Genomic DNA, 143445 nt, shown 5'->3' with positions numbered 1-143445 from the left:
TCTCCGTGGGGCGAGGGGTTTAATGAAACGAGCCGTTCGCTCGCCTCGCTCAAAGAGCTCGCGCGTCCCCTTTGTGTTTGTTAGTTTTTTGTGTGTGCGTGCGCGTGCGTGCGGACGCGTAAAGAAAACACCGCAGGCCGACTGTGTACTCCCCTGCCGGGGTCGCCGAGAGCATTTCAAATTTCCGGAGCTCGCGAGCCGGGCGGGCTTCATTATGGCGCCCGATGATGGGGGTTCCCCCCGGGGTTAATGCAACGACGTTAAATCGCTCGGCGATAGGGGAGTAGGGGGGGGGGGCGTTTGGTGCGTCCCTCCAGCAGTCTCGTGGCTACACCTCTAAGGCCACAACGCGCGCCATCCTTTCACGAAGTCAACCGAGATTTAGATGGCCAGGGAGGTCAGCGGATGGAGACTTCGGGCTCTCAAACGGCACAGTGCCACTCCTCGTATGTATAGCCCACTGTATTAAACTAAAAGACTATTACAACTATGTTTTATTTATATGGCTTTTTTTCAGAAGCGACCTGGCCACAAATGACAGCTCTCCTACTTTGATCAACACTCAACGAAATGTCTCTCATTTGTATTGCTTCTCTCACCCGCGTCTCCCTGTTCCCGTCTCTCAGTGCAATCCCCACCCTCAACCGCATCCACTGCACAAACCATGAGCAGCAGATGCGGACACATGATGGACAAAATGTCAAATGTAAAACTCTCCAGTAGTCGTGTGCGACTGCGGTCGTCCAGAACGGACCGTAGCACAAAGAAGAACGATTCAATGCCCCGATCCGCTTCGTACGATAGACTACTCCGTTTTCTCCTGACAACGGGTGTCTGGGCTTGACCACCTGAATGCGAGATCAGTCGTACGAAAGAAGGAGGAAGAAGTGCAATTCCAAACATGTAGCCCCCACTCAGCGTGCGTGTCTTTCCGCAGCACGCTGAGACGAGTTCAACAACGACAAGAAAACCACCACCAGATATCGGTGCAAATCAATGCCAGAGGCGACGTTTCGGGCAATGGCCCTTCATCATAGCACACGGATGAGCCATTAGCTCAAAATATCACCGATTGTATATCTTGTTGTTGTTGTTCATTTAAGGCCACAATGTTGTTGTTAGCGACGGCGTTGAGTGTTGTTGTTAATTGATCCTTATGGCAGTACCCCGGGGTGACCAAATAATACAAAATGGCAATTTAATATGTTATTTCTGGGACACTATTTTTGTTCCAGGGGTGTTACTCAACTCCGCGACTGGGGTACCAATCAATCCGACATCAGTGTCGAAACTCCAAACACCAGCGTAAAAAATCCGAAAAATGAAACTTTGAATAGTGCATCGTGAGTACAGCTCGTCGCGAGATGAGTCGATCGCCGCATCGCCGACCATCAACAGACTAAAAGTGACTGCATCACGGGGACATTATGCGAGAGCCGGGGTTCTGTGGTACCATAGGGTACCACCCTAAGGTTTGATTGTTGCTTTCCGCGCCACTGCCAACGCAGCAGCAGCAGCAAATAATCAGTTTCATTCCGGGTTCGCTCGATTATTTACAATGCATTAAGTCATCATCTGTCATGGGACTGACTTGCCTGGACCATGATTGCTCCGCAGTAATACAAATTAAAATCGTGTTTTATTTAGTATCCCTACACTCACACTGATTGTGCTATATAAACGTAACCGTACGCGCTTCGTGTAATTGTTTTAACGCGATGCTCAAGTTCGCGCAATGCCCCACCCACCCCCCCCCCCCCCCCGGACGAGCGCGCATTACTGTGTATATACTTTTACCGCCGTTCTTCAAACAAAAATCACAGCGGTGATTTTTCTCGCCGCAAAATCGAACTCCCCCGTCCTGCCGCCCCACGAGCCTGGAAGGCCGCTGACAGCGACGCTGCCACCCCCCCCCCCCACCAAACCCGCGCCTACAAATGAGCGTCCGAAATGAAATGTCACGGGGAGATGGCGAGCCAGCGGGCGAGAGTAGTGGGTGAAGTAAAAGGGGGGGTGGGGTTGGGGGGGTGGTGTCCCGGGCATTCTGAGAAGCGGGTTGGGCCCTGGGGTAAGCGAGCGATCTCGTGTGTTTGACGGGGAACGCAGGAGTAGTGAGTGGATGGAGCGTGTGTGTGTGTATGTGTGTATGTTGTGTGTATGTGTGTGTGTTGTGTGTATATTGTGTGTGTGTGTACCTCCTCGCGGTGCCGGATGGGCAACTCTGTCGTGGACAGTGCTGTGGGGGGAGGGTCAATTCCGATTGGCTCCTCCCCTCATGGCGTCTGTGTCCACCACAGTGGCTAAACGGGGGCTCTGGACGGGTGCGAGGGGCTGGTAACCCCTCCACCTTCAATTAATTACCACGAAACCACGAGTTAAACTGAAATATGAAACTAATAAGCTTGTGCCTGAGGCCCCGGGGGGACAGGCGTCTATGACGTCTCCTGGTCAAACCCCAATTGGCGGAGCCAGGAGATTGAATCTCTACCCTCGGGGCTCCTCCAGAAACAACGAAAAGCCACTACGGATGGCCACGTGGAATGTTCGAACATTCACTGCGGAGGAGAGGCTGCCACTCCTCTGTCGGGAGCTAGACCGGTACCACCTGGATCTCTGTGGCATTCAGGAGGTCCGGTGGACCGGTTCTGGCTCCTGCCACCATGAGGGGTGGACAGTCCTCTACTCGGGGCAGCAGACTGCCAAACAACAGGGTGTGGCTCTTCTTTTGAACAAAAGAATGAAGGGGGCGTGGGAGCGTGACGGTGAGGTGTGGGAAGCTGTAAGCCCCAGGCTACTTTGGGCTCGCCTTCCCATCAACCGGAGGCGAGGAGTGGTGGTCGTGGTTACTTATGCCCCCACCGAAGACGAACATCCGTGGAGGGATGCAGGAAAAGCCGATGAGTCAGATGCCTTCTATGACCTCCTGTCACAGGTGCTGGCTAAAGTGGCACCTCGGGATAGAGTCATCATGTTGGGTGACTTCAATGCTCGAGTTGGTCATGATGCTGGCACCTGGTCTGGAGTGATTGGAGGGCATGGGCCAGATCAGCTTAATAACAACGGTAGGAGGCTGCTAGATTTTTGTGCAGCCCATGGGCTTGTAATTATCAACACGCTGTTCCGACATCGGCGCATCCACACAACATCATGGATGCATGCCGGGTCCAAGCAAGAACATCTGCTGGACTACATAGTGACGGACCAGCGTATGCGAGCCCATGTCCTTGACACCAGGGCCTACCGTGGAGCTGATCTGCCCTCTGACCATCGACTAGTCATCTGTAAGATGCGCCTGCCATTCTTCCACTCCGGTGGTGGGTGTACACTCAGGACCCCATTCCAACCTAGAGTGGCCTGGTCTCAGTTATCTGATGAAAGTTGCAAGCGAGAATTTCATCATCGCTTGCGGCTGGGATTGGCATCGTCCCCGACTCCTCCTGATGTCGAGGGTAAATGGGCGAGGTTTAGGACTGCGACTCATGCAGCTGCAATGGCTGCTTTGGGTACGCGGTCCAGACCTGCCCAGACACCCTGGATGACAGAGGAGTTGTTCAGGATGGTTGAGACAAAGCGACAGGCCCACTGTCATCAGCTACAGAATCCCACGTCAGAGAATGAGGAGGCTTACCGCAGCCTTCGCTCGGAGGTTCGGAGAGCCGTGAGGCACTGCAAGGATGGGTGGTGGTCGCGGGTTGCTGAGGAGATGGAGTCTGCCTCAGTGGCCCGTGATCACAAATCTCTATTTAACTCCATCAAAAAAGTAACCTGCAGCGCCACACCTATTACCATCATTAGGGGAAAAAACGGTGATCCAATTTCCGACCCCCAGGAACAGGTTCGCAGATTTGCTGAGCATTTCTGTGAGGTCCTGGGGGAGGGAAAATCCCTCAGCCAGGAAAACATCGTGGCACAAAGTGAGGATGACCCTGCTGAGGCTGCGGTGCCTCAAATATTGGATGAAGTCACCCCCTGTGAGTGGCTGGCTGAGGTGCCATCTGCTGAGGAAGTATTGAAGGCGATCCGGAGTCTGAGACCAGGAAAGGCAGCGGGCCGAGATGATCTCCCAAGCGAAATGCTGATGGAGGGTGGCGTTTGTGCACAGACTGCCCTATATGACATCATAACAACAGTCTGGACCACTGGACGGGTTCCGCAGGATTGGAAGGATGCCCTGGTGGTCCCCCTTTTTAAGAAGGGGGACCGCACAGACTGTAACAACTACAGGGGCATCTCACTCCTCAGTGTGCCGGGAAAGGTCCTGGCAAGGATTATTCAGCATCGCCTTGCCAGGCACGCTGAGGAGAGGCTTGCAGAGCCCCAATGCGGTTTCAGGAAAGGGCGGTCCTGCACAGATGCCATATTTTCTGTCCGTCTGCTACAGCAGAGGTGTAGGGAATTCCAACAAGACCTACATCTCTGCTTTATTGACCTGGTCAAGGCCTATGATACCATCAGTAGGCCTGGGCTCTGGGTCGTTCTTCGTGCTTTTGGAGTACCTGACCCTCTGCTCACGATCGTTAAGGACCTTCATGATGGTGAGCGGGCCCGGGTAAAACTACGTGGCCGGGAGTCAGAGCCATTCCCTGTACACCTTGGGGTGCGACAGGGATGTCCTCTGGCTCCCACATTATTTAACATCTATTTTGACCACGTAGTTCGTGAAGCCTTCAATAGCTGTACCGGGGGAATCTCCATATGGTACAGATATAATGGGAGGCTAATCGATGCCCGGGTGCGGTCAAGGGATGGCTCCCTATTGCTCAACCGCGTTATGTATGCTGATGATTTGGTAATAGCTGCTCAGTCAGAGGAGGAGTTGGAGACGCTGCTGCTGAGACTGGAGCGTGCCACTAAGAGGTGGGGCCTTACCATCAGCCCCACCAAAACTAAGCACCTGCCTGGGTATTTTGTACCATCGGACACTCCACCCCCACAACTCCCAATCGGTGATGGGGCAGTTGTGGAGAGAGTGGAGAGTTTCCCATACCTGGGCAGTGTGCTTATGACTGGCTCCAGTTTAACAGCAGAGGTCTCACTCCGAATCAGTCGAGCGGCAATATCTTTTCATCGGTTGCGTAACGCTGTGTGGAAGCTACCTGGTCTGTCGCTCCGCACTAAGCTTCAGGTCTTCTCGGCCACGGTCATTCCCTCCCTTCTCTACGCTTGCGAAACGTGGACCCCCCTAATGGAACATCTTCGCCGGTTAGAAACATTTAGGCTGGCCTGCCTACGTTCCATCCTGGGTTTAACCAGACTGGATTGTGTGAGGAGCTCACAAATCCTTGAAAGATCTGGGCAGGGTCCCATCGGTGAGCTCCTCCGGCAGGCAAGTCTGCGATGGCTGGGTCATGTAGCCCGCATGCCCAGCCACCGCATGCCGAAACAGCTTTTGTTTGGCCGGATTGAGGGGGCTAAGCGGGCGCGGCACGGGCTAGAGAAGAGATGGAGTGATGTGGTACAGGAGGACGTGGAGCTGAGTGGACTTGCCGATGACTGGTACCAGCGGTGTCAAGATCGGCCTCTGTGGAGGAGGCTCGTGAAGGATGCTACTGGGCAGTTGGAGGCAGTCGCCCTCCAACAACAACGGAGGGCGGAGGAGCGACGCTCACAACAGCGAGCGGAGCGCCGGGTGGCTAAAGCACAGCAGGTTGGCACAGTAGGGGGCACAGGTGGTGCATCAGCCAGTCATCTCAGTCAGTCGACCCGTGGCACCTGGGTCTGCCCCGTGACCTCCTGCCAGCGGGCGTTCGACACTTCACGTGGCCTCAGGGTGCACATAGCCTGGCACAAGCGTCGTGGTGACGTCACCGCCACTTAGTGGCGAATGGCGGTTGTTGTTGTTGTTGTGTGTATGTGTGTGTATGTGTGTATGTGTGTGTGTGTATGTGTGTGTATGTGTGTATGTATGTGTGTATGTGTGTGTATGTGTGTGTATGTGTGTGTATGTGTGTGTGTGTCTGTGTGTGTGTGTATATGTGTATTGTGTGCGCACGTTGAACTTCTTTCCGCGGCGTACGTAGTCGAACCGGGCTTCAATTCCGTTCATTCATTTTAGTTTTTCGGAGTAAAGACTCGCCCCCACTAAAGAGGGCGTCCCAATAAATTGGCAGTGTAAATTAAACGCTGGTAGTCCTACCTATAACATCAAGACGCGTATAAAAAAATACATAAAAATGAGGGTACATATAGAATGAGAATAAAATAATAAATTGATAAAATAAAATAACTCAATAATATTCTCACGACGTTTCGGCAACAACACAAGCGGCCTTCATCACGTCATCAGGTGATGAAGGCCGCTTGTATTGTGGCCGAAACGTCGTGAGAATATTATTGTGTTATTTTATTTGATCAATTTATTATTTTATTCTCATTCTACGTGACTTTACCGAAAGAACCAAAGAAGATTAATCCTTGCAGTCACGAAAGCTTTAAATCGAAATGAGGGTACATACTCAAGGAAGAGCTAAAAGGGGGGTACAAATGTAGGTCTTGCGGAGTTTCCTGAACTGTTGATGTGCTCGGAGCCAACCTGAGGGCCGGTGTAAGAGAGCTCCAGACCTGAGGCGCCATGCTCAAGAAGGCCCCTGCTACCGCCCAGCACAGAGTGAAAGATTCCAGGTTGTTGCTGACAGGGCCCGGCCTGAGGAGCGCACGGTGTGTGTCTACCAGACGTGGTCTGGGGGGGGGAGGGGGGCAGACGGGACTGCAGGCACCGAGGACCAAAGTCGTTTTGAGCTTCGTGAGACATTGCAGTCAATTTTAATTGTATCCCATAGCTGCCTGGTAAGCCAGTGCAGAACACGGAGCGTTGGTTTCATGCTCTTGAAACGGCTGACGCATCTTAAGGGGCCGTCCATAAATTACGTCACGCGATTTTGGACGATTTTTGACCCCCCCCCACCCCTCGTCACACGGCGTTACAAAAAGTCAGACCACCGCCCTCAAATATGACGTCACAAAGCTCTGCCCCCCCCCAAAAAAAATATAAAACATGCTAAATCGCTTTAAACTATTGTCATTGTAGTGCGTATTTAATGTGGCGCTGCACTCTGATGTTGTAGGAGAAAACATTTATTAAAAAGTATATTTAATTAAGTAGCACGTGTTGTCTATAGTTATTTTAAGTTACGCATTTTGATGTGACGTCAAATTTCTCAAACCCCCCCCCCCTCGTCCCACATCGTCACAAATGTCTGACCGCCCCCCCCCCAGGTGCGTGACGTCATTTATGGACGGCCCCTAAGCATGCGGGCAGCCGCATTCTGCACCAGCTGCAGTTTCCGAACCAGTCCACGAGGCAGGTCGGCACACAAAACATTTCCGTAATCCAGACGCGTTGACTCAAATGCGTGACCAAGTGCTTCGAGATCACTCGCGGATAAGAGGGGCCGCAGCTCCCGGATCACTCTTAGGTGATAGGACCTCGCTTTGGGCAGAGACACAACCTGAGGGCGTATGGTGAAGCTACGATCGAACGGTGCACCCAGGTTGTGGCCCACTGTTACAGGGAGAGGGAGTGCTCCATTAATTGATGGAGGCTCAAGCTCCCCCTGTCCCATCTTCAGTCGACTCTCTGACCCTACAACAAGGCCGTAGCCATATAGTCAATATTGGGGGGGACCAAAACTTCCAGGGGGTCTGGGGTCCCCCCCCCCCAGAAAATTACCTAAATTTGAAAACGAATTTCCTGCCTAAAAGATTTTTAAAATATCACTAGCACATAGGATAAAAAAAAAATACAATAAGGTCTAGTAGTGTATTGTATTACATTGCTCTGTTTTTTTCTTTTTTACCATTTCTTGTTTCATCATTTGTAATGGTAGAGATTATGGATTAATAAAGTACAACCATAGCCACAATCATATAAACAGAAATCTATTTTATAGCAATATATTGGGGGGGGGGGGCATTTTGAGCATATTATAATATTGGGGGGGATGTGTCCAACTCAATATATTATAATTGCGGCCTTGCCCTACAATCATCAGCTTCGTCTTGTCAGGATTCAACATTAGCCAGTTCTGCTGGATCCATGCAGGCTACCTCTGCCAGACAGTCTGCTAAGCAGGCGAGAGCTGCATCTGGGTCACCTGAGAAGGAGACTTAAATCTGGGTGTCATCGGCGTACTGATGGCACTGTAACCCGGGCCTCCGGATCATAGCTCCCAGCGGCCTAACGTAGACATTGAATAAAAGGGGAGATAAGACTGACCCCTGCGGGTTCAGCAGGGAGCAGCAGCTCGGGGGAAGGAAAACAAACTAAAGACAAAAGCGCAATGATGTCAAATCCCCCTTCCCCCCAAAGCTCTGCGGCCCTCTATATATGAAGGTGTTATCAAACAATCAAGTGGAATTTACCCCCTGGATATGGGCAGGACTGATTCCTTCCCTGTTTAAGTCTGGGATAATTGTTTTTTCACTTACTCTTTGGATCTTTCGGTAAAGTCACGTAGGTATACCTACGTCGGTATACCCACGTGACTTTACCGAAAGAACCAACGAGTATGGATTCCTGCAGTCACGAAAGCTTCAAATCACGATTGTTTTTTCACTTGTGAATATGTGTGTTCACAGCCTATACATGACTAAATCACGCGAAAAGCGCCCGATCTGGTAATATCTCGCAAGCGAAGTGGGGTCGAGCCTCCATAGTGCACAGGTGAGTGACCACCGTGCATAACAGGCGTTATAGGCTGCTGCGTGGCAACATGACGAGCAGCAGAGGGCAGTGCAGCAGTGCCCATCGTTGCAATGAACTTCTACGCTCCCACGTCGATGCTCTCCGCCTTCACCAAACTGGCGACTGTTGATACCGGCGTGGTGAAGTATGGTCAATCAACACGCCTGGCCCTTCACGTGGCAGCGGATTGACATGTGCACGTTATTTATTACTGCCATGAAACGGAACAGCTTAATAGTGCTTATGCAGTAGATGTTTAACGTATAGCCAAGTGATATGTCCCAAGAACACATTCCTGCGGAGGGAGGAGCTGGTAGGAACGTTGGGTTGCTCGGTCAATGGCCAGGGTCAACGGCGGCACCACCACGTGGTGTATTCCGCAAATACGCCCGACTGTGAGGGCGGGCACAAGCCGGCGTGAGTAGGTTAAACGTTGAGTTTTATAAGGGCACCACGGGGTGACCAGCCCCTCCCCACCCAGCCCCTCCCCACCCAGCCCCACCCCACCCAGCCCCTCCCCACCCTGCCCCTCCCTCCCTACCCTCCCCTCTCCACCCAGCCCCACCCCTCCCATTTTTGGATGCACGACGGACGGACGGACACAATAATCCCCTGTGGGCTGGTGGTGTAACCAGGAGGTTCCTACCAGTGAATGTTACGTCTGTCTGTGTCACCGCGTCGGTGTCCACGGTCGTGCTGCTGTGCCACTCCCCGATGTGTTTTCGGGTCGTGCCGCCGCGTTCCGTTCGGCGCGATGTCCAACATTTCACTCCCAAGTGAATGTGTCCGTTCGTCCATAGAAATTGTGGGGAATACCCCCACGCCACTTTCACGCACATTACTGAACGTTGACCCTTTCACGCACGTTACTGAACGCTACCACTCACCCTTTCACACACATTACTGAACGCTACCACTCACCCTTTCACACACATTACTGAACGCTACCACTCACCCTTTCACACACATTACTGAACGCTACCACTCACCCTTTCACACACATTACTGAACGCTAACCACTCACCCTTTCACACACGTTACTGAACCCTAACCCTTTCACACACGTTACTGAACCCTCACCCTTTCACACACGTTACTAAACTCCCAGCACTGCTTTCCACAAAACTACCAACACCTGTGGGGCGAAAAGCACCACAGTTTTGGGGGCAAGTTTGGCAGCGGAGTTACTTCAAAACGTGCTTAGGCACGTGCCTAAGGCGTGCGGCCCCGTGCACGCCCTAAAAGGCCCGGAGTAAATGGAGGCTCACTTAGGAGGCTGGCACCGTCGTAAAGGGGAGGCCACATCCACCGTGGCGCACAAACCCTCCGTGCGCAGTCGCTCTAGAGTTTGGCCGTTGCACACAATTCTGTCGCTTTGGATTGCGCTCTTGACAGAGAAAGCTTTCCTCACCGCTTCCTGCCTGCCCCTCGTTAGGCAACGTCTCTCTGTTCCTCCCTCCTGCGAGTATCTCGCCCCCGAGAATTGCATTCCCGATCGCATGGTGCCCTTCGCACCTCTCGCCCCTGGCCCCAGTTCGCGTGTTAGAGGAACGAAGGTCCGCGGAAGGGAATGTCGCAGGAGCTACCTCTTGGTAACTAACGCCTTCCAAAGTGATCACCGAAGAGCCGGACGTCGGTAAAGGGCGGCCCGGGGACAACTGCCACTCGATGCCCACCGAATTCGGCAAACTCTGGCGCCTGCATAAGCCACCACGTGATATAGGTAGGGCCAGCTAGTGGGGGGGGGGGTTGTTGATGCTAGGCTTGGACCCTCCACCCGCACAGCGTTCGCAAGGCTGTTGGGCCAAGCACCGTCAACAACACACACGCCACAGTGATCCACAACGGCTCGGGCACCAACAGCAGTGACCCGCCGCCGATCTCCACCTTTTTTCAAAGGCAGTAGAAAGAATGCCGAGATTACCTCCCGGCATTCTTTCTCAGTGCTCGAGGATCTTGATTTCGCAGATGACATAGCTCTGCCCTCTTCTAAACAAACCCATATGTGGGAGAAACCAACTCGGTTGAGCCAGTTTGATGATCAACTAGGCCTGCGGATAAATGTAGAAAATACCCCCCCCCCCCCAAATTTTTTTTTTAAATAAACACGGTAACAACAACAACAAATACAACAATCAAGGGAAACCCACTGGAACAGATTTGATAGCTTTACGTAAATTGGCGCTGTAATAAGCAAATAAAACTGCACCTCAAAAGACATCGAATCCAGGCTAAGCAAAGCAAGGCACACCTTTTTCCAACTGAGAAACATCTGGAAGTCTGGCCAATGCAGTTTAAAGACCAAGGTACGAATATACCACGGCAATGTAAAATCAGTGTTGTTGTACAATAGTGAAAGTTGGAGAACCACCAAGATAGACGTGAACTCCCTATCAACCTTCCACAACAACTGCCTGAGGAAAATCTGTCGTATCTTCTGGCCAAACAAGATTTCAAACTTGGGACCTGTAATATCAAAGACCAATTCAAGATGCGTGACGCGGGACATAACAGAGAGAAGACTCAGGTGGCTTGGACACGTGCTGAGAACGGAACCCGAGCCCATAGCGAAAACTGCCCTACGGTGGACACCACAAGGGAAAAGACAACGGGGCAGGCCGAAGACCGCCTGGCGATGCACCATTCAAGAGCAACTAAAGACCATCGGTTCCTGTCTTGGAGTGAAGCAGAGAATGCTGCTAAAGACCATCCGGCATGGCGTGGGCTTGTTGCGGCCTTATGCTCCACAGGGGGCGAAGAGGAGTTAAGCGTAAGCGCAATTGGCCAATGACACCTTAATATGTACAGAGGATCGCAGAGCTTGGGTAATTGTTGGAGCAGGCACACCACGTGACTGCCTTCGTATGCGGCTCATCGCAACCCCCCCCCCCCCCCCCCCCCCCCCACTGAGCAGCGTGGTGAAGTATGGTCCTGGATTGAGCAGGATTAAAAATGATTGTTTACGACTGTTATTATACAAGTCACCAAAATGTGGCACGGTGTTTAATGATCGACGGTGAAAGCTCGACTGTGTACGTTTATATATAAACAAAAAATATTCCACCCCAGACTATCGTGGTCCCTGCATCTTGCCGTGATCTCTGTCTGACTCAAGCGTCTGGCTTCCCCGTGAACTGTTATTTCGCGGTCACAGAAACCACGTTCAACGTTCGGTGAACTCCAGTCCACGGCTTCTACCCAGGTTTCATTATTATCATCATGTTCGCGTGGTCTTGCCCCACCACACTTGTATCTTTTTACGTGTCGCCTTCTCGCCCTCTACGCTCTCAATATTTGCTCGCTCTCTCTCTCTGTTCCGCATTCGCCTCCGTATGCTCAATCCACGTTTTCGCTCTTTTTCTCTTCTCGCCCACGCCCTTCACTGGAACAGACTTAGCCTCCACATCCAGCGGTCACCTTCGCTCACCAGTTTCCGCCTCCGTACTCAAAACTTACATATTGTTACCCCGAGCTCACCCCACGAACCCCTGAATCTCCATCACTCATAACCGTCACCGTTACTTTTCCCCTCTGCATATTTTCACGATATGGCAATCACCCACTCCCCATTCATTCAATCCATTCATCATCATTGACCGTCATCAATTTCGCTTTCACCGAAATCACGCGTCGCAGATTTGCCCAAATTTCTTCCTCCCATCCACTTCATTCGCCATCATCTCCACCACTACATTCATACACTGCACCGTTGTCAATTCTATGTAAAGCACCTCGGATAAGGCGCTATGTGAATTCAGTTTAAGTTAAGGTTGAGATCCCCATCGCTCCATTAATTCGCGACGCCGCGCCTGCCATGTGCCCCGCCATGCCGAGGTGCAGCCTCCACCAGCACAGCGAAGTTGAACACGAGCGCCGGGTCTTGGGGGAGCTTCTTCCTCTTCTTCTTTTCTCCCTCCCAATGCAGCGGAGTAAATTTCACGGGCAACTTGATCCGATTCGGCAAAAAAAACAAAACAAAAGAAAAACACATTTGGACCGCGCGTTCCCAATGTGCAATATTTTTTTCAACGAAAGTAAACGGCAACGTTGGTCCGCTCGCAAAACTCAAAGTCGGCGCTGAGCGGTGTGCGGCTGAGCTGGCATCTTTAAGCGATCCAAAGCCGCCTTGCTCGGACGTCGGTTCGGTTCGGTTCAGTTTCATTGATTAGGTGTAGAGCCGTGTGAGCCATGCGCCCCTTGAATCGGGTGCAACCGCAACAAAGAAAAAACAAATGAGCAATAAAAACACCTTCAAGTGACCACGCGGGCGGTGGGTTGCTGCTGGCGCCGTGGTGGGCGTCGCTTCGCGGGCGAAATCTTCTGCAAGGGGGGAAACAGTCGGTGCTCGCTCCAGCGCGATGGGTGGTCCAGATGTCTTGTGACCCCCCCCCCCCCCCCCCATTTAAATATCTCGAGCAGCTGCCCCAGCAGACCCATCTCTCTCTCCCCCCCCCCATCTCTCAATTTATTTAAGGCCTCGACACAGAGGCATTGGGTCTCTGTGTGTCTATGTTGTGTGTCTCTTCTTCATGTGTGTCTCTGTGTTGTCTCTCTCTGCTTGTGCGTCTGTCCGTGTGTCTCTCTCTGTGTGTCTGTGTGTCTATGTTGTGTGTCTCTCTCTGTGTGTGTCTCTGTGTTGTCTCTCTCTCTGCTTGTGCGTCTGTCCGTGTGTCTCTCTCTGTGTGTCTGTGTGTCTATGTTGTGTGTCTCTCTCTCTGTCTCGTTGTGTGTCTCTCTCTGTGTGTCTCCGTGTTGTTTCTCTCTGCTTGTGCGTCTGTCCGTGTGTCTCTCTCTGTGTGTCTGTGTGTCTATGTTGTGTGTCTCTCTCTCTGTCTCTGTGTGTCTCTCTCTGTGTGTCTCTGTGTTGTCTCTGTCTGCTTGTGCGTCTGTCCGTGTGTCTCTCTCTCTGTGTGTCTGTGTGTCTATGTTGTGTGTGTGTCTCTCTCTCTCTCTGTGTGTCTCGCTCTGTGTGTCTCTGTGTTGTCTCTCTCTGCTTCTGCGTCTGTCCGTGTGTCTCCGTGTCTGTGTTCTGTCTCTCTCTCTCAAACTTAGCAATATTTGGAAGAACGTTAATCAATCAGGCGAGACGTTGACTGCTGTGTTAGCCGACTCTTTGTTGTGTTGCATTGCATTGTGTTTATAAGTTCACTAGCTTTGTTTTCTACCCGATGACGGTTGCTTGTGTTGCAATCGAAACGTCGGATTATATTATTTAACTTATTTTCTTTCTACGTGACTTTACCGAAAGAACCAAACAGTATATCGAGCCGTGTTTTTCCATTGCGAGGCCCACCGTGCCACTGACGGCCCCTGGTGGCCTTCAGTGCGGCCCCTGACAATACACAGTCGAAACGTCGTGAGAATTGTATTGTTTTATATATATTTTATTATTTTATTGTTTCCCTTCAACGTGACTTTACCGAAAGAACCAAGAATATGAATACACAAATCATCATCATCGTGCTGCTATCAAACCCCCATTGGCTTCAAATGTGTGGCGCGGCTCGAAGACTGTTCCCGTTGCAATATGTCAACTCCTCGTTTAACGTACAACTATTTCGCTCGTCAATAATGTAAGGATAAAGTTTGACGAGATACGACGTGCTACTACTATTACTAGGCGCAGTGATATGGCAGGGCAAAGAGCTGAGAGCACGCCGCCGCGTCACTGTGCCGTACTACGTTACTGTGCCGTACCACGTTACTGTATCATTCCGTGTTACACTACCGTACCCTGTTACTTTATCATTCCGCATTGCTGTACCGCGTTGTTATGGAGCGTGTTCCGTGTTGTTATGGAGCACGTTCCGTGTTGTTATGGAGCACGTTCCGTGTTGTTATGGAGCGTGTTCCGTGTTGTTATTGGGCGTGTTCCGTGTTGTTATGGAGCACGTTGCGTGTTGTTATGGAGCGTGTTCCGTGTTGTTATGGGGCGTGTTCCGTGTTGTTATGGAGCGTGTTCCGTGTTGTTATGGAGCGTGTTCCGTGTTGTTATGGGGCGTGTTCCGTGTTGTTATGGAGCGTGTTCCGTGTTGTTATGGGGCGTGTTCCGTGTTGCTATGGGGCGTGTTCCGTGTTGTTATGGGGCGTGTTCCGTGTTGTTATGGAGCACGTTCCGTGTTGTTATGGAGCGTGTTCCGTGTTGTTATGGAGCGTGTTCCGTGTTGTTATTGGGCGTGTTCCGTGTTGTTATGGAGCACGTTGCGTGTTGTTATGGAGCGTGTTCCGTGTTGTTATGGGGCGTGTTCCGTGTTGTTATGGAGCGTGTTCCGTGTTGTTATGGAGCGTGTTCCGTGTTGTTATGGGGCGTGTTCCGTGTTGTTATGGAGCGTGTTCCGTGTTGTTATGGGGCGTGTTCCGTGTTGCTATGGGGCGTGTTCCGTGTTGTTATGGGGCGTGTTCCGTGTTGTTATGGAGCACGTTCCGTGTTGTAATGGAGCGTGTTCCGTGTTGTTATGGGGCGTGTTCCGTGTTGTTATGGGGCGTGTTCCGTGTTGTTATGGAGCACGTTCCGTGTTGTTACGGAGCGTGTTCCGTGTTGTTGTGGAGCGTGTTCCGTGTTGTTATGGAGCACGTTCCGTGTTGTTATGGAGCGTGTTCCGTGTTGTTATGGAGCACGTTCCGTGTTGTTATGGAGCGTGTTCCGTGTTGTTATGGAGCACGTTCCGTGTTGTTATGGGGCGTGTTCCGTGTTGTTATGGAGCGTGTTCCGTGTTGTTATGGGGCGTGTTCCGTGTTGTTATGGAGCACGTTCCGTGTTGTTATGGAGCACGTTCCGTGTTGTTATGGAGCGTGTTCCGTGTTGTTATGGAGCACGTTCCGTGTTGTTATGGAGCACGTTCCGTGTTGTTATGGAGCGTGTTCCGTGTTGTTATGGAGCACGTTCCGTGTTGTTATGGGGCGTGTTCCGTGTTGTTATGGGGCGTGTTCCGTGTTGTTATGGAGCACGTTCCGTGTTGTTATGGGGCGTGTTCCGTGTTGTTATGGGGCGTGTTCCGTGTTGTTATGCAGCGTGTTCCGTGTTGTTATGGGGCGTGTTCCGTGTTGTTATGGAGCGTGTTCCGTGTTGTTATGCAGCGTGTTCCGTGTTGTTATGGAGCGTGTTCCGTGTTGTTATGGAGCACGTTCCGTGTTGTTATGGAGCACGTTCCGTGTTGTTATGGAGCGTGTTCCGTGTTGTTATGGAGCACGTTCCGTGTTGTTATGGGGCGTGTTCCGTGTTGTTATGGAGCACGTTCCGTGTTGTTATGCAGCGTGTTCCGTGTTGTTATGGAGCACGTTCCGTGTTGTTATGGGGCGTGTTCCGTGTTGTTATGCAGCGTGTTCCGTGTTGTTATGGAGCACGTTCCGTGTTGTTATGCAGCGTGTTCCGTGTTGTTATGGGGCGTGTTCCGTGTTGTTATGGGGCGTGTTCCGTGTTGTTATGGAGCGTGTTCCGTGTTGTTATGGGGCGTGTTCCGTGTTGTTATGGGGCGTGTTCCGTGTTGTTATGGAGCGTGTTCCGTGTTGTTATGGAGCACGTTCCGTGTTGTTATGCAGCGTGTTCCGTGTTGTTATGGAGCACGTTCCGTGTTGTTATGGGGCGTGCACCGTGTTGTTATGGAGCACGTTCCGTGTTGTTATGGGGCGTGTTCCGTGTTGTTATGGGGCGTGTTCCGTGTTGTTATGGGGCGTGTTCCGTGTTGTTATGGGGCGTGTTCCGTGTTGTTATGGGGCGTGTTCCGTGTTGTTATGGAGCACGTTCCGTGTTGTTATGGAGCACGTTCCGTGTTATAACGGAGGGCATTTCGCGTTGTTATGGAGCGTGTTCTGTGTTGTTATGGTGCGTGTTCCGTTATAAATGGAAGAACCGCGTGCTCCAGCGAGAACGCATTGTAGTGTGAACAAACCGCACGTCAAGTGATGACTTATTGTATTTCTTAATTGATAGAAGGAACGCACCCCAAAAAAAAACAATTTGGGGGCAAAGTCACGCCCAATTATTCCATACAGTATATGGGCCTGAATTATTTTGTACAGAATTTATCATTAAATCTGTTTCGGATACAATTGTTCCCTGTTAACAGTGCAGGCACCGAGCCATTTCCTGGCTCTCGGTCGAGCCAGGCGTTCCTGGTGCAGCCCTCAGCCGCATTGTGACCACAGCATCAGCTGCTCGGTGAGATGGGGAGATAGTTTGCCTTTTCCAGTGGCCTGTGCGCCGTACGTAACGTGCAAACGATCTGCTTTGAGATTTGTAGTCATCAGCTCCGCTCGGTTATTTCTGATGAAACAGAGAGCATGATAAATCAAGGAACTCGGACACTGGAGCATAAACCACACGACCTCTCTGTGGACAACCCCACTGTAAAGGCTTCCCCTCTCCCCACCCGCTGTGAAAACGGACGCTTCTCCTTCGTGCAGCAAGTACGGCCACGTTTGTCGCGGCTATTATTTCGTGAAATTCTGTTCACGAAAGTGAATAGGCCGCTGAGGTGGCCGGATGTGGTCAAAAGTCAGAGCGCTGAACCGACACTGCTGACAGCCCTGGGTTTAAATATGGGTTTTGAGCCGCAGTCGATCGTTAAACCGGCTTCTCCAGTGCAGCGAGTTGGTGGTCTCAACCTGGTCACCGGTGACTTACAGACTCGCATCGAGACCCATAGACTCACGTAGACTGAATTGTGATTAAGCCAGGTTTCTCAAGTGTCCGTGGGTTTATAGTCTCAGCCTGGTTACCGGTGACTTACATAGAGACTCTGGTGTAGGCCAATCAGTTTCAAGGACAATGCATACGTGATTTGAAGCTTTCGTGCCTGCAGGAATCCATACTGTTTGGTTCTTTCGGTAAAGTCACGTAGGTAGACATAAAATAAAATAAAACAGCTCTCCCGCCGAGTTCAGCATTTTCTTGCTGTGGCTGTCCCACCTGATGAAGATCGCTTGTGTTGCGATTGAAACGTCGTGATTTGTTTTATTTTATTTTATTTCTACCGACGTGACTTTACCGACAGAACCTGAGTAGAGAATGCATACACGATCAAAGCTTACTTGTTTGCATGTTTCATCGCAAGTACTGTGTGTGGTTATTGCAGACTTCAAGCCTCGTAATAGGGTGTATCTATTGCGTCTTTGAACACCTCCTGGATTATTCCAGTTAGGGTGAAGCCGTATTTTTGTTTCATCTTAATACTTCGAAAAAGGGTCCCATAGATTAGCCCCAAAATACCCTCGAGGGTCTAGAGAGGGGCCCCCCCATTGAGCTGCCCCTAGTGGAGACCCCTTCCACCAACAGTGAGGTGAGCAGGCAATTTCAGGGCTGCACTTTTACTTTCCAAAAAAAACGTAAGGAAACTTTAGTTTTTTTTTTTACAAAGTTGTGTGATTCACGCGCGGTATTGGACACGGTGACGCACGCATCTCGAACAACAACAACAAAACCTGAGCCAGCAGGAACTGAAATCCGAATCCCATGCTCAATGGCGACGTTGCTGCAAAACCGCTGTAAACACTTCAGCCGCAAGACAGCTGTCGTGTGAAAAGCCCAGATTAGCACGGTTGGCTACGTACGGCGCGAAGGAAGTTCAAAAGTACGCACGTACAAGAGAGGCGGACGTGGAGTGTCCACGTTCAGAGCTGCCGTCTAGTGTCCAAACGACCGGGTTATCATTTCCGCTCAACGCGCACCAACAGGGCGCTTGGTTAGCCACGATCTGACTATATTTGGTGCGCTCATTAAATGTATCAGAAGGCACGGGCGTGGTTGCAATGTGCAGTACACTGAGGTTGCGATAGATTCTCTGCGTTTTAACCAATTGGAGCCTCGTGCTATGAACCCGGCGAACTGATGGCAGCCGTGGCCGGGAATCGAAATGATGCCTGGTTCAGGCCACAGTGCGCTAACCATCGCGTCGACCGCTCCACCCAATCGGGATGCCGTCTTACCCCTAAGTGGGTTTCTTGCCCATTGACAGCAATTTCGATCAGATTCCCTCCGTTCTGTCTCTTTTTTTATTCCTCATTTCACTGTACAGACCGCCCCCCCCCCCCAACATCCCTGACCCTCTCGGAACTTCCTTCACATCAATCATTCGCCTCTGAGAAACGTGCTCATGCACGCCTCAAGAGTGACCTCTGAGATCCGTGCAAGTGACAATAGGCACACATTATGAGACTTCCTTTGCAAAGGAGGTCTCATAATGTAAATGCTCACCCCGAGCCCTCAATACTCTGATAGTGCGCTGTTTTTTAGTTGTACGCCTTTTGGCGTCTTCTGGTCCAACACCAATGGAGACTAGGCTCTAAGAAAAGCCGTCTCGAGTGTGGACCAATCAAATTCAAGGACAGTGCATATTATTATCAGAGTTGTCTTTTTTGTTTGCATTTTAACTGCTTGTGGTGTGGTTATTGCAAACATGATGCCTTTAATAAAGGTGTCAGTTTTTGTGCCAGTTAAAAAGGGTAAAACCTATTCCAATAGGCACACACTGTAGTGGACAGCACTTTCCCACCCATCCTGCCACTGAGAGTGACGTTTGTATCGCATGCGAATGAAACTGATATATATTTGTTACAATTCTCAGAGCAGGAATTCAGACAAATTAAGTGTGAAACCAAATTGAGATGATGGCAGTGATGGGTGACCAGGCTGAGACCATCAACTCACCAGGACTAGAGAACCCGGTTATAATCGTGGGCGGCTGTAACTTGGATTCAAATCCAGGTCCTCAGCGCTCTTACCTCTTAGCCATCCGGCCACCTCCTCCAAAGAGACAACCCGATATTTTGTCAATGGATTACTCCTGGGTTATGCGTGCGTTTTCCCATTCACCGCGAGTTCATGACGTTGACTGCGCACTGTTACTTTTGTGAGCGAAACTTAGTGACGACAATAATTGTTAACTTTCTTATTGTTGTTGTTTAAGTCGACGGTGACCGTGAGTGGAGGGAAATCATCAAGGCGCGACGACCACTACGACTGCCTCCACAAACGATCAACGCGGGCCACCGCCGACTGTGACAGGAGGAAATGAACTGTGCCATACGCCGCGTAAAGATGCAAGACCCAGAAAAATCGGCGAACGTTCTGATCGGATTACTCCCCCGGTCCTGCTCTAGACCATCATCACTTCTCTCGATCCATTAAATCCACATCTCCAGACCTCCCAATCGTCTCGTAGCATCGTCTCCCAAGAGTCCCAAGTGTCTGCCACAAATAACACTGCACTCCATGCTGGGCTCAAATTGGAACGTGGTACCAGAGGACACCGATGGACAGTGACACAACTGAGTGGCGGTGGTGACATGGCTGACCATTTGGTGCTTGATGCAGAGGTTTCGCGGTTCACACCCAGCGGCTGCCCCTGTTAATTACCGAGCGTGTGTTGGCCGCGAGAATGGCTTAAATGCCCCCCGAGTGTCCTAAATTATGATTATTTTTGGAATAATGAATTCATACTTTTTGCTTCCTAAAAATTTTACCGTCAAAATTTACCAACCCTCTAAGTCCCTGTGGCCGCCCGTGGATCTGCTTTTCTACGTATTCTATTCTCGGTTGCGAAAAGCTTCCTCTGCTGCGGACTAATCTTGCCCACCGTGTAAGGCGAGGGGGTGGGGGGGCGTGGTTCTGTGCGGTGTACTGGCTGGGTACACGAGCGCACGCGCACACGGCCACATGCGTGCGAATCGTTCTTTGGTGCCACAGGTCCACGGCCGCGGTGGTGGACGGGCAAATTCGCGTTCACGCTTGGGGCGGTTGGCTTACAACATGACGCCGTCTGAACGGACCGAGGGCCGAGTTCTGTCGCTCTTCTGCATTGCGGCTCTGCTGTCCGGTGAGAAAAGCGTGACAACGTCCCGCTGTCACGTGTGCGCACGTGATCACATCGAGTGCGCCGTTCGGTTGTGTGCTGGAACGTGTGACTTTGGACGGGTCTGGCCCTCCAGCCGGGCCAAGCCGCTAACCAATCCCCGTGGTCTCTTTGTGGCCGACGGACGTACGGCTTCGTACGTGCCCGCTTGCAAGCGCTGCGGTTAACGTCGCGGGTGAAATAGTGCCAAAGACGCACCGCATGTCAGAAAGTGTCACAGAAGCCATGCATAAACGTGAGCATAGAGGCCACATTGATGTTGATAAGACGCCTCAACGCTGCCCACGGTTCATGGGGAAGGTGCAAGCCAGGAGGGTTCACAGTTGCATCGGACTTGGAGTGTTCATTTTTTTTTACTTGAGCGTTGTTCCAGTCATCTCACCTATGGGCCTGCAGATCCGAGCTATCAGGCACATGTTGGCGACTTCCCAGAAGGGTTTGGGCGACAATTAAAAAGACGTGTGAATCCGCACGTCAGTACGAGTCATTACATCGCCACGAAAACAGTGGTGCTGTGTTTACATCCTCAACTATACTTACACTTGCATTTAATTTCAAGGGAAAAGTCACACGATGTCAAATTATTCGGATTTGTTTCTAAGTTTGACAACTGGACACCCTTTTTTGGAAAACATCTACTTCCTACGCTTTTTTTTCTTCCCGATCGTGCGTTCCCGGCGTCGCGTTAGTGAAATGAAGCCTCAAACGAATTGACTACGGATGGGTTTTTTTTACGTGCAGTGATGAGTAACGAGTCTGCAACCATCAACTCACAGGGCTAGAGAGCCCGGTTGTAACCGCAGGCGGCTGTAGCCTGGATTCAAACTCATGCCCTCAGCGCTCTGACCTCTGAACCACCCGGCCGCCTCCTCCGACGAGACAATCTGATATGTTGTCAAGCCATCATTTCTTGGTAAGGCGTGATGGTTTCCCACATATCATAACTTCAAGACCTTGACTGGACACTTTAAATTTTGTTGATGAAATTCGTGACGAACAAAATACGTACTTCTGTGTTATGCACGTTGAACTTATTTCGCACTGTACGTAGCCAACCGTGCTAATCGGATGTACAGTCAGTTCACCTATAACGCGGTACAGTGAGGGAAAAAAGCATTTGATCCCCTGCTGATTTTGTACGTTTGCCCACTGTCAAAGAAATGATTAGTCTATAATTTTAATGGTAGGTTTATTTGAACAGTGAGAGACAGAATAACAACAACAAAATCCAGAAAAACGCATGTCAAAAATGTTATAAATTGATTTGCATTTTAATGAGGGAAATAAGTATTTGACCCCCTCTCAATCAGCAAGATTTCTGGCTCCCAGGTGTATTTTATACAGGTAACGAGCTGAGATTAGGAGCACACTCTTAAAGGGAGTGCTCCTGATCTCAGCTTGTTACCTGTATAAAAGACACCTGTCCACAGAAGCAATCAGATTCCAAACTCTCCACCATGGCCAAGACCAAAGAGCTCTCCAAGGATGTCAGGGACAAGATTTTAGACCTACACAAGGCTGGAATGGGCTACAAGACCATTGCCAAGCAGCTTGGTGAGAAGGTGACAACAGTTGGTGCGATTATTCGCAAATGGAAGAAACAAAAAAGAACTGTCAATCTCCCTCGGCCTGGGGCTCCATGCAAGATCTCACCTCGTGGAGTTGCAATGATCATGAGAACGGTGAGGAATCAGCCCAGAACTACACGGGAGGATCTTGTCAATGATCTCAAGGCAGCTGGGACCATAGTCACCAAGAAAACAATTGGTAACACTACGCCATGAAGGACTGAAATCCTGCAGCGCCCGCAAGGTCCCCCTGCTCAAGAAAGCACATATACATGCCCGTCTGAAGTTTGCCAATGAACATCTGAATGATTCAGAGGACAACTGGGTGAAAGTTTTGTGGTCAGATGAGACCAAAATGGAGCTCTTTGGCATCAACTCAACTCGCCGTGTTTGGAGGAGGAGGAATGCTGCCTATGACCCCAAGAACACCATCCCCACCGTCAAACATGGAGATGGAAACATTATGATTTGGGGGTGTTTTTCTGCTAAGGGGACAGGACAAATTCACCACATCAAAGGGACGATGGACGGGGCCATGTACCGTCAAATCTTGGGTGAGAACCTCCTTCCCTCAGCCAGGACATTGAAAATGGGTCGTGGATGGGTATTCCAGCATGACAATGACCCAAAACACACGACCAAGGCAATAAAGGAGTGGCTCAAGAAGAAGCCCATTAAGGTCCTGGAGTGGCCTAGCCAGTCTCCAGACCTTAATCCCATAGAAAATCTGTGGAGGGAGCTGAAGGTTCGAGTTGCCAAACGTCAGCCTCGAAACCTTAATGACTTGGAGAAGATTTGCAAAGAGGAGTGGGACAAAATCCCTCCTGAGATGTGGGCAAACCTGGTGGCTAACTACAAGAAACGTCTGACCTCTGTGATTGCCAACAAGGGTTTTGCCACCAAGTACTAAGTCATGTTTTTTGCAGAGGGGTCAAATACTTATTTCCCTCATTAAAATGCAAATAAACGTATAACATTTTTGACATGCGTTTTTTATGGATTTTTTTGTTGTTATTCTGTCTCTCACTGTTCAAATAAACCTACAATTAAAATTATAGACTGACGATTTCTTTGTCAGTGGACAAACGTACAAAATCAGCAGGGGATCAAATACTTTTTTCCCTCACTGTAGTTGTGTTCCTGAAAAACACTGCGTTATGGAAAAATCACGTTATAATATAGGGCAAAGCACAGTCCACGATAACATGTGAGATGCGTTCTCAGGCTGAGCAAAGACTGAGCCACTGTGGGTAGCGTCTAGAAGCATCCAGCAGCATCCCGTCCTGTGCTATGTTACGCCAAGGTAGCCGTTACAACCGCTTACTCCTACTCGCGTGACGTAGTTCCGTTCATTCAATCGTGTTATAGCCATACTCTTTGGTTCTATTCGGTAAAGTCACGTAGGTAAAAATAAAATAACAAAAATCATTTTATTTTTTACCTACATGACTTTACCGAATAGAACCAAAGAGTATGGATCCTTGCAGCCACGAAAGCTTCAAATCTAGAATCGTGATTTAAAGCTTTCGTGACTGCAGTAATTCATATTCTTAGCTCTTTCGGTAAAGTCACGTTGAAGGGAAACAATAAAATAATATATATAAAACAATAAAAATTCTCACGACGTTATGGTCGAAACGTCGTGAGACTTTTTATTGTTTTATATATATTTTATTATTTTATTGTTTCCCTTCAACGTGACTTTACCGAAAGAGCTAAGAATATCTAGAATCGTGTTATAGCCAATTCGCGTTATGAAGACACGCTGCGTTGTAGGAGAACGGCCTATACCACCCACCCCACACCTAAGTGCTTATTGTAGTTTTAGCCGATGGTGACCATGAGTGGACGGAAATAATCAGGCGTGACGACCACTACGATTGCTTCCACGAACGATCAAGGCCTGACACCGCCGACTGCGACAGAGGAAATGAACTCCATACGCTGCATGAGGATGCAGACTCAGATAAGTAACGTTTATTTGGTGCATTGAGGAAGACCAAAAATGGAAAGGAAAATACAAGTACGTACACAATACAGTAAAACCTCGTTATTTCGGTATTTGACCATTGGGGATAACTTGGCACGGCCGCGCCTTCGGCATATATACAGTGTTACTAATTCGCCATGAGCCGAAATGCCTTTCCGAATGGTCCAATTTCGGCATGCACGTGGTGCGTCGCCGCGCGCCACGACCAAAACAACGACTCAGCCTGATGGCGGAGCACGTGGTGAGCATCAGTGCAGACCCGTCGCTTTGGACTTGCACTCCGTGCAAGCCAACCCTCTCAGAAATGTCCTCTACATCCACCTCGACAAGTAATGGAAAGGGACTGAAGTATGAATCCCTTAGTCTGCGAGACAAATAAAAAGTTTTGGATATAATTGATGCAGGGTGTGTGTGTCAATGCGTATGGTGTGTGGGTGGCTAAAGCACAGCAGGTTGGCACAGTAGGGGGCACAGGTGGTGCATCAGCCACCCATCTCAGTCATCTCAGTCAGTCGACCCGTGGCACCTGGGTCTGCCCCGTGACCTCCTGCCAGGGGGCGTTCGACACTTCACGTGGCCTCAAGGTGCACATTGCCTGGCACAAGCGTCGTGGTGACGTCACTGCCACTTAGTGGCGAATGGCGGTTGTTGTGGTGTGTGAAGAGTTTGGAAAACATTTAATTTAATTTTTATTGGGGCAGGAGGCACTGGTAAGTACCATTGTACATATTTCGGAATATTGGATAATTCGGCAAGGCCAGAGCCCCATATGTGTCGAATATAGTTAACCTATTGGCTGACGGGATAGCACTGCTTAGCCAATGGCGAGATGTTATCTCCCTCACCTGGTATACAGGAGGTCGTGAGTTCGATTCCTACCCTGACGCCTGCATATTTGGAGTTTGCATGCTCTCCCCATCGCTGTGTGGATTTTTCTCCGGGTGCTCCAGTTTTTCCCTCCATATTTAGAAACAACACGCGTTTCAAGATTTTGCCTGCTATAAATTTCCACATGATGATAAGCCACTTCGTTGAGCTATAATTTGTGATGGACAGGTCGCTTCTGACAAAGAGCTATATAGCTCAGTGGGCCTTACCTGGTAAAATTAAAAATATATAGTTATAGTATTGTGAACGTGAAAATTACATGCCCCTCACACCAACAGTGAACAACGCATAGTGGACTAAATGCTTTCCTAGATGAGCCAAAGGGGACGACTCAAGCGAAATCCACAGACTGAGACCCGACCAACTTTCCACAGGTTATCCATAACAGAAGTTGTTTTGGGTTAGATCGCGTAAATATGTGTCATTACACAAATATAAATGTATAAACCTCGATTTAAAGCTTTCGTGACTGCAGGGATTCATCTTCTTGGTTATTTCGGTAAAGTCACGTAGAATGGAAATAAAATAAAAATAAGACGTAATAAAATAAAATTCTCACGACGTTTCGGCCACAACACAAGTGGCTACTTGTGTGGCTACGTGTGTTGTGGCCGAAACGTCGTGAGAATTTTATTTTATTGTTTTATTTTTCACTTGTGTTGTGGCTGAAACGTCGAGAGAATTTTATTATGTTTTATTTTTATTATTTTATTTCCATTCTATGTGACAACTTTACCGAAAGAACCAAGAAGACGTATAAACCTCTATTATGGAAAATACTGGTCGCGAAAGCCTACGTGTTAAACTGTTCCACAGGTTGTCATTTGCCAGACGATATTTGATCAAACATTTTTGTTAAAACACTGCATAGTACAGCGATCGCTCAACAAAAATGTATCCCAATGCTTTTAATGCAACTTGTAGGTGCGATTGAGAAAGCACGTGTGTGTGGGCCAGCAAAAACCCCACATGGTTATCGCAGTGTCTGCGCGCAACACTGCCAAATGTTTAGCAGTGATAAGGTCCCCAGGGAACACCCCGTTTCTCTCAGGCGCCATCGATCGTCGTCCTTGAGTACGTGTGGCTTTAAAACGCACACGCGAGATTTTGTGCGTGTGTTTACATTTTTAAAAAATTAAGAAATTGCAATATTTTTTTTAGGTAGTCGCGTGATGAGAACATTCGCGGCTGCCGCAGCGAATGTTGCACCTCGGTTAGAATCCGGGTTCAAGCACTACGCTGCTCAGAGCAGGACCTTACTACGACTCTCTCAGCCTCGGCTCTTGCACTTGACGCTGAGCCGGGGTGACGCCTTCTCAAGCGTTGCCCCAACGATCTGGAACGCCTTTGCCGGCGGTGATCCGGCACACGCGACGAGCCTCGGTGTGTTTAGGAGGGAGTTGCGAGTCTCACTATTTTCCTGTGGCTTTTACTTAAACATGACTTGATTGTCTTTGCATTTTATTTTAGTGTGCAGTGTTTTGATATGCCCCCTTGAGTGGAGGTGATATTACATTGAAAATAAATACGGTTTACGATTTGCTTTGAAACAATGCTAGACTGTGTTGACAAAAAAAACACCGTCAAAGTGAATACTAAACAATTACCCCGGTCGATTATATTGTCACGTAAAGCTTGCAATGCCACAGTTCCTCCCGTCGTAATTAACAATCATTATCTGCCACAGTAACAAAAAAGAAAATGCTTGGCACAACCGTTCCATCTAAGTTGACGTGGGATGTCCGTGCATTCGTAATCTGACTGCCGAGGCAGCAGGCTTGAATGTATTTCCTGTGTCCAAATCCTTCTTTAACTCTGACGAAATATCACCAAATTGCTCACCCCAGTTTCCGCCTCACTGGACTTCATTCAACATAGACCGGGGAGGTGGGTAGGGAAACAAAACAACAACAAGAGCCATATTTGCTCGAATTTTTTTTTTTAAACCTCATTATTTCAAGAGCCGCAAGGCACCGTGTGCTCGATACGAGAGAGACGGCGGCGGGCGGGCCTCAATAAACGACATCACGAGGCTGGCCATTAAAGGGACGCCGGAAGCCACAGGTTGCCGACCCCCTGAATATCGATCCGTCAGGGTGATTGTTCCACTGCAGTAACTCGCTCACCGGCAGCCGGTCGCCTACTCATCGCTCTTCTATCGCTGCTACGGCGAAATCGGCAAAAAAAAACCGCTCCAAAGGCTGTAACCAGGTCCAGCGATCGGCAGCCATGTGCGTGACAACAAAAAAAAGTAGCAATGCTTGATTTCAGCGTTAGATATTTTATACGGTACATTGTACACTGCATACAACTTGAACAATTAAAATACTGCACGTATATACATCACCCCACGATGCAGTCTTCGAGATTGGAGTGGTAAGTACGGCACAGTAAATATACATTCTTGCACATTCTTGCATAACGTAATGTTATGCAAGAATGTGCACAAATTTTGCCGTTTTAAATAGTGACGATGTAGTGATTATCTGCCGTTTTTCAAACTCCGACGCCCCCGGTGAGAAAAATAGTGCCCACGTCCTAGGTTGCGCTGGAGTGAAGAATCAGAAAAATAAAATACTAACGTGTGCTTTTGGCACTGCGATAAAAATAATAGCCACTTTATTAAATAACAGCCACCTCTGTCCACCACCCAGCAGTATATCTGGACTCTAATTGTGTACACCGCAGTTTATGGACAGGAGGGTCGGTGTCTCCACGGCTACTCCCACCACTTCCAAGACGTCCGGCCCGGTGTGTGTGGAAGAGTGGCCCCAAAATACCCCCGAAAGGGATAACCCTCTAGCGCTTACCACCGGCGAAGACCCATTCCCGCCAGCGCTGGCGCGGGCGCGCACATTAGGGCCACGTGAACGTCGTGGCACCGCACGAAAGAGGCGTCTTAGCGCGCACTCGGAGCGCCTCGCACTGACGTCTCCAATATTCGGAGGGGCACCCCCCGCGGCAGCTGGCCCCGCGCGGCACAAAGCAGCTCAGCACCGGCCCCGTCTGTCAGTAAGGGCGGGCAGGGCGGGGGGGGCGACGATTACAATGTGTAATCCCAATTGAGTAACTGACTAGCCATACTCTTTGGTTCTTTCGGTAAAGGCACGTAGGTATAAAATGAAAGAAATCACGACGTTTCGATTGCAACACAAGCAAACATCATCAGGTGGGAAAACTACAGCAATAATTGTTTTTTTTTTGTTGAAGTGGGAGAGAGAGCTGCCGTGGTAAGAGGTTATATAGGTAAGAGAGGGGGGAGGGGCAAGGGGGGAGAGAGATGGGGGAGGGTGTGGTTTTCCCACCTGATGATGATTGCTTGTGTTGCAATCGAAACGTCGTGATTCATTTAATTTCCTACCTACGTGACTTTAACGAAAGAACCAAAGAGTATGGATTCCTGCAGTCACGAAAGCTTCAAATCTAGATTGACTAGCCGGAGTGTACCCATGTATATATGCCGCGGCGTGGTGAATTTAAGACAATGTCCTTGCTGTGTGAAATGCCTGTCGATTGCAGCCACTGTGGCAGACCAGGCCTGCCAAAGCTACCCTACACCTGCAAGCGCAACTCTGGGAGGCAGCGTCGACCTCCCCGCGAATAGTTCAATCAGCGGAATCGATGAAGTGGAACTCGTCTATAATAAAAATGGCACATTAAATCGTCTTTTCTCCTGGCACAAAAACGGGAGCGTACCATCGCGCCGGGCCCGGCAGAAGTACGCTTTCGAGAATGCGACGTTGCGCATTCGAAATATAGCCGCCAACGACACTGGAGCTTACGAAATTGCTTTCCACAACTCTCTTTACATACACCGTTGGTGCTTCAGGCTAAGTATTGCTGGTAAGTACAAAGACAAAGATCCCCCGTGGAGCCTTAACAGACAGTCGGGGCAAGTGCCAGCGAGTAGCGCCTATGAAGGCCGACACGGCACACGATGGGGTCGGTAGCCAGCACCACGCCCGCCCGCCTTTGTCTCCCGAGTGGCGATGTTTACACACCGCAACAGGTACTCATTTGAGGCCGAGTCTACCTAGGGGAGGCCCAGGACCGGCCGTGCGCGGGTTTCGAACCCGGGTCGCAAGGTTCGTCGTGCAGCCACGCGAACCACCACACACACACACATCACAAATACTCATTCTAACAGATGTCACAGATCGCGTCTCTCGCACGGGAAGAGGCCGGGCGCTGACACTCGAGCGAAAAATCACTTTGACCGATTAAAAAAAAACAAAAAAACACATCGGTTACTTTAGCCATGAGATAACTCGGCTTTTCCTGCCACCGCTGTCTTGCCACCCCCAGGGGAGCACCCCCCCCCCACTCCCCTTTCGCCAAGTCGCTCTGACCGGCGGTGTGAGGAAGCCGACGGTCAAACAGCGGTGGCACTGACACAGAGAGAGAGAGGGGGGGTGGGTGCCGTGTACATGCAACGTCTGGCTGGACTCTCTCCCTCTATTTGCGGGGAGTTTGAGCGCCGCTATTCGTGGCTCCACGTGTCCGCGGCGCGTGTGTTTGTGTGTTTCCCTTCAGTACCTCCATCGCCATTTGACGACAATTCCTATCCCGGAGGTGGCAATGCCTCAAGAACAAAGACGCTTGCGTTTATTTCCATGGGCGCGGTAGTTTGCGTATTGGTCATGTCAGCCGCAGGAGTCGCCTTCTACAAAAGCAGTCGCCTGGGATGCAAGATCACCAGTCAAGGTGCTTTGCGTGTTTGCAACTTAAACGGGCACGCTTGCGTCTTCAACGCCCGCGAAAGTTGTCTCTATTCTATTCTGGATTTATAAAGCGCCTTCGTAAAGGCGCTTGACAACGCTACGGTACAAAATGGCAAGAGAAGGGATGGAGATGGGGTAAGTGACCAGGGGTGGAGTGAGCGAGGTGGGAGGCTGCGGCGGTGGAGGCGTTCGGGGCGTTAGGTGGTGCAGGTAGGGCTGGCGGAAGAGGAAGGGGAAAAGGTGACAATAGATAGGACCTGAGGGCAGTGCGAAAAGAGGAAAGCGATGAGAGTCGGATGTGGAAAGGGAGTTTGTTCCAGTCCTGCGCCCTGTGGCAACCTCTGGCTAAAACTCCCTGCATCCTCTCCGTCCTTGACGATTCTTCGTTTCACCATATGACCTCCCTTCAAGATGTCGAGCGGCATCTATCTCTGTCTCTTGGCCTCTTACCGAACATCCGAATTTCATTATGATGATGATCTTTTGGCTAAACAATCGGAACAAAGACGGTCACTGTGTCGCGAGCTTTCAGATGGCGCTTCTGCGGCCGTCTGGAACGCTCTTCCTTCCGATATTAGGAAGCCACTGGAGCTATGCACTTTCAAATCGAGATGGAAAACTCATTTCAATAGAACCGCTTTTTGTGTTAATTTTTCTGTCCTTCCCCCACACCTCCGATTGTCACGGTTGGCTACGTACAGTGTAAAGAAGTTCAATATACATACAATCCTTCCCGAACTTCCTTCATTGAGCTTTCACCTCTGTAAATGTGACTAATCCGTAACTGTAACCTTTTTCTGGCTTTTTTCCAATTCAACAGTTCCCCTTTCTGAGCCTGCTCTGGAGTTTTGTAAATTCTACATTCGGTGCCACACTAATCTCAACGCGTTTTTTTCCAGTCCGCTTTACCTTGGGTCGGCTTGCAAACTGATCGGCCCGGCCGTCATCCGATGAACGTCGCTCTCAGGTGGCTAGATCAGGTGGGGAAGTTTTGCCAAAATGTATCGTGAAGTGATCTCAGAGGTGACTCTACGATGTCCGCTCTCGAGTCGAAATCCGCACGGATCCTTCTTCGTCTGCAACGAAACGAGACCAATAGCGCAATCAATCCGGATGAAATTGCGAGAGAGAGAGAGAGAGAAAAGGACAAAGAAAATGTACAAACGGAGGTTCGAGCGCTAACACTCCACTAGGAGGGGATGATGACCGGTGGCCGAGACTGATGCTGGAGCGGCACCCATAGGAGGGGACAGCCACCCTAGAGATGGACTGTTCGTTCACAAGATCACGAGCGGTAGCGGCGGCTTTGGGCAGCCTTCACCCAGCAGTGGATAGACAATGTCTGTCAAGGCCGTAATTATAATATATATTGGGGGGGGACACATTCCCCCCCCCCCATATTAAAATATGCTCAAAATGCCCCCCCCCCAATATATTGCAATAAAATAGATTCCTGTTGATATGATTGTGGTTATGGTTGTACTTTATTCATCCCTAATTTCTGCCATTACATACAATGAAACAAGAAAAGGTAAAAACGAAAAAAACAGAGCAATGTAATACAATACACCATTAGACATTATTGTCAAAAATAAAGAAAAAGTCCATCCTACGCGTTAGTGATTTTTATAAATATTTTATATATATATTTTAGGCAGGAAATGGCAGGAAATGAGTTTTCAAATGAAGATATTTTTCTGGGGGGGGGGGGGGGGACCCCCAGACCCCCTGGAAGATTTGGTCCCCCCCAATGTTGACTCCGTGGCTACGACCTTGATGTCTGTTGCTGCTGCTGTTGCTGCTGCTGCTGCTGATGATGAAGTACAATCATAAGAGAGGGTTGCGGTGTATCTTTAGTGTCGCCTTGTGGAAACGTTCCCCGCTTGCCGATGAAACATCGAAGCGTGCAAATGCATAGCATGAGCGAGAGCAGCTGGCTGTCTTGCTGTGTTCACAGCTGTGGAGGACGATGCTGACCTCGACACGGTGTATAGCACTATTAACGAGGCCCTGACTGTCGAGCACATTGAAATAAAGGAACTTTATTCCGAAGGTAAGAGCAATTATGAACTGCCAAGCAAAGACAAAGAGCCACCCCCCCCCCCCAGGTATAGCCTTAACAGACTGTAGGGGCAAGTGCTGTTAGCGAGCACCTATGAAGGCCGGCACGGCGCACGTGGGGGTGGTGGCCAATACCACGCCCGGCCGCCTTTATCTCCCCAGTGGCGATGTTTGCACACCGCACCAGGTACTCATTTGAGGCTGACTCGACCTAGGGGGGCGGGGGGGCAGGACCGGTTCGGATAATCGCCACTGGTGTTGCCCGTGAGCGGCAATCGAACCCGGGTCGCCGTGCTCGTTAGCGCAATGCGCTAACCGCTACAACACTACCGCTCCCCACAACTGCTAAACACACGCACGCACCCCTTAACTACTGCACTCTGGAATGGCCACGTGGCTTTCACTTCTAATGTTGTGGGGGGGTGGGGGAAGGGGGTTGTAGTTTTTGGTGGTGCCTCGATCATGGCGAGGCGATAATCCACCCAGCATCTGCACTCAAGCTGCAGTGATGAGATCAGCTCGCGTGTGGCTGGCTGCTGCCCAGGTGGATTGCAGGCCCCCACCCCTTACCCCCCACCCCAGGTCAATGGCATTGCCGGGGTTCGGTTTGTGCGTTACATGCGACTAACCTATTTCGACCAAAAATTCGCTCTGCTACGCGGTTTGAATTAACGCGTGCTGCGGCTGTGTGGTCGGACGTGGGACTATGTGTGTGTGTACGTGTGTGTACCGTGGGGAGCGGTGGTGCAGCGGTTAGCGCACTTCGCTACGAACCGGTGGCGATTATCCGAACCGGTCCTGGGCCTTCAATAGATCGACTCGGCCTCAAATGAGTACCTGGTGCGGTGTGTAAAACATGGCCACTAGGGAGATGCAAGCCGCCGGGCGTGGTGTTGGCCACCCACCCCCTCGTGTGACACACTTCCGGCCTTAATAAGGTGCTCGCGAACAACATCCAGCAGTAGATTGATCATGACTGCTACCGCTGCTCCTAAGTGATATCTGAATTCGCCCGCCACCCCCCATCCCACCCATTCACCAACCCCCACTGACACGTCTGGTGAAGTATGGTCAAATAAACCCCGCCCCCCATGGGTAACGTTAAGTGGGGATAGGGGGGTGGAAAGATTGTGACAAGAGGGCTGAATGTATGCGTTTGGCTAAATGTGTGGAAACTTCTGACACAATCGCAGGCGGCAACGGTGCGGGTAGGGGAGGCCTCTTGCCCCACACTTGGCGAACGAGGTGGTGCAGGGTGATAACCAAGAGCCGATTGGCATTTAAACTCGTAAAGGGTGTCATGAGCGGAGAGCGCGGTGGCGCAACGGTTCGCAACGCTGCCCTGGGTTCAGATCCTGCCCACGGTTAAAATGGGTGGCGAGTGATATCCAAACCGATCCTGGGCTAAATCATGGGATAGCTTTTTTTTCCCCAGTAAAAAAAATATGTGTTTCACCCTTTTTGGCATTAAAACAGGAGTTGTGTTAAGATGGTCGAACATCAAATACTGTAGCAACCTTTTGCAAGGGATAAAGTGACTGCATTAACCACACACGGTACTTGTGCTGAACATGCAAAGAAAAACATGCTCTGGTAACATACGCATGGTCTTTGAAACTGAATGTCCTACACCAGAGACGGACATCTCATTAAAGAAGCCAATGCATACATTATCAATTAATATTTCTTACCAGAGCATGTTTGTTTGCATGTTAACCACAAGTGCGTGTGCTCACTGCAGACTTGATTCCTGGCAAAAGGTTGCTATTTGGTGTTTGAACATCATAACACCTCCTGTTGTATTGCCAGAAAGAGTGGTGAAGTATGGTGAAGTAAGCCGAATGACAGAAGGATAATCTTGATTTTTGTCTTGGTTTTTTTACAGTCTTTCAGGCTAAAACGAATTCGCCTTATGAATATGCACAGGTAGACGGAGACATAATCAGGAATGCGCCTATTGTGAAAAGTGAAGGTAAGTTCGCCACCCACGTAAAAAGAATATGATACATTACATCGCATCGTACGCACGGAGCAGCCCTGCAACTGCTCAGAATCAGTACTTAGACTGGAGAAATCCGATGAGCTATGAAGCTCTCTTTTTTGCAGATGTCCAATTTGGCCTACTCTTCTATACTGGCCAGGCAATCCTGCAAGAGGTGGGAGCACCCACAGAAATCTGTATTTTATTGATATTTAGCAACTGCAACAAAACAAATATACATGGAGTGTTGTATTGTTGTAATCGTTAACGTGTAGGGCCAGATCGGGAAGAAAAAAAACGCTCGAGTATCGTGGATCGTCCCCCTTTGCGACGTTTCACGATGCACCTCGCAAGTTCGCATTCGCGATGGGGGAAGCATTGGCGGGCAGCGGTGAACAACACCCCCCTGCATTAACCACAAACAGGACTCGTGGTTACCATGCAAACGTGCTCTGATAATTCACTTATGTAACAAAAAATTTGTTCCTAGGTAGTAAGTATTATTTCCTAATTGCTTATGCCTGAAAAGTTTGCTTTGTGTCCAGGACATTGATATTTTGAAATGTACCTATTTTCCATGAGAAAACGGGCGAATTTGTTTCTTTTCGTTCACACAAAGTCAGAAAAAAACAACACATGAATCAAAATTAACATGTATTCATACTAAAGTAATACAAAAAATGACTACACAAGATTAATAAGTGAGTAGTTTTTCGGGATTTACGATTATACTGTAAATCACTTTCACGAATCAGCCCCCAAATCTCCCATCATGTTCTCGTTATACTGTCCTTGGTAGCGGCGTTCAAAGTCCAGTATATCCTGGTGAAAGCGCTCGCCTTGGTCCTTCGAGTACGCTCCTATGTTTTCCTTGAATTTATCAAGATGAGCATCAAGGATATGGACTTTGAGGGACATCATTTTCACCAGCTCCACATAATTTTCGACCTTGTGATTGCCCAGGAAGCCACAAACCACTGCGACAAAGCTGTTGCAAGCCGCTTTCTCCTTACTAGTGAGCTTCTTGGGGAATCCATGGCACTCCAGGATCGTCCTTATCTGTGGTCCGATGAAGACACCGGCTTTGACCTTTGCCTCAGACAGCTTAGGGAAGAAGTCTTGAAGGTACTTGAAGACTGCCGACTCCTTATCTTTGGATATTGCAGTAAAGCTTGCAACTGGTTTCAGGCCCTTCGTCTAGGTTTGATGTCCAGACTCCTGCGTATGACGATATAAAGCCACAGATCAACTTGCAGAGCGACGTCAATGCCTTCACCCACGCCAACTCGGACAGTGCCATAACAGACGCCGGTAAGGGGGCAATCGCGCACGGCACGGACATGCGGGCGGACACGGTGGACTTGTGCCGTCACGGACGCCGATGGGAGCGAACGGCAGTTCCATTATTTCGGGCGCACAATTTGGATGTTTTATAGCGGCGGTCCTCCACCCTTATTGCCTTTATTCAACGCGGCGTTAAGAAAGGCGTTTGTGTCACGCTGTGTGTTTGATGCGGTACGGGAGGATGTGGAGCTCAGTGGACCTGCTAGGCGACTGGTAATAGCGGTGTCAAGATTGGCCTCTGTGGAGGAGGCTCGTGAAGGACGCTACTCGGCAGCTGGAGGCAGTCGCCCTCCAACAACAACTGAGGGCAGAGGAGCGACGCTCACAACAACGAACGGAGCGCTGGGCGGATAAAATGCAGCAAGTTGGCACAGTAGCGGGTACAGCTGGTGCATCTACCAGTCATCTCGGTCAGCCAACCCATGGCACCTGGGTCTGTCCCGTGACCTCCTGTCAGCGAGCATTCGACACTTCACGTGGCCTCAAAGTGCACCTGGCCTGGCACAGGCGCCGTGGTGACGTCACCGTCACTTAGTGGCGAATGGCGGTTGTATTGGTATTGGTGTATTTAGACATTTCGCCGGCAACGTGGCGCTATCGTTTACCCCGCGCACGTTCGAAATGTCTCCTGCACGGTGTCCACGCTGCAGTTTGGGACCTCTCCCGACAGGCTAAAGGTGTTCCCAGCACAGAGGGGCAGGACACCCTTGGGGTTGAGGACCACTTCTTTAATGGCTGCCAAACGTTCCCCTTGGGTTTGCTTTAACGTCTAATATAACGATTAAAAAAAATGACTTGTGATGATAATACAAAATTATGCGAAGCTTGTCTGCCGGATTTTAACATTTGTGCATTTCCCCCCCCCCCTCCCCCTTTACATTTTAAGAGTCGCCGTACGCTGTCGCAGTGGACTGCCTGAGCCCAGAGGATTCCACGATGGATGTGGTCACAGTCAAAGGAACGTCACAGTTATGAGTGTCCGCTAATGGCTGCCAATAGCTCGCGTCGCATGTGGCGGTGCGTCGTCACGTACGCGCGCGCGGGATGGCATGGCGCAGTCGGCAGTCCGTGGGGCGGCCAGAGTCAAAATCTGTACCCACCGAGAGCAGCAAATCGTTCGGCCTATTACTCGATAATCCCACTACCCCCTCCGTCCCCCCCAACCCGTTTCAAATGGTCATCACATAAATCGCCATCGTTGGTCGGGTGAATAAATTGGAACCATTAAAGTGATGCCACCCCAGGTGGTGGCTGACGAGTGATGAGATACCAGTATGGTCTGGGCCTGTGGACCCACACGGCCTGGTCCCGCATGGCCTGGTCCCGCATGGCCTGGGTCCCCATGGCCTGGTCCCGCATGGCTTGGTCCCGCATGGCCTGGACCCACACGGCCTGGTCCCGCATGGCCTGGTCCCGCATGGCCTGGTCCCGCACGGCCTGGTCCCGCATGGCCTGGTCCCGCATGGCCTGGTCCCGCATGGCCTGGACCCACACGGCCTGGTCCCGCATGGCCTGGTCCCGCATGGCCTGGACCCACACGGCCTGGTCCCGCATGGCCTGGGCCCCCATGGATCACAGGCGAGAACAGATGCGGTCGATTCGAAGTCCGGCGCAACGTGAGCGACACGTAACCCCGGTCTCGATGCCAATCCCGAAGACAGTGTCGTAGATGCGCGAGATCCCTTTCTACAGTGCAACGTCGCACATGTCCAACTCGCAAGGCGCCGGAGGTATAGGCGGATGTTGTGAGATGGTCGGATATGTTGACATCTGTAGGCGACGGCGGTTGCACCACCCGTACACACGAAGGTGACTGGACACAGTTGAAAGTGCCCAACTGCTTTAAACATGGGGAAATGCTTTGCAGTACTGTACTTTTAACGGAACACATTCGTTAACAACTATGTGGGCTTTAAAGGAAAAATATATAATAGACGACGTTTTGGGCAATGGCCCCCTCTTCATAGTACATAAACGACATTGAAAAAGGGTCATCACCTGAAACGTCACCTTATGAAAAAAGCATTTTTTTTTTACAGCCATAGTTGTTGTTGAGGAATGTGTAGAGTTGCTTACGTTGCATTTGTGCACCACTGTCAACCCAGCAGCCATCACCAGATGATTTGTTCAATGTCTGTGTTTATGTTGAACTTCTTTCGCACCGTACATAGCCAACCGTGCTAATTGAAGGCGCGGGGTAAGGACAACGAACTAAACACGAAAAGTAGTTCGAAAGAAATGAGTTTTCAATCTAGATTTCAAAGTGCATAGCTCCAGTGGCTTCCTAATATCGAAGGGAAGAGCGTTCCAGACGGCCGCAGAAGCGCATCTGACAGCGCGCGATTCGGTGACCGCCTTTGTTCGATGGCTCAGCCAAAATCCGCTGCGAGGATGCCCGGAGTTCACGTGATGTTTCATGCTCCTTTGGCGAGATAAGCGAGGTATCGTGGTTCATTTGTGGCAAACACTTTGTGTGTAATGAGCGCGACCTTGCGATGCAATTCGTTCAGCAACCGGAAGGCAACGCAGCTCGGCGAGTACTTGGGACGACCGTGGTCGGACCTTGCAGTGCCCGACACGACCACGTGCCAGTCCGGGCGATGATTTGTCCAAAGAGTCACAGGGTGAATACATGGGGTTGATATCACAATCCGTGCAAGCTAAACACCCCCCCCACCTCCACGGTAGCGCGTATGAGGAACTAACCTTGAGCAGGTGCCGTGCCAACGTATTGTATATCTTGAGATACGCTCACACTTAGATGCTGTGGTTTTACATTGTTTTGTGATTATACATACGCACTTTCTTACATCTATGCGCAGCATATATGGAAAAATACCACCTGCTGATCCCATATTTAATTAGGGGCCGTCCATAAATGACGTCACGCGATTTTTGACCATTTTTGACCCCACCCCCTCGTCACACGGAGTCACAAAAAGTCAGACCCCCCAAATATGACGTCACAAAGCTCTGCCCCCCCAAAAAATATATATATAAAACATGCTTCAAATCGCTTTAAACTATTGTCATTGTAGTGCGTATTTAATGTGGCGCTGCACTCTGTTGTAAGAGAAAACATTCATTAAAAAGTCTATTTAATTAAGTAGAACGTGTTGTCTATATTTATTTAAAGTTGCGCATTTTGATGTGACGTCACATTTCTCACCCCCCCCCCCTCCTCGTCACACATCGTCACAAATGTCTGACCCCCCCCCCCCCCCCAGGTGCGTGACGTCATTTATGGATGGCCCCTAAGCAGTATTGGTTCGCCTTTTGGTGGCTAAAACGTTACTCAGCTTTTGACGTGGGAGCCTGTGGGTTAACGACGATCGTTTAACGAGTTTCGCTGACCGAGAAATTTTCGCGGAACCTATTGCGCTCGTTAAGCGAGGCACGCCTGCATTCGTGTTGTCGTCGAGTGACTCGGCTATGAATATCTCATCCCTAATCAACACTTCCCACCTTTCCCATGGCCCGTGTTGTATCTTTGTTCATTTACCGATCCAAGAAACGCCAAGTCGTGTAGTGGTTAGCACGGTGGTGTTCTCGTGCACCCGGCGAACCGAGTTGGGATTCCCGATCACGATCAATAACTCGGTCGACTTCGCCCCCAAATGAGTACCTGCTTCGGTGTGTCTACGTCAGCACTGGGGAGACAAAGGCGGTCGGGCGAGGTGAAAGCCGCCCACCCCCTCGTGTGCCGTGCCTGCCTTCAGAGGTGCTCGCTAACAGCACTTGCCCCAAAAGTCTGTTAAGGCTATACAGGGCATCTTTGTCTTTGCTATTCCACGATACGCCGGGCGGACGTGTGTGTGTATTTGCTTGACTCACGGTGTTTCCCGTTCTTTATTCATCGAGCCCCGTGTTTACGACATCACAGCAAGTAGGCTGTGCAATGGATTGACGAATCAATGTGCTACGGAGAAGGGCCGTTGCCCGAAACGTCGCCTATGATATACACAGATTCATACCGCAGGTGGTACTTGACCGTAGCACAATACGCGGCGCCGTCTTGCTTCGCAGCGGACGTGAGATAACTCCGTGACGTCGTTCGCAAGAGTGGGCCACGCTGTGTGCCGGCGCCGTGGCCCAATTGTGGCCAACTTTGAAATGAAAACGAAGAATGTACCACCGCCAAATGACTCAATTGTGGCATCGCACACGGTAGCAACCATCGCCCACCACTCCCCTCCCCAAACTGCTAAAACCTTCCAGGTCCCTCTTGAAAATCAGTCACGAGACTGTGAAGCTTTCTTGGGTTAAGCAAGCAATACAATACAAAAATTCTTTTCAAGGCCACGGTGGTTTGAACAATAAAAAATGTGGGGTGTTTTTTGTGCTCACGCGTCACTGTCGAGGGTAGCAGCAGCAACGAGAATCACCAAATTCGTCTCTCGGCGTTTATTCAATCCTACGGCTGCGTCTCATGGCAAAATGTTCATGAGCGAAAATACCGAAGTCTGTTGTCTACTGCTGGCGAGAGGGCTTCAGGAGAGTTCGGTTAGGTTGGCTGTTCCTCCTCCTCAATGGAAAGAGCGCAGACTACAGTGGGTTATTTACTAACTATACTGTAGTAACTATACGGTAAATACTTTGGGTTGCTGGTCACAGTGTCATTACTGTGGCTTGTGCCTTTGTTGTTGACGTTAGCAGGTCGAACTCGTTCCACACAAAGTGCCTGCCACAAATTCACCACGGCACCCTCGCTGATCTCGTCAAGAAGCATACACGATCACGCGAACTCCGCTCATCCTCGCAGGAGCGGCTTTTGACTGGCCGTCGAACAAAAACGGTGTTCACCGCATCTGCGTTCCAGACGGAAGGGAAAAGTGGCTTCCGATATTCGGAAGCCACTGGGTGCTGGGCACTTTTCAATCACCTCGAATGAGAACTCATTCCGTGAGAACTGCTTTTTGTGTTCAGTTTGTTGTCCTTCCCCCGCGCATCCGATGAGCACGGCTGTATACGTACGGTGCGAAAGAAATTATACAATGTTCCACGTGTGAAGGAGACGTGCATTTATGATCCGTGGCAAGATTATCAAGCAGTGCCCTCTACCGGTGTCTGGTGGCAACTGGACATTCCACATTACCGCTCCCCCTCCTCCCTCGCATTCCTTTCACGTTACACATGTGGCTCGCAGCTCGATGCCCGCCCCTTATAAACATCCTTGTCAGAGAGCTCATCCACAAGGCGGGTCGTCCACTCTTGCTGCTGCTGCGAGTACAGAACAAACCCACCCTGTTAAACACCGTGACATCAGCCTCCTCAACGCAGTAAATACGCCAAGCGCTAGCGCCATCTATCGGGAAAAATTAGGTTTTAAATGCATACATTCCTGAGTCGGGGATTAATTTTTTATCATCAGCTGTGACGATAACAATCGTAATGTTTACGTTATCTTGCTTTGATTTGTCCCGAGTTACAATCTTATGCATGAAAAAATAAGAATAGCTTTCGCCCCTTCTGGAAATAAAACAATGTGTTAAAAGATGTTCAAACACTAAATAGAAACCTTTTTCCAAGGAATAATATCTGCACTAACCACACATACTTGTGGTGAACATGCAAACAAAATACGCCCCGATACTGGTAGGAACCTCCTGGTTACACCACCAGCCCACAGGGGATTATTGTGTCCGTCCGTCCGTCGTGCATCCAAAAATGGGAGGGGTGGGGCTGGGTGGGGAGGGGCTGGGTGGGGAGGGGAGGGTGGGGATGATTGCTTGTGTTGCAATCAAAACGTCGTGATTTAATTTATTGTTTTTTCACCTACGTGACTTTACCGACAGAACCAAAGAACACGAGTTGGACCATCTGTAAATATAGATTCGGTTTTCCCAAGCTGGGGAGGCGTTCATCTTTCCTGACCATCCTAAACCAGCAGCTGCCATTAAACGTACCTAACGACACAACCGCTGTAAAACCCCATAGTGGTACTTGTTTGTATCAACCCAAAGCGATGGGCTATATCAACACCCCCCCAAACAGGAATGTTAAGTTGCAACGTGCCGATTACGGAGCCACAACATTGTAATGCTTTACAACAACAAAAATGTAAAAAAACATTTGCGGTTCGATGCATAAAACCGCTCGCATGCACATTTCCCAGGAATTCCCCAGCAAAAATAATTGTACCGGGAAAATCCTCACTTGTGGCGTTTAATGCAACCAAGCCATTGGTCAATAAATACAATACGCACGCGGGCTGTCGTATATTATTTATACATGCACAAAGTGGGAAGAGAGACTGAACAGAAAGTTGATTCATGGTTTTCACACGCACGTTTATGCTTGACACCAAACGCCTGCGATTGTAAGGGGCCGTCCATAAATGACGTCACGCTATTTTGGACGATTTTTGACGCCCCCCCCCCCCCCTTCGTCACACGACGTCACAAAAAGTCAGACCCCTCCCCCCTCAAATATGACGTCACAAAGCTCTGCCCCCCCCCCCCCAAAAAAATATATAAAACATGCTTCAAATCGCTTTAAACTATTGTCATTGTAGTGCGTATTTAATGTGGCGCTGCACTCTGATGTCGTAGGAGAAAACATTTTTTGAAAAGTCTATTTAATTAAGTAGAACGTGTTGTCTATATTCATATAAAGTTGCGCATTTTGATGTGACGTCATTTCTCAAACCCCCACCCCCCCCTTCGTCACACATCGTCACAAATGTCTGACCCCCCCCCCACCCCAGAGGTGTGTGACGTCATTTATGGACGGCCCCTAAGGCCCTAAAAGAGTTGATACATATTCTTGGTTCTTTCGGTAAAGTCACGTAGAAGGGAAACAAAATAATAAAAAAAATATAAAACAATAAAATTCTCACGACGTTTCGACTGCAACACAAGCAATCATCATCAGGTGTGAAAACCACAGCAAGACTTGTGTTGCAGTCGAAACGTCGTGAGAATTTTATTGTTTTATATATTTTTTTATTGTTTCCCTTCTACGTGGTGACTTTACCGAAAGAACCAAGAATATGAATCCCTGCAGTCACGAAAGCTTTAAATCAGAGTTGATACAGTTAACACGGCACACCAGGCATAACTGGACATGACCTGTGCTTGGCCGTACACATGCCCGCTTACTGAACCAAGAATGCAGAGTTGGTACAGAGGGTCCCCGATATACGTCTGGGTTTGGGACCGGAAAGTTGCGATTTATAACGAAACAATGCATAACGGAGGACTTCCCCCATAGGAATGCATGTTAATGGTGGGGGGGGGGGGGTAGGGGCCTTAGCAGCGTAAACATTGCCAATGCGACGCAAAGTGGGGCAATTTCTCCCATAAGAAACAATGGATAGGGACCGTAAACTTATGGAAATATTGCGTTTCATACCGAGCAACCAAAATACGTACTTTACATGTATAGAACTGTAATGTACATGTACTGTACATGTACTGTACAGTACCTGTACTGTACAGTACCTGTACTATACAGTACCTGTACTATACAGTACCTGTACTATACAGTACCTGTACTATACAACACAATGTACACATTTAGAACCAATTCTGAGTTCAAGAGCCGTTAAACAGCAAACAGAATTCATACTTCTCAAACAACTAAATTGAAAACCATTTTTATGAGCGTTTCGAAGCAGCCCTGTAACACTTTAAAAGTTTGCCCCTTTTTTAATACAAAACGTATTCGTGACATTTTTAAAGTAATGACTCAAAACATAAAACCACTTGTGTTTTAAAAAAAACGCACAGAATCTTAAACATCGTGTTTAAAAAGACGTTAACAATATTCATGTTCTTGACCTCGAAGAGTGCATGAGTAGAAGGGTTGCGACGATATTTTGCGATAAACGTCTGCGCTGATTACAATGAGCACTCGGAGCTACGCACGCGAGAGAACACGGTGGGACTGAGATGGCGGAGCATGCGCGAGTTGTGCAGTACATCTACGACCCCCCCCCCACACACACACAAAGCCAAGTTCAGCTTCGTCAAGTCGAAAATTATCATCGAAAACAATAATCGTCACCGTCACTGGTGTTGTCGGTGAGCGGGAATCGATGTCGGATCACCGGGCTCGTCGCGCAGCGTAAGCACTGACCGCTACGCACCCCCCCACGCACAATGTTTTCGACTCAGCTCGAACGGAGTCAAAGACGACGGAAAAGCGGGGAAACGTTACGTTGCGGTCCTCAAAAAGCCAGCGTTGCGAGTGCGAAACGACGTATATCGAGACGGCGTATATCGGGGACTCCCTGTACGATAGTACCCAGAGAAATTTGGTCTCTTATTCATGACAACGTATTATTGGATCTATAGTCTTATCTTTAACCAAGGGGTGTCCCAAAACACACATTTCAATGGCGACCTGGGTGGAATAGTTACACAGAGAGGGTTATTCATCGTTTTTAGTTGAAGGCAATGTTATGATAGGGGGGAGAGGTTACACTCACAAAGTGGCCTGGCTTTTTAAATGGCTTCTAAAGGTGTTTTTAGTCTGTCCCTTACAGCTTTTGTTTCACATGATAACACTTGGGACAGCAGGGGGAACTGGACCATTGACCCAGTAACTCGGTGGCAAGATGCTATCCAGCACCAGTTTACGCAATAAGCCGAATCAATCAAAAGACCAAAGTCTCTCTGCTGAAGCAATGGTCGGTGGTCATCTCTGTTCACAGATTTTAGCCAGTGGTGCCATATCCACATTCACAGGACAATGAACATCGACTTCCTGCAACGTGGTACTAATTGAACAATTCTGGAGAAAATGTAGCCGTTATCGGTGAGCAATAATAATGAGCGCGTTACACGCTTGTAATGCATGACATTTTGATTTATTTAGTTGTGTTGGGTGGTGGAGGGTTTCATGACAAAAACTTGGCAACATCACCACTTGCGCAAACCCAAACCATTAATTATTAATAATATTGGCTGCGAACACCTTACACGTTAAGAGAACGTAATAACCGTTTTTAATGGGCGAACCAGGACGCAACGTTGGACATCTCTTTCCCTACACACATTATTAGTTTTAGAGTTGTCCATTCCCACCAGCCCACTTAGAGATGGTCTAGAGCTCTGGTGAATGAGGGGTCATAGATTCCCTCGGGAGGAGGGGCAGCAAGGATCCGTACGGGGGTGGTGAGTGGGTGGGAGGGGGGCGGTTTGCCTCTGCCTGCGGCTGCTGCGCTTCCACGCCGATGCCCGTCCCCGCGACACGCCTGCACCGCCCCGAAAAGGCCTAGGAGCCGGCCTCCGACTCCTGGCCCAGCGCCTCCAGCAAGAGCCCCATGGGCGTGCGCTTCAGGCCGATGTTCTCCATCTTGTTGCTGAGCTTGTTCTTGAGGTTGCGCAAACGCAGCGACGCATGGATGAGCACCACTAGGGGGGAAGGGTACACGCGGAGCAGCACGGGGCGAGTAGTAGGCGCGCACACTCACAGAGTCCTTCCCCCAAAGCAGCCCTAAACAGATTGTAGGGACTAGTACTGCTATCACAGTGGTGGCCAACACCACACCCAGATGCCTTGTCTCCCTAACAATGGACGGAGGTAATTATTCAAGGCTGGGTCAACCTAGGGAAAGCCCAGGGCCTGTTCCCATATCACTTAATGATGTGAGCTGGGAATCAAACTCAGGTCTCCAAGTTCATAGCGCAATGCGCCAACCACTTTGCACTTCGCCATGAGTACAAATATTCCCCGTATAGTGTCAATAGACTGTTGGGTCAAGAGCTGTTCGCGAGCACCTACAAAGGCCAACACTGCACATGAGGGGGTGGGTGGCCAGCACCACATCGCACCAGCTAATGATTTCAGGTGAGTAAGCCTAGGGGAGGCCGAGTACTGGTTCAGATAATTATCACTGGTGTTGGTAGCCGTGAGTGGGGATCGAACTCGGGTCGTTGGGTTCGTAGCGCGCTCACCACACAGTCTTCAAGACACAAATGTAAACAAAAAACATAAATAGTAGTAGCTCTTCCTCAAATGTTACTCCTGAAACACTTCAGCTAGGTTGGTGGGTAAGCGCTGTAGGTTGGTAGACAGAAGGATAAGACAGTAGGTAGGTCGGTAAATTAGTGAAAAAATAGGTTATGGGGAGGAATTCTAAAGCAGAGAAAAGTGCTGTGACCTGCTGTGTGGTGAGTGTGTGGGTTCGTGAGCCAGTGAGTGTTTGAGCGAGCGAGTGGGTGAGTGGGTTTTTGTGCTCTGCAGTGCGGCGATTGAATACAGTGTGGGTGAGACGAAACAGTCAGTCTGGTAGACCCCATCATGGGTGAAGGAATCAATTAATGAAATTCATGAGACAAGTGAGGAGAGAGAGAGTGACTGGCCGAGTGAGTCGGCGAGCGTTGGTTCATCAATAAACCCGACTACTTTGCGGGGATCGATTAGCGCCGTTCTTTCGCTATGCGAGTTATGGTGCTCACAGAGTAGCGGGAAGGTGATGCCGAAGACAAAGACCAGGATTCCCCCGAGCAGGTGCAGCAGCATGGCGCTGGCCACGAGCACCGCGCACACTGCCAAGCCCGGCCGGTTGCGCTTGAAGCGGCGCACGGTGGTGCGGTTCTCCGAGGCCAGGACAAAGGCCAGGAAGACGATGGCCACCACCGCCCCACCGATCATCATCTCTAGGGGACGCATGTACCTGCAGGTGTCCGGCAGGAAAAACAAAACACAGAGCTGGTATTGTATTTATTCATCCAAAGCAGAGGGCCGATTGAACTGTGTTCGTCCAGAGGCGATTGTCAGTGTTCTTTGTATTTAAAATATGGTAAAGGTGCAACACTGTAATTGCTCACAGCGCTACTGGTAGAAGGGCTTTTACTTTGAGGGCACTCGAGAGGGGGGATGCCGGTCATCTCTGCTGGTGGCGCAGAGAAGGAAGTGAAAATTCCATAATTCTGTAGGCGGCAGAGGGGGGGCAATCTTTCCCGAAAGAATAAATGTTGACAAGCTACATAATAGTACTCATTTTATTGTCTCGAGATGAATTAAAGGCTGAGTTGATCCTCCAACCAGCAGTTGAACTCGTGACTCTCTGATTCCGAGTAAAACGCTATGACCACAGCACCACCTGTCCGGATAATTAAAAAAAAAACGAGCTATGATTAACACACTGGCTCAACTGAGAGCATTCCACCCGCCTGCCAACTGTTCGTCTAAATTGTTCAATTCTACAAGGATTTGGATTAGAGCAGCTGTTAATGGGCAGTGCTAAAAATACGCACAGACTCGTATATGTACACTCAAAACAGATAACCAAATAAAGCATTAAAAATATTATACATGGCCTCCTTACACATTCCAATACTTTTTGTTGGCACATACAGATTATGGTCAATGTTTAAGGAATGTATTTACATTGAATACATTTAGGGTACGTATCACGAGCATTATAATAAGAAACAAGGTAAAGAGTGAATAATTGTTTTAAAAAATCCACCTAATCGTCTACATCCTCCCTAATGGACACAATTCCAAAGGATCGATAATTCAATTACCGGAGCTCCTCTGTAATATCTGCACTGATAAATTACATCACGCTTGTTGCAAAGGAACATGTAAAATTCTGTATAAGTAGGCCATATCATATATAGTATCCGAAATCCCATGTCTACATCATTCTCGACTAAATTGCTAAACGCATACAGTATCTATATATAGCCAATAAATGAAATATATATTTTAGATAAAGCAAAACAATCATTGAGAATGTTTTCCCCTTTTTTCTGGCAACAAAACAGGTGTTAAGATGTTAAAACGCCAAACTGAAACCTTTGACAAGGAATCATGTCTACATTAACCACAATACTTGTGGTCAGAATGCAAACAAAAAAACACTGATAATATATACATTTCGATTTTTTTCGATGAAGGCCGCTTGTGTTGTGGCCGAAACGTCGTGAGAATATTATTGTGTTATTTTATTTTATCAATTTATTATTTTATTCTCATTCTACGTGACTTTACCGAAAGAACCAAAGAAGAATATATACATTGTCCTTGAAACTGACTGGTCCACGTCAGAGACAGCTTTCTTTTGAGCCTCGTCTCAAACGGTGTTAGACCAGAGGACGCCAAAAGGCGCCTTTTGGCGTTCTCTGGTGAAGGTGTATTGCCTGATGCTTTATTTTGTTCCATAAAAGAATGTCGCTCTTGCAAAAAAAGAAAATGGATCTCCATGTGCGCTCATCTGATTAAATCAAGGTCGGTGAATTTGATTTGGAGCGACAGCATCTCATTGAACTCATGCCGCTTCAACATTCAATACATCATTGAGATTAAGTGCTTGCAGAACTCCTTAATGTCTGAGTTACTGTACAACTTGTCACGTTATTGCCTCTCAAACTGTAAAATAGCGGCATTTAAAAATAAAAGGGTCTTTTGTTTCCTATTGTTCCTACATTTAGGGGAAGGTCTTCATAAAACAATTAGGCAGAATGCTCTGTCTGGTGAGACTTTTAGACAACCCAACTCGGAGACAGACCAGTCTCTGATGAGACCTTTATGCAATGACGAATTTACAGACGCGGTCTCTGAAGAAATATATACAGACTTAACAATCACATTGGTCTACATTGGGATATTTTATACAAATAAACGGATGGATCGGTATCTCATGGGATTATTACGCAAGAGGACTGATTTACTTCCCATTGTTACCGGGGGGGGTCTCTTCAAAACCAGACTTGGCAGCTGGTTTCGAATCATAGGGCCCTCTGAGGCAGTGGTCTATCGGACATGAGATCGACAGGATCTCAACTCTGCAAGACATTCTTAAAAGTAGTGATTACTCAACGTATTGTTCAACGCACACTCGCGTGTAAAATGCCGTGTCGTACTCGAGAAAACAAGCCGACGTGAATGCAGCTTAGATACTTTTCAGCACGTAGGCATTCAACAATTAACAATGTGTAAATTTGAGGGTGAATGGCTATTGGCGTTATCGCAAATCTGACCGCGTCACGTCAGCCACACCCATCGATTCACTCACGCCGCAGCCGTTAATAATAAACTCACGCAAGTTCACCGTACAATACTTTATCGAGAGCAAAATAAAAAAAATAAAAACCTTGACAAAATCAAACTCTCCCGTAATTCTTTAACAACCGTTATTTGCCATCGTTAAACAACGTCGATCCCCGGGACTCGGGTGGCGGGTCGCGGCCCGCCTCATCCACGGCGGCGCCACCCCTCCAGGCAAGACCGAGGCTGCGCCACTCCCGTAAACGGCGGGCCTAGGCCGCGCCGGACTAACCCGACGAGCAGCATGACGGCCACGATGGAGGCGGCGTAGTTGCTCTGGTAGTACAGCAGGTTGTTGATGATCCTGTTGTTCCACCTCGCCGGGTCGCTCATGTCCGGCGCCCCGAACCGCGCCACGCCGAGAACGAAATCGTCCGCGGCTCGGAGCGGCGGGAAGCGCACGTCCGCCATGATGGGTGAGGAGGAGTTGTGGTCACGTGAGCTCGCGGTTCTTGCGGTTCCACAAAAGAAAAGACAAAGATGCCCTTCCCCCCGGTGTAGCCTCACATAGAGTGTCGGGGCAAGTGCTGTTCGCTAGCAGCAGCTATGTCTCTCTCTCTGTCTCTCTCTGTGTCTCTCTCTCTCTGTGTCTCTATCTCTGTGTGTGTCTCTCTGTGTGTGTCTCTCTCTCTGTCTCTCTCTGTGCGTCTCTCTCTGTGTCTCTCTCTGTGTCTCTATCTCTGTGTGTCTCTCTGTGTGTGTCTCTCTCTCTCTGTGTGTGTCTCTCTCTGTCTCTCTCTCTCTCTGTGTCTCGCTCTGTGTCTCTCTCTGTGTGACTCTCTCTCTGTGTGTCTCTCTCTCTGTCTCTCTCTCTCTCTGTGTCTCTTTCTGTATGTCTCTCTCTGTGTCTCTCTCTGTGTCTCTCTCTGTGTCTCTCTCTCTCTGTCTCTCTCTCTCCAAGCTTGCATTCATTCACACCTGATGACGGTTGCTTGTGTTGCAATCGAAACGTCGTTATTCTATCATTTATTTAATTTTATGTCTACGTGACTTTACCGAAAGGACGAACGAGAAATTCCTGCAGTCACGAAAGCTTCAAATCAAATTTCGATTTAAAGCTTTCGTGACTGCAAGGATTCATCTTCTTTGGTTATTTCGGTAAAGTCACGTAGAATGAGAATAAAATAAAATAACACAATAAAATTCTCACGACGTTTCGGCCGCAACACAAGTGGCCTTCATCAGGTGAAGGGACGAGACTGTCTCGAGGACAGCGCTGGAGCGAGACAGTCTCGTCCCTTCACCTGATGAAGGCCACTTGTGTTGTGGCCGAAACGTCGTGATAATTTTATTGTGTTATTTTATTTTATTATTTTATTCTCATTCCACGTGACTTTACCGAAAGCTTCAAATCAAGTTTCCTCCCCCCACCCCCCAGGTGCGTGACGTCATTTATGGACGGCCCCTTGGGTGTGCCAGCACCACGCCCGGCCGCCTTTGTCTCCCCCGGTGGCGATGTTTACACGCAGCGCCAGGTGCTCGTTTGAGGCTGCGTCGACCGAGGAGTGGAGGCTCAGGACCGGTGCAGATGCTCGTCACTGGTGGTGGTTGTTGGTGGCCGTGAGCGGGAATCGAACTCGGGTCGTCGGGTTCGTGGCGCTAACAGCTGCGCCACCGCTGCCCGCACACACAAAAAACCCAAATCCTCGTGTACATTGTGCCAAATAAAAACCCATCAGCGGTGCCTGAAGTACTTGCATTATACTGTTTGGTTCATTCGGTAAAGTCACGTAGGTATAAAATAAAATAAATCACGACGTTTCGATCGCAACACAAGCGGTCGTCCTCAGGCGGAAAAAATATAATCCAGCATCCGCCATGGTTCGCCCAGTGGATGCGTTTTATGGTGGACCATGAGCTTCGTGGAAGATTACACCCAGGGATCTTCTGCATTGAGTCATTCACACAATGCTTTTGAGTTATTTTGAACTCCATTCAGCTTCCCAAGCTCCATCGGGTTTGAATTCGCATTGTTTAAGGCGAAGCGCATGGGTCCAAAGGGGCTTTACCTGACTTCAAATGATTACGAGGGACCTTGTTGAGGTCCTGGTGAATGGGAAGGGGCGACTGTTGTCCTCGATTCGCAGCACGTCCCAGAGGCTTGCAGTGTTGCGGTGAATGGGTGGGGGAGAGATGTGGAACAGCACGGGCCGATCCACCACATTGCAGTGTTCAGTTGGACATGAACAAGTCGAGTGGTGACTACTTCTGGTCCATACTGGTGAACAGTATTCGGCAACAGAGCACACAAGGGCTATCGCTGATAGTCCGTAGCACTGGTGCTGATGCTGCCCAGCGTGTGCTTGGCAGTTTCTAGACCAGGACGACCCTTGTTTTGGTCTTGGAGGCTACCTTTTTGAGGTTGTCATGGAATGTTAGCGTACGGTCCAGCGTCACTATAGTGGCCCTCCGGTGGGGATCGTGAAATATTAATATGGCTTAGGGAGGTCTTTATCCAGCAGTGGAATGACCATGGAGGATGATATTGCTGACGCGTGGAAACAAGTCGTGCGGGTATTAGACTTGCAGCTACGAGCAGCACAAATCATTCAAGGCAATATTTAACAAATAATTTATTCTTGTATTGACAACCCCAAATTACTATTGTGAATGGAGTATCCAGGGTGGTGGATTGTTAGCCCCCAATAGCTTGAGTGGGGCCAACATTGAGCATCAGAACACTTGGTGTAAATTCAGCGTCGTAGTGATGGGCCACTCGATGACTCAGAAACCAGGGGTGAGGCGAAGTGGCCCCAGGGTAGGAAGTACAAACTCAAGTGCTCTTTTCTATTACCAGTATTGAAACCAGGGCACTGACCCGCCCCTACTGGACATCTGTGAAAAAGAACTTCGTATCTCATCAGATTCCTCCAATCTAAATAATAATTCAAATTTATCATGCGCATTCCATCCTAGGATCCCAATGCGCAATGCACTACAAGCAGTAAACAAAAGCAGAAACAGGGCAACTGACCAAACTAAAGAGGGAAGGCCACTTTAGAGCGATGGGTTTTCAAAGCAGACTGAAATAAACATTCTGATTCAGCGACTATAAATGTGAGAATTGTAGGCTCGAGTGAGAAAGAGGATGTGAGCTCTGAGCCAAGCCTGGGTTGACGGACCTGGCTGGGAATTAAACAGATCATTCGCAGGAGTGACCACGTGTGAAGCTGCAGAATCATATATGTACGTGTGAATATTGCATTGGTCAACAGAAGCACCGAGACTTTGTAAATACATTTCAAATAAAATTTGTTTTTTTTTATTAGTTTTACAACTGTGATTCCATCTCTCCGTGGTATGTTACATGTACATCAGAATTTGTGCAAGTGTGTATCTTATCTTAATGATATTTATATAGTGCCTTTAACCAGGCGCTGTACAGCAATTATAAAATTGTACCTAGCATAACAATAATTTGAAAAAATACATTGAAAGGTAGTCAGCCAGCATTGCATTGGAAAGACAAAGGGGGGCGGGGCGAGGGGCTGGAGCCAGGAGGGAAGAGGGGGCCACGGCGATGGAGTCCCCCGCACCACCGACGATGTCCACAATGTCCATGCAGTGCAGCGGTGGAGTCCTGGCCGGGCCCACGACAAGAACCCGCAGCCTCGGCCCGGCTTGCTTGCCACGGACGCGAAGCTTCCCTCCGTGCCCGGCATGCTGATATGGTGAAGACTCCCCCGGCAGGAGCTCGACCTCCCACCCTTGTGACCGCACAAAGCCCCGATTGTCCTGCGGCTGCCGATGCCTCGGCAGCCATGTGGCCCGGAACAGGAGCCACCAGACGCGGGCGACGGAGCGGCCCACCGGTCTCGCGGGATGGCGCGGAAGTCGCACGGTGCCGGCGATGCCCGGTGGGCAACCGCCGGCAGCCAGGCCACCAAGTAGAAACGTCCAGTGGGCGCGGGACAGGCAGGAGAGGTGGTCGGGGAACGGCGCTAACAGCACTTGCCCGATAAGAAGTCTGTTAAGGCCATACAAAAAAACACACTCTGATAATGTATGCATTGTCTTCAAGACAATGCATACATTATCAGAGTATGTTTTTTTTTTGCATTCTGACCACAAGGAATTCCAGTACCGCTCACGGCCAACAGTCCTGGGTCTCCTGTGGGTTGACTCAAACTCAAATGAGGACATGGTGAATGCAAAAAGATCGTCACTCGGGAAACAAAGGCAGCCGGGCGTGACCACTATGCCGGCCTTGCCCCCAACAATCTGTTTTGGCTAAACGAGGGATCATTAAATTTTGTGAAGGGTTGAAGATGGGAGCAGGGAATGCGATATGACGAGAGATGTGATCATGTGAATTCATAAATGTTCGGGGTGAAGAGTAGGAGCGGGGGAGGGGTTTGTCGGGGAAGGGAGTTGCTGTCCACGACTATTTACGCTTCCTCCTAAATCTAAATTTTGGCATTTTCTTCTTGAAAGTCGCCTTGAATTTGCTGTGCAGTTTCTTCGCTTGCGTCCTCTTATTCGCCAGGAATTTCTTGAACTTTTCTTTCCTTTTGCCTGCAAGGAGACAGATCGCGTTAAGGGAAACAACTTAACAATGGTGAGTAATTGGAATGAATCAGTTATCAGAAAAGCATCAATGGACCGATCTGCTTTACGTCAAATTATATCGGTGAAGTTAGAGCTGCAGGCTCTGGCCCAGTCTTACGACTGTTGTCACATCTACTGACAAAGGATTTGTTCATGAAAGAAAAAAATCGAGCGTTTTCAACTCTGGCCAGATTAGTAATGTAGAATTGCATGACTATTGCAATTCAATGTTCTGCTAATGTTTACGAGTGGTGTACCATCATGAAGGCAACATGTAAAACACAACTCCCGTTTCCAACCGAGTGGCGGTGAAGTCACCGCGGCACGTGGTGCCATGCTACGTGCACTTTGACGCCAAGTGAAATGCCGAAGCCTCGCTGGCAGGAGGTCATGGAACAGATCCAGGTGTCGTGGATTGTCTGAGATGTACCTATGTTGAACTTCTTTGTACCATACATAGCCAACCGTGCTAATCGGAGGTGCGAGACGACTGGTAGATGCACACGGACACACACTTCTCTCACCTGACTTCACTTTCTTCTGCTTATGGTGCGTCTTATTGCGGTCATCACCATCGCTATCTGTGCCGCCGCTGGTCCCTGGCTCAGGCTTCAAGCTTTGCACCAAGGTAGTGAGGATCTCCATAAACCACCCGCTTGGTGCAACGTCTTCTTCATCCACGGCCCTTGGCTGTGGCATTATGTAGTAGCGAATTGCCGTGAGGGCTCGTGAGATATCGCTCCAGAGTGACGGTGGCGCGTCTTCTTCATCACTGTTCGTGACATTGGCCTCGCCACCGTCATCTGCAGCCTGTGCTGGAAGGCTGCCACAGAGAGTGCAAAAGAGAAGCGGAAGAAAATAGTTTAGACATGAAAGGTTGCCTTGCGAGGATGCAGTGCACGTGGCTTGTGCAGTGTTCATCATGAGTTCCGAGACTCATGCACAGTGCTCTTGTCTTCCTACGTCAGGGGTTGACGAACGAAATAACAAGGACCATTTGTTTCAAATTCGGTGTAAGAAACAAAAACCCTCAATATTTCAACAGCCGTAATGCACTGCGGTGAATACGAGATATTCCTTAATAAATAAATAAATCGGTGCGAAGCAACCTCTTGAAGAGCCGCACGCTACTCTGGAGTCAAAGGTTGCCTACCCCTGTCCTAGCTCCTACTACACACACACCTAGACATTGTCTCACAAAGCTTCACATGCATTTGAAGCTTCTTTAATTAGTTATTCATCACTGCTTGATGGTGGCTGGTTGGTGCCGAGATATGTTTTGTGCGAACTGGCACTGCTGATAAAAAAAAAAATTACTGCACGTATCTGCCTGTTATAAAACTGAGCTGAGAAGCGCATTGATTTCAGTTAAATCCGAGCTCTGAGAGTCACGTGGTGGACGTTACTCTGTAAAAGCGGATGGGGAATTGTTGCCCCGTGGTGTACATGAGAGGTCACTTGAAGCGAGTTCAGTAGTTCTGTGATGTGTTTCCATGGACCATTGTTTAACATGGTGTGATGCAGCCTTGCAAGAATGTGATTTTGGATGCATTATTCATTTCAAAACTTGATACTGATTTTACAGAAGTTCATCGTGCCATCAAATAAAACGCGTGCTAAACTGCCAAGGACACGCTGTTTAATTGCGAAGCTACAAGATGAGAGCTGTTTGTTTTTTCCTTTTTCTTCAAGTCACTTTAACAAGAAGGGCTTACCCTTGACTCCAAACATTCTACAATTATGTTTTTACAAAGAACATGCGCAGTGTTTTACATGGAAGGGAGGCGGTTTACATGGAACCAATGGCAAAGAGCGGTTGATTTTAAGAGATATGTGCTCCCCGTAGCATTGTACCCTCATCATCATCACACTCACCTCACGTGACGCCAGTATAGAAGCCTTGCACCAACACACAGGGCGATCAGCCCTATGGAACTCAGGACGGACAACATAACCGTCTTGTAGACTGCGTCCACACACAAGGGAGAGCAAACACATTCATTAAGTTATCTCCAGCAAAATATCAAACAGGGGTGACTCATATTCCTAAAAAGATGGGGTTAGGGACAGTAATATAACTGCTCAGCCTCATTCTAGATTTGAAGTTTTCGTGACTGCAAGTATCCACAATCTCTGGTTCTTTCGGTAAAGTCACGTAGGTGAAAAAAATAAATAAATGTGTCTCACCAGCCGTGTCAACCGCACATTCCACTAGAACAGTGGTTCTTAACCTTGTTGGAGGTACCGAACCCCACCAGTTTCATATGCGCATTCACCGAACCCCTCTTTAGTGAAAAATAAAATGTGATTTTTTTCAAATTCAAGACATAGATATGTTTTTTACTGGTACACAAAATGAGCCGTGCATGAACATTACCTTGTTCAAAGAATAAAACCAACACAATGCATAAACTCACAACAAATTACATACCTGGAAATCAATGTGACTTCTGCTGTTGCCTTTGAGAGATCAGTTCAGATATGCGTGGCTTCACCTTGGCAAGTGCCACTCTCATGTCATTTTCACAGCAAAGTCTGTTCCTTTTCTTCGTTTTTATGTCCAGCATCCTCGAAAAGGATTGCTCACAAAGATATGTTGTAACAAATGGTATAAAAAAATCCAGGGCTTTCTTAGCAATAACTGGATACTTGTTCATTTGTCGACACCAAAACGTTGAGAGCGTTGTTGTTCTGAAGAGTTGCTGTTGAACCTGGCTCTGCTGAATTTCAATGATTTCGTCGAGGAATTCATCATTGACATCTGCTGTTTCAACAGCAAACGTGAACGGCTGTCTCACCCATGCTGGATATGACTCTCTTGTAGGAAAATATCCGTCGAGAGACTTTGCAAGCTCATCTAAGTGCGTGGCAATTGTTTGCTTCAGTTCCGTGGATACAGAAATATCTCCGATTCCAGACACATCTTCGATCTTACTTGCACAGTCGTCCAGAAGCGGGAAGTTTGCGAAGTTATTGTTCTCTGTTCGTCGTTTCCATAACGGTAGCTTTTTTTGAAAAGCCTTCAGGTGTTCTTCCGCTTCCATGATATTGACTCCACCACCCTGCATCTGCTGATTGAGATGATTGAGAGCTGCGAATATATCAGCCATGTACGCTAAAATGAGAATGAACTCAGGATTTTTGAAGCAATCTGCATGGCAGTGTTGGTGCTCTTGCAAAAACAGGGCTAATTCCACACGCATGGCAAAAACACGATTCAGCACCTGTCCCCGGGAAAACCACCGAATATTAGAATGGAGCAGAAGTACCTCAAATTCAGAGCCCATTTCTTTACACAGCTCACTGAAGATGCGGTGCCTCAGAGCACTTTTTCGCACATAGTTCACACATTCCACCACAGTTTTTAATACTTCTGCCATTTTTGGAGGTAAGGTTTTTGTTGCCAACGCATGCCTGTGCAGAATACAATGCGTCACAATGATGTGTGGTGCATCGGCCTTTACTAGCGCACCAAAACCAGACTTTCTTCCCAGCATGACTGGAGCTCCGTCCGTACAAACTGCAGAAACCATATCCCATGAAAGATTGTTGTCTCTGAAGAAGTCATCCACAAGCTTCTTCACATCGGCTGCCTTCGTTGTTGTTGTAAGAGGCTTACAAAATAAAAACTCTTCTTTTATCATGTCGTCTCTCACATAGCGTACAAAAACAGCAAGCTGGCTTAGATCAGAAACGTCTGTGGTTTCGTCGAGTTGAAGGCTGAATTTTGCCGGGCTTGAAATCAGATCCGCGACTACTTGAGCCAAGATGTCTTTACTCATGTCTTCTATTCTGTCACTGACAGTGTCATTTGAAAGGGGAATTTGGGATAATTTACCTTCGGCCGCTGTTCCGAGTATCAGATTCGCCATCTTTAATGCAGCTGGTTTCACAAGTGTTTCACCAATGGTGTGTGGCTTGCCCTGCTTTGCGATCAGGTAAGCAACTTCGTACGATGCTGTCAGGATCGGTTTGTTAACAGGTACAAATCTAAGAGCAGACAGAGTGGCCCTTTCATCGAATCTGGCTCTCTTCACCCTGAATTCAGCAAGTGTTGTGTTCTTGTATTCCCCGTCTCCATGCAGCTTCAAGAAGTGTTCCTTTAGTTTTGCTGGTGCAAGACTAGAGTTGCTCAACTTGGCGTTGCAAATCATGCAGATAGGACGCTCACTCCCATCACGTTCCGTGATACATGAGAATCCATGTTGTACATATTCGTCCGACCACTTTCTTCTTTTGCCCGACATAGTTAGTATGGATAAAATATTAAAGAAATCACACGACGTACGACAACAACAGTCACACGTTGACTATTGAGTACGCACTAAATTCCCCGCAGCGCTGATTGGCCAAGCAGTGTAGCATGATCATCTGCAGCCAGTGATGGCCAAGCGGGCCGTGTGTGTCATCACAAATTTACACAATAATTCAAGTGTGTCCGGACCTCCGTGGCGGGGGCTCTGCCGAACCCCTGAGATCGACTCACCGAACCCCTGGGGTTCGATCGAACCCAGGTTAAGAACCACTGCACTAGAAGGATGTTATTAACATGGTAATATCCTAATTGCTTCGGCTCTGCAGCCCAGTTTTCGTAGCTCTACCCCCCCCCCACACTCCACCCCCCCGTCTCCTGCATCTCTCCTCCCTGGCTCCCCCCCCCCTCTTACCTTATAAAATCGCTTGTCACAAGTAGCTCTCTTTGCCCACTACAGCAATTTGTTTCTTGCTGTGGTTGTCCCACCTGATGACGGAAGCTTGTGTTGCTTCCGAAACGTCGTGATTTAATGTATTTATTTATTTTTTTCACCTACGTGACTTTAACGAAAGAACCAGAGGGTACGCTCAACCTCAGTTATTAAAGCTTTAATATTTGCATTCCTTTTGTGTTGTCCTCCTTTCGGCATTCTCCGGTCTAGCACGTGGTGAGACAAGGCCATGAAGCAGGCTGTCTCTGGTGTAGGCCAATTAGTTTCAAGGATAATGCATTCATTATCGAAGCATGTTCGTTGGCATGTTTTACCACAAGCATGTGTGGTTAATGCAGACTTGATGCCTTGCAATAGGTGTGTGTTTGGTGTTGGAAAATCTTAACACTTCCTATATTATATTCTTGGTTCTTTCGGTAAAAGTCACGTAGAAGGGAAACAATAAAAAATAAAAAAATAAAACAATAAAATTTCAAATTGTTTTATATTTTTTATTATTTGCATTGTTTCCCTTCTACGTGACTTTACCGAAAGAACCAAGAATATGAATCCCTGCAGTCACGAAAGCTTTAAATCAAAACTGCCTATATTATTGCAGGAAAAGGGTGAAGCCTATTCTTTTTTAATCGTTAGTGACAACGTTATCGTTTACAGTTAGAACTATGTTTAGCATTACACAGGGCTTGGAGTTATGGCTAAAGGGATAATATTCATAAGATTATTACCTGAAGATTTGTGGGCCATGTCGGGTGCTTGAGAGATGGCAGTCGTGCTGGTCGGAGGGGGAGTTGTCGTTGTTTTCGCGCCGCGCATCCGCTGGATCCAGCCGGACATTCCCATCGCCGGCTCCACTCCTGAACGACCGACCACCAGAATCAACGTGTCACGGTGGCTGAAATCATCACATACCTATCCCTATGTGTATGACACCAAACCTTTCACTGGCATTGATTCCACCGAAGCCTCTGAACTCAAAAGGCTCTCGGAGTACGGCCGAAGAGCCTCGCAGCAGAATTCTGGACCGTTTTTAACCTTGAAATGAGCCAAGCAGGGAAACCGTAGGAGAGCGATTTGAAATGTAGTCCAACAGAGAAGTAATGAAGGCATGGATGAGAGTTTCAGAATATTCCATATGCGGGCAATGTAACATTGGCATAGGTAGAATGTCTTGTAGACTGGCGACATTTGGTTGGTGAATAAAAGCATGAGGTTCTAAAATAACCACGGGGTTACACGTGCTGTTTGCCAAGGTCAAATAACAAAAAAATGTTCTATTTGTATATATTTAGAAGTGAATGTTATCTATCCTCTACTCTACACTCCTATCGTGTTTTTGTATTGTTTGTTGGTGTAACCTTCTAACCTCCCCCAAACTGGAGATCTGTGAAAAACATTCATCCAGTATACATAAATATTCTGATTCTTATAATTTGTAGGTTCAGGAGATGCACATGTGACTTGGAAACTTTGTCAAACAGGCTTTTGTTTTACCAATTTGAAGCACCTCAATTTACGTCCGTATTTACCAGCATCAACATTGCTACTATCGCATCACAACCACTACTACCAACAAAACCCATCATTGAAACAACCACCACGGCATGGACACCATCCCAATCGCCACAAGCAAATCACGAGGACTACAAGGCAACCATATAGCATTGCCATCAACACCATCTCCTGCATCACAATACACACCAACAAAGAAAAAACAAAGACCCCTCATATAGCCTTAACAAATTGTTGAGGCAAGTGCTGTAAGCAAGCAACTATGAAGGCCAACACGGTACACGAGGGGGTGGGTGGTCAGCACCATGCCCGACCACCCTTGTCTCCCCAGCGACAATGTTTTCACACCACACCAGGTACAGTCCACATGTGAGGTTGAGTCGACTTCGGGGAGGACCACGGACGGTTCGGATAATCATCACTGGTGTTGGCCGTGAGTGGAAATCAAACTTGGCTTGCTGGGTTCGTATCGCAGCGCGCTAACCACTGAACCACTGCTGCCCAGATCCACCAACAATGCCACTAATATCACCAGCGCACGTGCAAAGCCCTAGTGGAGCCCAGTGGAATTCCTGATGGAATTCCTATGGATCCCCATTTAACATTCCTGGATCTCATATTCTTAGCTCTTTCGGTTAAGTCACATTGAAGGGAAACAATAAAATAATAAAATATATATAAAACAATAAAAATTCTCACGACGTTTCGACCATAACACACCTGATGACGACCGTTTGTGTTATGGTCGAAACGTCGTGATAATTTTTATTGTTTTATATATTTTATTATTTTATTGTTTCCCTTCAACGTGACTTTACCGAAGGAGCTAAGAATATGAATTACTGCAGTCATGAAAGCTTTAAATCAAAATTCCTGGATCTCTTACCCTCGGGCGCACTGATGCTGTTTTTGGACATCACGGGCTTTGCTGCAGAAGGCTGGAACCCCGCAAGAAGCAGCAGCAGTAGCGGCAGGAGCAGTTTGAAGAACTTGAACTCCATGACGAAGCAGCTGTAGTAAGTGGAGCTCAGTGAATATCCTGGAGCTAGAACTTAGCGTTATTGTCAGGAGGTAAAAAATAAAATAACACCTACGTGACTTTAGCAAATAGAACCAAAGAGTATGGATCCTTGCAGTCACGAAAGCTTCAAATCTAGAATTGTTGTCAGGAGCTTGAACGTGGAGCGTCGACCTCACTACACGCCCTCGAAGTGTGTGACGTCACTACAGGTCTGTGACAACATGTGACGTAGTATTGACGGTGGGCGGAGCCAGGCGAGTGGGCGCGTCCATTCGGCAGTTGAGAGCGGGTAAAGTCACGCAGAAAGAAAATAAATTAAAGAATATTAATTTAATATAAAGTCAATATTAAATAAATATTTAATTTTGAAATACATTCAATAATATTCTTTAATATTAAGTTAATTTTAAATACACGTAATTTTATATTTAATAAATATTAAATAATATTAAATTTTATTATTTAATTTATTTTCTTTCTACGTGACTTTACCGAAAGAACCAAAGAGTAATTCCTGCAGTCACGAAAGCTCCAAATCAAATTCTATTTACCTCGCTTGTATTTAATTTCGCATATAATATGTCACTTGTCATTTCGTCTATATTGTTGTTTAATTTCACGTGCATCTCCTTGCGTTTCTGTGTGTTGGGAGCCGGGAATTGTTTTGCCCTGAGAGCGGCGACCAGTGTGGTATCGGACTGTTGAGACCACGTGACCCGGGTTGGTTTATAGTGGAACTCGAGTTGCCAACCATTCCGGATTGGTCCGGAATCTCCCGGAATTTTTTTTTATTGATCTCCTGGTGGCGATTGCAAAGCAATCCCAATATATTCTAGATTTGAAGCTTTCGTGACTGCAAGGATCCATACTCTTTGGTTCTATTCGGTAAAGTCACGTTTGAGAGGAGACCTGATGGCTCATTGGGGCATTCTGTCTACAGGAAACCCACCCACACAGATTCCTACTTGAAGCCTGATTCCCACCACCACCCAGCCCAAAATAATTCTCTCATCAAAACTTTATACTATAGGGCTCATTGCATTTCGGACCAACACCACCCGACCAGTGAATTAAAACATGTACACCTGGCCCTCAAAAGGAATGGATACTCTGACCGTACCATCCGCCAAGCTGTTTCTCCCTCCATACAGAAACAACCACTTGATACTCCGGTCAAAACCATCACACTACCATATATAGCAGGCGTTACTAAAAATATTTCCAAAATTCTAAACAAACACAAGATCCAGGTCCGGTTCAATACAGTACATAAAATTCGTGATCTGATCCCATCCGTGAAGGATGTCATTCCTGACTTACAGTACCCCAGGGTTTACAAATTGAGTTGTACCTGCAGTGATTACTATATCGGGGAGAAGAAAAGACATGTCTCTGACCGAATTCGCGAGCACAAATCAGATTTGAAACACGGCAGAACGAATTCTTATGCCGTGGCTGATCACTGTTACAACGCTGTGGGTGATCACGATATAATTTTCTCCGATACCAAGGTTCTTTGCAAACCCACGGGTTTTTATCAGAGATTTGTTCACGAGGCAATTCAGATCTACAAACACAGACACAATTTCAATCGAGAAGATGGTTTCAAATTAAGCAACCATTGGAAAGATGTTCTAAATCGAACTAAACATTAAACTAATTTTCATTGGTACAGTATATTTTTTTCAAGTAGTGGTACCCCAAACTTTTGCAGCACAGGCTGGTGCACTGCCAGTGCCGATCATTGTGCTACACCTTTCATCATGCTAAGTCCGCCAATCAAATGCTAATTTTTACGCTAATTCCTTTGTCAAGGCACCTTAATCCCTCTCACACAGCTTAAAGGTGCACTGCCGTGTGCTACACTTTTAATCATGCTAAGTCCGCCAATCAAATGCTAATTTTTACGCTAATTCCTTTGTCAAGGCACCTTAATCTCCCTCTCACACGGCTTAAAGGTGCACTGCCGCGTGCTACACCTTTCATCATGCTAAGTCCGCCAATCAAATGCTAATTTTTTATGCTAATTCCTTTGTCGAGGCACCGTAATCCCTCTCACACAGCTTAAAGGTCGCAGTCTGAGCTTGGCTCTGTTTCACTCCAGCGCAGTCTTCGAGACAGCCTGGTCCCTTCACCTGATGAAGGCCCGCTTGTGTTGTGGCCGAAACGTCGTGATGTTTGTTGTTTTATTTTTTTACCTACGTGACTTTACCGAATAGAACCAAAGAGTATGAATCCCAATATATCTTAATTACGGGAGGTTTTCACGAAATAAATTAATTTGACAAAAAAAAATCTTCCGAAATAGCTTAGGCCAGAGTTGGCAACCCCGTAGTGAACAGGGTGGAAACTCGACCACAAAACAGTAGCACGACATCGAGCTACAGACTGGTAGTTACTGCACGGCTATGCTGCACCATTACAGCAGAACGAGACTGATGGGTTGTGTAAAAAAAAACTAAATACGGAGACGTCCTGTCATATCAGCAATCGTACCCATCGGTACGCACGTGTAAATAGACAAACTGCGAGAGTGAACACCTCTTGTAATGTAAACTAGTGCACGGTGCGAGGTTGACTTTGAAAAAAAAATGCTGCGGTTGATGGTTTTTGCACGTTTCGGAATCTTTACATTGGTGGAATCTGATGAGCTAAAAAGCTCTTTCTCACACATGTCCATATGCTCACACTCTCGCAAGCAGTTTTTTTTTTGTTTAATCACAGACGCTGATTTTAATCACAAACGCAACGTCGTTGTTTTCTTGAGCTGCCAAAACCTTTTACGCCGGAGTTTTCCCCAACCAGTGTACAACATTCTTCATGAGGTCTCAAACGTTCGTGGTATTAGTTTAAGGCCGTTGTGACGTTTGAGTTCCAGTGAAGCAGTGGCGTGGCTAGCTAGTGTGCAGGCGGTGCAACTGCACAAAGGGAGCCGCAGGATTTTCTGTTTGCACAGTCACATAATCACTTTAAAGATGTTTTTATTGGTCATGTTTTTTGTTTGTTGCGGTTGCACCCGATTCAAGAGCCGAATGGCTCACAGGGCTACACCAAATAAATGAACTATGGAACTATGGGTGCCGGAAGAGGGGCTCCAGGCGCTGGGCTCCGTTCAAATGCGCTCGGAGTCAATGTCGTAAGATGCGTCGTAAATCAAATGTCGGCGTCGTAAATCAGGTTACGGCGGCGTAAATCGAGTTTCAGCGTCGTAAATCGACCCGTGGTGACGTGAAACAAACTTCGTGAATGCGGATCGTTCGAAATCGTACCGTCATAAACCAGCGACCACCAGTGCTGTATAATTATGTTTTTTTTTATTTAAACGGAATTCATGAAAGGGAACGCTGTAATGTATCGTCCTGTGAAATGTATTAAAACGTGTGTAAGTCTGTGCATGCACGGGTATAAATATGTGCGTGTGTGTTGCGTGCCAGTTTGGAGGCGATGGTTGGAAGCTGCAAGGCTCGGCCGCATCCTAAAATGTGACAACCATAAAAAATATATTAAAAAATGTCTACGAAAAATGTAATGAAAAGAACGAAGTCAGTTAATCAAAAGATAAAAGTATTACGATTCATGAAAAAGGATTAAAATATTACAAGTTCAAAGATACTGTCATTCAGTAGCACAATGTGCCAGCCAAGTCAACCAGGAAGCCACCAACGAGTCTGTGAAGTCTGTTTAAGTATTTATTTCTCATGTAAGCTTTGTGAGATAAAAAAAAATCAACCAGAATGTTGCCCACTCATATTTCAGAGGCTTAGCAGGTTTGATCCTGGCTATTGCCTGGATGGGTGACCAACCCATGCCCAACCAGCTACGGGGCCGCACAGCAACTTCGTAACATCCATTGCTCGCCTGTACACTGACCATACTTGACCAGCGTGAAGTATGGTCAAATAACTCCCATGACCTGCATGGCACGGAGAGGCCCTCGCCCAGCAGTGGATGGACACGTGGGCTCCGCGTGGTTCTGTGGTAAATCACAGGTTAGCAGCTTTTCAGAATGAACGATTTTCATCCAAGGTGCTGTTGGCAATTTGGTGGTGAAGAGGTAACGGTGAAGAAATGCTGAAGAGATTATGAAGAGATGAAGCAATGATGATGAGATTATCAAGTTACGAGATGGTGAAACATGAAGAAGAGATGTTTAAGGGATGACAACTACAGATGGTGACGAGATGATCAAGCGGAGATGGCGAGGAAAGATATTGAAGACATGAGAGGCTGAAGCGATGATCCAGAGATGATGAAGGGACGATAACGATGATGAAGGGATAGTGAAGAGATGTCGGTGTGGAGAGATGGCGCTGTGGTGTGTGGAGATGGCGTGGATTGGCTGAGATGAAATGCACAGTGCAGGCGGTGATATCGTCTAGGTGATGACGGTGTTGTTGTGTCACGATGTCCCCTCTTGTGTTGCACCACCAGCAGCAGCAGGAGGAGCCTGGCTGGTGCTGCGCTCGCGTGAGGCAGCCCCGGGGGGCGAGGGGAGGGCGGCCTTCACTTCGGGGCGTCCCATCACCTCGCGGATCCACGGCACAAATCGTGACACCTTCGATAGAATCAGAATATTTATGCTGGAGGAATCCGATGAGCCGTAAAGCTCTTTTTCACAGGTGTCCAGTAGGGGCGGGCACGAATGTTACAACAACGGTACAAAAACTAGATAGTCGTGCAAAGTACAAGGAAAGTAAACAAATCACCCAAACACAAACAAATACAACACTGAACCATCCCCATCCTAAATTTTGATTTAAAGCTTTCGTGACTGCAGGGATTCATATTCTTGGTTCTTTCGGTAAAGTCACCACGTAGAAGTGAAACAATAAAATAATAAAAATATATTTTTTATTATTTTATTGTTTCCCTGCAGGGATTCATATTCTTGGTTCTTTCGGTAAAGTCACCACGTAGAAGTGAAACAATAAAATAATAAAAATATATTTTTATTATTTTATTGTTTCCCTGCAGGGATTAATATCCTTGGTTCTTTCGGTAAAGTCACGTGACTTTATCGAAAGAACCAAGAATACGCATCCCCATCCTATCTAGATTTGAAGTTTTCGTGACTGCAGGGATCCATTCTCTTTGATTCTTTCGGTAAAGTCACGTAGGCATAAAATAAAATAGAAAATAAAATCAATTATTTTATTTTAAAGTGACTTTACCGAAATAAGCAAAGAGCGAATGCACCCCCATCCTACCAGGCAAATGCCCACTGAAGTATCAACATGGCAGCACCCGTCAGCATCATTGCATGAATGATGAAGTATGGTCAAACCACCCTCATGACTGACACGGGGTGTAGATTCCTTAATCCAGCAGCGGACTAAGTCAGTGCTGAAGAGTCTTGCCGTTATTATTTTATTGACCCAGGGAAGCTTTACCGAGTCTCAAGACTTATTTTAAGAGGGTGCTGCTACATTGAGATGCTGATCAATTCAACGAATGCCAGTTTGGCTATCTCATCATCATCATCATACATTGCACTGCATCATGCATTGCATTGTATTTCAATGCACCATAGATAGTATTGTAATTCAGTGCAACGCATTGTATTTCAGAGCAATACAATATTTACAACGACTGTAACAGACAGCGGCTGCTATTTAATTGACCTTTTATATTTCTATACAATTCTACAAAAAACGACGACGCTACTCGTCCCCATCTTTGGCTATTGATTAACTTCAACAATTACTGGAACTACCCCATGTGCAACTGCGGCGACAACTGGTACGTGAACTATTTCTGTCCCGACAGTCACTACTTTGACCTCTTGCTCGCTTCGCCTTGTATGCGGAGGACGAACTCCCTTGCCACGTCTTCGCATTAGCCTGGTGCCCGATGTTTACGCACTCGGCCTCTGCCCTGCGGAGCTTACGACCGCTGGTTCTCGTTTCACAAGATGCATGGCTTACAGAGTAGCTGCCATGACAACGGGACTCTCCACAGACCCCCCCCCCCCTTAACACCGTGGTGTCTGGTATCACGGTGTGGACCGTAAGGGGCCGTCCATAAATGACGTCACGCGATTTTGAACGATTTTTGACCCCGCCCCCTCCTCGTCACACGACGTCACAAAAAGTCAGACCCCCCCCTCAAATATGACGTCACAAAGCTCTGCCTCTCCCCCCCCCCCACCAAAACCATATTTCCATTTTGAAAATAAAACATGCTTCAAATCGCTTTAAACTATTGTCATCGTAGTGCGTATTTAATGTGGCGCTGCACTCTGATGTTGTAGGAGCGTTATAACAATTAGTGTTGCTATAACAATTCTATATTTATTTAAATTTGTTCATTTTGATGTGACGTCACATTTCTCAAACTCCCCCCCTCCCCTCGTCACACATCGTCACAAATGTCTGACCCCCTCAGGTGCGTGACGTCATTTATGGACGGCCCCCAATATCAGAAGGGTCAGTGCTGTTCTTGCGGTGGCCCAACTATTGGTCCCGGCAGGGCTGCGGTGCCATATAAATGAGAAATTATCGGGCTGCAGTTTGGAGCTCGCCTCTGCCGAGTTGACATTCCCAGGGACACGCGACGCAGGAGGAAGTTCCTGACTTCCCCCTTCATCGAGGAGCGGGGATCCCACCTACGGTTTGTCACACGTTGATTTGTGGCACTGGCGCGGAGACGGAAAGACAATCTCTTTCGTAACAGTGGACCCTGGCAGTGGCCACCGGTGAAAAACCAGGGCTTAACTTAGGAACTAAGGCCTAGTTTTTCTCCCGTAACAAACAAACAAAAAAAAACATGCACGGTGCAACCAGCCAAAAGACTTCGATGCTGAAAATCTGCCTGAAAAATGACTCGATCGGGATGACACGGAGCAGCCTGCAACCTACTTTGACAAAAAGAAAAAAAAGACTCGTCAGAACCCTTCTTAAAAAAAGCGTTGAGACTCGGCGAACCGTCGTAAAAAGATGATGCAATGCGCGTTTCTGCGGTGTCGCGGTGTGCAATGCGAGCCATGGCACTGCCACGCCGCCTCTTACCTTGGTGTAGACTCCGTACTTGCCGCGCCGCGCGCACCCGTCGCCCCAGCTCACGATGCCCGTCAGGAAGAAAGTGTCCCCGTAGAGGGTGGCGTGGGGGCCCCCACTGTCCCCGCCGCAAGCGTCGCCCAGCCTCCCGCCGCCGCCGGCCCCATCGTCGTCCGCGCTGCGCCCCGCGCAGAACATGTTGCGCGTGACGGCGGGGCCCAGCGCCCTGACGCACTCCGCGTGCGGCACGAAGGGCACGCTCACGGCCTGCGAGCGCCGGGGTTACCGGGTAGCCGGGGGGGGGGGGGGGGCGGGGTCGAGGAGGGCATTTCGCGCGGCTCAGGCGGGTGCGGCCATCGCGCGGCGGACGGGGGTTGCCTGAGTGTAGCTGCGCGCCTGTCCGTACCCGAGTTGGCACAGTGGGGGGGGGGGGGAAACAGGTGGTGCATCGGCCACGCATCTCAGTCGACCCGTGGCACCTGCTGGGTCTGCCCCGTGACCTCCTGCCAGCGGGCGTTCGACGCTTGACGTGGCCTCAAGGTGCACGTGGCCTGGCACAAGCGTCGTGGTGACGTCGCCGCCACTTAGTGGCGAATGGCGGTTGTTGTTGTTGTTGTACGCAGCGGAGCGGTGGTGTAGGCGGAGAGCCGCGCTGCGAACCTGGCGACCCCGAGTTCGATTTCCCGCTCACGGCCGACACCCGTAACGATTATCTGAACCGGTTCTGGGCATCCCCTATGTCGACTCGGCCTCAAATGAGTACCTGGTTCGATGTGTAAACATCGCCACTAGGGAGACAAAGACGGCCGGGCGTGGTGCTGGCCACCCACCCCGTCATGTGCCGTACCGGCCTTCATGGGTGCTCGCTAACAGTACCTGCCCCAACAGCCTGTTAAGGCTATGTGGTTTACCTTTGGCTATACACACACGTGCATTATCCCACCAAATATTCCAGTGCTTTTGATGTTATATCTCTTCATGTGCGTTTTATGTACGTAGGATCGCCATTCATCACAAAATTGCTGTTGATGGAACCATGCCCCACGTACACATTTACACAGTAACAACCGCCGCTGTAGGTGGTGGTGATGTCACCAGGGCACTTGAGCCAACCTAGGTGCACCTTGAGACAATGAGAAGTTTCGAGAGGCTTGCTGGCAGGAGGTCACGGGACAGACTCGGTTGTTATGGATTCACTCAGGTGACTGGACGATGTGCTGGCAGGAGGTCACGGGACAGACTCGGTTGTTATGGGTTCACTCAGGTGACTGGACGATGTGCCACCTATGGCTCCTCACTATGCCAACTTGCTGCATTTTATTCACCACCGTGTCCCACTCATTGCGTGTAGGTGACATTAGCGGCCACACGACATGACGCGCCATCCTTCACGGTCGTTCTTTACACGCGACCTGGTTCCCGGGATTGATTGTGATCGCGTAAAGCCACCCGGTACTCTCCACCACCATCACCAGGCCCGGACTGGGCAGGCAAATGCACGGTGGACCGGTCCATTCTGAGGTCCGGTGGGCCGGTTTGTGTGGAGAAATTGCAGATGTGATCAGACTCTTTGGTTAATTTCGGTAAAGTCACGTAGGTATAAAATAAAATAAATCACGACGTTTCAAGGAGCAACACAAGCGTCCGTCATCAGGTGGGAAAGCATGATGGCGGACGCTTGTGTTGCCCCCAAAACGTCGTGATTTATTTTATTTTTCTACCCACGTGACTTTACCGAAAGAACCAAAGAGTATGGATTCCTGCAGTCACGAAAAGCTTCAAATCAAGAATGTGATCAGAGTAATTAAATTAATACAAAATGTTCTATCACCTCTTAATGCGTACGCTTCATAGCTTATTTACGCTCTGAGTTGACATTTTGTCCCATGGTCGCCAGCCCCAAAGACTCTTCCTCACCGGCCAATTAAATCAAAAATTGACCAGCCCAAAGAGGCGAAAGAGATCGCACGGTCGAACGTCGCGTCGCGCGACCCATTTAAAAAATAAAAAAAACAATTTCCCACAGCCTGAAATTTAGTCCGGTGTGTTTACAAATGCCCGTGCCGATTGTTTTCGTCCCAGCCCTTATCACCGACCATCACCACCGCCGCCGCTCGCACCTGCAACACGCTAGCTCGTGCCGCGCCTTCGCCTAGGCGGCCCCATCCGCTGACGAGGCCGTGGATGTCCGGCACCAGCAGCTGCTGCTCGGCCAGCGAGGTCGATGGCAGGCAAAGCGGCACGGCGCTGGGGCCGAGTCGGACGCGCGTCGCCAGCTGCAGCAGCGCCACGTCGTAGTCGCGGCGACGCGGAGCGGGCAGCAGCGGCGGCGACGAGGAGGAGGAGGAGGCGACGTGCCGCTTGTGCATCACCACACGCCGCAACGGCAGATACTGCTCCGAGCCGTCCCACACGTCCACGTCGTACTCACCTGCGGAGAGGGTGGGGCAGGGGGGAGGGCACTCAAAGACGTGGCTCGGTCTAAGCGCCCCGTGAGAGTCTTGTTGTATAATAACAATTGTCTGGAGAGCTCATCAGAGACCCCGGTCAACACGAGCTTAGTGGGAGGTTGCTCACTCTCCTCTCCTACCCCCAGAGTGTCGAACCACCTATCCCCAGCCATCCATGCGAGTTCACGAAGACGGAAGGTCTCCGATAGGGTTCCGAGACAATGACGGGCAGACAAGAGCGGTGTCTCTCATCGGGGTCTATAAAGAATGACAAGACTTGTCCGGGTTTTGCGACCACACCGATGATCACGTAATTGGCCAGGCCGCCCTGGGTCTTCGCTCCCACGATGCAGTGGGCGGCTGTGATGACCCATTCGTCGTTCAGCAGCGCCCCTCCGCATAATCCTCTCCCCGTCTCGGAGCTCACAAGCAGAACCTGCCACAGCCGCACCACCACACCCTGTCAACCGCATCACCACACCCTGTCAACCGCATCACCACACCCTGTCAACCGCACCACCACACTCTGTCAGCGGCACCACTACACACTGACAACCATGCCACAAAACCCTGGCAGCCGCACCACCGAAACCCTGACAACTGCACCACTACTCCCGATCAACCGCACCTCCACACCCTGTCAACCGCATCACCACACCCTGTCAACCGCATCACCACACCCTGTCAACCGCATCACCACACCCTGTCAACCGCACATCCACACCCGGTCAACCGCATCACCACACCCTGTCAACCGCATCACCACACCCTGTCAACCGCATCACCACACCCTGTCAACCGCATCACCACACCCTGTCAACCGCATCACCACACCCTGTCAACCGCACCACCACACCCTGTCAACCGCATCACCACACCCTGTCAACCGCACCACCACACCCTGTCAACCGCACCACCACACCCTGTCAACCGCATCACCACACCCTGTCAACCGCATCACCACACCCTGTCAACCGCACCACCACACTCTGTCAGCGGCACCACTACACACTGACAACCATGCCACAAAACCCTGGCAGCCGCACCACCGAAACCCTGACAACTGCACCACTACTCCCGATCAACCGCACCTCCACACCCTGTCAACCGCATCACCACACCCTGTCAACCGCATCACCACACCCTGTCAACCGCATCACCACACCCTGTCAACCGCACATCCACACCCGGTCAACCGCATCACCACACCCTGTCAACCGCATCACCACACCCTGTCAACCGCATCACCACACCCTGTCAACCGCATCACCACACCCTGTCAACCGCATCACCACACCCTGTCAACCGCACCACCACACCCTGTCAACCGCACCACCACACCCTGTCAACCGCACCACCACACCCTGTCAACCGCATCACCACACCCTGTCAACCGCACCACCACACTCTGTCAGCGGCACCACCACACACTGACAACCATGCCACAAAACCCTGGCAGCCGCACCACCGAAACCCTGACAACTGCACCACTACTCCCGATCAACCGCACCTCCACACCCTGTCAACCGCATCACCACACCCTGTCAACCGCATCACCACACCCTGTCAACCGAACCACTGCCCCCAGTCAACAACACCACTGCCCCCAGTCAACCGCATCACCACACCCTGTCAACCGCATCACCACACGCTGTCAACCGCATCACCACACGCTGTCAACCGCATCACCACACCCTGTCAACCGCACCACTCCCCCCAGTCAACCACACCTCCACACCCTGTCAACCGCATCACCACACCCTGTCAACCGCATCACCACACCCTGTCAACCGCATCACCACACCCTGTCAACCGCATCACCACACCCTGTCAACCGCATCACCACACCCTGTCAACCGCACCACTCCCCCCAGTCAACCACACCTCCACACCCTGTCAACCGCATCACCACACCCTGTCAACCGCATCACCACACCCTGTCAACCGGACCACCACACCCTGTCAGCGGCACCACCACACACTGACAACCATGCCACAAAACCCTGGCAGCCGCACCACCGAAACCCTGACAACTGCACCACTACTCCCGATCAACCGCACCTCCACACCCTGTCAACCGCATCACCACACCCTGTCAACCGCATCACCACACCCTGTCAACCGAACCACTGCCCCCAGTCAACAACACCACTGCCCCCAGTCAACCGCATCACCACACCCTGTCAACCGCATCACCACACGCTGTCAACCGCATCACCACACGCTGTCAACCGCATCACCACACCCTGTCAACCGCACCACTCCCCCCAGTCAACCACACCTCCACACCCTGTCAACCGCATCACCACACCCTGTCAACCGCATCACCACACCCTGTCAACCGCATCACCACACCCTGTCAACCGCATCACCACACCCTGTCAACCGCATCACCACACCCTGTCAACCGCACCACTCCCCCCAGTCAACCACACCTCCACACCCTGTCAACCGCATCACCACACCCTGTCAACCGCATCACCACACTCTGTCAACCGCACCACCACACCCTGTCAGCGGCACCACCACACACTGACAACCATGCCACAAAACCCTGGCAGCCGCACCACCGAAACCCTGACAACTGCACCACTACTCCCGATCAACCGCACCTCCACACCCTGTCAACCGCATCACCACACCCTGTCAACCGCATCACCACACCCTGTCAACCGAACCACTGCCCCCAGTCAACAACACCACTGCCCCCAGTCAACCGCATCACCACACCCTGTCAACCGCATCACCACACGCTGTCAACCGCATCACCACACGCTGTCAACCGCATCACCACACCCTGTCAACCGCACCACTCCCCCCAGTCAACCACACCTCCACACCCTGTCAACCGCATCACCACACCCTGTCAACCGCATCACCACACCCTGTCAACCGCATCACCACACCCTGTCAACCGCATCACCACACCCTGTCAACCGCATCACCACACCCTGTCAACCGCACCACTCCCCCCAGTCAACCACACCTCCACACCCTGTCAACCGCATCACCACACCCTGTCAACCGCATCACCACACCCTGTCAACCGCATCACCACACCCTGTCAACCGCATCACCACACCCTGTCAACCGCATCACCACACCCTGTCAACCGCACCACTCCCCCCAGTCAACCACACCTCCACACCTGTCAACCGCATCACCACACCCTGTCAACCGCATCACCACACCCTGTCAACCGCACCACTGCCCCCAGTCAACCGCACCTCCACACTCTGTCAACCGCATCACCACACCCGGTCAACCGCATCACCACACCCTGTCAACCGCATCACCACACCCTGTCAACCGCGCCACCTCAACCCGATCAACAGCACCACAGAACCCGGTCAAGTGCACGAAGCGGTGTCGGTGCTTACGTGACTCACCTGCCAGGGACATTCTCCAGGCTCACACCTCCACCCATTGACAATCCTCAGGTCATCGCCACCTGCCCCGTTACCATCCCACACAACCATCACCAACATTATCATGACCGTGAGCAACATGTATCTCAACCACCATCATCAACGCCATAACCGATACCGACATCATTTGAATCACCATCATCGCATCGGTTACCATCACCACCGTTACCATCATCACCTTCATTACCATCGACACTTCCAGCACCATCGTCACCACCACCACCACAATCATCACCCCCACCACCATCATCGACATCATTGCCACAACAACCACAACGTCCTCTCAGCACTACCTCTGTGCTTGGCTTCTTTTTGTCTTTGTCTCCTTCCGCACGGAAACTCCACTGACCACGCACAGCACAGACACAGCACAGACACACAGCACAGACACACAGCATAGACACACAGCATAGACACACAGCATAGACACACAGCACAGACACGGCATATACACAGCACAGACACACAGCACAGACACACAGTATAGACACAGCATAGACACACAGCACAGACACGGCATATACACAGCACAGACACACAGCACAGACACACAGCATAGACACAGCATAGACACACAGCACAGACACACAGTATAGACACACAGTATAGACACACAACACAGACACAGCATAGACACGCAGCATAGACACACAGCATAGACACACAGCATAGACACACAGCATAGACACACAGCACAGACACACAACATAGACACACAGCACAGACACAGAGCATAGACACAGCATAGACACAGCATAGACAGCACAGACAGCATAGACACAGCACAGACACACAGCACAGACACACAGCACAGACACGGCATATACACAGCATAGACACACAGCATAGACACAGCATAGACAGACAGCACAGACACAGCATAGACACAGCACAGACACAGCATAGACACAGCATAGACACAGCATAGACACACAGCATAGACACAGCACAGACACAGCACAGACACAGCATAGACACAGCATAGACCCAGCATAGACACACAGCATAGACACAGCATAGACACAGCACAGACACAGCACAGACACAAAGCACAGACACACAGCACACAACACAGACACAGCATAGACAAAGCATAGACACACAGCACAGACACACAGCACAGACACAGCATAGACACACAGCACAGACACACAGCACAGACACACAGCATAGACACACGGCACAGACACACAGCACAGACACGGCATATACACAGCACAGACACACAGCACAGACACACAGTATAGACACAGCATAGACACACAGCACAGACACGGCATATACACAGCATAGACAGCATAGACACACAGCATAGACACAGCATAGACACACAGCACAGACACACAGTATAGACACACAACACAGACACAGCATAGACACGCAGCATAGACACACAGCATAGACACAGCAAAGACACACAGCATAGACACAGCATATACACAGCATAGACAGCATAGACACACAGCACAGACACACAGCATAGACACAGCATAGACACACAGCACAGATACGGCATATATACAGCATAGACAGCACAGACAGCATAGACACAGCACAGACACACAGCATAAACACAGCATAGACACACAGCATAGACACACAGCACAGACACGTCATATACACATCATAGACACACAGCACAGACACACAGCACAGACACACAGCATAGACACACAGCACAGACACGGCATATACACAGCATAGACACACAGCATAGACACAGCATAGACAGACAGCACAGACACAGCATAGACACAGCATAGACACAGCATAGACACACAGCATAGACACAGCACAGACACAGCACAGACACAGCATAGACACAGCATAGACCCAGCATAGACACACAGCATAGACACACAGCATAGACACAGCACAGACACAGCACAGACACAGCATAGACACAGCATAGACCCAGCATAGACACACAGCATGGACACAGCATAGACACAGCACAGACACAGCATAGACACAGCACAGACACAGCACAGACACACAGCACAGACACACAGCACACAACACAGACACAGCATAGACAAAGCATAGACACACAGCACAGACACACAGCACAGACACACAGCATAGACACACAGCAAAGACACAGCAAAGACACACAGCAAAGAAACACAGCATAGACACAGCAAAGAAACACAGCATAGACACAGCATAGACACACAGCATAGACACAGCATAGACACACAGCACAGATACGGCATATACACAGCATAGACAGCATAAACACACAGCACAGACACACAGCATAGACACAGCACAGACACACAGCATAGACGCACAGCACAGACACATAGCACAGACACACAGCATAGACACACAGCACAGACACACAGCATAGACACAGCATAGACACAGCATAGACAGGACAGACAGCATAGACACAGCACAGACACACAGCATAAACACAGCATAGACACACAGCATAGACACAGCACAGACACGGCATATACACAGCATAGACAGCATAGACACACAGCATAGACACACAGCATAGACACAGCACAGACACAGCACAGACACAGCATAGACACAGCATAGACCCAGCATAGACACACAGCATAGACACACAGCATAGACACAGCACAGACACAGCACAGACACAGCATAGACACAGCATAGACCCAGCATAGACACACAGCATGGACACAGCATAGACACAGCACAGACACAGCATAGACACAGCACAGACACAGCACAGACACACAGCACAGACACACAGCACACAACACAGACACAGCATAGACAAAGCATAGACACACAGCACAGACACACAGCACAGACACACAGCATAGACACACAGCAAAGACACAGCAAAGACACACAGCAAAGAAACACAGCATAGACACAGCATAGACACAGCATAGACACACAGCATAGACACAGCATAGACACAGCATAGACACACAGCACAGATACGGCATATACACAGCATAGACAGCATAAACACACAGCACAGACACACAGCATAGACACAGCACAGACACACAGCATAGACGCACAGCACAGACACATAGCACAGACACACAGCATAGACACACAGCACAGACACACAGCATAGACACAGCATAGACACAGCATAGACAGGACAGACAGCATAGACACAGCACAGACACACAGCATAAACACAGCATAGACACACAGCATAGACACAGCACAGACACGGCATATACACAGCATAGACAGCATAGACACACAGCATAGACACACAGCATAGACACACAGCATAGACACAGCAAAGACACAGCAAAGACACACAGCATAGACAGCACAGACACACAGCACAGACACACAGCATAGACACACAGCACAGACACACAGCACACAACACAGACACAGCATAGACAAAGCATAGACACACAGCATAGACACAGCACAGACACACAGCATAGACACAGCATAGACACACAGCATAGACACAGCATAGACACACAGTATAGACACAGCATAGACACACAGACAGACAGACAGCACAGACACACAACATAGACACACAGCATAGACACACAGCACAGACACAGCATAGACACACAGCACAGACACAGCACAGACACAGCATAGACACACAGCACAGACACAGCACAGACACACAGCATAAACACACAGCATAGACACACAGCATAGACACACAGCACAGACACAGCATAGACACACAGCATAGACACAGCATAGACACAGCATAGACACAGCATAGACACACAACATAGACACAGCACAGACACACAGCATAGACACACAGCACAGACACAGCATAGACACAGCATAGACACTGCACAGACACAGCATAGACACACAGCATAAACACACAGCACAGACACAGCATAGACACACAGCACAGACACAGCACAGACACAGCATAGACACACAGCATAGACACAGCACAGACACACAGCACAGACACAGCATAGACACACAGCATAGACACAGCATAGACACAGCACAGACACAGCACAGACACACAGCATAGACACACAGCACAGACACAGCATATACACACACAGCACAGACACAGCATAGACACACAGCATATTCACACAGCATAGACACAGCATAGACACACAGCATAGACACAGCATAGACTACGAATTGCTGCATTATTGTCGCAAAATAATAATAAGGGTTTTCCCCTTTTTTCTGGTAACAAAACTGAAACTTTTTTTTACAAGGATTCATGTCTGCATTTACCACAATACTTGCAGTCAAAATGCAAACAAAAAACACACTATGATAATATATGATTGTCCTTGAAATTGACTGGTCCACACCAGAGACAGCTTTCCTTAGAGCCTAATCTCAATTGGTGCTAGACCAGATGACGCCAAGGACAATGCATATATTATCAGAGTGTGTTTTTTGTTTGCATTTTGACTGCAAGTATTATAGTTAATGCAAACATGAGTCCTTGTAACAAAAAAGGTTTAAGTTTTGTTGCCAGAAAAAAGTGGAAAAACCCTATTATTATATTTTGGTACTGGCAAAGGAGGTCCAATGATGTGGCACAATAGAGTTCACGTTTTGATTTAAAGCTTTCGTGACTGCAGGGATTCATATTCTTGGTTCTTTCGGTAAAGTCACGTAGAAGGGAAACAATAAAATAATAAATAAAAAATTACAAATAAAAATCTAAAACAATAAAATTCTCACTATCGTTTTATATTTTTCTTATTTTGTTTCCCTTCTACGCGACTTTACCGAAAGAACCAAGAATATAGAGTTCACGTTATTAGAAAAATAGAGTTCACGTTATTAGAAAAAAACACGTTACCAGATAAGGTCCAAAGGGCCACATAGCTCTTCTTGTTCAGGAGCGACGTGGTTATCACAAATAATAGCTCCCCGAAGTGGGGCTTACCCTGCGCACATTTATAGCGGAAGCCAAAAACTCTGAACGCGTGGTGACGTTTACTCGAAATGTGGAGGGGAAAAACCGGAAGGACCCGGAGAAAAAATCCACGCGACCATGGGGAGAGAGAGAGAGAGAAATGCGAACTCCAAATATATGGGCTTTAGGGTCGGGATCGAACCCACGATCAACAGGCGAGGTGGTTAACATCTCCTAGCCACCATGATCATGATGATCGAGAGAGAGACACGCAAACTCCAAATACACAGCAGCAGGCGTCAGGGTCGAGATCGAACCCACGATCTCCTGTATACCAGGCGCGGTAGTTAACATCTCCTCGCAACCGTGATGATGATGATGATCGAGAGAGAGACACGCAAACTCCAAATACACAGCAGCAGGTGTCAGGGTCGGGATCGAACCCACGATCTCCTGCATACCAGGCGAGGTGGTTAACATCTCCTAGCCGCCGTGGCAGCCCCAAATAGCAGGACTAGTGTGGTGGACTCTGTCACGACGGACTCTGCGCGAGTCGTCCTGGTAAGGGGACTTCATCGTTCCAAACAAACGCCATCCCGAACATTTGTAGGGCACACTCGTGGGGGGGAGGGATCTTGGCATTGGAAGTTTATGAATGTGTACATGCACGTTGTTATGTGAGTGTGAGGTGTGTAGAGCGGTTAGCGCTACGCTGCGCTACGAATCCCTGCTAACCCGAGTTCCATTTCCCGGCTCACGGCCACCAACAGCGGTGACGATTATCTGAACCGGTCATGGGCCTCCGCTAGGTCGACTCAACCTCAAATTAGTACCTGGTGTGGTATGTTAACATCACCTAACAGTTCATAATAAAGGTTATTGGGTTAGATCGCGTTATTTATAAATGTGTTGCAACCCTCCGCCACGTTGACAAATGACAAATAGTTCACTACTTTTGCCCACCGGTGTGATGAAGAGTGAATCCACAACATTTACAATTTTAGAGTACAACGTTTCGCTGGTAATTACATCCAGCATCATCAGGCAATTTGCCAATGATGCTGGATGTATATTGTAATGTTGTGGATTCACTCTTCAACACACCGTTGGGCTAAAGTAGTGAACTATTTGTCTTTTGTCAACGTGACATATTTTTTACTGATTGGCCGTGTCGGGTGGTGGAGGGTTGCGACACATTTATAAATAACGCGATCTAACCTAAAAACCTTCATCTATATATATAAAAGGGAAATTTGTGGATATCTGTGTCTGTTCAAAATGTTTAGCGTACTTCCCAACATGCTACAAACTTGAAATTTGGCATGTGGGTAGCTTCCATACTGTACACAATGTAAAAAGTATAAAAATAGACTTTTGTATATATTTTTTTTTGGGGGGGGGGGGGCGGAAATAATGGATATAATAGATTGCACGGCAAGTGAGCGGTGACGTCACATCTGTGATGTCACCCGCATGCGGCAGCGTTACGCAGTGTGCCTGCTGACGTCACGCATCCCCCCCCCCCACCCTCTGCGTAGGCCGTGTATCCCGCACAAATACGCGGCCAAACTCCCCATAAGAAACGACGCATGGTCACCTACACGCGTTGTTTCTCGGGTAACGCAAAGAACCATGCAACATCATCATCTCTATTCGTCCATTGAATAAACTTAGAACTAGGACTAAACTATTAATTTCCGTGCGAAGAACGGGCACACCTGCTAGTTATTAATAATATTGGTCTCGAAGGCCTACGTGTTAAACATCACCAAACAGCACTGACCTCAAAATGTCTGTTAATGCTACATGGGGGATCTTTGTCTTTGTTATCTTTGTCTATATGCCTATGTGAGTGCGAGCTGGTGCATCGGCCAGTGATCTCAGTCAACCCATGGCACCACCTGGGTCTGTCCCCGGTGACCCTCCTACAAGCGGGCGTTCGAAACTCCACGTGGCACTGAAAGTGCACCTGGCCTGGCAACAGGCGTCGAGGTGTCATCACCGCCACTGCTGTTGTTGTTGTTGTTGCTGCTGAGACGAGGATGACGGTGGTGCGGTGGTGGTGGTGGTGCTCCTCCCACCCTGTGGCGAGCACGTGCCGTTGTCCCTGAGCGCGTAGCCCTCGGCGCAGCCGCAGAGCACTGTGCCGTTGTCCCCTCGCTCCCAGCAGAAGTGCTCGCAGCCTCCGTTCCGGTAGCCACACGTGCGCGTGTCTGCCACGCCGCCACCAAAGCCGAGGCAAACACACAGACAAAGATCAAAGATCCCCCGCCGGTAGCCTTAAGGGGGCTGTTGGGGGGCAAGTGGTGTGAGCGAGCAACAGCAGCTATGAATGCCGGCACCGTGGCACACGATGGGGTGGGTGAGTGGGGTGGCCAGTTATTATGTTCGGCCGCCTTTGTCTCGCCAGTGGCGATGTTTACACATCACACCAGGTACTCATTTGAGGCTGAGTCGATTTAGGGGAGGCCCAGGACCGGTTCAGATAATCGTCACCGGTGTTGGCCGTGAGCTGGGAAATTTAACTCTGGTCGGCAGGTTCGGAGCGCAGCGCGCTAACCGTAGCGCCACCGCTCCCCGCTTGTGAACAAACACACACAGCCGCTTTGGATCGTCATCGCTAAGTAAATACAGTATTTATGCAGTGTTTATACGACTTCATTGTATTGGAATGTTGTTTTAAATTTAGACTTTAAACTTTCGTGACTGCAGTCACGTAGATAGAAAAAATAATAACAATAAAAACCACGACTTTTCGATTGAAACACAAGCGGTCTTCTTCACCTACACCTGAAGAAGACCCGCTTGTGTCGCGATCGAAACGTCGTGGGTTTTTTGCTTTTGATTTAGATTTTTGTTTTCTATCTACGAGACTTTACCGAAAGAACCAAGAATATGAATGTTGTTTTGTCTAGGGTTTGTACATGTTTATTTAAATTAACTTGTCTTTAGTTTATTTGGCATAAAGTACAGCACTTATTTCAATTGTGATGTTGTCTGTTATTGGTTGCCGTGTACCAAACCGCATTATTTAGGTCAGGCTTAAGTATTGAACATCGCGGTTTTGGCTTTCGCGGCACTTTCCGAGAACAGAATCCTCCGAGGGTCTCATGTCCTGTAAAATCAGCTGCATCTGACGGGTTTCATCCAATCAGAGTGATGATCAAGAAGCAACCATGCTGTCGATTTAAATGTACGGTAGACTCGATTATCCCCGCTAGGGACGTGGAGGACGGCCGCGGATATTTAAAAATCATGGATAATCCAAAATTATAAATTTTCCGTTTCTCTGCCGTAGCACAGTTTCGTAAATTAAAGCTCACAAAATAAATGAAAGCTCACAAAATAGATAAATCACCCCAAATGAAGCACAACTGACCATTTTGATTGTTACTCTTTCTATTTAGAAGGAATACTAACGATCGACGGATCAATGCGCGTGCTCAGTGATAACACTTTCCTGCTTCCGCGCAGAAGACTCCGCCCACTAAGTGGACGACAACAGAGCCACGCCAATCAAAATCAATCAAACTCCGCCCACCGTTGTAAATATATGCAACTACTGTACTGTAGAGGCGATCACATGGGTTTCGGATTAACCGGAGCAACATATTTTCTCGGTTTAAGCACGTGACTTGTAATGAACATTTCCCAGAATAACTATGTATAACTGTTCTTAGAGTGTATTCATTTGAGCTTAAGGGAAAATGCATGAGTTTTTCATTTTTGTCAATCTCAGGTGCGCCGATTAATCTGCACATCGGATAAACCGCACGCGAATAAGTGACACGTAAACTCACCCCCACGAAAAGTGCGTGTGTGTGTGTGGGGGAGGGGGGTCTCATAGAGCCAAGCGAAGGCTGCCTCACTGATCTCGCAGTTGACGCCTTGGTAGCCATCTGGACAGACACACGAGTACGAGTTGAGCGCGTCCTTGCAGGCCCCCGCGTGGCAGGGGCTCGAGGCGCATTGGTCTCCATCTTGACATGAGAACAGAGGACGAATGTGTGTGTGAGAGAGAGAGAGAGGCGATGCCACCGCCACAGTGGCTATGAGATGTTAACTACCTCGCATGTTATACATGGGTTCGATACCGACCCTAACGCCTGCTGTATATTTGGAGTTTGCGTGTCTCTCTCTCTCTCTCCCCGTGGTCGCGTGGATTTTTCACCAGAGTCCTCCGGTGTTGTCCTCCACATTTAGAAACATGCGTGTAGAGTATTTGCCTGCTATAAATTTGCACACGATAAGCCACTTCGTTGAGGCTATCATTTGTGATATGCCGGGTCGCTTCTGAAAAAAAGAGCTATATAGCTCAGTGGGCATTACCTGGTAAAATACAAATGTATGTCTGGGAAGCTTAAACATTGACATTTGGAGGTGTTGGCGGTTCTCATAAAATAGTCTGACGATGTCGCTGTTGCCCTTGAGTGAGCTGCAGACTTCTCCATCAAAAGTTGCCTGAGATTCATCAGCCGCTTTCCCATTCGAACGTGTGACATGAGTCGTAATCTCTTGATGCCACCGTCTGCCAGGAAATGATTCCGGAAATGAATCGAGGACCCGTCCGACCCAAGTCTTGTTATTTATGTAGTTAATTGTTAAAAATTCGGTCACAGTCCCTATGATCACTGTTACATTGCATTTATGGCTTTATTTTGGTGATTTCGAAAACGTTTTTTGGTTTGGCCATGTTTGTTTTGTTGTAGTACGGAGTTAGACTGATGGCCTTAATCTAAGTTGTCTTGTAGTTGTTGTTGTTGTTTGACTTGCATCCCACTGGGATTTTTGCACACAGCGTTGGTGTACGGTGCTTTTTTCAGGAATATTTTGCTGTTTTTTTCCTGGATTTTCTGTTTGCACAGTCACGAAGTCACTTTAAGACTATTTTCTTGTTCGTGTTTTTGTTTTTTGTTTGTTGCGGTTGCACCCGATTCAAGAGCCGAATGGCTCGCAGGGCTATACCAAATAAATGGAACTATGAACTATGAACTAAATCTGCCTTTGGAACACGGAGCAGCCAATCGTCGTCAGGCTGGCTGCTGCTATACGGCAACAGGCTGTGAAGCTTCGTGTTCAGCCGCTCATAAACATTCATCATGCGACTGCTTCGACATCACAAGAACTGATTTTAACGCAACCCCGCAAAAAAGATTTTCTGACCGGGGGTTTGCGAATCGCAGGAATGTAAATTATGATTGCTAAAAATTTGTTTTTTTTATATTCCGTGCACCACCGGTGTACCGCCAATACGTTCAGTTGGTCGTGAGCTTAGCACCCACCTACCTTCATCACCCTGCCCCCCCCCCCCAAACCGCGAGAGTTGAGTGTCCTGGCTCTGATATAAGTGGCGCCCAACTGCCCATAGGCCAACCACGTCCACTGCCCAGTCAGCACTGCCCACGCTGCTCGTAATATCACGAGGCCAAGGACCATTTTGAACGGGAGACAAAAATCCCAATTTTTTTTTTTATCGAATCTCACGGACAACCGGGACAATCCTTCCCGGACCCAAACCGGCACATATTGGCAGCTTCACTCAGGGGAACGGTGACGCCGAACTGGCACCGCTCAGAGCCTGAGTTGTGATCCAGGTTCTCAAGTGCAGTGAGTCGATGGTCTCGGCGCGGTTTGGAATCACTTACGTAAAGACCTACGTCGAAACCCAACAGACTCGTACGGAGACTCGCAGACTCATGCAGATACCCATTAGTTGACTTTGCGCAGGCACATTTAGACTCGCATGGAGACTCATAGGGTTACACATCGGCCAACATCTGTTCGAGAGTAACGTGTCGTGCCCAAGCCCACTGATAATCATTTGATGTCTCCTACTTGGGTAAATTCTCCTCCTCCTACCTCTCAGTGTAATTCCAAAAGGCATTTTTTCTCCGTCTACTTGACATTAAAGGGAAGTGGTGTGTGATGGCATGTTTGGGCTTTACATATAACAACAACCGGCATTCGCCACGAAGTGGCGGTAACGTCACCACGGTGCTTGTGCCAGGCTATGTGCACGTTAAGGTCACGTGAATTGTCGAACGCCCGCTGCCAGGTGATCACGGGACAGACCCAGCAGGTGCCATGCGTTGACTTACTGAGATGACTGGCCGATGCACCACCTGTGCCCTCGATTGTGCTAACTACATACAAACAAAGACAAAGATCCCCCGTATAGCCTTGACAGACTGTAGGGGCAAGTGCTGTTACCGAGCACCTATGAAGGCCGGAACGGTACACGAGGGGGTGGGTGGCCAGCACCACGCACGACCACTTTTGTCTCCCCAGTGGCGATGTTTACACACTGCACCAGGCACTCATTTGAGGCTGAGTCGACCTAGGGGAGGCCCGGGACCGGTTCAGATAATCGTCACTGGTGTTGGCCGTGAGCGGGAATTGAACCCGGGTCGCCAGGTTCATAGCGCAGCGTAGCGCTAACCGCTACACTACCGCTCCCCACTACCGCTCCCCACATACACACACGCACGCACGTGTCTCACCTGCGTATTTGTACCAGAATGATTTCTGAAAAACAAGCCAACACGCGTGTGAGCTCAGCACCACTCACAGCCGCACAAGTCGAGTGAAATACTAAGGTCAGAGTTCAAACATTCAAGACATTAATTGCCTTCGTCGCCGAAGTTATCCTTCCCCATTGCGCTATCGGCGTCGTGATCTGAGCCAAAGAATCAATTCGGAAATCTCGCCGAGCAGTGTATAAATATAACCCCGTGAGTAAGAGCAGTGGTTCTCAACCGGGGGGTACGTGGCAATGTCCCAGGCACGTAGTAAGGTGATTTCTAAATGTGTGAAATGATATCATACGTGAGAGTCCTTGGTGAACAATCACGTATGAATCGGCCAAGATAACATAACTACGACAACATTTAATCCCGTATGGTATAAAATATATTTTCTAAACTCATTGATCGTAAACAACGTGGTTTCCAAGAGTAACCAACGAATACATTCACGTCACGCCAGTTAAATTTAGTTGTATTCGCTTGCAGTTACCGGCGAGTTAGGATAACCACGCAAAATTGACGATTGGTTAAAATATCGATGCTGATTATTCATACATTTATTTCCACGTTGGGGTCAGGCAAGGGGCGGGGGGGGGGGTGCTCGGTTGAAACAAAATTCCACAAGGGGTGTGCAACACAGGAGCCCAACAAGGTTGAGAACCACTGAGTGAGAGAACAGCACCAGCGGAAGCAGCTACTATGGCAGACGTCACCTCTGCTACGTAGAGTCAGGGGGGTGAGCGTCTTTGAACTGCCATTGTCGCAGAGAAGTCATGGCCGTCGCTTGAGTCAGATTTCACATGTATTCTTGGGAGCTCTTGCGTGTTTGTTTTTTTAGCAAATGTAAATGCAGAACCAACTTTCAATGTGTGAAGGCAATGTGTTGTCAAGTTATCGGTGACCAGGCTCAGACCATCAACCCGCTACACTTTTAATAACCCGGTTTAATCGCATGGTGCCTATCGGAGTACAACTGGAACATATTTCGTACAAAAAAACAATATTTCTGCTGTATGTGCCCAAAGAAAGCTTATCACTGAACTCTGTTAATGTTCAACTCAATAATCCAGATGTACTTTGAAATATTAACAGTCAACTCAAAGTGTATGCGGGACACATGCACACGTATGGTGCTTACAAAGACAAAGATCCCCCTATAACAGAATCAACATTTTTATTTAGACCGGAGGAATCCAATGATCTATGAAGTTATTTTTTCACAGGCTGTCGGAGTCAATTCTGTTATTGGGCGCCTATGAAGGCCATCGTAGCACGAGAGGGAGTGGCGTGGCCAGAACCACGCTCGATCACCTCTGACTCCCGAGTGCTGATGTTTGCACACTGCACCAGATCGTTATGTAAGGCTAGGTCGACTTAGCGGACGTCCAGAACAGGTTCAGATATTCGTTAAATGTTATAGACACCGCAGCAAGAACAGGCAACCATTGACGACTACGCGGCGGTGATGTCACCACGGCACTTGTGCCAGGCTGGGTGCACCTCGAGGCTTCGTGAAGTGTGGAAGCTTTGCTGGCAAGAGGTCACGGGACAGATCCAGGTGTTACGAGTCTACAGAGAGGGCCTGTTGTTGGAGAGGGCCCGTCTCCAGGTCATCTCTGCCCAATGCCGTAACTGGTCTCGGACTTCGGATGAGGGTGCAGCTGCTGCCCACCTCAGCCAATGAACCCATAACACCTGAGTGTGCCCCGCGATCTCCTGCCAGTGAGCGTTCCTCACGTTCACGTGGCCTCATTGGTGCACCGAGCCTGGCACAAGCACCGTGATGACGTCACCGCCACTTAGTGGTGAATGGCAGCTGTTGTTGTGACCTGGCTCGCTGTGAGTAGAGTGAGTGTGAGTGCGGGGAGCGGTGGTGCAGCGGTGAGCGCGCTGCGCTACGAACCCGGAGAACCCGAGCGCGATTATCTGAACCGGTCCTGGGCCTGTCCGAGGTTGACTCAGCCTTAAATGGGTACCTGGTGCGATGTGTGAACATCGCCACTTGGGAGACAAAGGCGGCCGGAACCTGGTACTGGCCACCCACCACCTAGTGTGCCGTTCCGGTCTTCATAGGTGCTACTCGCTAAAGGCACTTGCCCCAACAGTCTGTCACAGGGCTATACGGGGGAGCTTTGTCTTTGTTGTGTGAGGAGTCTCAATGCTCACTGCCGCCTCCTTGTCGGGGAAGATCTCCATGGCTTCCTCGAGGCTGCAACGCTCCTCCATGCATTCACGCTCCAGGGAGCCTGGGAAGAACTCCTCCAGCCCGTGGTCATTGACTCTGCGGACTCGCAGTAGTCGAGACGCCTCCCGCCGTGACACGAACACTGGTGGTGACACGAACACTGGTGGTGACATGAACACTGGTGGTGTCACGAACACTGGTGGTGACACGAACACTGGTGGTGACGTGAACACTGGTGGTGTCACGAACACTGGTGGTGTCACGAACACTGGTGGTGTCACGAACACTGGTGGTAACATGAACACTGGTGGTGACATGAACACTGGTGGTAACACGAACACTGGTGGTGTCACGAACACTGGTGGTGTCACGAACACTGGTGGTGTCACGAACACTGGTGGTGTCACGAACACTGGTGGTGTCAAGAACACTGGTGGTAACATGAACACTGGTGGTGTCACGAACCCTGGTGGTGACACGAACACTGGTGGTGACATGAACCCTGGTGGTGACACGAACACTGGTGGTGACACGAACACTGGTGGTGACGTGAACACTGGTGGTGTCACGAACACTGGTGGTGTCACGAACACTGGTGGTGTCACGAACACTGGTGGTGACACGAACACTGGTGGTGACATGAACACTGGTGGTGTCACGAACACTGGTGGTGACATGAACACTGGTGGTGTCACGAACACTGGTGGTGTCACGAACACTGGTGGTGACATGAACCCTGGTGGTGACACGAACACTGGTGGTGACATGAACACTGGTGGTGTCACGAACACTGGTGGTGTCACGAACACTGGTGGTGTCACGAACACTGGTGGTGACACGAACACTGGTGGTGACATGAACACTGGTGGTGTCACGAACACTGGTGGTGTCACGAACACTGGTGGTGTCACGAACACTGATGGTGTCACTAACACTGGTGGTAACACGAACACTGATGGTGGCAGGGGGGTGGCGGAGATGGTGATGACAGTGAAGGAGTTGGCGTTGGTGGTCATGGTGATGAAGGTGGTGGTGGTGACAGGGGTGGTAGTCGTATTGATCGTGGTGGTGTTGATGTTGATTGTGGTAGTGTGGATTTGGATGGTGGTGGTGGTGGTGACAGGGGTGGTAGTCGTATTGATGGTGGTGGTGTTGATGTTGATTGTGGTAGTGTGGATTAAGATGGTGGTGGTGACAGTGGTGGTAGTCGTATTGATGGTGGTGGTGTTGATGTTGATTGTGGTAGTGTGGATTTGGATGGTGGTGGTGGTGACAGTGGTGGTAGCCGTATTGATGGTGGTGGTGTTGATGTTGATTGTGGTAGTGTGGATTTGGATGGTGGTGGTGGTGGTGGTGACAGTGGTGGTAGCCGTATTGATGGTGGTGGTGTTGATGTTGATTGTGGTAGTGTGGATTTGGATGGTGGTGGTGGTGGTGGTGACAGTGGTGGTAGCCGTATTGATGGTGGTGGTGTTGATGTTGATTGTGGTAGTGTGGATTTGGATGGTGGTGGTGGTGGTGACAGTGGTGGTAGCCGTATTGATGGTGGTGGTGTTGATGTTGATTGTGGTAGTGTGGATTTGGATGGTGGTGGTGGTGACAGTGGTGGTAGTCGTATTGATGGTGGTGGTGTTGATGTTGATTGTGGTAGTGTGGATTTGGATGGTGGTGATGACAGGGGTGGTAGTCGTATTGATGGTGGTGGTGTTGATGTTGAGTGTGGTAGTGTGGATTTGGATGGTGGTGGTGGTGACAGTGGTGGTAGTCGTATTGATGGTGGTGGTGTTGATGTTGATTGTGGTAGTGTGGATTTGGATGGTGGTGGTGACAGTGGTGGTAGCCGTATTGATGGTGGTGGTGTTGATGTTGATTGTGGTAGTGTGGATTTGGATGGTGGTGGTGGTGGTGGTGACAGTAGTGGTAGCCGTATTGATGGTGGTGGTGTTGATGTTGATTGTGGTAGTGTGGATTTGGGTGGTGGTGGTGGTGACAGTGGTGGTAGCCGTATTGATGGTGGTGGTGTTGATGTTGATCGTGGTAGTGTGGATTTGGATGGTGGTGGTGGTGGTGGTGGTGACAGTGGTGGTAGCCGTATTGATGGTGGTGGTGTTGATGTTGATTGTGGTAGTGTGGATTTGGATGGTGGTGGTGGTGGTGACAGTGGTGGTAGCCGTATTGATGGTGGTGGTGTTGATGTTGATTGTGGTAGTGTGGATTTGGATGGTGGTGGTGGTGACAGTGGTGGTAGTCGTATTGATGGTGGTGGTGTTGATGTTGATTGTGGTAGTGTGGATTTGGATGGTGGTGATGACAGGGGTGGTAGTCGTATTGATGGTGGTGGTGTTGATGTTGAGTGTGGTAGTGTGGATTTGGATGGTGGTGGTGGTGACAGTGGTGGTAGTCGTATTGATGGTGGTGGTGTTGATGTTGATTGTGGTAGTGTGGATTTGGATGGTGGTGGTGACAGTGGTGGTAGCCGTATTGATGGTGGTGGTGTTGATGTTGATTGTGGTAGTGTGGATTTGGATGGTGGTGGTGGTGGTGGTGACAGTAGTGGTAGCCGTATTGATGGTGGTGGTGTTGATGTTGATTGTGGTAGTGTGGATTTGGGTGGTGGTGGTGGTGACAGTGGTGGTAGCCGTATTGATGGTGGTGGTGTTGATGTTGATCGTGGTAGTGTGGATTTGGATGGTGGTGGTGACAGTGGTAGTAGTCGTATTGATGGTGGTGGTGTTGATGTTGATTGTGGTAGTGTGGATTTGGATGGTGGTGGTGACAGTAGTGGTAGCCGTATTGATGGTGGTGGTGTTGATGTTGATTGTGGTAGTGTGGATTTGGGTGGTGGTGGTGACAGTGGTGGTAGCCGTATTGATGGTGGTGGTGTTGATGTTGATTGTGGCAGTGTGGATTTGGATGGTGGTGGTGACAGTGGTAGTAGTCGTATTGATGGTGGGGGTGTTGATGTTGATTGTAGTAGTGTGGATTTGGATGGTGGTGGTGATGGTGGTGACAGTGGTGGTAGCCGTATTGATGGTCGTGGTGTTGATGTTGATTGTGGTAGTGTAGATTTGGATGGTGGTGGTGGTGGTGACAGTGGTGGTAGTCGTATTGATGGTGGTGGTGTTGATGTTGATTGTAGTAGTGTGGATTTGGATGGTGGTGGTGGTGACAGTGGTGGTAGTCGTATTGATGGTGGTGGTGTTGATGTTGATTGTAGTAGTGTGGATTTGGATGGTGGTGGTGATGGTGAAGGCGGTGGTAGTCGCAGCAGTGGTGGTAATGTATCAATAATAATCATGAATAATATTCATGTTAGTAGTAATTGATTATTGTTAAAGATGGCTCAGTCACAAACAAATCCAACTTTGAATGTGATCGGGTTTTTGTTTCTTGCAGCTTTGTATTTGGGAATAACTGAGAGAGACCAACAGTAACACCATCGCTGCTCCGTTCTCTCTTGAGAAGAGACGGCAACTTGACAGTCTTTGTTCAACCAAGGCGGAGAGTTAATCTTCCCCAAAAACAGTGCGACAATCAGGCGTAAAGGTTGACATCGCCGCGAGAATATTGTCAGCATTGATTGTGCTCGTGGTCCCTTCAACTGGGTGCCGAGTTTGGATTCTCTGCTGAATGGTTGACCGGGCAGTTTCTGTTGCTGCCTTTCGGCTATGGAATTCGGCTTATTTCAAATACATCTGTTCCAAAAGTCCTCTCGACTTGTTATTTTTATCTGTGGGGTTGCATTTTGTGGGGTGTGTATTTGTTTTATCACCTGCCTTTGTGATGTTATTAAGTGTTTACCGTGCTTTTTTGAATCACTATGAATTTAATGTTCTCGAAAATTAGTTTTTTTGGGGGATTAGATCGCGTAAATATAAATGTGTCGCTAAACCTGCCACACACATTTATATATATACGTCACCTAACCCAACGAACCCTATATTATGGCTGATATTGGTGTCACGAAAGCATACGTGTTAAACTGAATTTTACGTTCTGTTTTTAGCTCTGTACAGCACCTCGCGATATCATAATCCTCTAATAATTTCTCTCATAATGTGTTACAAAACAGACTGAGCTCCAAGGAAAGCAAGAACAATAGTCATGGAGACCATCCGCTTTGTATTTTTTCACCAAATAATGTGTTTGTCAAATGAAATGTTGATACATTAATGTGTAACCCTAATGTACAACACGTTTTTGTCCGAGTTCGTTTCTCGTGAATTTCTGCTGACGTGGGGAATTCAGGTTAGTCTGTGAAGCAAGACCAAACACTGAAAATTCCGACTGGACAACGATCTATAATCTGTGCTGTCGTGGACTTGCTGTATCACTCATCTGGCTAAGAAGACACTGAACTCGCTTGATTTTTTTCTTTCCATGACAAAACCTCTTTAACTGCAAACAAGTAGTACTACTCACTTCAGTTCAGTTTATGTTGAATTACCCTGTGGACAATAAGCTCTTAAATCGGGTTTCATCAACGAAAAACAACACCGCCGCTTCCCCGACATATGCAACAAATCACAGCAAATGAAGTGCATAACAAACAATAACAGATAAGCGAAATACAAAAATAGATAGCAAATCATAATCGCTATATCAACATTTTTTTTACAAAAAATAAGATAAATATGTATTATCAAAATAGCACGCTTTATCTTTAAAAAAAATACTCATTTAAATCTACCATATTGTAACGCAGATACGGCCTTAAAGACGATGGCATTATAGTGAAGATTTACAAAAATTGGTAAACAGCAAGATTTTCAGCGCACACACTTTTATTTTTCACCCCAGAATAAATCACATTTGATGGACTGAATACAAGTGGGCGGTGTCCTTCCCGATTTGCTTAATTTTCTTTATGCAAGCCACCCACTTTTATTCAGCATATCAAATGTGATTAATTCTGGGGTCAAATATTTTATTTTGTATCTTAGCGTGCAATTAGAAATCTGTGCATTGAAAAACTTGCTTTTTTGCGATTAATTTTACGACCCTCTAGAGATGACAATGATGGCTTTGCCTGTGTCAACTCTTGTCCATATCATTACTGAAAGCATGCCGATACCAATGCCAGCCATTCGCCACGAAGTGACGGTGACGTCACCACGGCGCCTGTGCCAGGCTAGGTGCACTTTTGGGGCCATATGAAGTGTCGAAGGTTCGCTGACAGGAGGTCTCGTGACAGACCCAGGTGCAATGGGTCGGCTGACTGAGATGACTGGTAGATTTACTAGCTGTACCCCCTACTCTGCCGACTTGCTGTATTTTAGCTGCCCGGCACTCCGCTCATTGTTGTGAGCGTTGCTCCTCCACCCTCCGTTGTTGTTGGAAGGGTGACAGTCTCCAACTGCCCAGTAGAGTCTTTCACGAGCCTCCTCCACAGAGTCTGATCCTGACACCGCTGGTACCAGTCGTCGGCAAGTCCACTCAGCTCCACATCCTCCCTGACCGCATCAGTCCATCTCTTCTCCAGCCCATGTCGTGTCCGTTTAGCCCCTCTATTCGGCCAAACAGAAGCTGCTTGGGCATGCGGTGGCTGGGCATGCGGGCTACATGACGCAGCCAACGCAGCCTTGCCTGGCGGAGGAGCTCACTGATGGGAATGTGTCCAGATCTTTCAAGGATTTGTGAGCTCCTCACACAATCCAGCCTTGTCAAACCCAGGATGGATCATAGGCATGCCAGCCTTAATGTTTCTAACCGGCGCAGATTTTCCATTAGAGAGGTTTCACAAGCATGGAGAAGGGAGGGCATGACTGTGGCCGAGAAGACTCGAAGCTTCGTGGGGAGCGACAGACCAGGTAGCTTCCACACAGCATTGCGCAGCCGATGAAAAGCTAATGCCGCCCGACTGATTCGGAGTGAGACTTCTGCTGTCAAACCGGAGCTGTCAAACCCGCTTACACACTCACCAATTCACATGCCCACTCTCCCACACGTTCACTCGCCCATATACTCACGTCACTCACCACACTGCAGGTCATGACACCTCTCTTGCTCCTTCCCTCGCAACTGGTCGACTTCGGAATCCCCTCCCATCTTATCTTTCCTCCCAAATTATTCTCCCGCCACCCCAAAAAAGTAAAATTGTAATCCCGAAGCTCAAAAAATGAGCAGCGCACAGAGCATTACTGTGGTGTCAATTAGCTGGGTCTCCACAATCCACACAAAACCATCGCGAACCAGGCAGTCCCCGTTTAATTCTGCACGTGAATGACTGTAGCACTGGATTGTGCCTCCGAGAATTGGGTTGCGATTTTCGGTGTTTTTTTTACAAGTTAATATTTCGTGATGTAAAAATCACAAAAAGTCATAACAGCAGTGTACATCGCTTGAGCATTACTCTTTCGCACCGTACGTAGCCAACCATGGTAATCGGAGATGCAAACAATGGTTGTCCGATGGAGAAACTGGACTCCGCCACGGGAATGTGGAATTTCAAACACTGACTCAGGGCTGTATACGGGAGACATGAGCATCAATATCCTCATGCCTCATTTGAGCAGCAAATCAACGTTTGACTCGACTCCGGGTAACAGGCGCCAAAGAAGTTCAACATACATAGCCCGCGCATGCTTATCGAGATGAAAAGGTGAAAGAAACAATGGGGTTTTTGATGGGACATAAAACAAAGTGCTTCACCGGCTCAGTCCACCGCTGCATTAGCTCGAAATGGACCGATCCGTCCTGGGTGACGCTGAGAATACCTGCAGTGGCTGCATGGAGAAGGAGGAGGAGGCAAGATGAAAAGAGAAGGAGCTTCCACAGACGCAGCGACATGTCGCGATGGAGGCCTGCTGCCCTATATAGTTTTGGAGTTGGGAGGATTTGGCTGAGCGGACGCGAGGGGGAGGAGAGTCACCGCCCTCCTCCCGCCCCCCGCCAAGGTCATGGTGGCTTAGCTGGGTCAAAAATCCAAGCAAACAGAAGGCGGGGGCTGATAATGGCAGAGGAGTACACTTCCAAATGAACCCAAATTCATGTCTCGCCCGCTCACTCGCTCGCTCGCGCACTCGTACACCGCCTCAACCTGACACTCACACCGGACACACTCACTCAAGACACTCGGATGCCCAAGCCACATTCGACCACTGTCGTAGCATCGTATCGCCAGGGCTCGATTTTACTGGTAGGAACCTCCTGGTTACACCACCAGCCCACAGGGGATTATTGTGTCCGTCCGTACGTCGTGCATCCAAAAATGGGAGAGGTGGGGCTGGGTGGAGAGGGGAGGGTGGGGAGGGGCTGGGTGGAGAGGGTGGGGCTGGGTGGGGAGGGTGGGTAGGGGCTGGGTGGGGTGGGGCTGGGTGGGGAGGGGCTGGGTGGGGAGGGGCTGGGTGGGGAGGGGCTGGGTGGAGAGGGTGGGGCTGGATGGGGAGGGGAGGGTGGGGAGGGGCTGGGTGGGGCTGGGTGGGGTGGGGCTGGGTGGGGAGGGGCTGGGTGGGGAGGGGCTGGGTGGAGAGGGTGGGGCTGGGTGGGGAGGGGAGGGTGGGGAGGGGCTGGGTGGGGATGGGCTGGGTGGGGAGGGGCTGGGTGGAGAGGGGAGGGTGGGGAGAGGCTGGGTGGGGAGGGGAGGGTGGGGAGGGGCTGGGTGGGGAGGGTGGGGCTGGGTGGGGAGGGTGGGGAGGGGCTGGGTTGGGAGGGTGGGGAGGGGCTGGGTGGGGGGTGGGAGGGGGGGCTGGGTGGGGAGGGGCTGGTCACCCCGTGGTGCCCTTATAAAACTCAACGTTTAACCTACTCACGCCGGCTTGTGCCCGCCCTCACAGTCGGGCGTAGTGTGCTGAACATACCACGTGGTGGTGCTGCCGTTGTTGACCCTGGCCATTGACCGAGCAACCCAACGTTCCTACCAGCTCCTCCCTACGCAGGAGAATGTGTTTAACAACTCACTGCTCGACAGTGGACGTCTGCAAAAAAACACATGACCAAGCTGCATCGTGTACAACATCCTTTGGCACGTGGTCGTGACGGGTACCGCAAGTGCCGATCGTGTCCGTCCAGTGCTCGCTGAGCTGCATTGGTCCCCGGTTGCTGAACGAATTGCATTGTAAGGTCGCGCTCATTAGGGGCCGTCCATAAATGACGTCACGCATCTAGGGGGGGAGGGGTCAGATATTTGTGACATCAGAGTGCAGCGCCACATTAAATACGCACTACAATGACAATCGTTTAAAGTGATTTGAAGCATGTCTTATTTATTTATTTAAGGGGGGGTGGCAGAGCTTTGTGACGTCATATTTGAGGGGGGTCTGACTTTTTGTGACGCCGTGTGACGAAGGGGGGGGGTCAAAAATCGCGTGACGTCATTTATGGACGGCCCCTTACACATGTAGCACCATAGATGGAACGGTACCTCGTACAGCAGCGCCAGCCCAAGAGGGGAGGGGCTGCTGGGAGCTCAGGATCCACAGACAGCTAAGCCCCTTGGCGCCCCCAACGGGGGGGGGGGGCTGCGGGGGGTCTAGGATCCCTCGCAGCCCCACCCCTCAATGGGCAAGGGGCATCAAAGGGGACCTCCCCAGCCAATCTGGGACCAGTTGAAGACCGAAGCCGAAGACCAGCAGCTAGATAGGACCCTGGACCCCCTCGACCCGCTGTCCTTGTAAGGCCCGGGACGCTGTGTGGGCCGGTGGTGGGACTCTGGGCCGGTGGTGGGACTCTGGGTCAGTGGTGGGACTCTGGGCCGGTGGTGGGACTCTGGGCCGGTGGTGAGACTCTGGGCCAGTGGTGGGACTCTGGGCCTGTGGTGGGACTCTGGGCCAGTGGTGGGACTCTGGGCCAGTGGTGGGACTCTGGGCCTGTGGTGGGACTCTGGGCCAGTGGTGGGACTCTGGGCCAGTGGTGGGACTCTGGGCCGGTGGTGGGACTCTGGGTCGGTGGTGGGACTCTGGGCCGGTGGTGGGACTCTGGGTCAGTGGTGGGACTCTGGGCCAGTGGTGGGACTCTGGGCCAGTGGTGGGACTCTGGGCCTGTGGTGGGACTCTGGGCCAGTGGTGGGACTCTGGGCCAGTGGTGGGACTCTGGGCCAGTGGTGGGACTCTGGGCCGGTGGTGGGACTCTGGGCCAGTGGTGGGACTCTGGGCCAGTGGTGGGACTCTGGGCCGGTGGTGGGACTCTGGGCCGGTGGTGGGACTCTGGGCCAGTGGTGGGACTCTGGGTCAGTGGTGGGACTCTGGGCCAGTGGTGGGACTCTGGGCCAGTGGTGGGACTCTGGGTCAGTGGTGGGACTCCCGGCCCCGCGCCCTTATAAGGGCGAGGTCCGAGGAAGCCAGAGTCTAGACCCGCACCTTGGCTGGGTGGGGTCAGGGTCGCCTCCCCTAGGGTGATTATAGCGGAGGACCCCACAGCGTAGGCAGTGTCACGGCACGCTAGGAGTAGGCTGTCCCGAGGCTGTAGCAGTGTATCAGGACTGTTGGAGTGCTGTGTTGTAATAAAGAAGTTACCCAACTGAAGTGTCTCCGGAACTCACTACACACAAACACACACAAAGTGCTTGCCACAGATGAACTACGATACCTCGCTGACCTCGTCAAGGAGCATGAACCATCATCACGCGCACTCCGCTCGTCATCCTCGCAGCAGCAGCAGCAGCGGCGGCTTTTGGCTGCTGGCCATCGAACAGACGGCGGTCACCGCATCGCGTGGCGCTTTTGGATGCGCTTCTGCGGCCGTCTGGAATGCTCTTTCCTTCCGATATTAGGAAGCTGCTGGAGCTATGCAACTTTTAAATCATCATCTAGAATGAAAACGCATTTCTTTAAACTGCTTTTTGTGTTTAGTTTGTTGTCTTATGAAGGCCGGCATGGCACACGAGGGGGTGGGTGGCCAGCACCTCGCCCGGCCGCCTTTCTCTCCCCGGTTGCGATGTTTACACACCCGCACCAGGTACTCATTCGAGGCTGAGTCGACCTAGGGGAGGCCCAGCACCGGTTCAGATAATCGTCACCGGTGTTGGTGGCCGTGAGCGAGAATCGAACTCGGCCCGAGGGGTTCGAAGCGCAGCGTAGCGCTAACCGCTCCGCCACCACTCCCCACTCCACACACCACCCCACGGTCTCGGGATGAGAGGCCCACGCGCGTCTCTCCCCCCAAGCCCACCCCACACTGTGTTGGAGAGCCCAAGAGAGGAGATGCGAGGCACCCCAAGACCCTGGGCAACGTTCCGGACGCCGGCCTCGCACAGTGAACGCTCCCCCCGCCCGCTACCCCCGCCCGCCCGCCAGGGCAGCATTGCCACGGACCCCAAGCTGTGTAAATGCCAAGGCAACATTGCCACGGACCACAAGCTGTGTTCCTGCCAAGGCAACATTGCCACGGACCCCAAGCTGTGTTACTGCCAAGGCAACATTGCCATGGACCCCAAGCTGTGTTCCTGCCAAGGCAACATTGCCACGGACCCCAAGCTATGTTCCTGGAAAACTTCACGGATATCGTCAAGACGGCCAAGAGTCCCCTGTGTGGGCTTCAGTGGGGCCGTCTGATCGGGCAGCAGAGACACGAGAGGCCAAGAAACGACATTCCAGTCGTGGGCTGAGCTCTAGGAGGGCTAGCTCGAGCACCATCCTGCGGCGGGGAAAGGAGGCGGTGCAAGCGGTTCCTCAACTTGGAATGGATAAATCCCATCGTCGAGAAGTTTCGCTCAGACGCAGCAGCGGTCGACGTGGCCATGCTGAACAGTTTGATGGCTGATCTTCTGGAGCTGCGGGATAGTCGCTTCCGACGAGTGACGAACTGACGATGAAAGCCTGGGCGAGGGCTGAACACACCGCGTGGCTCACGCGCACGGCGGCTGAGCCCGGGGCCCCGGCCCGAACGCCGCTAATGGGTGCGTGCGACTGATATCCCGACTTAATTTTAATAAAACCGGATTTGGGCAGGATCCAGGTGCTCCGGTTTAATATAAAAAAAACGATTAAAACCCGAATGAATAAAACCGGGCCGTGCCAGCCTTGACACTGACTGGTGTTCTGGGTAATAACCTTAGTGATCACTCCTTAATTTTTGGGGTGAGATCATCAGCCAGACCCAAAGCCCCCCCTAAATTGGTTGAGAAGCACTCTATGAGACACTTCAGCACTCAGGCATTTACTAATGATGTACTTCACTCGGATATTGACAAGGTCTGTGATATCCCCAACCTGACTACGGCTTGGGAGACCTTCAGGTACACGTTTCTCCAAATTCTTAACAAACATGCTCCGTTGGTTAGATTTAAAACTAAAGGCAACCGCCCACCATGGTTTGATCCTTTGATTACAAAGCTCATGAAAACTAGGGACAAGGTTTGGGCATGTGCTCAGAAGAGTAATTTGGTCAATGACTGGCTAGAATACAGGATTTTAAGGAATAGATGCGTCAAAATAATATGGCATGCAAAAAATGCCTACTTTTCCTCCACTCTCCTGGAATCACATGGAAATGCCAGGATTTTCTGGAAAACAATCAAATGTATCGAAAAGGCATCAAAAACAGACAATCTGCCCGTTGAGCTTAACCGAAATGGGGAATATTTTTCAGATCCCCAAAAAATAGTTGACAATTTTAACCTTCATTTTTCTGAAGCTGGTAATCTTTGAGATAATGTATTGGGAGTCACCCCTGCTCATGCAAATTCCTACACCCCTGTCCAAACATAAACGAATTTAGTTTCCAGCCAATCCACGAAAGTAATGTTCTGAAACAACTCCTACCTCAAAGGATCCTCCTCTACCAGAGCAGATAGTATTCCCGTCTTTGCTCTACTAACTGTTGGCCACCTAATATACAAACCTATAGCCTGTATTTTCAACCTTTCCATCAAAGAAGCATCAGTTCCTCTAGAATGGAAACATTCCTATGTCCGTCCACTTCACAAAGGGGGCCCTAAAGATGATCCAAATAACTACCGACCTATCTCAATTTTGTCCCCGTTGATGAAAATTTTTGAAAAATTATTGACCTGCCAAATTAGCAGTTTCCTGTCCACCAACAATCTACTACATCTAAAACAATCTGGGTTTCGAAAAAAATACAGCACCACATCTGCTGCATTAGATTCTCTGAATCACATTTACAGTAGCCTTGATAATAAGCAGTACTGTGCCTGTCTTTTTCTAGACCTGTCCAAAGCTTTTGATACAGTAGACCACAACACCCTGCTTAGCAAACTAAGTTGTCTCGGTTTTTTCCGAAAACACAGTAAAATGGTTACAAAATTACCTCTTTTCTCGCACCCAAACTGTATTCACAGATGGTTGGAGGTCAAACAGTGTTAAGATAACAAAAGGGGTTCCACAGGGTTCCATCCTCGGCCCCCTTTTGTTCTCTCTTTATGTCAATGACTTGGGCAGTGACCTGGATCATTCCAGGGTAAATCTTTTTTGCAGATGACACGATACTGATTACTGCTGGCCGCTCTCCGGATGACGTGATTGCTAAGCTACAGGGTGATTTGAACAAACTACAACATCAGCTAGTTGCTCTTAAACTAGTCCTGAATACCTCCAAAACCAAGGTGTTATGCTTCTCACCAGGACTAAAGCAGGAAGTTATTTTCCCCAATTACATTCCTTAAATAATTATCAAATAGAGCAAGTCAAGATCTATAAGTATCTCGGGGTCATCCTGGATTCAAAACTGAATTTTGAAGATCACATTGATTATATTGGTAAAAAGACAAAAATTAAAATTGGTTTTCTGTATCGACACAAGCACTGCTTCCCCCCAATGTTCCATTTGGAATTGATAAAAGCTACCATACTGCCTCTACTTGACTACTGTGACATCGTGTATAAATCAGCCCCAAGTACTGTACTGAAGAAGCTTGATTCCATCTATCACTCGGCCTTAAAATTTACATTGAACTGCCCATATAGGACTCACCACTGTGATCTCTACATTGGATCAAACTTAACATCTCTTAATGTTCCACGGCTTGTGCACCAGATCTTATTTATTCACGATGTACTTACAAAAAAATCCGCAGACTACCTGCTGGATCTCCTTTCTGTTTCAAAGAACAAATTTGACCTGAGGTCTTCGCTCATTTACCAGCTTCACATTCCCTATTGCCGTACAAAAATTGGAGGAAGGGCCTTTGCTATTGATGCCCCCAGGGTCTGGAATGCTATTGCCAATAATCTGCAACTTGAATCACTACCAATGAGATCTTCTCTCAAAACTGCTCTAGAGGAGTTGTACACCCCTAGCTGTCACTGCTATTCATTGGCGTAAAATAAAATAAAATGTTTCGCTCCGGATGACGCTGCAAAGTATTATCTGTATTTTGATTTAGCATGCTGATCTTAAAGGTGCATTGAAAAATTTGATACTCCGACCGATGCTTCTGTTGTTGTGTAGTAACTCATGCAGCAGCTATGGCTCTAGGATTTGGTATTACATGTTATTTATGTAGTTTATTGTAAAAATTCGGTCACAGTCCCTGTGATCACTGTTACGTTGCAATTATGGCTTTATTTTTTGGTGACTTCGAAACGTTTTTTGGTTTGGACATGTTTGTTTTGTTCTAGTACGGAGTTATACTGATGGCCTTAATCTAAGTTGTCTTGTGGTTGTTGTTGTTGTTTGACTTGCATCCCACTGGGATTTTTTGCACACAACGTTGGTGTACGGTGCTTTTTTTTCAGGAATATTTTGCTGTTTTTTTCATGGATTTTCTGATTGCACAGTCACATAGTCACTTTAAGATGTTTTTCTTGTTCGTGTTTTTGTTTTTTTGTTTGTTGTGGTTGCACCCGATTCCAGAGCCGAATGGCTCACAGGGCTATACCAAAATAAATAAACTGACAAAAAAAATAAGGTACCCCCGCCCACTCCCCGCTCCCCCCGCCCACTCCCCGTTCCGCCCGCCCACTTCCCACTCCCCCCGCCCACTCCCCACTCCCCCCGCCCACTTCCCGCTCCCCCCGCCCACTCCCCGCTCCCCCCGCCCACTCCCCGTTCCGCCCGCCCACTTCCCACTCCCCCCGCCCACTCCCCACTCCCCCCGCCCACTTCCCGCGCCCCCCGCCCCCCGCCCACTTCCAGCGCCCCCCGCCCACTTCCCGCTCCCCCCGCCCACTCCCCGCTCCGCCCGCCCACTCCCCGCTCCCCCCGCCCACTCCCCGCTCCCCCCGCCCACTTCCCGCTCCCCCCGCCCACTTCCCGCGCCCCCCGCCCACTTCCTGCGCCCCCCGCCCACTCTCCGCGCCCCCCGCCCACTCCCCACTCCCCCCGCCCACTTCCCACTCCTCCCGCCCACTCCCCACTCCCCCCGCCCACTCCCCCCGCCCACTTCCCACTCCCCCCGCCCACTCCCCCGCCCTCTTCCTGTGGGGGAGGAGCAGGAAGATGGCGACACGAAGCGTCTTCGCTTCGCTCCTCGTCGCTACCTTCATGTCCTCTTTGCTTCCTGCGCCGGCTTCTTGCGATGGTGGGGGATGATGGTGATGATGGTGGTGATGGTGGGGGATGATGGTGATGGTGGGGGATGATGGTGATGGTGGGGGATGATGGTGATGATGGTGGTGATGGTGGGGGATGATGGTGGTGATGTTGGTGTTGATGGTTGCGGTCTGAGGATGGTGCCTGCCGTGATAGGTGCGGCTCTTGCCGCACAAGTCCGTGAAGGCTACACGGGGGAGCTTTGTACAGGGGAGCGGTGGTGCAGCGATTGGCGCGCTGCGCTCTGAACCCGGTGACCCAGGTTCGATTCCCGCTCACGGCCAACACCGGTGACGATGATCTGAACCGGTCCCGGACCATCCCCTAGGTCGACTCAGCCTCAAATGAGTACCTGGTGCGGCGTGTAAACATCGCCACTGGGGGGAGACAAAGGCGGCCGGGCGTGGTGCTGGCCACCCACCCCCTCGCGTGCCGTGCCGGCCTTCATAGGCGCTCGCTAACAGCACTTGCCCCTACAGTCTGTTAAGGCTACACGGGGGATCTTTGTCTTGCAGTGCTCAGCGCAGCGCTAACTCCGTGAATCACGGCTAACGTCAGTGGCGAGTGATGTGTGAAGTCTGCCGGCACTGACCCGTGGAGTAAAGTTTGGACAAACAACATTTTCAATATTTATACTGAAGCAATCCGATGAGCTGTTAAAGCTGTTTGTCGCAGGTGTCGGAACGTGACATCAACACAATACCAACAAAATCACGATAGGAGTGCAGAGGATAGGAAAGTGTAAAATAAATAATTAAATAAACTTTTCTCATCTTAGGGGCCGTCCATAAATGACGTCACGCACCTGGGGGGGGGGTCAGACATTTGTGACGTCATATTTGGGGGGGGGGCCTGACTTTTTGTGACGCCGTGTGACGAGGGGGGGGGTCAAATCGTCAAAAATCGCGTGACGTCATATATGGACGGCTCCTTACCAGATAAATCCCACAACAACACAGCGCGGCGTGGCCCCATATCCAGCAGTGGCTCGATAATGGCTGATGATGAATTACACCCATTAACTACTGCATCGTGTGTGTGTGTAGCAGCTGCTGTAAGACGGTGAAATGCGTGCTGATGATTGTTAAAACGACAACCAGCAAACCGGTAACCGTTATCAGAAACGGTTCCGGAATTCGGGGACCGTCAAGTGGGCTCCGTGAGCAATGGATGCACCGATTGGCGCGCGCGAATATAACAAACGGCATGGTGGCAGTCCCTCTAAAGGTTAATAAACACGTGCGTGGAAACATCGAAGGCCATGGTGCAGCCCTGCAGTCTCTTGTATGCTGTCGGGGTGCGCCAAAGCCACCCCTTGCTGCCTCGAGTTCTCACCAGGCCACTCGCCGCTTGCTGGCGGAAGGGCCTCCACTCGAGGGAACGCCAGCGCGTATTTGGCCTACTCTTCCATGCTGAAAAAACGAACGTTGTGAGAGGTGGATGTACCCACGCTTTACCCCACCACACGTGACCCACCGATCGACTGGCGTGTGCCCGTGGTATAGTGCCGGTGGTGGGGGGTTTGGGAGATTTGAGAAGCGCGGTCGTTGAGGTCACCGGTTCGATCCCCGCTCCCGGTGACCACTGGTTTGCAGGTTCCGGCGTTTTTCGTTTGCCAGGGTGGACGTTTTGCGTTTGCTGCGCCCTAGTCAACGGCTACATGTGTGGCGATCCGCTTTAAACGTTTGCAATGTGCTTTGCGGGAATGCAAAAAAAATGTGTTTTAACAAACAAGACATGTCGGGGATTACTATTGGCAGGTGTCTGTTGTGCTCCAGTGGTAGTGCCTTAGGCCCGATATTTTCCTGTTGTGCTCAGGAAAATATCGGGCGAAAAATTTAAGCCCGGCGGGCAAACAGCTGACTCGGGTGAGCCATCTTGCTTGGCACGGTGGCGCGGCGGCAACACTCGCGCGTTCTGGCCGGAGCACCTGGGTTCGACTCGAGCGTCCTTACCGTGTGGCGTTTGTTCTTCCCCGCTGCCGCCCCAGGCTCCCGGTGGGCGCGTCGCCTGGCCGTGGTGACGACGGCGCTGCGCCAGTACCGGCCGTGCGTGCAGCAAAACTGTTCGTGCCATCGCGGGTGAGGAGGCGTCGGGCATCGGCCCGGCGACAAAATATCCGCTCGGCCCCCCCTCCCCCCCCCCCCCCCCCCGGTCGAGTTCCGTCTCCGTAGCCGGTGCATTACTCTCGTGGCTCTGCTGGGGCCCCCGCCCCCTTCCGGCCCCACCTCACCTGAGAGGAGGTTGAGCCAGTCCTCCATTCCTGAGCTCATAGTCCTCGAGAATGGACTTGGCGCAGGACGGATCGACCTCGCGGCGGTAATAGGTCACGTGACTCGAGGGCCTCGGAAGTAGTTCTCTTGAGATCTCCACCCGCCGCCTCTGCGGACCGTTCTCGAACACCTGATGATGACCGTTTGTGTTATGGTCGAAACGTCGTGAGAATTTTTGTTGTTTTATATATATTTTATTATTTTATTGTTTCCCTTCAACGTGACTTTACCGAACGAGCTAAGAATATGGATTACTGCAGTCGCGAAAGCTTTAAATCAAAATTTCACGCTTGGATAGTTCGTCACGGCACGTGACGCGCCCCGACAGCGCAACTGAGATTAAATTGGCATTGAGCGTGTGGAAATCGGTTAATGACATTGCATCAAAACGGCATGTTAATTACGTGTGCTTGCATTACATTTCAGATAATGGCCTATATTTGTTCCGGTTCTCCGTCGACTGCAAATCGTGCTGTTGGTTAATGGAAAAAGGGGAAGAGGAGGAAATGTATTGGTCAGTGGGACAATGCTCGTGTCGGTTGAACAGTTTTGGCTGTCGCCTGACGAAACTGGTTGCAATCACCAGCGAAAGGTACTCCGATTGTAAATGTTGTGGGATTACTCTCCAACGCACCTGGTGTGCTGAACTCGTAACTAATTGCCATGTTTTGTTTACGTGACAAACCTTACTAATTTGCTATGTCGGGTGGTGGCGGGTTTAATGACACAATTACGTGATCTAACCCAACAAAAAAAAAACCTTTATTATGGTCAATGTCAACATTTGAACGGGAACATCCACGATCAAGACTGCGCGAAAAGATGCAAACCATCAACGATCGCCGGGGCTTCGCAGTTGGATTTGTGAATCTTTGTCTTCGACTCCCCGGTGGCCCCCAGGGTGCTGGAGTCAGACCTCGCCCCGTTCAGCGGGGGGATCGCAGAGGCCGACGTGAAGGAGATGGTGGCACGGGGCGTCGGCACGCACTACCAGGTGTTCGCCCACCGGCTGTACCGCGAGGACGCGTGCATGTTCTCCGCTCGGTGAGCGTGCGTGCGCGCGCGGGCCGGGCGGTGGCGCGTCTCGCCACCGCTCGTTGCAGAGGCCCGTGGTTCAAACACAGCACCTCCGATTAGCACGGTTGGCGTCATACGGCTTCGAAAGACGTTCAACGTGCGTACGTGCAGCAGTCGCTCTATACTTTGCGGGTGCATTGCCTGTGATGTACTACGCGCTGTGCCCTTCACCCGGAGGGGACGTTAACCTTTCTTCCGCAAGGGTATTTGACAGAGAGTGGTAGGCCTCGTGTGCCGGCGTCACAATGCGAATGTGCACAATTACTGAAGTTCTTTAATGGAATAACCAAAAGCAACGTCTACCCCCCTACTGGCAGGCCAATTCCCACTCACAGCCAGTGGTCACCCGGTGCTGCGCAGGGACCGGTGTCAATCAGGACAGACAACTGCACTTCAGGACGTTTTTTGTCACGTGGGTGCAATTAATCTAAGTATTATTTTAATACCGTCGTTATCGCTAATGTGCCTGCGCATTTCGCCCCCCGACGACGCTCAAGGTGAAGCTTGTTTTGAACCACTGCCGCAGACATTGTGCACTCCCAGAAGGCCGTGCGGATGATGGGGTGTGTAAAGAAAAATACTTTTATACTTTCACGTGGCGGGACAGATATGTGGAGGAGGCTTCTTGTCTGCTGAGGAGTATTTTTATTTATTTTCATGTTTTTATTATAATTCAATCAGAGCCCGGTAAAGAGACGTAGGGAGGAAGTCCCAGTCAGTGCGCCTGAGTTTATAAAAAGGGAGCGATTGGGCTCGCTGCCCCACCGAGTGGGAACCGCAGCCGGGTTGTGTGTACTTTGAAATGGGAAGGCGAGGGTGAGGGAAAAATAGCTTAAGAGAGAAAGAGGAGGGCATCTGCTGAGTGTTTTTATAAGAATTTATAATACAGGTTTTTTTTTTTGGGTTAGATCGCGTAAACATATAAATGTGTCGTTAAATCCGTCACCACCCGACACAGCCAATTAGTAAGGTTTGTCACGTGAACAGAACGTGGCCAATTCGTTACTAGTACAGCACACTGGTGTGTTGGGCAGCAAAGCCGCAACATTTCAATTTGAGCAAAGCCACAACATCTTACCCAAAAAAACCTGTTTTATGGATGATATTGCTCCCGAAAGCCTCTGTGTTAAACTGAATTTAGAATGGCTGACAGAGGTGGGAGAGAGAGGCACATAGAGGAGGCGAAGAGAACCACGGGAGCTGCTGATGCTGGCGGTCTAGCCATTTCTGTTTCTCTCATTCCCAGGTGCAGCGGGGTTGAACACTTCCTGCTGGAGTTACTGCCGGAGCTGCCGGACATGGAGCTGGTGGTGAACGTGCGCGACTACCCACAGGTGCCGGCATGGATGGCGCTGCGCCCCGTCTTCTCCTTCAGCAAGGTGCGGCGCAGGAGCCCGGCGGTCGTGTGGCGTGCCATGGGAAATGAGGTCATGGGTCAAACTCGCTTGAGACACAGTGCTTGCGAACTTATCTTTACAGGCAAAGACGTCCTCTCTCTGCTGGCCGTGGGTCCTAGTGAGATGCAAAACTGTAGAACACGTGACGCGAAATAATCACGAGCATCATGGGGAATTTTAATCACAAAATAAGCAGATAATAGGCGGCCCCCACGTATATGTGTCCCAAAATCTAAACAGCGAGGGTCCTTGCCAATAAATATTTGGCAATTCACAAGCATTGGATCACGCAAGCCTGACGCTGCTGACGAGATACTGAAGGTCCAAACCGATCTAGCTTCTGTTGAACCAATGCTGCTGAAAAAATGCAATACCAGGAGGCTGTGTGTCTGAAGGGACAGGTATGGGAAGGAAGTGTGGGGTCTGCTTACAGACTGGACATCGATGAAAAAGAGCTTTATAGCTCATTGGATTCTCCCAGTATAAATAAAGATTTAGATTTTGTAAATACGCCACAATATCACCAATAATTATTATGTGTTATGCTACGTCTTTTTGTCTGCCTCTGTGCGTGACAGACTAAGGAGTACCGGGACATCATGTACCCGGCGTGGACGTTCTGGGAGGGCGGCCCTGCCGTGTGGCCCCTCTACCCTACGGGGCTTGGACGCTGGGACCTCATGAGAGACGACCTGAGCAAGTGCGTGCCATGTGTGTGCGTGTGGATAGAGGGGAGCTAAACAGGCACGGCACGGGTAGAGTTGGGCTGATGCGGTACAGGAGGATGTGGAGCTGAGTGGACCAATAACCGGTCCCAGTGGTGTCAAGATCGGCCTCTGTGGAGGAGGCTCATGAAGGACGCTACTGGGGCTACTGGACAGTTGGAGGCTGCCGCCCGTCAGCAGCAACGGAGAGTGGAGGAACGATACGCACAACAATGAGCGGAATGACGGGCGGTAAAACGCAGCAAGTGGGGAGCGCAGGTGGTGCATTTACCAATCATCTGATCCATAACACGTGGGTCTGTCCCATGACTTGCCAGCAAGCCTAGCACACTTCATGTGGCCTCAGAAGTGCATCAAGCCTGGCACAAGCGCTGTGGCGAATTGCAGCTGTTTGTGTTTAGGCGTGTGTGCGAGTGCATTTGAGCTGTGGCGCAGCGATAAGTGCATTGTGCTACGAACCCAGCGATCCGAGTTTGATTCCTGCTCATGGCCAACACCATTGACGATTATTTTAACCGGTCCTGGGCCTCCCCTAGGTCGACTCAGCCTCATATGAGTACCTGGTGCGGTGTGTAAACATGGCCACGAGGGAGATAAAGGCTGTCGTCAGTCGTGGTGCTGGCCACACACCCGCTCATGTTCCGTGCCACCCTTCATAGGTCCTACACGCTAACAGCACTTGCCCCGACATTCTGTTAAGGCGATACGAGGGATCCTTGTGTGTTTGTGTGCACGCATGTGTGCACGCATGTGTGCGTGTGTTTTGTTTTGGAAAAAAGTAACCCCCATCTCCTCGCTCGCAACATTGTGGTGTGCTGTGAAGGCTGAAAGGCTGATGCTAAGCAGCCATTACCCCCGCAGCATGCTCACAGCAACCGCAGAGGCCAGTGCGGGCTCTGGATGGGACGTCAGGGCACCGATAACATCTCCTACTGCGACCCTGTTTTGTGGAGCCAGGAGCCTGAACTACGCCCCCTCCCCTAGGCTTCCTCGAGAAACAGCTGGAAACCACTGCGTTTGGCCACGTGGGGAATGTCCGAACACTTGTTACTTCGGAGGAGAGGCTGTCAATCCCCTGTCGGGGAGAGCTGGACCGGGTACCGCCTGGACCTCTCTGGAATACGGGAGGCCCTCCAGTGGACTGGTCCCGGCTGCAGTCGCCTCGAAGGGTGGACAGTCCTCCACTCGAGGCAGGAGACTGCCAGACAACAGGGAGCGAATCTCGTTCTTAATAAAATAATGAAGCTTAGTGTCGAATGGCGGCCGCCATTGTTGTTGTGCACGTGTGTGTGTGTGTGCGTGCACACATCTGACCTCATCTGCTATTCTCTGTAGCCGTCGTCCTCGCCTTAACGTTTATCAAAAATTTGTTGTCAGGGCTGCAGCACAGTGGCCTTGGGAGAAGAAGAAGACTCAGGGGTTTTTCCGTGGCTCCAGGTGGGCAACCGCAATGCATCGACAAACTGCGGTTCTGACGATCGTATCTTCTCTTAAAGGGACTTGTCTAAGGCGCTTTACACAGAATGAACAACGGTGCGACGTACGAATGCAGTGGTAGAGATGAGGTGGAATGAAATAGATGGGAGAGGAAGCATTGGGGCAAATCTGTGGTGATGCATGAATTGGGTGAAAGCAAAAATTGATGACAGTAAGTGATGATGAATGGATTGAATGAATGGGGGCTAATGAGTGAAAGCCATATAATGTGAATATGAAGAGGGAAAAATAACGGTGGCGGTTATGAGTGGGAGATTAAGGGACCGTGGGTAAGCTAGGGAAAAATAAGTGAGTTTTGAGTGCATTACACCAGTGATTCTCAAACTTTTTTGGCTACTGTGCTCCTTTGGTGAATTTTCCTTCAACCGGGTATCTGCCTTGGCTGACCCCACAACATGGTTCTGAGAAATAATGGCGTGCATAAAATGAGCATCAATATTCTAACCAAGTGTCCAAATTGTGAGGCATCATCCTAACTAGCTGGTAACTGCAAGCGAATAAAAAATAAATCAACGGACGCTCCGCGCGCGTGACGTAATTTGCTCGCGCTCGCTGGTTACTCTTGGAAACCAGATTGTTTAGATCAATGAGTTTAGAAAGGTATTTCATATGGTTCCAGGTTACCACGTGGATTAATAAAATTAATTGGCACGTTTTGTTTACGTGGCAAACCTTACTAATTGGCGGTGTCGGGTGGTGGTGAGTTCAGGGGACACATTTTATGTTCATAATGTGGCCTAACCCCTAAAATAAATTATGATTGACAATTTCAAAAGCCACGGTGAACTGAACGCGCGTTAATATTGACCGACCATTGCTGCTGTTGCCGCTGTTGCAGGACGAGTGCGGAGCGAGACCCCTTGGTGCTGCTGTCTCGGCGCGAGCCCACACTCGTGGATGCCGCCTACACCAAAAACCAGGCGTGGAAGTCGGACAAGGTGCGGACTGGAGCCTGCGCCCACAGCACCTCACAAAGTCAGAGTGATTTCCTGCGCTCAAAAGAGCATCGAGGCATCGGTGGTGACCTCCCATACACAGCCCTGCCCAGCCAGTGGTGGACATTCCTCATTACCTCGGCAGGGGGCGAGTCTATTCACACGACAACCACTGTTGGACTTGCGCACAAAGTGGCGCCTATTTTATCGACCCTGGAGGAAGGCACGAGTCAACCGCCCCAACTGTGGATTTGAACTCGCAAACCTCGCGATTGTGAACCGCTTGCCACACCACCGAGCCAGGGATTGGGTTGGATGGTTTTGAGCTGGGACAACGAGTCGGTGATTCGACTTAAAAACTCCAATCGGCTTCTTTTGTTTTTTTGCGCTTAATTATACCGTCGCACGGGTCGCACAGAACATCGCAGTGGACGCGAAGGGTCCCCGTGACGCTATTCGAAAAAAAATATAACGGTGAGCCGTTGTCCACGTTTGAATTTTGTAACTCGCCGACTACTCAATTGGCCAAAGCCACAAAGCGGCTGGAAAACAGATGGGCCCTTGCAGGCTGTTGCTGTGTTCACCTTGTGCCACACAGAGACAGCTGCCTCTCGTGCAGTGAGAGGGAGGGTGTTTTCACCATTTGTGTATTGTCGGGGGGGGGGGGGGGGCGCACGTCAAGGGCCGTACCAAAGGCCACCAGGGGCAGCCAGTGGCCCGCGTGTCAAGAAGAACACCGATCTCGTATAACCTGTAGGCTAAACAACTGCATTATGAGACGCTTCGTTCCATTGTGGGCGCGACATGTTTGCAAGTATAATTATAAGAATTGTTATTATGAGAGTACAATGATTATTATTAACCATAATAGAGTGTTTTGGGGTTAGATCACGTGAATGTAAATGTGTCGTTAAACCCGCCACCCGACACAGCCAATTAGTAAGATTTGTCACGTCAACAGAACATGCCAATTCTTTACTAGTACAGTGACTTTTGATTTAAAGCTTTCGTGACTGCAGTAATGCATATTCTTAGCTCTTTCGGTAAATATATTTTATTATTTTATTGTTTCCCTTCAACGTGACTTTACCGAAAGAGCTAAGAATATAGTACAGTGACGTTTCGAAGGGAATTGCAACTAGCATCATCAGGCGACAGCCAGATCTGTGAAGAAATCCTGTTTATATTTATCACGTTTTTATATTTACGCGATCCTACCCATAAAAACCTCTTATGGATAATATTGGAAGTGAAAGCCTACGTGTTAAACTGATTATTGTTAACTTTACACGAACGCGTTTGTGCCATACCTTTCTGTTGCCACTCGAGGACACGCTGGGAATGCCACCGACGAAGGAAATCGGCCTGGTTGACCACTGCCAGTACAAGTAATCAAGTGACGCACCCCACAGCCTCACACCACGCTGCACGCACAGCCACGTCCGAGCTGTGAACCTTTCAGCAGTTGGTATCTTTTGCTCGCGTTGGGGTGATTGGTAGACTGGCCCAGTGAATCAGCGGCTCACAATTCAGAAGTGTTCAATCGTTAGTAATTGTAATAAATACAGGAAATCCTCTACTTACGAACGAGTTAGGTTCCAGAGGTCTGTTCTTAAGTATATTTGTTCGTCAGTCCAACTTTACTCCTGTCGATTCCAAACACGTTGTACGACATGTACACTAAACACGGGGAGTGGCTTTGAAAGTTGTATAATCTCCTGCAGATGCCACTGGTTCTTCACGTTCTGCAGATGTAGATGCCACCACCGCCATCAGAATCAGAAAGGGTTTTATTCGCCATGAAAGTTCACACCGACACGGAATTTACTTTGGCAGGATGGTGCATACATTCAACATATAGGAATCTAAAATCTTAAATAAGTTTTAAACAAGTCTTACTATAATAAGGGTTAAAAGTCTAACACCAAGGGGCGATTGAACTTACGACTACAGTATATCCAAACGGGCAACTGGACATATGGACAGGTGTGTTCTTATCTCTGAAAGTTCGTAAGTCGAATGTTCGTAAGTAGAGGAGTCCCTGTACGTAATTGGTGGTAGTGAGTTTTGCAGTCGGACAGAATTGTTTGCAGGGCCGATCGAGTAAGTTGAGATTGACTTTAACAATTGCTCATACGGTTATGTAAGCAAATATAACATCTGTAAATAAGATAAAAATTGGTTAGTGAAGGGACAGCAAGCGATATGTTTACATGTGGGTAACGTTTATATGAATACATATTTTTTCTTCAGTCGGCTTGTGTTGAGTCATATATATAGTAATGGTAAAATACGATAAAGTTGTATGACGCAGATGCATAGTCAGGTCATTGCAGGGATTGTTTAAGGTTCGTGAGTGATTTTGTTCTTGAGCTTTGTCAGAAAAAAAACAGCCGTAGCCATATGCGCGGTTACCCAGGGCGCGGGCGGATCGGAGTGGGCGTGCGGGCGCGGTGGTGCAGGGGACGGCCGGGTGAGAAACTCTTCTGTTGTGGACAGCGTTCACAGTGAGCTTGTATGTAAAGGGTTGTTGTGAAGTTGCACCGGTGGCTCCTGGCCTCTAATGCCGGAGCGACGTGGCATCTCAAGACAGTGGCGGGGGGTCGTGGGGGGGGAGCAGAACGCAACAAAGAAACGAGTTTGACGCCGAGTTTATTGGCCGGCTGAGACTCGCCACTGTAAGTACGCGACCCTCACTGTCGCTACGGGGTTGTACGAGCGAGGGAGCGAGCGACCGGGCAAAGGTGGTCAGGCCACGTTTGTTAATGGGCAAGGGCCCTCTCCGTGAGACATGGGGCTGGGTCTCAAATGTAATATTTCTGGTTTAGTTTGAAGGCGCGGTGGGGGGGGGGGGCAAACGGCATGATTTGCCCCAGGCCCCGCACCCCGTCTATGGACGGCTCTGCCACCCCCGTGTTCCTGAAAACAGACCTCAAGGTAAAGCGTGAAGTGCCATAAGATGCATTCGATTGAGCCGCGTTGGGAAATGTTTTCCTGTACTTCTATGGGCGTGGTCCCGTGTCTCCTTACACTCAACCCCAACGTGCCCTCAACGAAGTCTTGTTGTCTTTTCCCCCGTATTGACGCCCTTACCCCGCACCTCCGATTGGCCACGGTTGGCTACATACGGTGCGACAGAAGTTCAACATCCATACGTACGCACACACACACACACGCACGGGAAGGTGTGTAACTTATTTTTCGCTGGCGAAGTAACGGGAGGGAGAGAGCGTTGTTGACGTGCGGGCAGGTACCTGTTCAACTTCCGCGGCGTGGCGGCGAGCTTCCGCTACAAGCACCTCTTTCTGTGCGGCTCGCTCGTGCTGCACGTTGGCGACGACTGGCATGAGTTCTTCTACCAGCAGCTGAGGCCCTGGGTCCACTACGTGCCCGTGCAGCAGGATCTCTCCGACGTCCGGTGAGAGAGAGAGACGCACGCGCCACGGTCGCCAGCAACGCTGAAGGGGTTTGAGGGCGCCACGGTGGCTAGGAGATGTTAACTGCGTCGCCTGGTACGCAGGAAGTCGTGGGATCGATCCCGACCCTGATTCCTACTGCTGTATATTTGGAGTTTGTGTGTCTCTCTCTCATCATCATCACGGTGGCTAGGAGATGTTAACTCTCTCGCCTGGTATGCAGGAGGTCGTGGGTTTGGTCCTGACCCTGACGCCTGCTGTATATTTGGAGTTTGTGCGTCTCTCTCTCTCATCATCATCACAGTGGCTCGGAGATGTTAACTCTCTCGCCTGGTACGCAGGAGGGTCGTGGTTTTGATCCTGACCCTGATGCCTGCTGTATATTTGGAGTTTGTATGTCTCTCTCATCATCATCATCACGGTGGCTAGGAGATGTTAACGCTCTCACCTGGTACGCAGGAGGTCGTGGTTTTGACCCTGACCCTGACGCCTGCTGTATATTTGGAGTTTGTGGTGTCTCTCTCATCTTCATCACAGTGGCTAGGAGATGTTAACTCTCTCGCCTGGTATGCAGGAGGTCGTAGTTTTGATCCTGACCCTGACGCCTGCTGTATATTTGGAGTTTGTGCGTCTCTCTCTCTCATCATCATCACAGTGGCTCGGAGATGTTAACTCTCTCGCCTGGTACGCAGGAGGGTCGTGGTTTTGATCCTGACCCTGATGCCTGCTGTATATTTGGAGTTTGTGTGTCTCTCTCTCATCATCATCACGGTGGCTAGGAGATGTTAACGCTCTCACCTGGTATGCAGGAGGTCGTGGTTTTGATCCTGACCCTGATGCCTGCTGTATATTTGGAGTTTGTGGTGTCTCTCTCATCTTCATCACAGTGGCTAGGAGATGTTAACTCTCTCGCCTGGCATGCAGGAGGTCGTGGTTTTGATCCTGACCCTGACACCTGCTGTATATTTGGAGTTTGTGTGTCTCTCTCTCGCTCATCATCATCACAGTGGCTAGGAGTTGTTAACTCTCTCGCCTGGTACACAGGAGGTCGTGGTTTTGATCCTGACCCTGACGCCTGCTGTATATTTGGAGTTTGTGTGTCTCTCTCTCCCCATGGTCACCTGGATTTTTCTGCATTTCGAGTATTTGACTGCTATAAATTTCCACGTGATAAGCCACTTCGATTAGCACGGTTGACTACATACGGTGCAAAAGAAGTTCAACATAGGTTGAGCTATCATTTGTGGCCCGTGTTGCTTCTAAAAAATAGCTATATAGCTCAGTGGGCCTTACCTGGCAAAATAAAAAAAAGAGTTTATCAAGAACACGGACAACAATCTAGCGTGAAATCTCTTGCTTGCACGCTTTGGCAGCTCCAAGTGGCCTAAATCTCATGTCCTCATCACAAACCATGCCTTCTGTCGGCATCATCTCATGGCGTGAGCAAGCAAACACGTTCTTTTTTCCCCATTTTTTCAGGGAGGTCTTGGAGTTTGTGAAAGACAATGATGACGTCGCACGGGAAATTGCCGAAAGGTGAGCGCATTAATTTTTTCCCCATACACCGACGACAAAGTCCATCCCGAGCATCAATTCGTAACGTAGTCGTGTGTAACGTGTGCAGCTTGCCTTCACTCTCGGAGAGGGGGAACGCTTCAGAGGCGCGCGAAATCACAGCAGGTTGCAATCATTGCACACAAAGTGCTTACCTTGCTGATGTCATCAAGAAGCATCAACCATCGTGTGAACTCCGGTCATCCTCGCAGCGGCTTTTGGATAGCCATTGAACAAAGATGGTGACTGCATCGCGCGCGTTCAGATGCGCTTCTGTGGCCGTCTGGAACGCTCTTCCGATATTAGGAAGCCACTGGGAGCTATCTGTATTGAAAACTCATTTCTTTAGAACTGCTTTTTGTGATTAGTTTGTTGTCCTTCCCCCGCCTTTCGAATAGCACGGTTGGTTACGTACGGTGCGAAAGGAGTTCAAAATACAAACAGGAAGGCAGCCAAAACTGGTGCCAACAACGGCCCAATCGCTATGGTTCAATTTTGGGATATTTGGCCAACTCCTTGAATGGGTAATTTACAAAAACCCTGACTGCATTTCTGCTTTCTGCGTCGTGTTTTGTCACGAATGAACACCCCTCCACCCAGAGCCAAATCTGCAGCTGACACCGCACTACCCTGTGTCACGGAATGAACCTTGGAAGATGACGTCACATAACTACAGTCTGTTCTCCTATAACGGGGTAGTTGCGTTCCTGAAGGACACCGCATTGTGGAAAGATTACGTTATGATAAATTATATAAGCGTACATCGCAGACCACGACAAAACGCGAGATGCATACGCAGGCCGAGCAAAGACTGAGGTGCGTGGGCAGCATCTAGAAGCATCCAGCAGCATCCCACCTTGTGTAATGCTACACCAAGGCAGCTGTACAACCTCTTATTGAAACTCGTATGACTTTGTTCTATTCACTCAATTGCGTTGTGTCCAATTCACATCCGCGTGATAAAAAAAAGTGTTCTCCAAATACATTCATAGCGTTATATCCAATTCACATTATGAAAACAACACGTTATAGGAGAACAAACGTGCATATATATTGTTTTGGCTGATTTTAAATATTTCTTGTTGAAATTGTTCTTTCCACTCTCAAGGGGGCAGAAGTTCATCTTGGATCACCTGAGGATGGAGGACGTCTCCTGCTACTGGCGGAGCCTCCTGCAGCGCTACGCCTCCCTGCTGAAGTACAAACCCGAGCGCAGGCTGGCGTACCGGGAGATCCGGCCCACGCGGCACAAGAATGAGCTGTGACGACGCCGGTCCTGGCTTCTCCTCGTCACCACGGTCGCCTCGACGTGGCGATGTTCCGCGGTGGGAAATGTGCCGGTTTATACGATGGAACGCTGTACCTGCTGTTGAGGAAGTCACATGACGTGTGTATTACGACGGGGCGCCATGGTGGCGAGATGTTAACTACCCCGCCTGGTATGCATATATTTGTATATTTGGAGTTTGCGCGTCTCTCTCCCCGTGGTCGCGTGGATTTTTTCTCCGGGTCCTCCGGTTTTTCCCTCCACATTTAGAAATATGCGTTTATTAGAGTATTTGGCTTCTATAAATGTCTACATAAGCCACTTCATTGAGCTATCATGTGTGGCCAGGTCACTTCTGAAAAAGAGCTATATAGCTCAGTGGCCCTTACCTGGTAAAATAAAAAAATAGCAAAAAAGTTGCTACGTCATTGCATTACAGGATGACATCATTGCGTTGCGAGACGTCATTGGCTCTGAACGTGGCTTCTTATCTCGGACAAGAGTCTGCTGTAGTTATTTTATGAATCTAGAAAAACTGGCACTTCAGAAGATCTAGCACGTGTCCCGGCACTGCACAGCCGCAGTACAATTGGGGGAAAAATAAACATGAAAGAGAAAAAAATGAAATGGTTAATTTTCCTCTCAAACACTGCTCATTCTTGCGACAGCGACGTTTTAAGAAATATATATTTTAACAAATAAACATCACTGTAGTAGGATTCACTTCACACCTTTGTGTTGCTGCAACTTGTAATGTCAATCACTGGTTTTACAAATAATGTTATTTTTAATAAAAGAGAATGCAACTTGCCTTGTGGCAAAGCAACCTGGATGTTACTGGTCTCTTTGGATCTCAGAAGTTAATCAGGGGTAACATGTTAGTACAGCGATGGGTCAAACCAATCAACCTCCGAGTGGTTATACAGGAACCCTCATGCCTGTGCGCACCATAGTGGGGGAGAAACTGGCATGTGGGGGAGAAACGCATCCACAGGATGGAGAAGAGTTGGGCTGATGCGATACAGGAGGATCTGGAGCTCAGTGGACTTGCCGATGACCGGTACCAGCGGTGTCAAGATCGGCCTCTGCGGAGGAGGCTCGTGAAGGACGCTACTGGGTAATTAGAGGCAGTCGCCCTCCAACAACAACTGAGAGTGGAGGAGCAATGCTCACAACAACGAGTGGAGCGCCGGGCGGATAAAATGCAGCGAATTGGCACAGTAGGGGGGGCACAGGTGGTGCATCTGCCAGTCTCAAGTCAATTAACACCATGGCACCTGCTGTCCCGTGACCTCCTGTCAGAGCGAGCCTTCGACACTTCACATGGGCCTCGGAGTGCACGTAGCCTTGCACAGGGGCCGCGGTGACGTCGCCGCCACTTCGTCGCGAATGTTGTAAACGTATGAAGGAGGGAGCGAGGGGGAGGGCCCGATATACAGCGGCGATTCTACTTAGGGATAAGTTATATTCCAGAGGTCTTCGCAAGTCGATTTGTTTGTAAGTACAACTTTACTCCTGTCGATTCCAAACATGCTGTATGGCATTGAAAAAGTTGATACTCCGACTGATGCTTCTGTTGTTGTGGAGTAACTCATGCAGCCAGCTATGGCTCTAGGATTTAGTGTTACATGTTATTTATGTAGTTTATTGTAAAAATTCGGTCACAGTCCCTGTGATCACTGTTACGTTGCAATTATGGCGTTATTTTTTTGGTGATTTGGAAAACGTTTTATGGTTTGGACATGTTTGTTTTGTTGTAGTACGGAGTTAGACTGATGGCCTTAATCTAAGTTTTCTTGTGGTTGTTGTTGTTTGACTTGCATCCCACTGGGATTTGTTGCACACAACGTTGGTGTACGGTGCTTTTTTTCAGGAATATTTTGCCGTATTTTTTTCATGGATTTTCTGTTTACACAGTCACATAGTCACTTTAAGATGTTTTTCTTGTTCGTGTTTTTGTTTTTTTTGTTTATTGTGGTTGCACCCGATTCAAGAGCCAAATGGCTCACAGGACTATACCAAAATAAATAAACTGAAACTGAATGTACACTAAATACGGGGAATGGCTTTAAAAGTTGTATAATCTGAATAATAGAGTTTTTCCCCTTTTTTCTGGCAATAAAACTGAATTATTTTTACAAGGAATCATGTGTGCATTAACCACAATACTTGTGGTCAAAATGCAAAAAAAACACACACTGATAATATATGCATTGTCTTTGAAACTGATTTGTCCACACCAGAGACAGCTTTCTTTTGAGCCTCGTCTCAATTGGTGCTAGACCAGAGGACGCCAAAAGGTGTACAGCTCAAAGACAATGCACTATCAAAGTAATGAGGGCTCGGGGTAGTACTAAGTCTTTGAGCTGTACGCCTTCTGGCGTCATCTAGTCGAGCACCAATTGAGACGAGGCTCAAAAGAAAGGTGTCTCTGGTGTGGACCAGTCAGTTTCAAGGACAATGCATATATTATCATAGTACGTTTTTTGTTTGCATTTTGACTGCAGGTATTGTGGTTAATGCAGACATGAATCCTTGTAAAAAGGTTTCAGTTTTGTTGCCAGAAAAAAGGGGAAAACCCCTATTATTACATTTTGGTACTGGCAAAGGAGGTCTAATGATGAATGCATATATTATCAGTGTGTGTTTTTTTGCATTTTGACCACAAGTATTGTGGTTGATGCACACATGATTCCTTGTAAAAAGGATTCAGTTTTGTTGCCAGAAAGAAGGGGGAAAACCCGAATTTGATATGTTGGTACTGGCAAAGGGGGTTTAATGATTGTATAATCTCCTTGAGATGTAAATGCCACTGGTTCTTCATGTTCTGTATATGTAGATACCACCACCGCCATCTATTGCACGGCGGTTGAACTTACGACTCTAGGTCCGAACGGGCGACTGGACATGCGGACAGGGTTGTTCGTGTGTCTCTAAAGTTCCTAAGTCGAGTGTTCGTAAGTAGAGAAGACAGGGGGAGGGTCTTATAATGGAGGGAAGGGAGGGCTATAAGGGAGGGGGAGCTATAAGGGAGGGGGAGCTATAAGGGAAGGAACAAGAGAAGGGCCTTAAAGGGAGGGCAGGTCCTATAAGGGAGTGAGGGGGGCTATGTAAGGGAGGAAAGCCAGGCGGTGGACCCTGTAAGGGCGGGAGAGGGAGGGGGTCTAAAAGGGAGGGAGCGAGGGGGCGGAGGGAGCGAGGGGGCGGAGGGAGCGGGGGGGGCGGAGGGAGCGGGGGGGGCGGAGGGAGCGGGGGGGCGGAGCGAGAGGGGTGGAGGGATCGAGGGGGGCGGAGCGAGCGAGGGGTGGAGGGATCGAGGGGGGCGGAGCGAGGGGGGCGGAGCGAGCGAGGGGTGGATGGAGGGAGCGATCGAGCGAGGGGCGGAGCGAGCGAGGGGGTGGAGGGAGCGAGGGCCCCTATATAAGGGTGGAGGGAGCGAGCGAGGCATCGCCTCCTCCCGTCACCTCGTACCGGTGGACGCGCTCGCAAGCTGACGGCATTCACACGCAACCAGACGACTCGGCAGCCGCACTTCCTGCTACCCCCCCCACACACACAGTGTGTACACGCCCACACAGTGTACACCCCCCACACACACGCAGGGGTATGCATCGATACGTGCGTGGCTTAGATCCGCAGTAGGCGCCTACCTCGCTGGGTTCGTACGGCGCACGGACAATATACGCCACGGGCGAACGCTACCGGCGGGGGGGGGGGTGGGCGTTGGGGTGTTCGCGTACCATTAGATACACGTGCCCGCGTACCATTAGATAAACGTGCCCGCGTGACGGCTACTTGATAACGTTAAGTGCACAGGGCACTACGAGAGAGGCGCGTTAGGCGATACATTCCGCACGGTGGGGGGGGAGGTATTAGGTTGGGTAGTAGGTGGGAGACGATTACGGGCCCTGGGGTAGGCGCGCACCACGGATCCACGTGCGCGCACTGTACACGCCGCCTGCCGCGCTAGTGGGAGCACGCGTAGTCTTGGGGGGGGGGGAGGCTACGTGAGATGCGTGTGTAGAGGCCCCGGAGGTCACGCTCTTGAAGTACTTGAACGTGTGTACGTGAGATAGTTGCCGAGGATACACGCTGAAGATGCTGTAGATGCATACTGAATGTACACGCTCGAGATACGTGAGAAGCGTACTGGAGATACACACACACACACACACCGAGGATAGATTACGATACTCGCCGGAGATACTGCTCGTACATACTGCAGATACGCACTGTAGATAGTGCAGATACGTGCTGAAGGTACACATCCGATACACGCTGAAGATACATCAGATACACTTCGGATACTGAAGATACAGGCTGAAGTTCCAGGCTGAAGATTCAGGCTGAAGATTCCGGCTGAAGATACAGGCTGAAGATACAGGCGGAAGATTCCGGCTGAAGATACGGGCTGAAGATTCGGGCTGAAGTTCCAGGCTGAAGATTCAGGCTGAAGATTCAGGCTGAAGTTCCAGGCTGAAGATTCAGGCTGAAGATTCGGGCTGAAGTTCCAGGCTGAAGTTCCAGGCTGAAGATTCAGGCTGAAGATTCAGGCTGAAGTTCCAGGCTGAAGTTCCGGGTTGAAGATTCGGGCTGAAGTTCCAGGCTGAAGTTCCAGGCTGAAGTTCCAGGCTGAAGTTCCAGGCTGAAGTTCCAGGCTGAAGATTCAGGCTGAAGTTCCAGGCTGAAGATTCAGGCTGAAGATTCAGGCTGAAGTTCCAGGCTGAAGTTCCAGGCTGAAGTTCCAGGCTGAAGATTCAGGCTGAAGTTCCAGGCTGAAGTTCCAGGCTGAAGATTCAGGCTGAAGATTCAGGCTGAAGTTCCAGGCTGAAGTTCCAGGCTGAAGTTCCAGGCTGAAGATACAGGCTGAAGATTCCGGCTGAAGATACAGGCTGAAGATACAGGCTGAAGATTCCGGCTGAAGATACAGGCTGAAGATACACGTGTAGCCATGCCTAGAGACCTGTTCCAGAGCCCCGTCCAGAAGACCTGGCTGCCCAGTGACCTGCCCGGAGTCGCGCCGCCAAGATGTGAGTCGAGATGCCTGCAAAGCGTTTTGCCGTGCGGTTGTCGGCGGTCTCTGTCTCTCTGTGTGTCTCTGTCTCTGTGTCTCTCTCTGTGTGTCTCTCTCTGTCTCTCTCTTTGTCTCTCTCTCTCTGTGTCTCTCTCTCTGCGTCTCTCTCTCTGCGTCTCTCTGTCTCTCTCTTTGTCTCTCTCTCTCTGTGTCTCTCTCTCTGCGTCTCTCTCTCTGCGTCTCTCTGTCTCTCTCTGTGTCGCTCTCTCTCTGTCTCTCTCTCTCTGTGTCGCTCTCTCTCTGTCTCTCTCTGTCTCTCTGTGTCGCTCTCTCTGTCTCTCTCTGTGTCTCTCTCTCTGTCTCTCTCTTTGTCTCTTTCTCTGTTTGTCTCTCTGTCTCTCTCTTTGTCTCTCTCTCTGTGTGTGTCTCTCTCTCTCTGTCTCTCTCTCTGCGTCTCTCTCTGTCTCTTTCTCTGTGTGTCTCTCTTACCTTATTATTAGTTGGCTGTGTCGGGTGGTGGCATGTTTAACGACACACTTAAACCTCTTTTATGGATGATATTGGTCGCGAAAGCCTCCTACGTGTTAAACCAATATAATTGTGGTTGGCCATTATGTTGCCACGGCATTGTGCGAGGATGAATGATGGGAGTCGAGTTGAGCCAAAAGTGGCGTTTGAGTTGTTTGAGAGGCGGCGGAGGCTTCGGGAGGCCTTCATCCAGCAGTGGACTGACCATGGCTGATGCCGATGGTCATTACGGGGTGATGCGGCCTAGCGGGTTTCTCGTGCGCCGCTTGCTCACAGACGTCCACGGTTCGAATTTGGCGGCCACCCTGATTGTTACTCGGGTTGTATTAGCCATTATAATACTACGATTGCTACTATGCGCTATCTGATTCACAGTCAAAGATCTCCCCCGGCATCATTCGCAAGAGTAGGCAATCGTGTGTACCGGCGTCTGGGTCCAAATTCGGAAATGACTCGGTTTGGGATTATAACAGCAACCCATTACTGCCAAAACTTGGCAGGACCCTCCTGAAAGCGAGTCATGAGACTCGGTGAGGCTTTTCTGGATAAACAAGCATGATCATAATATTTTGCGATATGATTAGCAGAAGGCCTTGTGGCTGATGGGGTGTAAAAATTTATTTTATGTGGAGGGACAGATATGATGTCCCTAAACTCTTTTTATTTTGCCAGGTAAGGCCCACTGAGCAATACAGCTCTTTTCAGAAGTGACCTGGCCACAAATGATAGCTCAACGAAGTGGCTTATGTGGAAATGTATAGCAGCCAAATACTCAAAATGCATGATCTTGATTCTAAATGTGGAGGGAATAACCGGAGGACCTGGAGAAAAATCCTCACGACCACAGGGAGAGCGACGCAAACTCCAAATATACAGCAAGGGTCGGGGTCGGGATCGAACACACGACCTCCTGCATACCAGGCGAGGTAGTTAACACCTTGACACCGTGGCGCCCCTGGCTGTGTGGTTCCTGTCTCGTGACCTTTGACACGGCCTCGGTTCTTGAGGGTTTTGAGATTTCACAGGAACACCCACACTGCACGTTAGCAATTCAGCAGAGCGGCCCATTTCTCGGAATTCGCCACCGGAATCCGGGGGCCCTTTCTTGTAAAACCAACCGGCGTGGCGTGGTCAACGCTGCCGCCCATGCAGCGCCACGCTGAGTCACAAGCCCAGGGTGTGGAACGCGCAGCGCTAGAAATCACGTCCGCCGTGGAGATGGAGCGACGAAATGAGCTCAGGCGCGGTGATTGTTGTAACGCAGGACCATGGGGGATGGTGACTGATAATAAAGGGGTGGAGGGGTTGGGTTAGATCGCGGAAATATGAATGTGCCGTAAAACCCGCCACCACCCAACACAGCCAATTAGTGAGGCTTGTCACGTAGGACAGAACTTGTCATTTAGTTAGATGGTGACTGCTTGCGGATGGGAGGCCTTCATCCCGCAGTGGTTTGATGAGCACTGATGATCGGGTTGCCTTCTGTCCTGGAATTGGCATCAGTGTACCAATAGTTAGCATGGCAGGCATTGTTTTGTACCTGATATCTGGTGGCAAAGTGTTAAACTTTATTGCATTTTCACTGCAGTGTTGATCATTAATTGACCTAGGGAGCGTGAGAACTCTGAGGGTTTTGCTTCAAGTGGGTGAGGAGGCGACCAGAGCTGATGATGGATACTGGGGTTTGTTTTTGAGTTCCGAGTTGAAAGAAATACTTTTTGTGAAATGATTGAGTCAGACGTCACTTACGAGCTGAAATCAATCGACCGCACCTCCTATTGGCACGGTTGGCTACGTACGGTGCAAAAGAAGTTCAACCAACATGCAACCTCCGAGCAGTGGATTGATCGTGTCGATCGTTGCTGACGATATAAATACAAATGTACATATGTGTTTATAGACGGTTTACAATATACACGTGAAGACGGTGGGTGGGTGCGTAATCTGCAATTCACCAACTGGGAAAACGCAACCGAGTGTATGGACCGGTTTTGACATTCAGTATCTCAACAGCGGAGTCCGGCTTGTGTAGCAGCAGGTGCGTACGTATGTTGAACTTCTTTCACACCGCGTACGTAGCCAACAGTGCTAATTGGAGGTGCGGGGTGAGGACAACGAACTAAACCTTAAAAGCAGTTCCAAAGAAATGAGTTTGCAACCTAATATCGGCAGGGAGAGCATTCCAGACGGCCGCAGAAGCGCATTCGACCGTCTTTGTTTGACAGTCAGCCAAAACGCCGTTGCCGCAGAGGATGACCGGATTGACCGCATCGCTCACGACTGGATCCGCTCCCAGCACCCCGTGGTTCCTCCTCGCGGCACGCGATTCCCAATCCGAGCGTGGAGTGCTGCCGCACTTTGCCCGGGGTTGAAGCGGATTTCCCCGCGATGTTAAAAACCCACGCGGTGTTCCCCAGGGTGAGTCGCGCATCGGAGCCCCGCGTCTCCCGCCCGTCAATTCGAGCGGCGCGCAGCGGACGGGGAATGTTGCGTTTGGTCACTGCCGAGTGGCCGCGTGCGACTCTGTTGGGTTTTTTTCAAAAATATATTTCGTTATTATTTATTTATTCCTGAAGAGATGAAACTCCGCCGTGCCCTCCATGCACGTCGTGCAGAGCTGCACGTCCCACACGACCACAGGCATCGGCTCGGCCCTCTCTCCCTCCCACTCTTCCCCCCCCCTTCCCCACAGACGCATCATCTCGCATCGCCGGTCACCGCGTGTGTGCGCGCGTGTCACCATGTATGGCCCGTGGTGTAAATGTGCCGATACACGCGGTATACCACACCCAGCGGCTCCACTCGCCCACCGCGCGTGTAAACCGGCACCGTGCCGGACGTGTCCTGTGCCCTAAACGGCGAGGCCTCCGCTGACGGGAAATGGCTGCGCGTGTGTGTGGGGTCCTCGTGAGGAGCGGAGGCGTAGCGGGCAGCACCGCTGCGTCGCGAACCATGGCGACCCGGGTTCAATTTCCGTTCGTGGCCATCAACGCCAGCGACGATTATCTGAACCGGTCCTGGACCTCCCCTTGGTAGACTCGGCCTCAAATGTGAACCTGGTCCGGTGCATAAAACGTCAGCGCTAGGGAGACAAAGGCGGCCGGGTGTAGTGCTGGCCCACCCACGCCCCTTCGTGTGCCGTGCCGGCCTTCATAGGTGCTCGCTAACAGCACTTGCCACGACAGTCTGTGAATGGCTATGCGGGGGGAGGGGCGGGGGGGGTCTTTGGCAGTGAGCCGCAGGATGTCTCCTACCGACACTTACACATTGAAATGTGCACACAAACACAGGCACCGTCACGCATAGCAACAACCACAGACATCGCAGCTCGGACTCCTACACACACACGCACGCGCGAACGCGCACACAGATCAGCTCGCATCACCGGTCACCGCGTGTGTGCGGCGTGTGAATACATAACGGCTTGGGGATGCATTCATCCAGCAGTAAATTGATCATGGCTGATGATGATGGTGGTGATCTATATTTATCAATGTGTCTTTAACAAAGCAATGCTGCTGAAGCTCATGTGCATCGTACCCCCCCCCCCCCCACCATCGGTGTTGGAGTCACCTGGCTGTGTGCAGTGACACTGGAGCGGCTCTTTGTTAAAGGAGAAATAAATAAATAGTCAATCCGCATGGTGGGGGGGGGGGTAGCGACGCCGCCACTGATGTTGAATTCTTTTAAAATGAGAAAATTTCGTCTACGTGCGCTACGTGCTCGCACGCGCTCAGTTTGGGGGGGCGGGGGTGGGTCGTGCGGGTGGGCGGATGGGGGGCTCGAGGGGAGGGCTTCAGTGAGAGCCCGGGGGGGTGGGGGGGGGGGGAGAGCTCAGCCAATTACCCACGCCACTGCCGCGTCCTTTAGCGGTATTCGGGGCTCTTCAGCCACGCAGCGGTTAGCCGTTGCAGTGCCGGCAGCGCCGAGAGATTCTTCGTTCGGGGCCGTGGGTGTCTCTCGCTGGCGTTGAGGTTCACAATGTCCGTGTCAACCAACCACAAGGAGCCGGCACCGCTGAGATTCGCGTTTCAAGGCTCGAGCCCCCGAGTGTGGGCGTCTTTCTCTCAGCAGCCGCCATTCGTTATGAACCGCCTCGCCGAGACAGACGACCGTGACACTCTGCTGCAGGTTAGGGGTTCATAATGGCCGTGTCTCTCAGCCGGGCACACTTAGCCAGCACCCTCGAATAATGCCGGTTCAGTGTTCAAGCCCTCGCTCTGGGTGTCTTTCCCAGCCACGGGACAAGATGACCGTCGCGCGTGATGATGCTATCGGCAGGCAGACGGTGCATGCTTCCCTTCAGGCGGCTGGGTTTTTTTTCTTTTGAGTGCATTATTAACCCTTCATTGGACAGATAGTCTCCAACTCTCGTCGAGTGAAACCGTTTGCCCGAGAGTCGACGTGGCGTGGTGCTCGTCGGCCCGGGTCCCGTGCGCGTTCGCACGGACGCGCCAACGTCTGCGTGTGCGCGTCACCCGCGGCAGATTTTTAGCGGAGGCCCGTGAAGCCCTCTGCGTCTCTCTCCGTCTCTCACACGGGGCTCGTAACGACTGTCGGAGACACTGGGCCAGCACTGCTGAGATCCTGGTTTATGAATCACGATGGGTCCCTCCCTCCCTCCCTCCACCGTTTCCCTCCCTCCCCCTACTCTGCTTCGATCCCATTCTCACACTCGCCCATCAGCCTCTTTGGTCTCGTGTAACAACAATGCAATTTGTAGCGCGCACAAATATCTGGCGGACACTTAATGACCGTGAGTGACTCTTGAGGTACGCAGCCAAGCTTATTTTGTATTTTTTATTTAATTTACAGATTCTCGGGTACAAAGAGCGCCGTCACGAATCGGCGTTTCTACGGGGTCACGCTACGCGAGGTCTGCCCATACCTGCCAACCGCTTAGCGGTGCTGCCTGCCTTGTTACAGACCAACTCAGACCTTATTGGTCACCCCGTGCCCCTTATAAATCTCAACGTTCATCCTACAAAGTCCCATCACAATGGAGAAACACAAACAAATAGACCAATTTTTTTTTGCCCGTATTGAAATGGCTGTACGCCGTATAGACCTAAAAACGAAATCTTCCTGTACAAAAATACGGAGTAAACCGTATGGGTTGACAGCTGTCCGCCTGTAACCCGGTTTCACCATGCGTGGCTCCGAATCCAATTCCTGGCAACACGGCTAACATCGGTGGGCGAGTGATATCTGAACCTGGACCTGGGTTTTCCCCGCCTCCCTTCGCCACACGCAATGACCAGTGTGGCGAAGTATGGTGAAACAACTAGACCTTCAGTCGGTAGTGGATTGACTTGGGCCTGCAAGTAGTTAATCGTTTCCGCTTCCCGGTAACGGCGCTGACGATGCTGACGGTGAGCCCGACGTTGTCCTCCGCCTTTGCCCCTGCCCAGCATGCCTGCCGCTGCTCGCCAACTCCCCGATGCTGATCGCCATGGTGGGCCTCCCGGCGCGAGGGAAAACGTACATCGCCAAGAAGCTGACACGCTACCTCAACTGGGTCGGCGTGGCGACGCGCGGTGAGGCTGCCGGCTGGCTTCAACGCCCGCCCGGGGGATGGAGGGTGGGGGGGGATTGAGGGGGGGATTGAGGGAGGGGGGGGGGATTGAGGGAGGGGGGGGATTGAGGGAGGGGGGGGATTGAGGGAGGGGGGGATTGAGGGAGGGGGGGATTGAGGGAGGGGGGGGATTGAGGGAGGGGGGGGGATTGAGGGAGGGGGGGGGATTGAGGGAGGGGGGGGATTGAGGGAGGGGGGGGATTGAGGGAGGGGGGGGATTGAGGGAGGGGGGGGATTGAGGGAGGGGGGGGGATTGAGGGAGGGGGGGGATTGAGGGAGGGGGGGATTGAGGGAGGGGGGGGGTTGAGGGAGGGGGGGGTTGAGGGAGGGGGGGGTTGAGGGAGGGGGGGGGTTGAGGGAGGGGGGGGGTTGAGGGAGGGGGGGGGTTGAGGGAGGGGGGGGGTTGAGGGAGGGAGGGGGGGGGGATTGAGGGAGGGGGGGGGATTGAGGGAGGGGGGGGGATTGAGGGAGGGGGGGGGGATTGAGGGAGGGGGGGGGATTGAGGGAGGGGGGGGGATTGAGGGAGGGGGGGGATTGAGGGAGGGGGGGGATTGAGGGAGGGGGGGGATTGAGGGAGGGGGGGGATTGAGGGAGGGGGGGGATGGAGGGAGGGGGGGGATGGAGGGCGGGGGGGGATGGAGGAGGGGGGGGGATGGAGGGCGGGGGGGGATGGAGGGCGGGAGGGGGGGGGATGGAGGGCGGGGGGGGGGATGGAGGGCGGGAGGGGGGGGGGATGGAGGGCGGGAGGGGGGGGGATGGAGGGCGGGAGGGGGGGGGATGGAGGGCGGGAGGGGGGGGATGGAGGGCGGGAGGGGGGGGGATGGAGGGCGGGAGGGGGGGGGATGGAGGGCGGGAGGGGGGGGGATGGAGGGCGGGAGGGGGGGGATGGAGGGCGGGAGGGGGGGGGATGGAGGGCGGGAGGGGGGGGCATGGAGGGCGGGAGGGGGGGGGATGGAGGGCGGGAGGGAGGGGGGGATGGAGGGATGGAGGGAGGGGGGGATGGAGGGATGGAGGGAGGGGGGATGGAGGGATGGAGGGAGGGGGGGATGGAGGGATGGAGGGAGGGGGGGATGGAGGGATGGAGGGAGGGGGGGATGGAGGGATGGAGGGAGGGGGGGATGGAGGGCGGAGGGGGGATGGAGGGCGGGGAGGGGGAGGGAGGGAGGGAGGGAGGGAGGGGGGAAGGGAGGGGGGATTGAGGGAGGGGGGGATGGAGGGAGGGGGGGATGGAGGGCGGGAGGGGGGGATGGAGGGGGGAGGGAGGGGGAGGGGGAGGGGGAGGAGGGAGGATGGAGGGAGGGAGGGGGGGATGGAGGGATGGGAGGGAGGGAGGGGGGGGATGGGAGGAGGGAGGGGGGATGATGGAGGGAGGGAGGGAGGGGAGGTGGAGGGAGGGAGGGGAGGAGGGGAGGGAGGGAGGGGGATGAAGGGGGATGGATGGCTCCTTAGGGAGGGATGGAGGAGGGAGGGCGGAGATGGCGCTGTGGGGGAGTGTCTCACCAAGTGTGTGTGTTCGTGCCTGCAGTGTTTAACGTGGGCGAGTTACCGGCGCGAGGCCGTGCGCTGCTACAAGTCCCACGAGTTTTTCGAGCAGAAGAACGAGGAGGCGATGCAGATCAGGAGGTGAGGCCTTGTTCGCCCACCGCCGTCGAATTTAAGAACTGGTTCAGGGCAAAAGTAAACAAATGAAGTTATTGTCATCGTGCATCTCAACGCTCTCTCATCTCTGGCGGTGCGGTGTTTTCAGCTCGCTACGTCATTCCCTTCCCGAGTGGCCAAAATCGACCTTACGTGGGAAGCTGATAATAGTCGCGTTGACTTAGAAATTCCGGACAGCATAAGCTGTGAAAATTTAGTGACGCCAGAGCTCAGCGTTCTAGAGTTTTTGCTGCTTCACACAAACAAACGGATGTATAAATTTCGATTTAAAGCTTTCGTGACTGCAAGGATTCATCTTCTTTGGTTATTTCGGTAAAGTCACGTAGAATGAGAATAAAATAATATATTGATAAAATAAAATAACACAATAATATTCTCACGACGTTTCGGCCACAACACAAGCGACCTTCATCAGGTGAAGGGACGAGACTGTCTGGAGGCCGAAACGTCGTGAGAATTTTATTGTGTTATTTTATTTTATCAATTTATTGTTTTATTCTCATTCTACATGACTTTACCGAAAGAACCAAAGAAGATGAAACAGATGTATTTTCTGCTTTATAATTAAGATGCTCACTGAAGGACTTCTATTCAAAGACTAAACGAAAACCGTCGTGGAAGGTTTGGGATGTAATCGGACGAAAGAGGAAAGCCGCGTGGACGAAATTTGAAATGTGGTTAGAATTGAAAACGGCCCAAAGAGCAAAGCGACGAAAGTCAAGTGGACCAAAGTCAACGTATCGCTGTAACTTCATTTCATTTGGACGCGCAAAGGCGTGCACGCTCGAAATTTGACGCTGCGAGATGGGAAGAGACAAGCACGCGGATTAGAGATCACATGCAGGTCCGAGACATCGTCGCGTTTGACTCTGAAGAGCAGCGAGTGTGAAGCTTGGGCTGGACGCGACATGGCCGGAAGGGATGGTTGCCGGTGGTTGAGCCTGCTAAAGGAGCGGCAGCTAAAGGTGGAAACACGTCCAAGAGATTTTGATTTAAAGCTTTCGTGACTGCAGGGATTCATATTCTTGGTTCTTTCAGTAAATTCATGCTTACGGTGGCTTTCAGACCGCATCCATTGTTTTTCGTCTCCCCCCTCCTCTTTTCCGAACATAGATGGACTCGTCCATTTGAACAAACTGTCAAATCACTCTCCGTGGTCCAAACGTTAAAAACCGCCACTTTTTTAAAATTTGATTGCTGTGGTTTTCACACCTGATGATGATTGCTTGTGTTGCAGTCGAAACGTCGTGAGAATTTTATTGTTTTATAATTTTTATTATTTTATTGTTTCCATTCTACGTGACTTTACCGAAATAACCAGGAATACGTCGAAGAGATGTTTGGAGGATGTTGATGGCATTGGGAAACCTTAATCCAGAAGTGCATAGATCATGGCTGCCGCTGATGGTGATGATGTGGGTGGGTGGGTGTGTGTTTGTTGTGCTGCAGGCAGTGTGCCCAGGCCGCTCTGAGAGACGCGAGGAGATACATAGATGAGCAGCAGGGCCACGTGGCGGTGAGAGGAGGCGTCAAAACACCATCAAGACACCATCACAACACCTTTTACAACATCGTCAAGACACCATCAAAACACCGTCACAAAGCCGTCTCAACATTGTTAACAAACGAAAATAACACCATCATGACACCATCACAACTAACTTCCATCGTGAAACAATCACATCACCACCACACCACCTGTGTCAACACTGTCATGAAACCATTCAAACATGGTCACAGCACCTTCATAACACCGTCACAACTATTATCATTAATCCATCACAATGCCATCACAACGCCATCAAAACACCGTCCCGAAACTGTCATGAAACCATTAATGTGTCGTCACAACATCTTAACGACATCGTCACAACTCAATCATGAATCCATCACAACACCCGTCACAGCACCCTCACAATACCATTATAAAACCATTCAAACATCGTCTAAACACGTTCATGACACCGTCACAACTCCATCATGAAGCCATCATGAAACCTTGACAACACCGTCACAACACCGTCACAACAGCGTGTGCGTGTGTATGTGTCGTGTGTGTGCGTGTGCGGCGGTGGTTGTTGTGTGCTGTGAGCAATGCCATTGGGGGGGGGGGGGGGGGAAGGCTGATCCTAAACAGCTGTTACGCTCATGGCGTGTTGGCAGCCACCGCAGTGGCCAACAGGGGCCCTGGATAGGTGTGAGGGGGTGCTGGTAACTCCTCCTCCGCCTTCAATGAAACTACCGAAAAAGAACAACAGGAAAAAAAACTTGATTTGGCGCTTTCTCGTGACTGCAGGGATTACTCCTTGGTTCTTTCGGTAAAGTCACGTGGAAAGAGAAAATAATAATTTAATAAGAGCGTACGACGTTTCGATTGCAACACAAGCAATCGTGATCTCGGGTACAAATGAAAGAGAAAACTAACCTTGTGAACTTAGAAATATAATGCAATACAACACAGATAGTCGGCCAACATAACAGTCAACACCATACCTGGTTGATGACGTTCTGCCAAAGATTGCTAGATTTTTAAGAGGGAGACAAAACACAGAACCGGAGACACACAGACAGACACACAAGCAGAGAGAGGCAACACAGAGACACACCGAGAGAGACACATACATAGGCACACAACGCCTCTGTGTCGGGGCCTTAAATAGAGAAGGGGGTAGAGAGAGAGGGGGGGGGGAGGGTAGAGAAATTACCATGTCAATGAGAGACCTGGCAAGAACGCAGGAAACTAGAAAACGAGGAGAGATGGAGAGAGAGAGAAACCACACTAAATCAAACAAACTCAGAAATATTTGGAAACGTCATCAACCAGGTAGGGTGTTGACTGTTATGTTGGCCGACCATCTGTGTTGTATTGCATTATATTTCTAAGTTTATTAGGTTTTGTTTTCTCTTTCATTTGTACCTGATGACGATTGTTTGTGTTGCAATCGAAACGTCGAATGCTATTATTTAATTTATTATTTTATCTTTCTACGTGACTTTACCGAAAGAGCCAAAGAGTAACAGAAAAAAAAAGATGAACGCCCGCTTGTGCCGGATTGCCCCGCGGGGAGGGGACAGGCGCCTATGACGTCTCGTGACCATCGCCGCTTTGGCGGAGCCAGGAAACTCAACCACCCCCTCCCCCCCCCCATGGGTTCCTCCAGAAACATCAGAAAACCACTGCGGCTGGCAACATGGACTGTTCGATCGCTCAGTACGGAGGAGAGGCTGCCATTCTTCTGTCAGGAGCTGGACCGGCGCTGCCTGGACCTCTGTGGAATGCAGGAGGTCCGGTGGGTTGGTTCTGGCTCCAGTAACTGAGGGGTGGAACAGTCCTCCACTTAGTGCAGCAAACTGCCAAACAACATTAACTAATGAAGGGGGCATGGGGATCGTGTTGGGGTGGTGTGGGAAGCTGTGAATCTCAGACTACTGTGGGCTCATCTCATCAATGGCGGCAAGGAATGAAGGTGGTGGCTGATTCCCCTACCAAATATGAACATCAGTGGAGGGACGCAGGCAGGGCTGATGAGTCGGATCGTTTCAGGGAGTGAACCCATGGCACCTGAGTCTGTCCTGCAAAGCCGCAAGCCTTGCGCACGTCACATGACCTCACAGTGCACCTAGCCTGCCACAACCGCCGTGGCGATGTCACCACCACTTTGTGGCGAACGGCGGCTGCTGTTGTGTGTGCACGCGTGTGTAGGTGTTTGATGCCACCAACACGACGAGGGAGCGTAGAGACATGATCATCAACTTCTGTCACGACTGCAGCTACAAGGTGAGTTAGTCGCAGGGCGAGTCGTTGGCGACAGGGCGAGTCCGTTGGCGATGGGCAAAGTCATTGGCTGTGGGTCGAGTCGTTAGTGATTATTTTCCCGCTTGTTTACTCAGTGAAGCCTCGCTGAGTCTCAAGACTGGGTGATGATTGCTGTGCGTGTCTCAATTGAGTAATTTGCAGTCTAACTTAAAAGTTCTCCAAATTTGGGCAACATTTTTTTTCAAATGACATCACGGGATCTTTAACATCCACTGTAAAGCGCACCTTATATAAATTAACATAGCGCATGATTCTAAAGCACATAGTATTTTATTAACCAGGACGGCCTGCTGGTTTGGAACCACGAACCTCTGCAACAAGCTTCCTTGCGTATGTCCGTCCAGCGTGGAAGAGTAGACCAAACACCCTCTAGCGGGGGGGTGGGGCGGGAGGAGGTGCTCTCCCGCCAGCGGTGGCCGTGAGCAAAGCGGTTGCGGGGCCCTGCGCCTGTGGTCATGTGACGATGTCGCCGACGCGCGTCGCCTGTCCCTCTGTTTCAGCTGCTCTTCGTGGAGTCGCTCTGTGATGACCCGGACGTGATCGCCTCCAACATCGCGGTGAGCCGCCTCCGCGTTTTGCCCGCCGCCCTTCCGCGTCTTTTGCCCGGGGAGGCATCGAATGCTTCCCCCCCCACCCCTCCCATCGCCGAAGGCTTGGCCTCCTTTCTAAATTCTCTTCTTTTTTTTTTAACTGTCGCAGTCGCTCTGCGGCATCCGCATTTGACTCGGTTCGGATTCGGAAGATGCTGAGCCAACGTGTTCCGTCGGCTCGCCGTGCGGCCGCGGCCGACCGTGGGCCCATCGCGTCACTCGTGGGGACCCCCGGCACCGTGCTCGGGGCCTAGCTCAGCGCTGGTGGGGGTAACGAGACCACAACAATTGGAATTGTACGAAATGTATAAAAATGCGTGCACGGGCAAACGGCATCATGTGCATTTACAACAGCTATTTGGAAATTTTCCATCGAACGAATATCATTTATAATCAAAAAATCTAATAAATACTTAATAACGAAACAGACAAGAAGTATACCGAAGAAAATTTGAACATTTGTGACGGACATCTACATCATGGGACCTCCTTTGGCAGTACCAAAATATGAGAATAGGTTTTCCCCTTTTTTCTGGCAACAAAACAGCTGTGTTAAGATGTCAAAACACCAAACTGAAACCTTTTACAAGGAATCATGTCTGCATTAACCACTGCTTGTGGTCAGAAGGCTTTGTACGCCTTTTGGCGTCCTCTGGTCTAACACCGTTTTGAGACGAGGCTCAAAAAAAAGCTGTCTCTGGTGTGGACCAATCAGTTTCAAGGACAATGCCACATATATTATCAGTGTGTGTTTTTTTTTGCATTTTGACCACAAGTATTGTGGTTGATGCACACATGATTCCTTGTAAAAGGTTTCAGTTTGGTGTTTTAACATCTTAACACCTATTTTGTTGCCAGAAAAAATGGGAAAACCTATTCTCATTTGTGACGAACCTAAAAACGAATAATCGTAAATAGAATTAACATACATCTGGGTACTCCTGTACTGTGCGTAGACCAAAGTGTCACTTCATCGCGGGCTCTCGGAGGTAGCTTTTTGATATCCACTTCCATTGTAAGGGTTGCACTGCTCTATGATATTTCCCGGGTGGATTGAGCCTAAGGCTAAACTCCGCGATGCGTGGGCGTGCTTTCGTGCCTGCGTGTGTGCGCGCTATGGGGCGACAGGAAGTGAAGCTGAGCAGCCCGGACTACAAGGACTTCGACCTGGAGACAGCGCGGGACGATTTCATCAAGCGCATCGAGTGCTACAAGACCGCCTACCAGCCCATCGACGACGAGGTGGACAGGTAAGGAGGGGGCGATATCTGCACGGAGTCGACCGCGAGGACTACGAACGGTGCGAAAGAAGTTCAACGTACATGCGGACATCCGGCGGTTCACCGGGATTTGCTTCGAGCAGCCTGGCTGCTGAAAGTGGAGACCAACACGGGGTTGGGAACGCGCGGACTGAACGGTATCGTTGTCCTGTCCCCCCCCCCACCCCCGCCCGCGCGGCCGCCCCAGCGAGCTGTCCTACATCAAGATCATCAACGTGGGGCAGCGCTTCCTGGTGAACCGCGTGCGCGACCACGTGCAGAGCCGCATCGCCTACTACCTCATGAACATCCACGTGCAGCCGCGCTCCATCCTGCTGTGCCGCCACGGCGAGAGCGATAGCAACGTGCAGGGCCGCATTGGTGGGGACCAGGGCCTCACGGCGCGCGGCCGCCAGGTACGGTAGCGTGCGTGTGTACGCGTGGGGAGCGGTGGTGTAGCGGTTAGCGCTACGCTGCGCTATGAACCCGGCGACCCGGGTTCGATTCCCGTATGAACCCGGCGACCCGGGTTCGATTCCCGCTCACGGCCAACACCGGTGACGATTATCTGAACCGGTCCCGGGCCTCCCCTAGGTCGACTCGGCCTCAAATGAGAACCCGGTGCGGTGTGTAAACATCGCCATTGGGGAGACAAAGGCGGTCGGGCGTGGTGCTGGCCACCCACCCCCTCGTGTACCGTTCCGGCCTTCATAGGTGCTCGCTAACAGCACTTGCCCCTACAGTATGTTAAGGCTATACGGGGGATCTTTGTCTTTGTTTCATGGCACCCGCTCTGCCTCTCTCCGTGCACATGTCCGTGTGGAGAGGTCGGAGACAGTCGCCCTCCAACAAAAACGGAGGGCCAGAGGAGCGACGCTCACGAGTGGAACGCTGGGCGGTTAAAACGCAGCAAGTTTGCACAGTAGGGGGCACATGTGGTGCATCTGGCAGTCACTCAGTCAGTCAACTCGTGACACCTGGGTCTGTCACGTGACCTCCTGTCAGCGAGCCTTGGACACTTCACGTGACCTCAAAGTGAACCTGCCCTGGCACAGGCGCTGTGGTGACATCGCCGTCACCTGGTGGTGAATGGCGGTTGTATTGGTATTGGTGGAGAAAAATGACGTTGGCGTTGTGGTTGGCGCCCTACTCTAAGAACCTGGCGACCGAGTTCCATTCCCGCTCACGGCCAACACCGGTGACGATTATCTTAACCGGTCCTGGGCCTCCCTGAGGTCAACTCGGCCTCAAATGAGTACCTGGTGCGGTGTGTAAACATCGCCACTCGGACGCGGTGCTGGCCACCCACCCGCTCGCGTGCCCGTGCCGGCCTCCATAGGTGCTCTCGGAGAGCACTTGCCCCAGCAGTTTTTGTAGGCTACACGGGGCACCCTTGTCTTTGTGCGCGTGGGTAGTTTGCTGGTGCGCTGTGCCGCTACGTGGAGGATCAGAACGCGCTGGCGCTGCGCGTGTGGACGAGCCAGCTGCGCCGCGCCATCCAGACGGCCGAGGCGCTCGCGCTGCCCTATGAGCAGTGGAAGCCCCTCAACGAGCTGGACGCCGTGAGTCCTCCCTGCCCCCCCGCGCGCCCTCGCCACTTGGCCCGCCAATTGGTGACTCGATGGCAAGGCGTAGCCGCCCGTGCGAGCGCCCCGAGCTTCCGGAAGGTGCTCGCTCGCAGTGGCCGCCCCAGGGGCTTCACGCGGGAATCTCTCTCGCTGTGCTTTTGCATGCGTGCGCCGTGCAGGGGATTTGCGAGGAGATGACCTACGATGAAATTGAGCAGAGGTTTCCTGAAGAATTCTCTCTCCGCGCCGCCAGCAAATACCACTACCGCTACCCCAACGGGGAGGTGAGCTCACCCACTGACCCACTCACTCACTCGCTCACCCACCCAACCACTCGCTCACCCACCCAACCACTCGCTCACCCACCCAACCACTCGCCCACTCACCCAACCACTCGCCTACCCACCCAACCAGTCGCCCACCCACCTACTCGCTGTGGCATGTAATCACATTGATGATTTTTCACTGTGGCGTGTAGTCACAACGTTGACGATTTGCCACGTCTCCTCTTCCTTCTCTCCCCACCACTACCTTTTCATCCCTCGATCTCTCTCTCTCTCTCCCCCTCGTCCCTCTCCCCCGCCGCCGTAGTCGTACCAGGACCTGGTGCAGCGGCTGGAGCCGGTCATCATGGAGCTGGAGCGGCAGGAGAATGTGCTGGTCGTGTGCCACCAGGCCGTGCTGCGCTGCCTGCTCGCGTACTTCCTCGACAAGGGGGCAGGTACTGACCACCCCCCCCCCCCCCCGCTGCCCTCCTCGACACGACCCCCTCCACTAACCCAGCCCTGAACCCCTTTCCTCTCTTACAAAAAAATTGGCAGGGTGGGGGGAAGGGGGTGGAGGGGAGCCGCCCCAGGGCGCTGTGTCGCCGATATCTGCAGCTCTTGCAGCCACAGAGTGTCCCGTGGCCGTAAGAGTTGCAGATTTCGTGCGGACGAGTTGTGATTACCGGTATAAATGGGTAGTGCCTGGTGGCATGACAGCAAGTCTGTGTGTGTGTGTGGGCGAGTGCCTTGGGTTGAGAGTTGACCAGTTGGGGTTGACCCTCTTGCGTTCCTCCCCCTAGACGAGCTGCCCTACCTCAAGTGCCCGCTGCACACCGTGTTCAAGCTCACGCCGGCAGCCTATGGTGGGTCTCGCACGCGGACAAAGATCCCCCTGCATTGTCCACGTGGTATCTCGGGGCAAGTGCTGTTAGCGAGCACGATGGGATGATGTGGCCAGCGCCACTCCCGACCGCCTTTGTATCCCAAGTGGCGATTATTACACACCGATGGGTACTCATTTATAGCTCTGTCGACCGGGGGGAGGCCCACGACCGGTTCAGATAATCATCACGGATGTTGGCTCAGAGCGGGAATCGAACGCGGGCCGCCGTGTTTGTAGCACAGTGCGCTAACCGCTGCGCCAACACTCCCCACACTAACAATCGCACGCACACAAATACAACAACAGCCGCCGTTCACGGCTGTTGTTGGGGGGTAATGTCAACATGGTGGTTGTGCCAGGTTAGGTGCACTTTGAGGCCACGTGAGCTGCCAGAGGCTCAGTGGCAATTCACGTGACGGTCCCATGCCCCAGGAGTTGACTGATATGACTGGCAGATGGCACCACCTGTGCTCCACCTTGTGCCAACAAGTTTTAGCCGGCTGGTGCTCCACTGATTGTGGGCGTCCCTTATCTTGGAGGGCGACTGCCTCCAACAACCCAGTAGCATCCTTCAGGAGCCTTCTCCATAGTGGCTGATCTTGACACCGCCTGGTACCAGTCTTCAGCAAGTTTACTCAGCTCCTCCACTACCCTTGTACCACATAAGTCCATGTCTTCTCTGGTCCGTGCCACACCCGTTTAGCCCCTCTCTATCCAGCCCCATCTATCTGGCCAAACACAAGCTCCTTGGGCGTGCAGTGGCTGGGAATGTGGGCTACGTGACCAGAGGCGCTCACTGATGGGACTGTATTCGGATATTTCAAGGATTTGTGAGCTCCTCACACAATCTAGCCTCGTTAAACCAGGCTAGGTGTGTGGGTGGGGAGTCGGTGATCTCCGGAGCCTCGTACGTAATCTCGTAAAACGGTGCTGATGTCTTCTGTGCCTGTTGCTCAGGCTGCAAGTTGGAATCTGTTCACCTGGATGCAGACAGAACGAGTACAAATGGAGATGGACACTCAGTAAGCTGACTCGCCCACATGCTGTCCACCATGCTCACCACTCACCAGCTCACTAACCCACCCACGTGCTGGTCATGCACTCACCCCCTCCTTGTGAGCTAACTAAACCGCTCATTCACCGTTTCACTCCTCCATTCACCCTACAACTCGCTTTCCCCTCGCCTTTCATGGGCTCACTCGCTCACCCTCTCACCCTTCCCCGAGTTCACTATCCCACTCACTCACTCTCCCATTTATTCATCCACTCGCTCACCCACTCACTGTCCCATTCATTCATCCACTCACTCACCCACTCACTGTCCCATTCATTCATCCACTCACTCACCCCTGCCCTGAGCTCACTATCTGACTCACACGCCCACCCACCCACTCGCTCACCGCACAGTTATGCCGACGGCCTGTTGTGCGTGCCTCACGTGTCATTCCGGTGGCTGTTGTTGCTGTGTGCAGAGCGCCACGCGGGAACCGTGACAAACGCCGCGTGCCCTGAAACCGGCTCGCGCAACCCAGTCGCCCTGCGTCCGCTTGGCGGACGTCTGAGCGAGGGCGGCCTGCGCTCGGCAGGGGATCGTAGCGGCCGGCCGGCGTCGCACGAGCGATTCCCAAGCGCGACGGCGCCTCCGTCGCTCAAACAGCCCGAGCGTGGCTCCACGCGTCGGCGATTCCGTCGCGTGCGGCCGAGTTTTTGCGCGCGGGCGCGGCTGCGGGGACGGAAGCGCCACCCGCGGTCGAGTGACAGGGTCCTCCCGGGAAGCACAGGGTCCTCATTTTTGGCTTTAAAATGCAGACGACGACGCCACCGCTGCGCCAGGGCACTGCCGATCGTGCGGGTGGCCGGAGTACCCCCCCGCGCCCGTGACATGAGAGTACGTTCGTTAGTTATGAGCTGCTCCTCACTCGCCCCCCGTGCGGGGGGGGGGGGGGCGGGGGTCAGTGACTCGGTGGCTCACTTTTTACAGCAAAATGCGTGGAGAGAGTAATCGGATGACTTTAGTAGAACCCGCGGAAAGATCCGCGTGTTCCCAACCCCCATTGCGTGCTGGTGAACAATACAATCGCCAGATTCTCCGATTATAAGACGCGCATATTTTTTTTAAATCTTAGTTGGGGGTGCGTGTTACAATCCCCGGTAGCTGTGGGGGTGCGAATTATGCCGGAACTTGTCAACATGTTCGAGCGGTTTTACCGGGAAAAGGTTTTGAACGCCACAATATTTTGTGTTTCCAAAATAACGTGGTGGGGGGGGGGGATATCCGACTAAGTAATTTTTTTTCCCCAAAAAAACCTCCGTGAATTTATGCGTTTTGTTTTATTTATGCGTTATTTATTAAAGTGATGTCTCTCATCCGAGGGGTCAAAGGTCACCACAAATGACTCGCCCGTTACCCGACAACCACGTAGCTGTGTTTTTTTCTATTTTTTTTTTTTAACTGTTACTGTGCACAGACCGAAAACGTCAAGCGGCCGGCAGTGAGCAGCGCGTGTAAAAGTTGTATTCGATAAAGAGCGTGACACGTTTCTTGAGTTGAGTAAGGTCGTTGTTTTGGAACTTGGGGGGAAAAGACGACGATGGGGGGGGAGGGGCGGGGGAATTCCACAGCGGAGCAGTGCAGGGGAAGGAGCAGAGAGAGGGGTGAGGTGACCTGCGGTGTGGTGAGTAGGTGAGGGAGATAGTGGACGGATGGGTGAGTGTGGGAGCTAGAATGAATCGGAATCTTTATCCTGGAGAAATCCGATGAGTTATGAAGCTCTTTTTTCACAAATGCCCACTATTTTCACAGATGTCCAGTGTGTGGATGAGTGAGGGGAGGGAGTTACCACACCTGTCAACCCCTTATCAGTGCCTACCTTATTACAGACCAATTCAGACCTTATTGGCCACCCCATACCCTTACAAATTGCAACGTTCATCCTACAAAGTCCCATCAGAAGGGAGAAACGCAAAAAAATGGACAATTTTTTTTTACCCCGTATTGAGACGGCAGTATGCCGTATGGACCTGAAAACTCAATTTCCCCGTACAAGAATGCGGGGTAAACCGTATGGGTTGCCACGGTATGCGAGTTACTGAGTTGGGTGAGTGGGAGTCACGGCAGCGGTCATCGTTGTCCGATGCCAACCTGACACCTCAAGTCTTCAGTTTTGTGTTGCGTGAACGAGGAGCGAGCAGTGGTCGAATCCCCCGGGGTGGTGACTGCGGGAGACGGTGAGCCCGTGGAGTTTTTATTGTTGTTGTTTTTATTTTGTATCGTCGCACTTTCCTGACCATACTTGAGTCCAAACCTGTGACTTTTTGCTACCACAGTTTGTGCAGGTCGCCCAACCCGTAACGTTTGGGAGTCCTTGGTCAAGGGGCGCTGTGTAGCCGCGCGCTTTGTGTGATGCGTGCGGCGTGTTTACGCCATGCGGTTTACACGCAGAATCATATTTCGCGTCAACACAATAGCACTATTTAACACGCAGACGATCCTAATCCTTTTACGTACGTCTCTCTCCACGTAAAAAAATAAAAAGTTTCGTTTTTTCACACATCCCAGCAGCCACACGACCTTCTGAGAGTGCCGAATTTCAGCGGCAAAATTCTGAACCGGTTTTAACATTCGGGCGACGCGAATGATTACTTTGTGTTCGATATTATTTCGCGTTAATCTAGCAAACCATGCCGAACTGAGAGAGGCTCCTTCCTTTGTCGATAAACATCTGGCAGCTCACCAGCATCCGTTCGAGCAAGGCTTACTGCTGGTGAGACACTGCGTGTTGAAACTGACTTAAAGCTTTCCTGACTGCTAGGAATTCATATTATTTGGGTCTTTCGGTAAAGTCACGTAGATGACGATCGCTTGTGTTGCGATCGAAACGTCGCAGGTTCAAAGAAAATAACAAAAAACTATCTACATGACTTCACCGAAAGACCCAAAGAATATGTTGAAACTGGTTCAGAGCTTTGCTTGTGTTGAACCGACGTTGTTGAAAATGATGCATTCAGAAGTTAATGTGGCTTATGGGATGTGTAAAAAATATATCTTTGTGGAGGGACCAATATGAGGGGGGGGGGGGGATAAACTGTCTGCTAATTTGTGTCGTATTTTCAAAATGGTCCTTTGCATTTTGACTTAACTTTCGTGACTGCAGGAATTCATATTCTTGGTTCTTTCGGTAAAGTCATGTAGATCGGAAATAAAAAATAATATATATTTTTTTGTATTCTATCTACGTGACTTTACCGAAAGAACCAAGAATAGTGTCCTTTGCAGCCACGAAACACACGATGCTTTAATGCAAGCGTTCATGGAATAATATCTTTCGCCTCGCGTAGAAATGTAGCGTACGTTTTCTCCATAATATAGGTTTTCTTTTGTTTTGGTTAGATCGTGCACATTCCTGAACCAAACTTGAGACCGAACCTGTGACTTTTTGCACCACAGTGCACGGTTTGCAGGTCGCCAAGCCCGTAACGTTTGGGAGTCCCTTGGTCGAGGAGCGCTGTTGAAGCCCCACGCTTTGTGCGATGCGTGCGGCGTGTTTACGCCATGCGGTTTACACGCGTAAATACGCGCGGTCTAACAAACAAACAGAAAACTATATTACGGATGAGATTGGTCGCGTAAGCCTGCGTGTTAAACCTACGTTTTATTTTCAGTTGTTATCGTCATCATCTATGTTTTAATGGTCCGCACGTTTAATGTGGCAGAGGAGCGGAGTTCCGTTGACGAGAGTCTTGTTGTTGTTGTCTTGGGCCCTCCCCATCACGTTGCGTCAGGTGGCGTCGTCGCCACACGTGCTGTGACAATTCTACAGCAGCGTTTCTCCACTAATTTTCAGAGGGAAAGGAACGGGAGGGGGGGTGCCACTTTCGCCGGTGAGACATCAGCGACGGGGGCTGCCACCCTGTCTGCCATGTTCATTATTTGTGTTCTTGCCTATAGCCCGTCGTCCAAGGACGGGTGAATATTGCAGTCAATCTGAAATATTCAATAGAAAATAATGGCCCGCTCATGATTATTAATGAGGGTTGGGGGGCGGGGTCCAAATGAGTGGCGTCATCAGCTAATGATTGATGGGGGGGAGCTCCATGTGGAGTGACGTCATCCGCTCATGATTATTAATGCGGGGGAGGGGTGTGGCATGTGGAGTGACGTCACCCGCTCATGATTATTAATGAGGGGGGCTCACGTTACCCGCTCATGATTATTAATGGCGGCGAGGGGTGCGGCATGTAGAGTGACGTCACCCGCTCATGATTATTAATGAGGGGGACGTCACGCGCGGGACATTTTTGGCTTATTAATAATTGTCGTGGGTGGGGGAGAGCCCACGTCAAGGCCTGCACTCAAGGCCCGCACGCAAGGCCACGAGGGGCTGCCTGTGGCCCTGCGAGGCCTTGCATTGAAGAGCACCAATCCAAGCGGAAATCGCCTTCTCACGGCTGGAGACGTGAACTCTACGCGGAGTCGGTTTTCGCAGCGACGCTTTTACGATTTGCCATCGATTTTTATTTTTTAAATGTTTTTTTGCGGGGAGGAGGGGGGGTTTAAGGCCACGTGATTATCTGGGCCCCACGCTTTGTGACGTCGTGGACGTCCAACCAATCAACCAACACCCGACGGTGGGCAAGGAAATTTAATTGCCACGCGTGCGGGCGTTTAACCCCAACGATGATGTTCGTTTTTTTGCGGGCTCGTTCTCGCTGGTAGAGTCGAAGAAATATTTTTTGTTTCACAGCTAAACTGAGCAGTTCGTTTACCGCGACCCTTTTGAAACCGCATCAAGCATGTTCAGGACAAGCCAGACGCGACACGTCCGATTGCGATCCAGGTGGCGTACTGGGTTCAATTCTGGCCTCCCAGCGAGTCGAATCGACGTTTGACGAAGGGGTCGTCCATAAATGACGTCACGCACCTGGGGGGGGGGGGGGTTTGAGATATGTGACGTCACATCAAAATGCGCAACTTTAAATAAATATGTAAGCACGATATTTTAAAATAGACTTTTCAATCAATGTTTTCTCCTACAACATCAGAGTGCAGCGCCACATTAAATACGCACTATGAAGCGTGTTTTGTTTTGGAGGGGGAGAGCAGAGCTTTGTGACGTCATATTTGAGGGGGGGGGGTCTGACTGTGACGCCGTGTCACGATGGGGGGAGGGGGTCAAAAATCGTCCAAAATCGCGTGACGTCATTTATGGACGGCCCCTAAAACGCTCCTCCGTTCACGTGCGCGTGTACACCACCCCCTCCACCACCCCCTCCACCCCCCCCCCCCCAAATGTGTTTGGCCGTGTCGGGTGGTGGAGGGTCCTGCGGCGCGAATTAATGTTGTCCAGATCGTTGCGTGGCCTAACGCGCGAACCCACGCCGTGGTCTGGGGATGTTGCGGCGCCCTCGTTTCTCGGGGGGGGGGCAGGGTGGGGGCGGGGGGGCAGGGTGGGGGTCTGGGGACGCGAGGTCGACCGCAGCGATCGACCCCACTCGGTCTGGGAGGATTCCCACCCCTCGCCTCCCCTCCCCTCCCCACCCCTCGCCTCCCCACCCCTCCCCTCCCCTCCCCTCCCCACCCCTCGCCTCCCCACCCCTCGCCTCCCCACCCCTCGCCTCCCCACCCCTCGCCACCCCACCCCACCCCACCCCTCGCCTCCCCACCCCACCCCTTGCCTCCCCACCCCACCCCTTGCCTCCCCACCCCACCCCTTGCCTCCCCACCCCACCCCTTGCCTCCCCACCCCACCCCTTGCCTCCCCACCCCACCCCTTGCCTCCCCACCCCACCCCTTGCCTCCCCACCCCACCCCTTGCCTCCCCACCCCACCCCTTGCCTCCCCACCCCACCCCTTGCCTCCCCACCCCACCCCTTGCCTCCCCACCCCACCCCTTGCCTCCCCACCCCACCCCTTGCCTCCCCACCCCACCCCTTGCCTCCCCACCCCACCCCTTGCCTCCCCACCCCACCCCTTGCCTCCCCACCCCACCCCTTGCCTCCCCACCCCTTGCCTCCCCACCCCACCCCTTGCCTCCCCACCCCACCCCTTGCCTCCCCACCCCACCCCTTGCCTCCCCACCCCACCCCTTGCCTCCCCACCCCACCCCTTGCCTCCCCACCCCTCGCCTCCCCACCCCACCCCTCCCCACCCCACCCCTCCCCACCCCACCCCACCCCACCCCTCCCCACCCCACCCCTCCCCACCCCTCCCCACCCGGGCTGCGATGGCTGCAGCTGTGTGTGGGGGGGGGGGCCTTGATTTCATGTTGGGAAATAAAGTAATTTGCAGAAACATTGCCCTCTCGCGTAGGTGTGCAGAACTTCTTTCGCACCGTACGTAGCCAACCATGCTATAATCTCTGCCGTGACTTTGACGTTTCAGCTGTTTCATCATCAGCCATGGTCAGTCCACTGCTGGGTGACGGC

The 143445-nt window shown here is 50.5% G+C and overlaps 5 protein-coding genes and 1 pseudogene across 8 annotated transcripts; 3 read left to right on the top strand and 3 right to left on the bottom strand.

Moving 5' to 3' along the window:
- Positions 1-19778: 19778 nt before the first annotated feature.
- On the top strand, positions 19779-38191 carry LOC116952286 (uncharacterized). 2 transcript variants are annotated; one of them, XM_032971492.2, is made up of 7 exons: positions 19780-20496; positions 28498-28821; positions 29512-29682; positions 31657-31752; positions 33646-33732; positions 34930-35052; positions 35972-38191. In XM_032971492.2, exons 1-7 carry the CDS (start codon positions 20337-20339, stop codon positions 36058-36060), a joined length of 1050 nt encoding a protein of 349 aa, XP_032827383.1. In that variant the 5' UTR covers positions 19780-20336; the 3' UTR covers positions 36061-38191. The 2 variants fall into 2 exon arrangements, with proteins under 2 accessions (XP_032827382.1, XP_032827383.1); XM_032971491.2 differs by lacking the exon at positions 35972-38191 and having other exon boundaries at positions 19779-20496; positions 34930-35952.
- A 3043-nt stretch (positions 38192-41234) lies between these two features.
- Positions 41235-48543, bottom strand: PRAF2 (PRA1 domain family member 2). Its single transcript, XM_032971434.2, has 3 exons — positions 48323-48543; positions 45492-45709; positions 41235-44444 (listed from the first exon to the last, which is right to left on the bottom strand). Exons 1-3 carry the CDS (start codon positions 48499-48501, stop codon positions 44305-44307), a joined length of 537 nt encoding a protein of 178 aa, XP_032827325.1. The 5' UTR covers positions 48502-48543; the 3' UTR covers positions 41235-44304.
- Positions 48544-51325: 2782 nt separating this feature from the next.
- LOC142931007 (uncharacterized) lies at positions 51326-60217 on the bottom strand. The gene is made up of 4 exons (XM_076074242.1): positions 58070-60217; positions 54514-54604; positions 53163-53461; positions 51326-52605 (listed from the first exon to the last, which is right to left on the bottom strand). Exons 1-4 carry the CDS (start codon positions 58182-58184, stop codon positions 52475-52477), a joined length of 636 nt encoding a protein of 211 aa, XP_075930357.1. The 5' UTR covers positions 58185-60217; the 3' UTR covers positions 51326-52474.
- Positions 60218-63552: 3335 nt separating this feature from the next.
- Positions 63553-93418, bottom strand: LOC116952364 (coagulation factor VII-like). 3 transcript variants are annotated; one of them, XM_032971647.2, is made up of 11 exons: positions 93007-93418; positions 86272-86432; positions 84082-84106; positions 81451-81561; positions 79663-79794; positions 73041-73091; positions 72709-72770; positions 69620-69755; positions 68990-69300; positions 66882-67136; positions 63553-64429 (listed from the first exon to the last, which is right to left on the bottom strand). In XM_032971647.2, the coding sequence occupies exons 1-11, from the start codon at positions 93077-93079 to the stop codon at positions 64274-64276; spliced, it is 1473 nt and encodes a 490-aa protein (XP_032827538.2). In that variant the 5' UTR covers positions 93080-93418; the 3' UTR covers positions 63553-64273. The 3 variants fall into 3 exon arrangements, with proteins under 3 accessions (XP_032827538.2, XP_075930355.1, XP_075930356.1); XM_076074240.1 differs by lacking the exons at positions 79663-79794; positions 81451-81561; positions 84082-84106; positions 86272-86432; positions 93007-93418 and having other exon boundaries at positions 73041-77374; XM_076074241.1 differs by lacking the exons at positions 63553-64429; positions 66882-67136; positions 79663-79794; ... (2 more) ...; positions 86272-86432; positions 93007-93418 and adding an exon at positions 67175-67265 and having other exon boundaries at positions 73041-77374.
- A 7149-nt stretch (positions 93419-100567) lies between these two features.
- Positions 100568-115687, top strand: POGLUT1 (protein O-glucosyltransferase 1). The gene is made up of 11 exons (XM_032971425.2): positions 100568-100709; positions 102711-102801; positions 103894-104037; positions 105317-105449; positions 106046-106167; positions 107570-107629; positions 108528-108627; positions 109954-110012; positions 111875-112042; positions 113520-113576; positions 114703-115687. The coding sequence occupies exons 1-11, from the start codon at positions 100628-100630 to the stop codon at positions 114857-114859; spliced, it is 1173 nt and encodes a 390-aa protein (XP_032827316.2). The 5' UTR covers positions 100568-100627; the 3' UTR covers positions 114860-115687.
- Positions 115688-118270: 2583 nt separating this feature from the next.
- On the top strand, positions 118271-138559 carry LOC116952328 (6-phosphofructo-2-kinase/fructose-2,6-bisphosphatase 3-like; annotated as a pseudogene).
- Positions 138560-143445: the final 4886 nt, after the last annotated feature.

This window comes from Petromyzon marinus, chromosome 46 (assembly GCF_048934315.1).
Source record: "Petromyzon marinus isolate PM22_M1 ecotype Great Lakes invasive population chromosome 46, UKy_Petmar_22M1.pri1.0, whole genome shotgun sequence".
Classification (NCBI taxonomy): domain Eukaryota; kingdom Metazoa; phylum Chordata; class Hyperoartia; order Petromyzontiformes; family Petromyzontidae; genus Petromyzon; species Petromyzon marinus.
This window is presented reverse-complemented; position numbering and strand designations above follow the sequence as displayed.

Coding starts and splice junctions, on each gene's coding strand:
- PRAF2 (XM_032971434.2), bottom strand. CDS start 48,501: ATGGCGGACGTGCGCTTCCCGCCGCTCCGAGCCGCGGACGATTTCGTT. Junction 45,710..48,322: donor GCCGTCATGCTGCTCGTCGG/GTTAGTCCGGCG, acceptor GGACACCTGCAG/GTACATGCGTCCCCTAGAGA. Junction 44,445..45,491: donor CATCACCTTCCCGCTACTCT/GTGAGCACCATA, acceptor CTTCCCCCCTAG/TGGTGCTCATCCATGCGTCG.
- LOC116952286 (XM_032971491.2), top strand. CDS start 20,337: ATGCGTGCGAATCGTTCTTTGGTGCCACAGGTCCACGGCCGCGGTGGT. Junction 28,822..29,511: donor CTTCAGGCTAAGTATTGCTG/GTAAGTACAAAG, acceptor GTTTCCCTTCAG/TACCTCCATCGCCATTTGAC. Junction 33,733..34,929: donor GCCTATTGTGAAAAGTGAAG/GTAAGTTCGCCA, acceptor AACTGGTTTCAG/GCCCTTCGTCTAGGTTTGAT.
- POGLUT1 (XM_032971425.2), top strand. CDS start 100,628: ATGGCGACACGAAGCGTCTTCGCTTCGCTCCTCGTCGCTACCTTCATG. Junction 105,450..106,045: donor CCGTCTTCTCCTTCAGCAAG/GTGCGGCGCAGG, acceptor TGTGCGTGACAG/ACTAAGGAGTACCGGGACAT. Junction 107,630..108,527: donor GGGTTTTTCCGTGGCTCCAG/GTGGGCAACCGC, acceptor CCGCTGTTGCAG/GACGAGTGCGGAGCGAGACC.
- LOC116952364 (XM_076074240.1), bottom strand. CDS start 76,932: ATGAATCCTTGTAAAAAAAAGTTTCAGTTTTGTTACCAGAAAAAAGGG. Junction 67,137..68,989: donor CACGAGCTAGCGTGTTGCAG/GTGCGAGCGGCG, acceptor CGGCGCTCGCAG/GCCGTGAGCGTGCCCTTCGT. Junction 64,430..66,881: donor AGTACGGAGTCTACACCAAG/GTAAGAGGCGGC, acceptor ATTCTATCGAAG/GTGTCACGATTTGTGCCGTG.
- LOC142931007 (XM_076074242.1), bottom strand. CDS start 58,184: ATGGGAATGTCCGGCTGGATCCAGCGGATGCGCGGCGCGAAAACAACG. Junction 54,605..58,069: donor CATGGCCCACAAATCTTCAG/GTAATAATCTTA, acceptor GTGTGGACGCAG/TCTACAAGACGGTTATGTTG. Junction 53,462..54,513: donor CTATACTGGCGTCACGTGAG/GTGAGTGTGATG, acceptor TCTCTGTGGCAG/CCTTCCAGCACAGGCTGCAG.